General features: G+C 41.9%; 6 protein-coding genes across 11 annotated transcripts; 2 read left to right on the top strand and 4 right to left on the bottom strand.

The window, feature by feature from the left end:
* Positions 1 to 2,473: 2,473 nt before the first annotated feature.
* LOC143140261 (lysosomal-associated transmembrane protein 4B-like) lies at positions 2,474 to 9,989 on the bottom strand. The gene is made up of 7 exons (XM_076301050.1): positions 9,742 to 9,989; positions 8,635 to 8,752; positions 7,049 to 7,122; positions 6,782 to 6,904; positions 6,593 to 6,691; positions 5,346 to 5,441; positions 2,474 to 4,138 (listed from the first exon to the last, which is right to left on the bottom strand). The coding sequence occupies exons 1-7, from the start codon at positions 9,832 to 9,834 to the stop codon at positions 4,064 to 4,066; spliced, it is 678 nt and encodes a 225-aa protein (XP_076157165.1). The 5' UTR covers positions 9,835 to 9,989; the 3' UTR covers positions 2,474 to 4,063.
* Positions 9,990 to 12,607: 2,618 nt separating this feature from the next.
* mtdha (metadherin a) lies at positions 12,608 to 21,847 on the bottom strand. 2 transcript variants are annotated; one of them, XM_076302328.1, is made up of 12 exons: positions 21,496 to 21,847; positions 20,674 to 20,772; positions 20,068 to 20,155; positions 19,697 to 19,858; positions 19,142 to 19,189; positions 18,823 to 18,993; positions 18,530 to 18,607; positions 18,358 to 18,435; positions 17,833 to 17,951; positions 17,525 to 17,629; positions 17,117 to 17,204; positions 12,608 to 14,279 (listed from the first exon to the last, which is right to left on the bottom strand). In XM_076302328.1, exons 1-12 carry the CDS (start codon positions 21,835 to 21,837, stop codon positions 14,218 to 14,220), a joined length of 1,440 nt encoding a protein of 479 aa, XP_076158443.1. In that variant the 5' UTR covers positions 21,838 to 21,847; the 3' UTR covers positions 12,608 to 14,217. The 2 variants fall into 2 exon arrangements, with proteins under 2 accessions (XP_076158443.1, XP_076158444.1); XM_076302329.1 differs by having other exon boundaries at positions 20,674 to 20,763.
* Positions 21,848 to 23,027: 1,180 nt separating this feature from the next.
* Positions 23,028 to 26,832, bottom strand: rrm2b (ribonucleotide reductase M2 b). Its single transcript, XM_076302307.1, has 9 exons — positions 26,630 to 26,832; positions 26,007 to 26,174; positions 25,803 to 25,919; positions 25,246 to 25,379; positions 24,779 to 24,873; positions 24,141 to 24,274; positions 23,942 to 24,046; positions 23,689 to 23,802; positions 23,028 to 23,341 (listed from the first exon to the last, which is right to left on the bottom strand). Exons 1-9 carry the CDS (start codon positions 26,681 to 26,683, stop codon positions 23,186 to 23,188), a joined length of 1,077 nt encoding a protein of 358 aa, XP_076158422.1. The 5' UTR covers positions 26,684 to 26,832; the 3' UTR covers positions 23,028 to 23,185.
* A 337-nt stretch (positions 26,833 to 27,169) lies between these two features.
* Positions 27,170 to 36,026, bottom strand: azin1b (antizyme inhibitor 1b). 2 transcript variants are annotated; one of them, XM_076302306.1, is made up of 12 exons: positions 35,742 to 36,026; positions 34,545 to 34,688; positions 33,681 to 33,859; positions 33,216 to 33,389; positions 32,859 to 33,031; positions 32,471 to 32,599; positions 32,035 to 32,116; positions 31,759 to 31,833; positions 31,473 to 31,638; positions 31,165 to 31,286; positions 28,536 to 28,753; positions 27,170 to 28,419 (listed from the first exon to the last, which is right to left on the bottom strand). In XM_076302306.1, the coding sequence occupies exons 3-12, from the start codon at positions 33,780 to 33,782 to the stop codon at positions 28,356 to 28,358; spliced, it is 1,305 nt and encodes a 434-aa protein (XP_076158421.1). In that variant the 5' UTR covers positions 33,783 to 33,859; positions 34,545 to 34,688; positions 35,742 to 36,026; the 3' UTR covers positions 27,170 to 28,355. The 2 variants fall into 2 exon arrangements, with proteins under 2 accessions (XP_076158421.1, XP_076158420.1); XM_076302305.1 differs by having other exon boundaries at positions 35,859 to 36,026.
* A 9,371-nt stretch (positions 36,027 to 45,397) lies between these two features.
* On the top strand, positions 45,398 to 68,286 carry pum1 (pumilio RNA-binding family member 1). Of its 4 annotated transcripts, none has more exons than XM_076302303.1 (22): positions 45,398 to 45,492; positions 46,926 to 47,218; positions 51,000 to 51,068; positions 51,484 to 51,583; positions 53,426 to 53,613; positions 54,173 to 54,342; positions 55,361 to 55,601; positions 55,688 to 55,778; positions 56,143 to 56,244; positions 57,027 to 57,163; positions 57,262 to 57,400; positions 57,539 to 57,664; positions 60,230 to 60,517; positions 60,864 to 61,082; positions 61,389 to 61,656; positions 63,688 to 63,817; positions 64,282 to 64,416; positions 65,051 to 65,188; positions 65,351 to 65,476; positions 65,842 to 65,963; positions 66,456 to 66,648; positions 66,983 to 68,286. In XM_076302303.1, exons 2-22 carry the CDS (start codon positions 46,934 to 46,936, stop codon positions 67,112 to 67,114), a joined length of 3,399 nt encoding a protein of 1,132 aa, XP_076158418.1. In that variant the 5' UTR covers positions 45,398 to 45,492; positions 46,926 to 46,933; the 3' UTR covers positions 67,115 to 68,286. The 4 variants fall into 4 exon arrangements, with proteins under 4 accessions (XP_076158418.1, XP_076158419.1, XP_076158416.1 ...); XM_076302304.1 differs by having other exon boundaries at positions 51,481 to 51,583; positions 57,036 to 57,163; XM_076302301.1 differs by having other exon boundaries at positions 51,481 to 51,583.
* A 5,147-nt stretch (positions 68,287 to 73,433) lies between these two features.
* sdc3 (syndecan 3) lies at positions 73,434 to 99,388 on the top strand. The gene is made up of 5 exons (XM_076302300.1): positions 73,434 to 73,774; positions 91,628 to 91,715; positions 92,777 to 93,705; positions 94,329 to 94,557; positions 97,060 to 99,388. Exons 1-5 carry the CDS (start codon positions 73,721 to 73,723, stop codon positions 97,224 to 97,226), a joined length of 1,467 nt encoding a protein of 488 aa, XP_076158415.1. The 5' UTR covers positions 73,434 to 73,720; the 3' UTR covers positions 97,227 to 99,388.
* The last annotated feature ends 9,121 nt before the right edge of the window (positions 99,389 to 108,509 follow it).

The raw sequence follows: 108,509 nt of genomic DNA, 5'->3' as shown, positions 1-108,509 counted from the left end.
TTGATAAAGGTTTTTGTTAATATTAAGTGTAAACTTTAAAAGTAAAGTAGGACTTTGTCGCAGTTTAGCTTTACTTGTGTACAATCGTTCATAAAAGAGTGATATTCACTTCAAGATGTTCAGCACATCACATCTACTTGTCCTACAGATTGCTGAATTCAACCACCATTGTGACACTCATTTCTTTGTAGTTGTATGACTTCAGGAAACACTCATTTCCCTGTCATGGCTTCTTGGAAGCTGATATACCTATTGGGGCAACTAATGATGAGCTGTTTTCTCTTGCATACATACACATCCCAGGTTCATATTCACGTTGGTCAGTCTCTTGTGCAGGAGTGCAGTCTGCTCAGCGCCTCCAGGGTCAATACTCACTTCTGACTCATTAAAATTACGTAACCCCAGAGTGGGAATATTCATTTCATAACCCGATTTTATTTCTGTGTCTTGGCGCCTTTGGCTTGGGATGGGGCGAGTTCCCTTCTCTCGCCAACATCAGTGACTTTAGTGCTTGTGACTGAAATGCAGTAAGGACATACTCTGTGAATCTAACACCATGGGTATTAAGAGATTTACAGGTTTAAGGTTAGTCCTGTGCTTGCAGTTACATATTGACATCTGAAATGCACTTAGAGCATCATAGAGAGCTGTAATGGTCTCTAATGCCCACATATGCATGTGGTGTAATAAAATCAGGCTCGGCACATGTTGTACGTGAACCACACTTAAGTGTACATCGTTATAAGCTCTAGGTACATTTGGTAACTGCGGTTGGGTAATATAGCAACTGGGGACCCAGTGTAGGCCTACCTCAGACCTTTCTGGGCTGTTTTGGCTCATTACTGGGGATTTGGCCTCTGTTTCTGGAAATCATTTGTGTGATACTACTCTACACCAAACAAATATGAACTCTATAATGACAGGATAATGAAATTGAGACAGACTCATTGCAGGACAGGTTTCTGGGCCATGGGTTGATATTGTTTGTGCCAGTTCTATACTCTTAGTAGATTTTTGGTGGCCTGCATACACTCTCGTCAGCAAATAAAAATTTCATAACGGCTTCCATGAGGGAAGGAGAGATGGTGACTTTAATCTCAGCTACAGTGTAATGAGAGCATGGGATGTGAACAAGACCTTATAATACATCCATCCATCTCTCTGCATCCCATCTGAGAGCAGCATAATGGCTATGAGCACAACAGGGAGCAAAGGCATGAGCTCACGAGCCAGACACTACAGCACAGCACTGCCCCCATGCATCAGCACGGACAAGTGGATCACACGATCATCCAGGAGCAAAAATCGAAGAGGTTAACGGGCCATGACTCTCATCGCATGGATTGGTTAACTGTCGTTGTTTTGAAGTGTGCTCTATAAATAAACTGACATTGATCGATCCAACTCCCCCAGTTATTGATGCAATGCCTAAACTGAGGAAACAGTGATGATGTGACCGTGTTCATGTCCATGTTTCAAAAACTATTTCTCTGCAGTATGAGTTCTCTGAATGGATGTGTTCACTATTAAAATCCTCATGGTCTGTGGTAAGGGCTTTGGATGAGGTTTAAGCTTCAATGACAAGGATGTTGTCCCACCAACTTGATTAGGATTTAATATACATTTTCTGCCAAAGGGATAATCACTCAAATCCTGACAGACAGACCTATATAAAACAACTTTAAAACTAAAAACATCCCTCAGCTCTTAAGTGATTTGGCCTACTTTCTTCTGCATGTGTGCACGTTCACTGAGCCCTAATACTCCCATCACCACATAAATCAAATAATCTCAATCAAGCAGGCACGTGCCGAGGGCTCTCTGAGGAATGAGGACAATGGCCTGGCTGAATCCCACACTGTAGGCATGCATGCATGAAAATGATGACGTGGCCTCTCCATTTTAATGAACTCAATAAAGCCTTCAAGGACATGGTCACATTCCAGTGCTTTACCAAATGTAACTCTCATGTTAAGGATCTGTCTGTAATTGGTGCTGCTGAATAGCAAGGGCTTAATGGCACGCTATGGCACTGAGACATTAATATTGAAAGATGTCTGACAGAAGAGCAGAAGCAAACTCTGGGGTTGACCCACTTGTGCGTGGTCTGTCCATCCGATGGTACAGAAAGTAGGTGACCACGTCTCCTCCGATCAGACTACATCAGCCATGATGGCAGGCAGTTTTCCAACAACTTCATCAGTGCCGTAAATCCATTCTGATCCTCCTCGGATGGACTGTGCACAAGAGATTGTGACCGGAGCGGCTGCCAAACACGTGAAACGGCACAGTATGGTGCATGGGCTAGCCGTCTAACCCAGTCAGGGCTGACACGGCCACTGTGACTTTAATTCACCTGCACTGATGACCGTGACAACACGCACAGCCACAGTTGAGCAGCCTACAGCACGCACCCAGGCATCGGAAAATCCCCAGATGAAACCATGCAAACACAGAGCAACAGCCATTCTGCTGAGGTGCTGAAGGAGGAATTTTATTATCAAGAAATGTGCAGAGCCAAAAGACAACATGTGTGACAGGACAGTACAGCCCTAAAACTGATCTTAATCCACAGCTTCTAAACTGTGTCAGCTGCTGTATTTAGTAAAAGGTGACTCTTTGTAAGCAGCCTTTATAAGATAGACCTACACACGCTGGATCCAAACACTGGAGGATATTAGACATCAGTGATAGTTATCACATATCATCTGTCTATTTGAAATGCTGACCGTCTTTGGACACCACATTTTCACATCTGTGATTAGATAAGACGAAAGTTTAAGTTGCAAAAGCTGCAATAACAGTAAAGGATAAAAGAGAATCTGAATGGTGTTCTAACTATTCTAATTGTTTACTAACTGCAGTGCTTACCATGGTATCAACATGATCAACATCAAACTGTGTATTTTCCAAAGATGACATTATAGAAATACAGGACAAGACATTTCAAAGCTTTATAAAAAATGGGAGAAAAGGATTACAAGCTAACTACAGTAAGCTACTGAAGACTGAGAGGAAAGCATGTGGTCTTTTCCCTGTCATGGTCAGGAACAAGAAATAAGTTTTGGACCAGAAACTGACCATATCATTACTTCCATGTCATTAATTACTCATTCACACCCATTTCAAACAGCATCTACAACAGACAAGATCAAATCAAGATTGATATTATATGTGCAAAACCTTATAGGTCAGCTGCCAGCATAGGAATACAGAAATAGTTTTTTTCTGTTAATTTTACCATTTCAATCTTCTCTATTATTATGCCATCCAATTTCTGCTCCATCTATCTGCAAATATTGCATGTACAGTACATATTTCTTCAACATATCCAGCCAACTCACCTCACAAAGTGAGTACCGAACCCAAAATTCAATTGAACATTATTCATAGCAAATGGGTTATATTATGACAACACACTGTCACTGTCAATGTGTTATCTCAGGAAGACATTTGTTTTTTTTAAGGGTAATATTAATAAGCGCTACTGAATGTTAACAAAGTTCTGTTAGACTTGGGAAACTTTGCCATCACAACATTTTCTTAAAGTTTGTACATAGAAACATAGTATGAAAAAAAATCCCCTAGTTCTTACATTCGGGGCAGGTCACCACAGAAATGGTCATTTGAAAAGTGCTTTTGCGTAACCCCCAATCATGTCACTCTCATTGCTTTACAAAAAATGAGCTATCTCAGCAGATGACAATTCTGGAGAAATTCACAGTATTAAAAAAGAGAGGGGTTCGGGATAGGCGAGGATGGAGGGAGTGGAGTTTTGGAGGCGCACTGAAGGGTACACGCAGAATCACGGAAAGTGCAAATGGAATTGGAGCTGACACATAGCTACTCGTTGCCTGGACAGCTGGGCAGCCCCGCGCGGGGAAGGACATGGCAAAGTCATGCTCCCATCTCCTGAGAGAGAGAGAGGGGTGGGGGCAGGGCAGCGGGCGAGGCCGGGGAAGGTCCTTTCTTTGGAGCGGGCAGGGAGAGGGCTGGGGGAGGGCTGATTGAGAAGAGTGTCTCTCGTGTGTGCTGCCTCTCAATGGCTCTCTCTTTTTCACGCTCACGCCGAGACATATTGAGGAGGTGGCTCCTTGGGTGGAATAGCGATGGCCTCTTCATATGGGGGCAGCAGCACCTGCGACGACACACAAACAGAAAAGCACCATTAGACATGAAGCTTTGCAACATTTTAAAACAATGCATCACAGCAATGGCATTAGCAAGAGGCATTACAGCCTGTACCCTATGTGCTTCTATATATATATATATCCAAATAGCATCAGCCATGGCTGCAGGGGGACCTGTCAAAAGCTCTCAGTAGCATGTCAAGGCCAGAGTCTAGCTGTGTGTCCAATCCAGGCACGGCTAGTGCGAGTAGAATATGCTCCGAGGGGATAGCACTCCAACACTGTCAGGAGGTCCTGTGTGCATCACTGAGAGAGTCCAAATTAACTGGACACACACAGACACTTATGTAACTCTCTGTGAAAGCGAGCGTGTGCGCGCTATGTATTCTAATGGCCTTTCCTCTCAAAGCAGCCAGGCACTTGGCGATGCCCCGACACCAGAGAACCAGCTGACCAACACCAGCAACCCTATAATCTCACATAAAGACACTGAACCACTCTATTACTGGGATATTTAGGACATATGCCACTATTTAGCACTAACATGTGTGACACAACAGCAGCTGAATAATCAAAAGATGAACCAAAGAGCCAAGAAGAACACACCGTATTTTAAGCGAGAGCACCTAGCACAAGCACAGAGCCCATCGCTGTGAGGCATGAGGAGGGCTTGTCTGGACTGGATCAGCGAAGCACGGGGATGTTGCAGAGGGCACAAGGAAAGAGGCTGGAGATTAGTTATGGCTGTGGATTATCAGCATGGCAGACTAAGGAAAATGCCCTCCATAACACCCTCCCCTGTAATATGACTCAACAATAAGAAGGACATGAGGAGACAGAGCTGATCCATCAGTCTCATGCAAGCCCAGCTGAATAACAAGTCGTACAATATATATTCATGAGTCCTCTTGAAGACTAATGTCTACCCAGGCCACCAATTATCAAACATGTTTAAGGGTCTATTCCCACAATTTAAAACTGCAGTAAGACCAAACCCCCAGAAGGCTCAGAAGACTTTACATATTCCTATTGCCTGACTGTGGCTCTCTCATGACCAGTGCAGTGAGCACTGTTTTGACCACAACTCATGCTCTTATCTTGCCACTGGCTGCCCAACAGGCAACATAGTCAGTCAGCTGGCTCAGTGATGTCGCTTGAAGGGCAACTGCGCATAAATAGGCAATGCAAGGACACCGTGTCATATCCTTCACTTACTGCGGTGTCGTTTGTGGTGACGTAGACCAGCACTTCTGTGGAGCTTCTTCCACTGACGTACCGGTAGCAGTTCCAAACGCAGGCAATCAGGTAAGCCTGTGGAAGGCAAGAAATGACAGTCTATGAGGCACTCATTCAACCATACATGTGCGATAGTCCTTAATGAGAAATAATTAGCTGCTGCCATTTTCCAGTTGAGCCACAACCCCAATTGGTCACAGTGGCACCATAAAAGGTTATAGTCTACGTGTGAATAACCCTGGTGAAGCTGTACTGGAAAATGTGAACCACAAGGACAGATGACTCATCGTACACTATAGTTAGCAGTCAGCACACTGCACTCACATACTGATACTGTTTGGGTTTTCACTGGTTGTTCTGACATAGTAGCACATCAAGGTATGTGCAGTAGGCCTCTATGTGCTCTAATCCATTTCTATGCAAAACTACATCTGTCTGTCAGAGTGTCTGCATGGCTTAGTCCAACTACAGAACAGAGAGAAGTGAATGCTTTTCACAAGGACACACTTTTACATGTTCTTTACTATTTTAATTCATCCACATCTTGAAATCACATCCAAGACTATTTTTGCTGTACTAAATATTGTTTTGAGAAGGCAAACATGAGCTCATTTGTCCTTTAAGCATTTTGACGAGCAGCTAATTTTGGAGCAAATGCATGTTTCTGATGGTACAAGCCTCTTCTCTTCTCTGCCTACCGGCATTCACAAAGCATTTTATTCCACATCATAAGTCACATGGAATAATCTTGCCTCTGGATGATGGATATCTATATAAAGTCACAGGGGGTGGCTTCTCATTTCAGTTGCATAGCTATCTCATGCTCATAGCAAGCTTTAGAATCAAACTAAGCTATTAGTATCATAAATTCCATAGTTTCATATTTTCTTATGTGTGTGAAAGGCTCTACTTCATCATAGGTTCTTCATCTGGATTTTAAATGCATCTGCAGATGAATTTCATACACAAATACTCCTCAGAGGCCAACCCCAGTCTCAGGAAGAGAAAGTCAAAAGCCCTGACAAGAAATCTAAACACGTAGTCAGTGCAGTCTGCTGCACTTTTTCAAGAGGAGGAATACCTATCAGGTTTATTACAGCAATCCTAATTGCATGTCAAATGTCTGAACATGAACATATTGTTCACCATATCAATTCTACATTTATCACCATATTTTGCTTCTGCATACCTTTGTGAAATGTACCACACTATGCAGTGGTCCTTACCTTAAAGGACAGTATGCAGCCAACAAAGATGAGCACTGCAAACACTAGGCACATGTTGTTTGTGGACATGATGTCCTCTTTGTATGGAAAGGTTCCAGGCTGTAACGATTAACAAACCAAACATTAACATGTATCCATTTCATTACAGATAATCACTAAAGTCTGAATTAACTGTAAAGTTGTCCTCACCAGCTGCTGAAGGTAGTCTTGCACTGTGTTGGGATACACCACAACACTAATGGCTACCAGGGTGTTAAGGGCGAAGTCGAAGACTTGGTAGCAGAAGAATGGAATGATCCAAGCAGCATGTTGCTGTGAACAGAGCAAATAACAATAATTTAAACATTGAAAGACTTTAAACTTAAATAATTGGAAATGTATGACTTGTGATATTCTCCATACAGTTTCAAAATCAAAACAATACATTCCATCATGAGGAGACGTAAAGGGCCTTACCTTATAAGCCCCATATGTTGCCATGCCACAGATAAGAATCATGAGCAGGGAGATGGCAGCAGCAATACACATATCTGGGGAAAACAAATGTCATATTCTGTTTTAGTCATATAGACATGTTACTGTCTGATATGACTGACTTGACACACGACTGAATAAACAACATAACTAAAATACACAACTAAACTTTCTAAATAAATCTGCTCACAGAATTGATCAGTAAGAAACAGTTTGGTGCTTACTTGGTGTTACTGAGTTACTGTATGAAACATGGCTATGAGCAATTGTGTGTTTTCCAGATACACACCAGATTACATCCAGTACAAGATGTTTCGTCTTGGCCCAAAGTATTTTGTTATAGTGTTGGAATTTTATCAAATTAATCCAGGGATTCCAGACCATCCCATTATAATCAACACTGATTGACTATTGGCACAGTAAAATGGCCTCACTTCAGGGGACCATATCAGCATTTGCTCTCCATATAAAATTGGAATGGTAGAAGGGTGCACCACCAGAGCTGGGAATGTGAGTTGGACATAGAAAGACAATTCATTTAGCATATAAAAGATGGAAAGTCTCAGCACTCCTTCAGTGATTGTAACATAGTAACTGGTAAGGTTTTTGTAAGTCAAGTCATTATGAGCCACCTCTGTTATTTCCAAAGCACACTACTAACATGCAGTTAGCCTTTTTGTCTTAAACATAACCATGGTAAAATTTACAGACCAATTTGAATATATTATTCCTTTTATGTATGTCACTTTCCAATATAATTTCAATAGTGACAGCACATACTGTATGTAAAAGACTGAATCATATTCCCAGTAGCTATAAATTTGCTTTCTCCATGTAATTAATATGGGTTTATTTAAAAAAAAAAAAAATCCTTAATCCATTCTGTCTGGATCACCACATGCTGTGTTTTCAAAGTAGCATTACAAAACAAAGACGACAGAGCGACAGCCCTGACGCAAGGAGACTAAACCAATGGCGGCCTTCAGAAGAAGACTTAATCCCAGTGAATTAGGAAGGTCGCCTTTCATAAGAGTCACTAGGCATTGGCAGCGAGGATGCCCAACTGATCTTTCACCAGTGGGAGGTGTCACCATGCCACATCTATGCACACATAAACTTTGAGGACACCCAACATACAAAACTCTCTCTCTCTCTCTCACACACACACACACACACACAAACACACACACACACACACACACACACACACACACACACACACACACACACACACACACACACACACACACACACACACACACACACTTACAGCACCACCTGGCCCAGCCTGTAACGAAATGAGAGAGGGTGTGGCAGAGTTCTACTGGCAGGGCTTATATTTGAACACATGCACACCAGGATATCTATGGCTTAATATTCCTTTCCTTTGGAGTAAGTGGGCAATCACAGGCTATATGAAACCTAGGACCAGGAAAAGAGTCAGTCACTCCTAATAGCAATGATGAGGCCTTAATTGTTGTATTATCTGGTATGATAGCCTACTACTACTCATACAAATTCCTTACAAGAACATCCAATTTTGTAAGTCTATGAAGATCCATACTCACTTGCATCATCCATGACATCAAAGTCTGTTCCCAACTCGGCACTGGTGAGATGGTAGTGATACTGGACCGGGTCATTTAGGGCAGATAATAGGATGAGTAGGACCACTGCATTGATGAGCTGTTGGGGAACATAATGTAATTGAACCTATGTTGGACATTTGTAATGTTGCCTTGAGTTGTTTTCTTCAACATGCATGAGTATTATATTCAGAGTTTAGACAATGTTAACAACATTGGCCAGCCAGTGAATCAGCTACATAGGTTATATAGAAACTATAAAAGTGTAGGTTTGCATCCATAATGAACATTTGCTGGTTAATATCATCTTTATTAGCAAGCGTAAAATGACCCGCGTCGAACCGCTGACGGCTACTGAGGAAACGTGCTGAAATGTTGGACAGCTCCATGGGAGTTTGTGGAGCCAGGCAGAATCCAGCTGGGTTGCCCTTGCGATTTAACATCAATATGACCTGAAGCATATCACTTTGCTGATGGCCTTGATATGTTTTGTATTGGTTTGCTTGTTTATGATTAGTGCAAAGTCCTTGGTCATAAATTCTAGGCTATTCGTTCTGGAATGTTCCCGTAGACTGACTCAACTCATGACTTAACCCATAGGCTACATTTACTTTTCACCATCTATAAATACCTTTGCTTAGTGATTTGGATCAAGGTAAGAGATTTGCTCCGGTCTATTTTTACAGGGCAAAAGGGCTCTAGTTTCTAAAAACAAATTTTAACTTTGAAGATTAACGTTACGCTATGTTGTGTGACATCACCAACAAAAGCTTTGTTTGCGTAAAGGTTGACAGCGTTCATTGAAATGCTCTGCAACACAGACTACCTATGATGGTGCATACCAAACAATCATGCAAAAAGAGAGATAGCCACAAACTGATTTAAGATAACCCATTTTCAAATGAGGAACAGCGTTACACAAAATGGCCAGTAGATAGCAATGAACAGAGATATTAACGCTGCCTCACAACCCCTTAGGGGTTTCAAAAATGGGGGTTATGCTTTCAGAACACACAGCTGAGATAAGCTATACAAAACACAACAGGCTACACGAAACATTATGCCTAATAACTAAAAGAAACGCCTTACCATATACCAAATGCCCAAAATAATGGTGCCCGTCCGAACATGACAGCAAAGGCAGCAGCTGGTGGTATACCATCTGTCCCACGGGGAAATCATCTTTCCGATCCTGAACAATGAGACTATTTCAGGAAGACTTTCCTCTACTAACTTGAGGATTTTCTATTTTGTCATCTACTTATAGAATAATTCGCGATAACGCAGGCTCGTTAGAATCTCTGCATCCAGGTTGTGCTCAGTCCGTGCTGTTTCCGCTGTCCAGAATCTCCGCTCTGCAACACCACATTAATCCAGCTCATCTTGGGAACACGTGACCGGAGGAGGATCTTGAGTCAGACCAGAAATCCAGTGATGCAATTCGTTGTTCGAGAAGAAACGAATGCAGGTGTCGGGTCTAGGTGTTGATACTTTGGGGAAGTCTTTTCTGAAAGAAGCCTATTCATTCAGCACCATGAAAACGGCCATTGGGTCTGTTTGAGCCAGTTTCAACAGTTTTTCTTTACATATAGGCTACAGCATTTACAGAAATGTGAATTTAGATGTAGCATAGTTTTTTCTTTCTTTCTTTCTTTCTTTCTTTCTTTCTTTCGCTCTTGTTGTGGCAGACAGGTGCTGTCTGACTGCTTTAAAAGTAAATAACCCTTTAGTAGCCAATATGCTTTAATTATTATAAGAATACAATGTGTCGCAATATTCAATTGTGATCTTTAGCCTGTTTCTCTTCTTTCCCGTCCTGAGGAATATAAAGAAATACAAAACAAGACAAAAACTAAGTTCATGGAGAGCATTGTGATATTTTTTGTTGGATAGTAAGGCCTATAGATCAGATTTTTATGCTTCTCCTAAACTCAGTTTTGGTATACTTTGATGGGCAAAATGTTTTTATAATAATAATAGTAATAATAATAATAATAATGCTGATAATAATAATAATAATAATAATATGTGTTTATTATAATATCTGTGTGACTGTAATGATGATAAAAGTCAAAGGACAGCGGATGAGAGGACATGGCAGATGGTCACTGCTAAGCACAGGGTGCGGACCAGCATGCTGACGCCATCATTACACCTTTGGAATTTGGAGGCCTGGGAGGTCAGTGTTGGATGTAAGACTGAAGCCTGTAACTACAAACTCAAACAATTGTCATGTTTGGGGATGATGTGGAGTTGCTCTTGATCCCGTCTCAAACCAGCTGTCACTTCCACTGTTACCAAAGCTTATCAGAGGCTGAAATGAGTGCAGTGTGTAAGGATGTCAAAAATATCATGTGAATGTTGAGCATTGTGGTCCCATTGAAAATTTGTCAGATTGCCGACTGAGATTCAGGAACCAGCACGTTGCACATCACAGATTGATTTGGGGAGCTTGGAGGAAGGTTTTCTCCTTTTTAATGACACTAAAATGAATACATTTTGAACTTAATGAAGTGATGACCATACATACAGGCTAATAATAAAGTTTTATAGGGCTCAAATGAGCTCATTCAGCTATATTACCTGAACTACAATCGCAAGTTGCAAAATGTGTCATTCAAAGATTGTGAGGTAAATGCCTCTCTGAGTAAGACCCGAATAAACAACAAATAAACAGCAGATCATTGAGATCAACTATCGGTTCTCGACCTTAATGGGAAAAAAAATCCTTTTGAGAATAAGACCTGTTATTCAGGAAGTCTCCATTCAAAATAATGGCATTTGCAGATGAGATAAGCCAGAGAATGAACCAAACAAAGCAATGTCATCCTGTAATGAGAGAGAGGGAGGATGTGATGTGAATGAATGGGCTAGACTTAATCCTAAATGAGATGAGAAAGGGCTTGGGAGGTCAACTTCATCCCACGTGCCACGAGACCCTGCAGCAATGCTGTCCCAGAAGAGAAGTGAGTGTGTTTGTGTGTGTAGAGGGGGATGCTTATCACCTGATTTCAGCTGGAAAACTCAGCCTATCCCATGTTTACAGCTGCTGACAGTGACACAGATTTCAGGTGCCGCTATTTAAATGTCATCATGTTAATCTGATGCTGGATGCAGAGCGGAGGCTCACGAGAGAAACTGTCAACAAGGGACAACACTAAGGCATTACACAGCTTTAAACAAACATGGATGTTTATTCACTGAGCACATGATCTTAGGCAAAGCACTCTACAAATCATGTGGATACAACTTGCATTAAAAGGTGGGATAGTGGATCATAACAAATATATTTGCAAGCTACAGAAAAATGACCATGATTAAGTACTTACTCTCTACATATAGGCCATTTTTGTTTTCAAATAAATAATTGTAAATCATTAATAACCTATGTAGCTTTTAACTAAAAAGATATGCACAGCGTGGAATAAGTTATATGACAATGGACAGGCCGTTGGTTTTTGCCAGTCAATTAAATCAACTCAGCTGATTGTACAAAAATCTTCAGACAGCTCCTTATTCTAATGCGAGACATCCTATCTAACAACACTGAAAGAGATGTTGTGATGAAGTAATAGATAAGTAGTGAGGTGGTCTGATGTAAATACTGTATTTTGCAGTGCAAAGGTATCAGATACAGGTATACCCAGGGATGGATTACTGCACGGGCCTACCGGGCCCAAGGGGTCAGGGGGCCCTGAAGCCCAAGCCTTTGCATGGAATCATTGCCTCAATATCAACAAATCAGGATGTAGGCCCCCCCCCCCCCCCCCCCCCCCCCCATATATGACAATTAGTGGGGGGCCCTTAATACATCTGCGCCCAGGGGCCCGAAAGTTCATAATCCGCCCATGGGTATACCTAATATATAGATATCAGGACATGTCACACTTGTAATAGATATTAGAAGTGCAACACATTTAAAAATTATTGTTGACAGAAATAACACAGTGGTTTTGTAGATCAAATTTATTTTAACAAATCAACATAGAAATATTGCCGCAACTTCAGTAAACATAGTTGTCTCTAATCCATAAAACCAGCAGGCCTAGGTTAACAGACACATAAGGTGATATCTTGCCTCACCCCTCACAAGCAGGGGTCACCTCTAGCACAGGACCGGAACGCACCTCTGAGATCCACAACTGACCAAGGGGCAGAACATCATCAAGGGATTGCAATCATGACTGCTTAAAAACTTCAACTTCACAAAAGCGGACATGAAAAATCAATCCAATTTGGCTCAAGCTCGATGTCTTAAGCCTCTGTGGACCCTTGGTCATAAAAGAATATTTACAGTGAATGGTAAACAGGCAAATGATATGATGCTGACCATGGTATTTAATGATATATTAGACTGTATATCAAATTCATGCAAGAATAAGTGCTGTTGTTCTGACATAAATCCCACTAAAGACTGGGCAGTGCAGCCATAGCTTGCAAAAGGGACTTCTACAGTTCAATAAATACAAAACAATCAACCAAACAAATTAAGATTGAACTATAAAACTATAGGTTAAGGCAACAGAATTGACCTGATAGAAATGTCAGAGACATGGACTTTAGAGCTGCTCAAGCAATCCTCTAATATTACATCAATACCCCAAATCCAATGCAAAACGTTCACATTTCACAATTAAAAAAATGAAGCCAAATAACACCAAAGGTGCAGTAGAGCCAGTGACACAGTGCAATCACAGAGAAGAAAAGGAGAAAGCCCTTTGGACAGAACATGGAGGTTGCCACATAAAGACAAAAAGAACACATCTAAAGGTAAAGCTAACATAGCACAGAACAGCTCTGAACCAAGGATGGCATTTCCTTACTAAATTTAAACATTTGATAAACTGAATATGCACACATATGTACAATGGAGGCCAGATCTCATATAAGTGTGTTAAAACATGGAGGACATATGTAGCGTGTGTGTGTGTGTGTGTGTGTGCAAAGGGAGCCCTATGACAGGACTCTGTCATATTGGGATCGTCCCTCTGACATCTCAATGAAACCATACGACTTTGCTGCCCCTGCTGTTCACCCACGTACTGTCTGGCTTCCTCGGTCTCAGTGCCTCTCTAGAGGGGATGTCCTATCGACCACTACACATCTGTAGTACCAACACTACTGCGTGCAAATCACCAGTACAAAAATACCACAGAAAGGTGAGAGAAGAAACATTCAAAGTAAACATGTTCCTTAAAATGTCTTTCGTGTTTCCAGGAAAGTTTCACATTACCTATAAGACACAGCTTTCAGAAGTACTATTCATAAAGATAAAAAATAATGATTTGTATTCTTGTCACCCACAGCAAAAAAGAGGACCATGTTAGCTAGAAACCTTTCCTTTCTGAAGGCTGGCTGGTAGTGCACATGGTTAGGATTCAGCACTCTGGATCGGCATGTTCTGCAGCGCTTGTCTACTGTGCTGATCCAGCTCAGCGTTTGTCATGTTTATTTAGTGTGCTTTTTGGATTTCTGAGCAGCACAGTCAGTGTTTTCTGGCATAAAAATCTGCACTGTGTGATTATTGCACGAGGACACCCATTTGCATAATGCCCAGCCCTGCAATCATGTCTCTCTTCTGGCCTTCTTCTTCTGCTTAGGAACTTCTGTATTCTGTTCCATTTTTTCTGTAGGAGAAATAATAAATAAAAACACTTGGAATTTGAGGGACCACATACTTTATAGGGCTGTGTATTGGCAAGAATCTGGAGATACAATACATGGGTTACAATTTGATATATTGCAATACTGTGCAAAAGGCGATATATATACAAGTGTAACTTTAGAAAAACGTGTATTATAAAAAAAACACCATTCAAAAAAGTTTGCTTTAGACAAACAATAGAGCATCACAGACCCGCCCACAGCCGATGCCGGAAGTAAGAATTCAATACAATTTCTCTATTGACAATTGGGGTATAAGCCATAAAAACGTAACTGCACATGGTAGACTTAAAACCAGCTACGGCTGTACTAAGCGATTGTATATGCTCATATAGACGCCAAAAGATCATGGGGCACTAACCTTGTTTTGAGATAAATGTCTTTTAATCGCGATGTCTTGGATAAGTACTTCATTACCCACAATCCTGAACAATCCCACAATCCCACAGTGATGCCTCTGATTGGTGGAAAGGCCGTTATGTTCATAGTTTGAAACTTTCTCAGTGAAAATTATTGACAAAGATGGCGGAGTCTTTTACTGCCTATGGTGAAAATCTTAATGTAATTAAAAACTTTCTTGACGAATATTGGTACTTGTATCAACAAGGATTGTGGTTTATACATCACACGAACTTAGTCAGGGCCAATACACTATCAAATAGACCACTGTAAATGTTAGTTTAAACACTCAAACTTTTCAGGTAGCCGACAGGCTAACCTTTAGCATTTCCGACATTGTATGTCATTACATAATGCAGCTAACGTTAGCCTACATGCTGCAACACGGGTATGAAATATATTGTTTTAATCAGTGTCCAAAGGGGAGAAAGCCACTTTAAATCGGCTCACATTATTGACTGTTGTGTGTCCGAGAGTCAGCTTGTGGGTTTTGTAAGGGCCAGAATGAGGGACAAGACCTACAAAGTTGTGGTGAGTTAAGGAGGTTGGTAACGTTAATGCTGCTAGCAGTTAGCTAGGCTACTGTAGCTTTCATACTGTATGATTCATATCAATCATTAACCTAGGAATACTTCTTCGTGCATTTAATGAACAATTGTAATAATTCACGGCAAATTAATAAACTGAATATGGTGGTCCAAGAGCAGACCATGCACCGGTCCATGCAACAGCCCGACTGAGCAGTGAAGACAGCATAGGATGACAGTCAGGTACGAAGCACTGCACCATGTTGCTAACGTTAACGTTAACCGCTTTCACACACACACACGATATAAAATACACAATGATAAATCTAAAATTCAATATCAAAACACTATTATTTACACGATTACTCCTGAAATAACTGCTATTAACTGCACATTCACTAAATAAAAATCACTGTTTGGAGAAAAGGGTTTGCGTGCTGTCGCCGGTTGGAAATTGTTCAAATGGCAAAATCGTGCCGTTTCGTCCTTGCTTATATTATACAGTGAGGCGCGGTGGTTTATGGGATGAGTAGTTCCTTCGCTCGGAAATTAAAATATGTACAGTCTTGTACCTTTGACTTTTTCTGGATTTTCTCTTTTTTTTTTTACTCGAAATGATATGTTGGATGCTTATGAGTTATGCCTTAGCTGGTTAGCCTAAGACATGCTGTAAAACTCTTTAGATACGGATTTTTCCAAAACGTCAATGGGACAAATTAATGGGAATCTTACTTCCGGTGTTACATGGCAACTGGCACCCATGTTAACTGGCTGCGTTGGTGACGTTTCACGAGTGATGACGTTTCTTTCTGCAAGCGGCCACATCTGTCAAAGACTCGTCATCAATCATGAAACGTCATCAACCAGCCAGTTAACATGGGAGCCAGTTGCCATGTAACACCGGCACCAAACCGCATTTCGGCTGTAGGTGGGACTGTGATGCTCTATTGACCGTTCGCAAAACCCAGCCCATCGAACGCAGATGAGCCAATGGCAGTCCAGTAGCTCCGTACAGGCAGACATACATGGCCCGTCAACTTCACTTTACGGCTCCATATAAATGTATTGGGAGCCTTGATATTTGTCCGGTTTTATGGGATTTTATAGTGATATGAGTTGAAAAGGACAGTCAAATGACATATGTGGGATTAACACAACACCGATACACAGACAAATGCCTTTCAATCTTGATTACGTTTTCTGTAATTATGTTAAATTAGATTAAATTATGTCGTCCCAGATCTCCACTAGCTGCTATTTTAAAGCAAAGGGTTGATGCTACTCCTTAGCAAACCATTACGAAACAGTGCTCCACTACATCTGTGGATTAAGTCACACAGTCAACTCAATGTAAGTAAGATAAATAAGGATGTTAATTGTTTTCAGCATTGCCAGCATTGTATATAAAATGATTGTCACTTGGAGGAGACTTGTAAATAACTAACGTTAGCATAGTTAGCTAACCGCTGCTAATAACATGCTAGCTTCGTCACGTCAGAGAAGCATGGGGCTGTGCCACTGATCTGGGCTGTGCACAGCAGTGTAACATTTATTCACCATATAATAATAAAGTTGAAGTGGCTCTGCAATGTAGGCTATGCACAGAGAAAAAAATATATGTATTCTCTTATCTAACTCTGGAGTAGACCTTTAAACTAATTTCCCCAATAGTTGGCGTGTTGCTTTAAATTAAAACCATACCATACCAGTGTACCTCTGTCCAAGCTGATTTGTCGCATGCATATGTGTGTCTGTGTGACACATTTACAAGACATACACATTGACAAACATATACACACACACTTGTACGCACTACAAATGTGCCTGTGACTGAATGTAACTGACTGAGGAGCATGTGCATTCTACACACTCACTCTGAACTGCTGGAGGAGGTGTGCTCTGTTTGCCAGGTCCTGGCTCTCCCATAGCTGCGTATGCCTGTGGTTTGGATGAGCCACTCTCCTGTACACAGACAAAACATGGTCATATGCATAACCATCACAACAACACCACTTTCCTTTTTCTTTTTGAAGAACTACTGATGAAAGACAGCCAGTCTAGCAGCCAGTATAATTTCATGTGTGAATTTACTATGCTACAGGATAAGTGTCTAAATATCACATTCTTACAAACTTGTTTTTTAGTTTTAGTGTTTTGGCACTGTAAAAAAAAAAAAAAGGCAAGACAAATAAAGAACAGTTTATCAATATTAGCGTGCACTTCACACACTTGGTTTTAGCTCTGTTCTATCAGTCAAGTAAAGAGGAGCAACTTCCTCGTACCATCTCTGCACCATCACCCTCCTCTTGTTTCTTCTTTTTCTTCTTCTTCTTGGATTTTGCGATTCCTCCATCACCCTTCTCTTTGTCATCATCTGAGTCTATTGACTGGAACAAAGATACAATATACACATTACTAAACATCTTCAGACCAATATATGAACACTTTACTTTGGCATTGTATGTTAGAATATTCTGTTAGACCATACATAGAATTACACTATGAAGAGTCCTGAGGAGACTGCTATGCCACAAATATGTCTTCCAGTTTCAGATGAACAAACGGACAGTGGGATGCAGTTGGCTCTCACCTGCTGGCTGACCGGTGCTGCTGCTGGGGCAGGAATGTCCACTGCCGGCTCCTCATAATTTCCCCACAACTCTGTCGGGGCATTCCAATCAGAGGTGGGGTCCACTGCAGCCAAACCATCTGCCCCAACACACACAAGCACAGTTTTAAAATCGCATCTACCCATCTATCCATATTCCCATCTATATAGATTGCTTGACATCTCAGTATTCTTAAAGCTTGGCCGCACCACACTTTGCTGCTGAATTATGGGCATACAATGCAGGAACCCAAGACACCACGGGCCATTCTAAGCATGTGATCTGATTTACAAAGGCTGACAAAAGGAAATTATGTTCATAATGAGCTCCAGCTCCAGCTAGGTAGAACTGATTGTTATTGTTTGTTATTTATTTCAGTGATTGAAATGAAACAAATGACGATGAAGTTAGTTAAAACTTTCACTTAATAGTCAACTGACAGGAGAGCAAAAACTTGAATGTGGAAATACTTGAATGTGGAATGTTAGAGAAGTTGTTAGACTTACTGAAGCTGGACCACTCGTCAACACTGGCTAAACTGTCCCACTGGAGGTCTGCTGCTGGCTGGGACATGGGCTCGCCACCTACGGCAAATGTGTATTACTCTTCAGGTGTCCCCTTTCACAGCTGTCATCAGAGCAGCGTGATATTTAACTACACATCAAAGCAGCTGCTCACCAGAGTTCAGGCCCAACACATAGTTCACAGGGTTCAGTTCACTCTTCATCCGTCCGTCCATGCTGCTCCAAGACCCTCCTGCATACAAGACCATTCCAGTTAGACAGTTTTCACCAGCCCAGCCCAGCCCAGTTAGCCCAGCTCAGAGCCCAGCCCATCCCAGCCCAGTTAGCCCAGCTCCTAGAGCCGAGCCCAGCCCAGCCCAGGCCAGTCAGCCCAGCCCAGCCAGCCCAGCTCCCAGAGACACATCTACCCACAACCAACACTGTCCGAGTGCACTGTAGCATCCGTACCATCCGTCTCCTGGGTCCAAACTAGTGGCTCAGGGTTCCTGTGTCCAGATGGCTTCATCATGGGTGACCACTTCTCACTGTCTGAAGGGCTCACTGGTGATCCCAGTTTCAAAGTGGGGTCAGTCCATCCTCTGCTATTCACCGACGGCACCTCAGTCCAAGTGCCAGGAGCTGTGACAAGTTAACAGAGTTGAGTGATATCTCAAATCACAGAGTTGAATTGGAAATACTAATCAATTGAATTTACCAGGAACCAAGCGGTCTAAGACCACCGTAATCTGTCAAACAAACTCTACATTCACACATGAGTCAACTGTACCTTGGCCCACAGCAGAGTCAGCCTTACCAGCCTTAGCATGTGCTGAATCTACAATGAGAAGAGGAGACTGTGATGAAGCTGTTGGACAGAGAGCCCCAGTATATCTTCTCCCTCATTCCATTGCTTGCCTAAATGCATTCAAGCACAAATAATGGACTTGTTTTGTTTAACAATAACAGTGTTAAGACAGCAAATTGTCCAACATTGCTGTTTTTTTTTTTATTCATTTGACAAGTCTGTTGGCTGTGAGCTAGCTATCTTAGTTTTACACAAAAACATTGTGTGGCCAGTTTTTACTTTGTACTTTGGAGTGGGTAAGACTGTCTTTAGTGGCAGGCTAGCACATATCGTTGACTTGCGCTAGCCTAGCACCTGCGAACTCTGCAATTAGAAGGACTGGATGAAACGTGTTGAAAACGGTCTCCACTGATAAATATCACACTTGCTTACTTGGAAATGAGGTCTTATGTCCAAAATCCTGAACCACCCCTTTAACTAATGCCTGCTGACAGGTAAGGGCACATACTGCTGTCTGTATTGCCCCCAGTAGCGTACCTCTGTTCTTCCTGGATCCCGAGAAGGCTGTTGGTGCAGATGTAGCTAGCTCCCCCTGGTGACCACTCCTGTCCCCTCCTCTAGGACTCTCATCGTTTGGGCCTTTCTCTTTCTTGCGCTGCTGTCGCCTCTCCTTGTTGCTGACCTTTGTTTCCCAGTTACCTAAGAGACAAAGCGGTGTTTTTTATTGGGACTTTCCTTTAGAGACCTGAGGTCAACTGATGAGGGGAGGCATCTATCAAGAGATCAGATGGGCCTCTCTCTTTATCCACAAGTGAGGACTGTTGCAGACACACTTCCACTGTTAGATAGTTTATTTGCAGGAAAAGACAAAACGGTGGTTTTAATCCAAAAGTGTGCTGATCTCTTACCTTCATCTGGCTCTTTGCCTTCCGGTGATGGCAGAGGGGCCTGGGTTGGTTTAACCTCAAGTTTAGCTTTCTTTTTGTTTTTCTTCACCTAAATGCCATGGGGAGACATGACGCCATGAACACACACACACAGGCAGGCAGGCAGGCAGAGACAGACACACACACACACACACACACACACACACACACACACACACACACACACACACACACACACACACACACATTTACCTTCACATTCATTTGCACAAGAACCAGTCAAGAGTGTAACTTGGAACTCTACTGGATGTTCAAATTCAGCTACATGATCTGACACAGCTAAAAGTAAAAGGACTTCCGATCTACTTTTGGAAGTTCTCCACTGAGATGCTTCATCAGCATATTCAGATGACAACCTGACACTGCCACCTGGCTCTCCCTTATCACTGTCCTTTCACTTAGCCAACCATCTCACTGTCCAGTCATATTTCACCCACATGCAGGGCTTACAGAAAATGCAGTGTAGATTCACAAAGTTGGAGTAAATTAGACCAAGTTTAGTCTCATAACATAGTCATCATTTTGTTAGAGCTTTAATTTTTTTATCGCCTGTAGAAAGTGACTTACCTTGTCAAATTTACTCTCAGTTTGAGGCTTGGGGATGTCTTCAGCGGCTTTGACTTCCTCGGGTGGTTCTGATGCAGTCCGACCGTTTGGCTGAGGTTTCTTATATTGAAAAAAAAAAAATGATTAAAGGCCAATGAAGTATAATCTATCTAAGGTGCACTCTGTGGTATCAGCTTATAGAAATTGCTCTGCATCAGGTTAAAAGACGAACTTGAATGTCAACATTTCAAATAGAATATTTCTTTATTTATTTCCCTATAAGAACTTCAACCTTCTGTCAGAGAGATGGGCTGACAAACCTGTCTCCTTTACGGACCTCGGCCAGTAAGACAGCAAATGTTATGGTCATGATTGCTGTCTCCAGAGAGGGTTACGATTTTTTTTTTAACAAATAGTTAACGTTGTGTAACGTAATGCCAACTTAGTTAGACAAGCTAGCTTAGTCATGTAATTGAAAAGACGTGAAGCATTTTCTATGCAGTTAGCTGAAGAAGTTTGAAAGTAACGTTACTCTGGACAACACAGCAATTGCTAACTTAGTTAGCTTGCTAAGTAAACACCATAACGTTAGACTGTATAAAATAGGTAGCTAAACCATAGACAGTAAAAGAGAGCTAAACACGAACAAGCACCTCTATGCTAACCAGCTGTTAGCCATATGCTAACAATGACTAACTGTCAAACTAGCGGTTCATTCGAATAACGTTAGAAGCTACTGGCGAGCGATTTGGTCTTGACAGGCAGCTATGCTAACGTTACTGATGTTTATTACTAAAACATGAAAATATGTCTAGCCATGAACGTCTATAATTAAATAGATACCTTGTCGATTGATTTCTTCTTGTTCTTCTTTTTGGGTTCCTCGGTTTTGATAATCTTGGTCACTGAGGCCTCCACAACATCACTAACGTTACTCTCACTCACGATAGGTCTCCGCTTTCTTCCAACGCTGCAGGCCGCTACCCACGTAAGCACAGCCACCACAAACAGACCGATAAATACAGTCGAGAGAATGATCCATGACGGGCAAAGCTCTGGCTTTACGTCTATTTCTACTCCAAGCTCGGTTTTTAGGAACTTCACTCCCAAGGACAGGACTTCACGTACACGGCTCGAAATTAGTTCAGCTTGCTGCACCGCCAGGCCTTGCCAGTCCGTTGCCATCTTTTCAACAGCCAGACACGGGAAAACAGCATTCAGCAGGACAACAACTGAGTGCGAGGGGGGCGGGGTTTCATCTGACAGTTACATCTTTGGTTACATCAAAACAATGGTAGCTGTCCAAAATTAATATTTTGAATGGGGAATTTTTTCAAGCAATGTGCTTTAAATTTAATTTAATCTCAAACAAAAGAGCTGCATTCCTTAGGCCTAGATACTCTCCAAGTAATATGATGTTAGGCTATACTGGACTACAGTAGCCTAATACAGAACAACACAATGTGTGCATCCACCCATTAACAGTTCACAATTTTCCCATGATGTTTGTTTTCCATGAATTAATATATTCTAGGCCAGGGTCATAATTGCTTTGCACAATTTTGGAAATTTATGTTGAAGAGCAAAGTGCTTTAATTAAGACTTGTGTGTTGGCCTACCTATATGTTTCAGCCATAGACTGTATCATACAGTCTATGGTTTCAGCTATTATCATATTTCACAATACATTTACAGGAATATCTTTAGTTTAAAGTTATTCATCCTATATTAATATAAAACTGCCATAGATTGTTAACTAATTCACAACTTCAGTGGTTCTGCCCGGATAACCTTTGATCCCTCAAGCTTATACTATGACTTGGGTGACTAACTGCAGAGAATACAATATAATAGACTACCCCTCACAAGAGAAAGAGCACCTCTAAAATCTTTAGATTCATAAGCAACTTGGTGCAGAATAGTCAAGATACACTTTCCACATGCAGTGATGCGTCTCCGGTATGTGTCCTGAAGGTGGATGACAAGACAGATCTGTTGTTTGATAATGTACTCAACTAGATTTGGTCTAAAACTGTAGAGCTACGGTTTTATTACAATATTTAGCAGAACGTATACCTTAAAGGCAAGCTGAAACCTTGTGTGCTAACTGAAATAGGTTGCATTCACACAGGACACCTAAACATTAGGCTAAATAAACACTCACTAATAAACAGTCTTCCAAGTCTGTCTGAATGAAGTATAACTGGCTGCGAGGATTACTGATTTTATGTATGCCTGCCATATGTGCTTCACACTGTTAAACTACATTTGGGAAATGTGATGGTTTATAGATGTTAAAAGTGTTCACAGTTAGTGCCAACATGAAAAACCAGAGAAGTAAAACTTTTTTAAGACAAGTTTAATACAAAACACACACACACACACACACACACACGCACGCACGCACACGCACACACTATTTATGGCAAACCATTCTTTGACCTCTTAGTATTTGATAGCTTTTTCCTTTTTTGATGTTGCATCATTTTAAATAAAAACAAAATAAATAGCTCTGTAGCAAATACTGGCAGCATTAAAAATCAGCATCCAGGGTGAACTCACAGTCCATCACACTATTTGACATCACACCAAATCTTTGGTATTCAGCGACCCGCTTCTCAAAGAAGTTTGTCTTCCCCTCCAATGAGATTGACTCCATGAAGTCAAAAGGGTTTTCTGACTGATATACCTTTAAAAATATTTTTTAGGAGAAAACACACATTAACCAAAGGCAAAATTAAAATCCATTTTATGTTTTTTTCTCTCCCTTTATAGTGCTTCTAGATGTGCATGATTTGCAGTACATTACTTCTTAGCTCTATTTAAGACATTCCAACATGTTTTTTTTATACTTCCAGTCATTCTTGTGCATCACTTGTTAGTTTGCAAAAACATATTAATTAATGACCAGAAGTGAGAGTGAGACCCATGACTAATGAGACCCATGAGGCAGAGGGAATACAAATGAAATGCAAAATGCTTAAGATTCATGACATATAGCAAAAACCGTATGCTGTATGTATACTGTATACTCACTTTATGCACTCCCAGGTCTACAAGCAGCCGGTCAGCCACAAACTCAATATATTGCTTCATCAGATTACAGTTCATCCCAATGAGATCCACAGGTAAAGCCTCTGTCAAGAACTCCTACAAAGATATGAAGTATACTTTGTTACATGCAAAATAACTCGTTATTCATTTCCATTTCTTCTAAGGTTTAGTTTTATTTAGTTCCACAACTCTTTTGAAAGGTACAAACATGCACATTTGTGCACACCTCACATACCTGCTCTATGGTGACAGCTTTGGTAATGATGTCTTTCACCATGTCCTCCGAAGGTTTCTTCACCAGGTAGGTGTAGAGCAGGCAGGCAAAATTGCAGTGCAGACCCTAGGAAATAACAGTGTGTTACAAATCAGTGACAGCTTTCCTGTTATCAATAACAAGATTCTTAATGCAAAGTTTCTCTGAGTGCCATCCTTACTTCATCTCTACTAATGAGTTCGTTGGAATAGGTGAGTCCAGGCAGCAGACCTCTCTTCTTCAGCCAGTAGATGGCGGCAAAGGACCCAGAGAAAAAGATGCCCTCCACTGCTGCAAATGCCACAAGTCTCTCCCCTGTCAACAACAACAAAAAACCTTTACGTGATGACCCCCATAAAAGGCTTTAGTTATCTGTCAGAATGATGATGGAGAAATGGTGGTCACCTCATGAGGTCAGTATAATTCATTTTAATATGTTAAGGAAACTTTCAATTTATTAGTTCAACCATACGTTCCAGAGCCTATACAATTAGCCTACTTTGCACACTCAAAGGGGAGGTAAAGATTTAGATATTTAAAGAAAATACCAGAATTTTTAAAACAAAGTTTTACAGTTTTGTTGTAACCCTCCATGAAGCCAGCTTTAACCTATATGGTTAAACCCTGACACTAACCCTGACCTTAGATAATAAATCGGCACACTTGAGATTAATTTGTACCTATTGATAAATCCAGATGGTGAACACAGTGCTAAGGAACATGTGTTTTGTCAAGGGCTTCAATTTAAATCATGAGTAAACATATAACGATTACATTACATCAGACTTAAGAGCATTTATTGTGTACTTTGCTACACACCAAAGGTTGATCTTGTATCTGAAATCCACTGCAAAGCCCAATCTGCTTTCCTTCTCACACAAGGCATAGTCTGGACAGCGTTGAATAAGTGGTCCCTGCAACAGGAGAGAAGTGGATAGAGAGAATGAACTTCGAGGCCTTTCTAGCAGATAATGTGATAGGCCTATCATTTCAAACGTCAGGCTTTCCTCTGTGGTTTTCAACGCTAACTGAAACACATTACACCTGACACCTGTCAGCAAGACAATAACTTTATAAGAATGCAATGCTGAATTGCTGTATTTAGTGAGATTCAGTTGACATGATTTAGACTTACTGTTTCCCAACAAACATTAAGGCTGGTGTTACGTCTTCAAAGACTAGTCATGTCAGACTATTTGTTATACCAATTGCCTACCTTATCGCCCATTATATTCATGCCATTTTTAGGTTTAAGAACTCAGATTGAGAGCTTTGCGTTGTCTTACCTCTCTTTCAGGTCCCTGATGTATGTGTTGATGAGCAAGCTATACATCTCAGAGTGGACATTCTCAATAAAGATCTGGAACCCGTAGAAAGAGCGGACCTCAGGGATCTGCACTTCTTGACTGAACCTCTGTACCTGTCAGACAGATGGAAAAGACATGATTATCAGTCTTGTCTACTACATACAACCACATGTACTACTACTGTAGCAAAGTATTTATGAGTATTTAAAGACACCCTCCTGTTTGTAGGACAGTGGAGAGGGAGGAAGTGGTAGAATATTTGTTTCTACAGCATCATGTCACCCATAGTAATGTTAGGATTGCAAAAGCGAGAGATGGGACCTTTTAATGAGACGAGACCTGTCATTATGAACCTGGTCAAAATGTCAGATATAAAATGTTAAACCACCGGAAAGGTTTGTATGGAATGAGAGGTGTGTTTGTTTATTATGCCAACTGACAATTGCAGATATGCTGTGAATGAAACCTCACAGCAGCAAACACAACCTCCCATTGTACAGAAACTAGAGAAATCCAGAAAAAAGTAAGGGGCTCACAAGATTCTCATTGACTATGCCGTCGCTTGCAGCAAAGAAAGCCAACACATGAGATATGAAGTGTTTCTCATCTGGCTTCAGATTGTCCCAGTGTGTCAGATCTTTGGATAAATCTACCTGCAAAAACACATGACATCACATTAGCACAGGCTAGCTACAACACCACTTTTGAGTTGACCACTGGGTGTCAGGCTGAAATCTTACTTCCTCCACTGTCCAGAATGATGCCTGAGCCTGCTTGTACATCTTCCAGACGTCGGGATACTGGATAGGAAAAATGACAAATCGTCTTGGATTTTCTTTCAGTAATGGTTCATCTTCGGTGTCTGTGATTTGAGGTATTTTATTCATGTCCTTGACAGCGTTTCCGTTCTGATTTTAAAAAGAGAACATTCATTACATCCAGCGGCGAGCCGAAATCATAAGCTCTCAAAGACCAATAATTGCAAAATACAAATGTTAACTGTATTAAGTAAGCTAGGTAGGCTACTAGCAAACTGGGAAGAATGCACAATTCAGCATCGTATCTGGATGTTACATTATGCAAAGTTCGTCATTCGATCTGTCGTTATAGATAATAGTGACTTAATTCGGGGTTGTTTTTTGGGTTAACACATTAGGCCTACTCTTGAAAAACACAATATTAATCATGGAGGTTAATTAGTGATCAACATTTTACTAGGCTACATTCGTTTCTTTGTTACCTTGCTGTTTTTGGATTACACAAACTCAAAGTCGGCTCACTCACTGACAACATAAGATACAGAGAAATGCCGCACGCAGCCTTCATTTAGGCCTAGGCCTACTATGAAAACACCAAACATTACCTTATATTGTTGAATATCCGTCTGGTTGTTCATAATATGTGTGTATTCCTCCATACTGCTGCTTCCTTTCTGTGACACTTCGTTCAGTCGCGGTCAGCCATGATTACACAAAATTATGAAACGAAGAGCGCCCTCCATCGGTACAAGTAAGCGATGCAAATCGGGAGGAACAGTCGACTGCGTTTGATGCAGTAGGCTAGCCTACTGAAAGTTCTAGGCTACTTACTCGTGATGGGCAAAATATAGTGAGCGAAGCTACAAGCGACACCGAGGTCACCGAGTAGTGTCCAAAGACAGTAAAAGAAAGGTACTGTCCAAGTATACGAAAAACACAACAAAAACAATTGATAAAGCAGCCAGGCAGCTACAGCGCTACATTTTGGGGGCGCATGTCCAGAATGTAGCACTGTAGCTGCCTGGAAGCGCTAAAACTGTTCGAGCAAAATAAAAGAAACCGATTGTCCCCCCCCCCCCCCCCCCAGCAAGTCATCGCATATTATAGCCTACCTCAGCAGATATTAAAAAACACAGAACAGCAAATTGTTCACTCATGGAGATGTATTAAATTAATCACTTTCATTACATTAACAAGCACAATTTTACAGTTAAGAACAGGCAATGGTCCATTGGTGCCAAAAAATCATTTACATTATTACCTTTTCAACCAAAGGGTGGAATAAAATATGGAGTGGAGTGGACGGACAGTTATGTTGACTAGGCATTAAACTGCACAGGACTCTTAACAGAGATGCAAAACCTAACAATGAGAAATGCTTGTTGTTGCTGTTAAACATGTTAATAGGTGGAAGTACCTTAAATCTGGTTAGACAAAGACGTAAGTATTTTATGACAATATTTCAACAGTTACAATCTCAAGCCTCCACACAATGGACCAGTGGAACAGCCAGATGTTTGCATTGTACCAGTAGTAACATCTACTGAGAGTAGTCATGTAGCGAGAGCCTTTCTGAGGTCACCATGGCAATCACAGCACACTAAACCAAGGAGCGCTACTGAACGCATCACTACCTTGGGAAATACTGGTGATGGAGACACTGTATGTGTTTAGAACGTATTTGAGAATCAATTTGGCAGTTTGAGCCTCGATCCACACCCTTCCCCTCTCCATTATTATACAAACCCAGGGAAATGTGATCTTCCATTGATGGATAAGGTAATAAAATTATGGTTCATGGTTATCTCTCTGACACACATGATCACAGCACATAGTTGTTAATTCATGATTCTAATTCTCTTGAAATCAAATGAGATTCTTAATACAGATAAAACTGCCTTGTGTTGAACAGACAACTGATTTACAAGACTGCCAACAGGTAATCAATATATATATTCATAATAATAATAATAATAAAATTAAATTACTCAAACATTTATGTAAACTGTATTCGATTAGGAAAAAAACCCAGGAGTGGGCATTCCATCTCCACAGTCGTCCATTTTGTTGCATATGTAGTTACAGAATGTTGGGGTTTTCCAGGAGGCCTTCCTTTTTTGCAGACGCAAAAAGTCAGAACATCTTTTGAACATTGAGAATTGAGGTATGCACACCAAATCATTTCTGTTCCCAGCGACACCACTTTGTTTTAGCTTCACCCACAGCTGGAATGTTGAAAGACCAATCATTTGGTCGCTCATGGGTGGGAGGACCTTACAAATGTCACATTTAAATTAAGCTGGCTTTGCCTTGGCAGTGTTACATGCCGTGTTAGACAAATGAGAAATTCTTCATGGTGGAGTCCAGACAGATGCCGGCTTCCTGCATGTCGTACCTGTCAACGTAGAAAAAGTAATGTCCGATTAGCAATAGCGATACATACAACTACTATATACACTGTAAGCACCCATCAAGCAGTTTGTTGGCTACTACACCCAAACACACACGTACCAGTCTGCTGTAGCAATAGTGTAGTATACTGGTGGCTTGTCAGTGTCGCTGAGTGTAGTGGGCTCCCCGTAGCTGAGCGACCCCATGTTGCTGAATATGAGCCAGTCCCCGACCTGCAGCTCAGGCAGCAGGCAGCGCTCCACCACCTGCTCCAGCTCGTCACATGACGGCCCCCACAGGCTGCTACAGAAGAGCAGCTCCTCCGGGGCCATGGATGTCTACACCGCAACACACACAGCAATGTCAGTCCACATAGGAACAAGTGTGCTAACTGAAATAATGTACACTCACTACATGGATCATGAATAACATGCAATGTCAAAAAAAAGTGATTTAGTGATACAGTAGCTTCTCTCCTAATTCAGGGCATTTTTGAAGAAGGCCTTATGGACACTTAACATAGCCTAGTAGCGGTGGCCTATTTGTTGGAACAAATCAGCTAACTAGATGTACCGCATAGCGGAACAAAATATGACCGCCGCTAAGTCCTGTACATCCTCTCTGCAAAAATAAATCACGCTTGCCATTTTTTCTCCATCTCCTATAGAACCTGACCAATATGGGATTTTGAAGGCCGATACTGATTTTGATACTTGAGCTTTTCAAAGACCGATAACCGATATATCAGCCGATAGTCATTTTTAACAGTTCCTTAACAAGGTTCTGATCAAGGTTGGGCATTATGTATTTGAATAGGCCTAACTATCTAGTTTCCTAATGAAAGGCTCTTCATATACAGTAATTTATTGTCAGGTTTTTGTTCTGTGATAACCACATTACCACAATCTACAGCATGCATTAGGATGCATCGTAGAAAGGTATCTATGCCCTGCTGTATATCTTCCATCAGCAAATCATCGCATTAGCGAACGTCAGCGTTGTGGCTAACTAACTTAGCTCTGGTCAGTTTGGTCAGAAAAGAATGGGATGACAGTCGAAAGAGACAATTACAGTGCTGTTATCAATTTGCTCGGTATAACTGCGTTTAAGTTTCAAAAACGTTGACAATCCCTATATGACAGCTATGCTAGCGGCGGTCATAATAAATACACTTGCTTGAGACAGACACTTTTTCATCAAATAAAATAGGGTAGACTAGGCTTGCATTTTAAAGTTTATTTTAAATGCAGTTAAATGCAGCCAGGCTACATGCAGATTGTGCTAGTTAGTTTGTTTAATCAACCAATAATGTTGTGAGAACAGTGTTCATATTACATGTTAAACTGTGCCCTGTTAAGTTTCTTAAAGACTAAGTCATTGCTTTTGTCTTGGAATGACATGTCAGTTTAGGAGCAATTCATCTTTTATTCACATTAGAACTGATTAAGTTCTCTGTAAAAGTTGTCTGTATTTCATCTCATCTGAATACAACTTTTTTTGACATTATTGTAAATGTAAGACTTTTTTTAAATACTTTTTTTTTAAAGGGGGCTATATTGGGCTAACTAGCCTATAATATTTATACATTATTATTTATTTTTTTCATATTCTAATATAAACTACTGATATAAAAAGAAAAAATAAATTCTGATATTTCTGATCATTCATGACAGGCTGACAGCACACATTTTGCCGATATTGTAGCCTAGGTGCTGTTACTATTAAGCTACATTAGGCTCAGGCTCTTACTACCTCTGTCTCTTGCTGCTTCAGCATTGGTTGAAGCCTGGAAATAGTGTAAACAAAGTAACGCAATTGGCTACCTCATCATAGTCTACTGGTTGGACTGTTCAGTATCCACACATGTTTTTCACAAGTTACAAAGTGATACCTTTTCTCCTTGGGACATGCCTTTTTGAGTCTGGGAAAATACTTTTTCCATTTACATCGGGATTAAGATGATAAGAATTTAGCAGTCAACTTGAATGCAACAGTTTTGAACAAATTTGCACAGCGTGCTGATAATGCTAACTGGATTTAATAGCAATTTAGTAACAACAATTCTTGCTTGCAGGATGAGTGTGACAGTCCAAAACAGAGAGCACGTGCAAGTGTAACTAAGCTACATGAAACATAAGTCATGGGACTAAATCTACAGAAAGCAGAAGTAGATAGGAGAACCCGTTTTCAACTGGTTTCAGATAAATATATAATAAAGACAGGGTTCCCACTCTATGTCAAATGTAAAATTTCATGACTTTTCCCTGACAAAAAACCTGAATTTCCATGACTTACTATATAATGAATAGTACAATATACCGGCCAATGATTTCAAAGCACCTGTGTAGTGTTCAAGGATCTTTTACTTTTTTAGAGCGGGAGATGAATAAATAGGCATTGAATAGTTGGGCTACTCAAGCAAGCAGTAAAGCTAATAACCATAATAATAATAATTCTGCCTGGAAATATATTTGTATTAATGTATTTTGGCAAGTAAATTTTAAACTGCTACAACAAAATTCCCTGATATTACATGACTTTGCCCCAAAAATTATACCATGACTTTCCATGACTGGAACAGAATTTCTAAAGTTCCATGATATTCCAGAAATTCCCGTGGGAACCCTGTAAAGATGGTCTAGGGATGTAATTCTTTGTGCATCACCTTCAGCTGTATTGACTGAGGCAACATACCATGACTGCTTTAAGTGAATTCTGAACGTCTTGGAATTTGACAAGCGGCTCTCACCTTATGCACTGATGGGTGTGGAACAGGGCCTCCCAGTAATTTTCCCACAAATGATCCATAAACGCCCTCGCTCATGTAATACAGGAATTCCGGCTCATCGTTGGGGTTCAACTTGTCTGTGTCTGCAAAAAGAATCATAACATTGTTTTTTTATGGGGAAAATGCGAAAGGGAATGGCAAAGGCAACAAAAGGGTTATGGGTCTACACACATTAGGTATAATTGTCCACTTCCATTCCACTTTTAGTGTGAATCCCAACCTCAATCCCTAAAAATGACAGTTTTGATAAGACAGTGGGCAGTACTCACCCCCAAACTGGTTTTGCTGGTCTCTCGCCACCACTTGTTTACCAATGACATTGACAGCCAGGGTGAAAGTGGAGGACACATAGAAGCTTCCAGGTTCTGCAATGACACACACTCCAGACATGGGTGGGAAATATGCCTCCAACAGGGGTTTCATAGCAGCATGGACCTGGATTTGAGAATATAAAGAGTAAGATCTGTGAAAGAACTCCACCTCTGGGTACTCTTCCATGGTCAAAGCCTGGAAAAAGAATATTGTGCTAAAGCTCTTGAATAATGTATTAAGTACCTGTTTCAGCTGGGTTTCAGAAACACTGAAGCCACCACCTACATCCAGAATGTTCATGTCGAAGCCAAGCTCCTCCTGAAATAAAATAAAATAAAGTTTAAGGTCCAACTTCCAGGAGAGAATCTCTGGAACATTCAGCATGGAAATTCTGTTACATTCTGTTACAGAGCATGGTGAATTTCAATTACAGTTCTGCTGCAACTACACCTCCAACACCCATTAGCACAAGATGCTTTAAGAAGATTCACTCCGGGTTCCTTGAGTATGTACACTCACCCCCATGTCAAACACGCAACGGGCATCTGACAGGGCATGGGTGTAGTCCTGTTGATCCTGGCAAGAAGCTGGTACCTGAAATCTGCAAGAACAGAAACAAAGACACTTGAATACATCAGTTTTTACAGCTTGAAATAGAAGCAAAGATATAAGAGTCTACATCTCAAAATGTTGTGGGAGTAAGCGAGTTTAAATGCCCTGATCGTCAATCCTCTATAACATAATCAGAGTAGTTTGGTTCACTCAAAAAAGGGAGGCAACACTCTAATGTGATTTTTTATACCATGTTCCAAATGGTCTCAAATGCATACCATATTTATTTCTCAGTAAAGTTCAAATGCCATATACCCACTGTGTCTTTCTTATCAAACAACATATAACAACATTTTGAAGTGCTCAAGCTGCTGAAGAGAGGGAGTCCATGGATGTGACTTACGTGACTCCGACCACCTGCACGCCTAGCTCTTTGGCCATTTCCAACAGGTGCCTACAGCTCTTCAAGGAGCAGCCAAAAGACATGCTGGCCTCTTCAGTGTGGGGCTTCGTGGAGACCTGCAGTAGCAGCCTGAAAACAAACGACAAACCCTGTTATAGAGCAATAACAACCAAATACAGCAAACTCCTCATTTAACTTCCATGTTCAATTTTGAAATTATGTCTGGCAAACATACTTTCTGCAAGAAATACTGGAAGGTGCTTCACAGAAATACTGAAGATATGATTTGCTTTCAATTAAGAGCTTAAAGTTCATGTAGTGTCAAGAGACAAAACAAAGGACTGTTCAACATTTGTAAACATCCAAAAGGAACCAGTCAGATACATACTTGGCATTGGGGTGAGAGCGGGCAATCTTGCACAATTCAGTCTCGTTGTCACACACCAGGTAATTGATTCCATTCTTGGCGGCGTATTTGAGGTGAGCGAGTTGTTTGCATGCACCGGACAGGATGATGTTCTCAGGGGAGACCTCATGGTTCAACACTAGTGCGGCCTCAGCCTGAGGGGAGAGAAACAGCACAAAAAAGTCTCAGTCTATTGCATGCACACCCTGTCTGATTCCCTACAGGGCCAACAAAAATGCCGAGAGTAATACCAAAAGCACACACTCTACCAACACTGGCAAAATGTTCCATGCATTCTGGTTTGGTCATCTAAGAAAATGCTAGACTAGGCAGACTCACCTTATTTGTGCAGATGAAGCCGACTCCAAGCGCAGCCAAGACCTCAATAACAGCGGGGCTGCTGTTGCATCGGACTGGGTAGAAGGGCCGAACCTGGGGCATGGTGTTCTGCCACAGGACGTGCTGTCGCATCAGGGCCCCAAGGTCGGCCACAACAAATGCATTCTTTTCAGCCTGCAGGTCACACGAAAAACATGCAAGGAAGAAGAATTAGTTTTGTCTGTGGTCTCTTACAAATTATTTTCACATGAAGCTGATACAATGCATTTCATGTATAGCACTGAAAACTGGACATCACTTTGGCACTGGATGTTCTGCCAACTCGGAGAGGAATTCCACAATTTAGTGGAATGTGGCTTGCACCCAGTAAGATAACATGATAAACAATGTCAGACACAGCACTCCAGAGAGGTCTGATGGATTAGTTCTACTAAATGCTTGTGCATGCATGTGACGTTCTCTCACCAAAGCTTGCTCATAAATGTGGTTGTCGATGACATCCTCAAGGGTCGTTCCTTCTGCCAATAGTTCAATGGTGTAGTTCGGTTCATCTGTAAATCCTTTCATCTCAACCGTATTCCGCAAATCCAACAATCATAAAGAGAGTTTACCGAGCCTGCTGGGTCCTACAAATATGCAACAAACTGTACCAAAGGAAGGAGGGGAAATACAACAACAAACAATATTACAAATAAGATCTCACCAAACTCACTTTACATGGCTTAGTATTACATGATGATTGATTAACAGATAATCCATTACAAATTATTCTCCTGGGCAACTGAATCACATTTCACACTTTTACCCTTTCAAAAAGTTGCATTTAAGACTAAGACATGGCATCTCTTGGCAAAACTTACAAAGACAGAGTAGCAACTAAATTGCCTGGAGTTACAGACTTGGACTGACATCACATCACATGATCACTATGATGACAACCCTTGCCTCTCTAAGGCCCCTATGAAAACATGGGCTTTGGGGGCACCATTTATGGGTGGGCCTGTTTATTTTGCCCCATTAGAACTAATCCCACTGGCAGCAGCTCACAATGGAGTGTTTGATGGAATTAACTTGCATTATGCTCTTATATACCCCAGGCAGTGCGTCAGTTTATGCTACATACTTGCCTTACCATTGCGAGAGTAAAAAAAGCTCCAAGCGTGGGGGGTGGGGGTGTCTTAATTAAAATTACATAACCTATTTTTTTCTGCAAATTCCCTCACTAGTTTCCAGTGGTCAAATAATGAATACATGTACACCACAGTGATCTATAGACACATGGAAAATGACTATCCTTGCCATATGACAAGAGTATAAAAAACTACATACATGGACAAGTTGGGAGATGGCCCTCTCCCGCTATCAGCTAGGATCCCAAGGCGGCTCGGCGTTGAAATCAAACTGCTCGCGGTAGAGGACTTCCCCTAGGCCTTCTGGGTAGCGCTTATACACTTGTACAGAGAGAATGGAGCCCTGTTGGAAGCAAAACAAAAACAACTTCAGCACTTTCAGTCAAGCAATGTGTAAACCAAGAAGCAGCTTGTAGTCCCTTTATCTACACTGACGGCATGAACAACAATCTAGATTTGTATACAAACTTGTTCTTGTCATGTCTGAAATACTGAGATGACCAGTAGATACAATGAACACCAACTGGCACATTACTACAGTATATATACTGTGTTCCCATTAAGAACCAGGACACAGTCTGATCTAAATGTACTGCGCCACAAATCAATAAGTTAAGTAACTTTGCGAGCCGTGGTTTAAAAATTAATGGTCTGGGATGGTGCTGGTCATTCAGTGTCAGAGACTGAGGCAAACATTTAGAAAAGTAAATCAAGGGAATGTAAGCTAACACAACACAAGGGCAGACAGGCTAACCAACAATCACATATTTAAAGAAGCATACTAACGTTACAATAAATTAAGAACACGAAACGTTACTGAATAGTAGAGGACCCACACGTTTTCAAAATGAATTCCTGTGCAAATGTTTGTGTCATATCACAATTAGACAAATGCAAGTTCATGACAGCATTTCGGCGGTAGAAGAAATATCTTCATGGAACATTACAACTCCAGATAGGTAATGTCATATAGCCACCATCCAGTAGTTAGAATGAATAGGCGACTGTTATGAACATAGCGTCAACATACTGACTAAGTATTGTTTAATCCGAATAACAAAACAACTAGCTGCATTTCCATTTCCATAAACTCAAAGCAAGTAACCCGGATTTGCCACACTGAATCAATCAAACAGAAATGTGTTGGCAACGATTCGGAGAGGCCATTCATAGGCTAGCAGCTAGTCTAAACTACTGTTGCTAACTAATGTTAGCGATCGCTAACAGCTTGATCACTATGAAATAATCACGACTGTATGAAACAAACGACTAAAGCTAAAAAAGTACTGATCATGGTGAAAGAACAACAAAACAGTCTAATCTCAATTCATAGCTGAAATGTAATATAACAGATGGTACACAAAACACAACCAGTCTTAGCACCCCTTAGGCTTACCATCACTACCTTACGCTAGTTCATGTAATTCTGTCCGCCATGTTGTAAGAACGTTCCCTCCAGCAACCTTCGCTTACATGGACGAAACGCAAGATGAGATCCTTAGACGATACTTACGTGAGATAACGGCCAAAATGTTTTGGAAAATCGTCTTCTCTTTTTCGGCGGAATTTTTAAAGAGTAGTGGGGCCACCGGTATAAGAAAGAAAATGAGCCGTTAGTGCCATAAGGCTTGGTGCCAAGAACGCAGGAGTCGTACGAACGTGCTGTCACTAGCTGAGTCGAGAGAAGAATGAGTTCACGTTGAGTAAAAGAGGCGTAACCTTCCAGTAAAGCCTCAATCCCTCCACCAGTGACTGCAACAGGATGCATGTTTACCAAATATGTATTTCCGTTTTTTTTTTTTTACCAAACTGCCCCGGCCGTGTGATTGTGGGTGAAACGTTTAACCCTTGTAAGGTGTTCGTGTCTGTGCATGGGACCCGTTATAATGTTTGCTAAAAGAAAAATGATGGTAGCCTATATGACTCAAACTCATTGGCCTTAGCTCATTTTCGGTGAAGAACATAAAAGATAACTTATTTTCAATGCGCACGGTAGACGAGGCTACAACCCCGCCCCCCCCCCCACACACACATAACTATTACATAAGAGGTGTTCGGGTCTACTGGATCTGAGTGTAGGCCTAATAATTGTAGGTGTACCTTAACTGTGCCATCCTCCATAACCTGTGGGGTGTACTACGAATCTCGATTAGTGGGTTATGTTGCGCTCAAAGCCAGGCTATCCTGTGACACGAAAGTGGATCTGTTTCAGTGTCGCTATATCACCATGGTATCTCATGCTGTCAACCAACCAAACCTGGTCGGGAGGAGGTTATGTGCTAAGTTATAGCTCAAATCGTGTAATCTACCGCACACTGACCAATCAATTGTCTTAAAAACGAAGTTATCTCACGTGTAGGATTCTGTCATAGGCTATAGCCTATTTTACAGGTGGAGCTCCGCCTCTAATAACATTTTGGATCTCGAATGCGCTTTAGTGCTGTGCGTGCAAATATCCCACTATGGACGTGCATACCATACAACAACTGATGACAATTGATTTATTTGATGTTAAAGGTTAGACACAAAAAATGACCGCAGTGTAGATTAAGCTATCGCTCATGAATGCGGAAGTAGGCCTAATTGTTTTTAAATAGAGGCGGTCTTGTGCGTCTCCAAGTTACACGATTGGCCAAAGTCATCCCAAGACCGAGAACGCGCACAGATCTGAGCTGAAAGCCTAGTTTGACAAATATATCAGATAACTGCAATCGTAGTATCACTTAACGTATACCCCTGAGTCAAGGCTTTGTCCTCGATATGTCTACATAGCCTAGATATGTCTAACGTGCTTCGTAGTATACCCCTGCTGTGTGTGTGTGTGTCTGAGCGTCTCTGTCTGTGTCTGTGAGTCAATATGAGTCTGAGTGTCAGAGTGTAGCCTAGGTTTCTGTGTGCGGGAACTGTCTTTCTGCACCTGCTATTCCCACACGAAAATTACAAAATTGTTACATTTCAAGCACTTTCACATGTTCTGATTAAGTTCTAAGAAATAAGCACCAATATTGATAAAAAATCTTGTTTCTGTTTTTTAACCTTTTATAATAAAATGTCCTTGTTTTCTCACAAAAAACGAAAATGATCATATGATCATCATAAATGGCAAATTAACCAGATGTCTACTGAGCCTACAGTAACACTGTGCGAGTACGCCACTCTGTCTGGTATCTGGCTATTTTTTGTTTTGTCTGTATTTTTAAACTACTTTTGTGAAGCGACCTTTGGGTGTCTTGAAATTCTCTTAAATAATAATAATAATAATAATAATAATAATAATAATAATAATAATAATAATTAATAAGCCTAATAATGTGGTGGGTCCACCAGACCAGGGAACATGGCTGGCTGTGTAACAGAAATATGAACACCTTTCAAGGGTTAATAATGTTAATGACTGCCACTAGTATAGCGCATGTATGTTTTGTGAGAGGGTTTTTTTTTTTTGTCGGACCTCACAACACTTGAGCACATGAAACTTGGTGGGGATGTTAGCCCTAGGCTGACAAGCGTCTTGGTGGGGATGTTAGCCCTCTAAGCTGAGAAGCTTTTGGTTCCTGCTGTAAAAACTCCCAATAATTTAGCCTAATAAAAAATCTCCTCCATCAAAAATGTAATCAAACCTGATATAACTTGCCATGTATTTATTACATTAACGGAAGCTTATTAGCCTACATTATTGGGTTTAACCGTATAGGCTATTTTTTTCTACCAAATGTAACAATTTTCAAATATTGTCAACCTTGCCACCAAGAACTGTGGGCTAATTAGAGACTATTCTGTGTTTTTAACCTTCTCTAGGGCCTATTTGGGGACCAAGCCGTAAAGCTGGTTAGGGACAATACTTATTATTGGGGGCCAAGGAGTGAAACTGCTAAGGAAAACAATTGTGTTACTTTCGTATTATGGAACAAGCAGTGATGCTGCTTACGCACCTAATTGTGACTGTACATTTTCGTAGGCTACATTGGGGTCCAAGCAGCCAAGCTGAGTAGGAACCCATTGTGTTTCTTCCATATTAATCTTACTTTTATACTATATTGCATTTTCTGTAAAAACCTATAAAACAACATGCAAAGTCCCCCCCCCCCCATCAAGTGCCATGTCATGGATTTTAGATTTTATAAATCAGTGGCAGAAAGTGACATGATATTTCAAAAGCTGTTTGAATACAATTCAACAGGGATTTTACGCAATTTCAAGACCATAACATTTTTGGTCACGTTCAGCAATCATCTTCTCCTCATGCCCGCTAGCTACCCATTTCGTGAGTACACTAAAAATAAAAGGTCTGTGCAGCCCAGGCTCTGAAAACTGGAGACAAACAAAGTGGGGGCAGTCTGCCCCCCAAACATAAACAAAACCTCGAGTGGAATTTCTCTGGGAATACTGAAGGTAGGGTGAGCTACCTCTCTCATGTATTTCGTTTGGTCCTTGGTTAAATATAATGTAGGCCTACGTTTTTTTTGCACAAAAGAGTCTGCTAAATTTAAATGTAAACACAAACAAATGTGACTTCCTGCACAATCCCTGACTGCACCTTTAATTTCATTGCTGCCAGACCTATAGGGCCAAACGGCCAAACAGTGGGGTATACTACGAATCTCGATTAGTGGGTTAGCGAGGTATGTTGCGCTCAAAGTCAGGGTATGCTGTGACACGAAAGTGGATCTGTTTTAGTGTCGCTATATCACCATGGTATCTTATGCTGTCAACCAAACCTGGTCGGGAGGAGGTTATGTGCTAAGTTATAGCTCAAATCGTGTAATCTACTGCCCACTGACCAATCAATTGTCTTAAAAACGAAGTTATCTCACGTGTAGGATTCTGTCACATATCTCACAGGTGGAGCTCCGCCTCTAGGCCTACTAACATTTTGGATCTCGAATGCGCTTTAATAGTGATGTGCGTGCAAATATCCCACTATGGACGTGCATACCATACAACAACTGATGACGATTGATTTATTTGATGTTATAGGTTAGACACAAAAAATGACCGCAGTGTAGATTAAGCTATCGCTCATGAATGCGGAAGTAATTGTTTTTAAATAGAGGCGGTCTTGTGCGTCTCCACGTTACACGATTGGCCAAAGTCATCCCAACACCGAGAACGCGCACAGATCTGAGCTGAAAGCCTAGTTTGACAAATATAGGGCCTATCACATAACTGCAATCGTAGTATCACTTAACATATACCCCTGAGTCAAGGCTTTGTCAAGCCTCGATATGTCTACATAGCCTAGATATGTCTAACGTGCTTCGTAGTATACCCCACAGGTATGATGGGCTAATTGTGATTTATAAAGCTTGATCTTTGTGCTGGTGTAGCAGGTAGAACTTCTCTGTCTGCTATTTCCAATAGCACCTGCCAGTGCTAATGAAGGGGGTGGGGCATAGGCAATTAATCAATCTGGCACCAGTGGAGCGCTACTTAAGAGCGGCAGCTGCCAGTAGCAATGTAGGCTGCACTGGTGTAGCTCCTGTCTGTGCTACCCTCAGGTATGCTGTTTCTCTGTAGACAGTTGTGGTTTTCTGTTATGTATGTGGTGCTTTGTTTAATATTCTGTGTTCTGTTCTTTTAGGCAGCACAGTCGTGCTGGTGGGGTAACATGGGTCGTGCTGTTGTCTTGGTTTTGCTTTGGTTATTCGTTATGTTTTTTTTGTTTTTGTTTTGCTTGTCTTGTCCTTTTGTTTGTGTAACTTTTATGTTTATTTAGTAGGGAGGTGGCTCTGAGGGAGGTCTAGTCTAAGCACACGTGTAGTATTTCTGGGGTCCGTTGCACAAAAGCAGAATTAAGACATCCGGGATAAGTTACTGAGCTGCGCTCAATGAATCCAAAACAAGAGCGTACAGGCTTAATTGGTTGCACAAAGACCAAGCCAGGATGAGCAGACACGGATTCATCAAGCCAGGTGAAACCTATCCTGGATAAGTGCGCGCTCACGGCTCCATCAAATAGACCCCGCCACCGATCACAGATTCACTGATTTACCATGGCAACTAGCGGCTTCATTGCTTCTTCTACGGTGTGAAGTAGGTAGCGATAGCCTTTTCACAACAGCAACAAACAGCAACACCTCTGTTTAGAAGAATATTGCAACTAGTTCCGCGACCACCACGTGCGAAATGGTAAGGCACTCCTGTGATGTCACATTGTCGCATGACCGGTCAGGAATGGCGAGTATGTAAAAGTTAATTAATGATCACAAACGTTTAAATAATGACAATGGGTCTAGGTATATGTGATAACAATGTGTAGTGGGCAGTGGAATAATTATTGGTTTCTGTTTGTGGTGACTGCTGACTGAGATAAGGGATGAAATTAATAGATCCTGGAACTTAGCCTGGTCTGGAGCAGGCTAGCTCCAAAGAATAAATCGCCATGGTAACTTATACCATAACATCCTGCTGCATCATCACTGCCTGCACTTGTCTTGCGGCCAAGATTCCAAAACGTGTTCTGTTTGTCTTAAGGAGCCACATCAACCCATAACCATGCATTTGTGGTGTAATGCCACCTAGTGAAACACGTATGCAAAAACTGGACACTTCAATCGCCATATATACTTGTGATGAGAGGGTTGAATTTGAGTCTGGCATAACATCCAATTCGATTTTGGAGCGTGTTTCCATGTTTTGGGAGAACCCAGATGAGCCTCTTAACAAATTTGAATTTGCTCTGCCGGTCAGTCTGGCAAGGAAGCCACTGACATCCATTTCCAACATCCAGAAACCCAGGCACCAGTCGCTTATCCAGCATGGGACGGGCTTTATATGATGACCGATAGGGCAGTGCATTCAACAACCTGTGCTGACCGCGACAAATATGCATGTGTATTTTCTTTGCAATTGAGTGAACAACTGCATTTAAAACCTTCATTTACAAGAAAGATTTGATTGCTGCACTTCTGAACGATTGGATTAAAGATGAACGATTTGAATTAAGGATTAAGGATTTTATGCACCAAGTTCAGTTTCACTGGTTACGCCCCTGGAAGTCTAAGCTTTTCCAGATCTCTCATTCCAATTGAGAGATGTGGTCTGGTGTCAACCAGGCTAGTTTCAGTCTGAAAGCCAGGTTGAAATGACCCTGCCCTCAAAATATGAGGATATTGAATACCTGAATTGCTGTGTCTTGTTCGTCTTCATTCTTGTGATGTCAATATCTTTTGTAACAGGCGTGACAAAGACAGCAACGATTTTGTTGTGAACAAAATCAACTCAATTGATCACCGTGATTCTCCTTTAACACACTGAAGATCACAGAATCCACCAGAAGGCAGATGACAAAAGTGTGTAGGGCAAAACATCTGTATTTCAGACTTCTTCATCCCTGTGAGAGGTGCGATTATTGAAAATACCTGTTATTTTCCCATAGGAGAAATCGCAAGATACCGGATCTCCTTATGGGTAAAAATGGCAGGTTTTTTGTGGGCAGGATAAATTCAAGCTCACTTCCAGACTAGTGAGAGGGTGTGAACAAAATTGGGCATCACATTAGAGTCATTACTAGCCCCTAGTATCTCACAAAAGTTGTCTTGAATTGTTGAACATTGAGTAACCAATGTCTATGGTAAATAGTTCTACTATGCAGTTTTCGGCTTCAGAATCATTGGGATGGTTATATGACTTTTTCCGCCGGCCTCGGTGTTAGAAAGTATCGGGGAGTCTCAGGTCTCGCAAAGTAACAAATTACTTTGCGGCACTACACACATACACCCTTAGCCAGGCACCGGCTATAACAAGGTAGCGATGGAGTTTCTCAGATATTCGTCATGGCAGAGCCGGCGAAAAAGAGGCAGCGAGAAAACTGTTGACTGAGCGAGGGGTGTTGAACATATCTACTCCGAAACTGTAGGGGGAGCTTTGTAGCGAAAACTGCGAGCAAAAAGCGAGAATAAGGCTCCTTTAAGTATTTTGTCATTTTGTCAGTGATCAGGACATTCTGGTGGACAGAACGTCTGTTTTACTTCATATACTAAACATCAGCTCTCAACTCAACTCAAAGATACCTGCACTGCTGCTGAGGGAAATTTATTGCCATATGTTTTAATCATAATTCTGCTACTGACAAAAAGACATATAGCCCACAGTTCTTATATCAGATAACACACAAATCCATGACAATCACAATTTTATTTATAGAGTAATTTTAGTGTTTTGTTGTGGAGGGGCTAGGCATTGTCATTATTGTGAGAATCATTAGTCATTTTTGTCAGTATTATGTCTATACTCTTGAGTGGAAGAATGAAGGTCACTGTTAAAGATGAATGAGAGTGATGGGTTACATGTTAGTGGGTCAACAGTCTGTGAGTCTTACAAAATTGAAAAAATAAATAGTCTTAATGAATCACATGTAGTCAGAGACCCAAACAGAGTATACATATATACATAGATACATATAATAGGTGATATATATACCTATTATAGGCCTTCTTGCTGCTGGTTTCTAGATGATGCTATTTGTCAACCCGGTTTGTCATTATAAAATCTTGAGGGAATAAACCTAAAAATAAGGTTCATTCTTGACATGAAAAACAACTTAAAAGCAAATCTGGACTTTACCCTGTGGAATTTAGTGCCAGCGTTTTTGTTCATTCAAAGAATGTGAATATTTGAACAAAGCTAAGCTCATTAAAAAGGGGCTATCTGAACACACAGACACACACATAAAGAGAGAGAGAAAGAGAGAGTACAAAGGCATTTCTGTTTTTAATTAATCTGTTTTCTCAGTTAACAATGCTGGCACAAATTTGTACTGCAACTATCATTGCTAAAGAGAATATATCTTATAAGGCTTAAATTCACACTATCTAGGTGTCCTATTTCTAAAAGCTTTTTATTCACCCTGGGCACTGGGGTATGCCAGATCCCCTCAGTTTACAGTCAAAACAGAAATGACAGGAAATATTTGGAAGTAGGACTCACAATCGGCAACGAAGTGAGTCAATAACAGTGTTGGAAAAAACATTTTCCTCTCAGACCGTGACACTGAGGATATATCACAAATAATGTAATGCCAACTGTCCTGATATTGGACCATTGTTATTATTTCAAAGTGTGCATGCACTCTCAGAAAAAAGGGGTACGGTTGAGGGTCAATTTCCCCCCTGAAGTACAAATTTTGTCAGTGTATGTTATGGGATCATGACTGACTAGGGTACTAATATTTTTTGACCAGGACTACCAGAATTTAATCAGTTATTGGTTAGATGGATCAGCTGTTCGGGAGGAGTTACCTGACCTGTCGCCACCCAAGACTATTTTATCAACCTTCTGGGGTGTGACTGAGGGGAAAGGAGGTGAGCACAGGAGGACAAACTTGCTATGCAGTTACACCTTTTTAAAAGGAAACTCAAAATCAGTCTGCAAATGTTGCAGCCATTGTGCAACCATTACTCCTTAAGTTGGCAAAAGTTTGATCTACCAGCTCTGCCTACTGCAGCTTTAATTCCATGAAATGAGAACATTTTCTGAATGATAATATTTCATGTAGTCCAAAGGCACTGATTTGGGTGAGACCATCCGTAAAGAAATGTACTTCCTCGCTTTGAACACTAGAGGGCAAACCAGGCATGAATGCCATCTGACACAACAGTAGCAAAAGCCACTATGCAAACAAAAACGGCAAGTCCAGTGTCATCCTCTACTCTTGCAATTATTTGCAAAGTCCGTTAGATTTAATATCCTTTGTGAAAGTATTCCTCCACACCCAGGCAAATGGCAGCCACCACATCCACAAACCACAGTGCGTCTTTTGTGTCTGCATTTCTGACATGGGTGTAACAACAGCTTTGGTGACACGCAAATGCAAACCTTACATTACCATACATTATGTCTGCAAACCATACATTACCATACATTATGTCTGCATTGCAAGTATATCTCATACCACAACATTTCTAGATTTTTACTGAGTGTGCCTGTGAGTGACGGTGTGTCTGTGCATACCTGTGTGTCTGCGTGTGCCTGTGTGTGTGTGTGTGTGTGTACAAACTTACGCGCACTGCCTCTCTTTGACAAGTCTGTAACAAAAGCAATCAATTAATCAATTCATTAATGTATTGTTTATAGTGGAGTATCACCATGTAACATGATCTCAAAAAAGAAAAGTTTTCCATCTAGATTCGAAAAACCCAACAGTGCATGCTTCCCTAACATGTAAGGAAAGTGTACATATCAAATTTCAAACTTGCAGCTCAAGCTGTTTTTGAGGGACCATAAAGGTTTCGTCCATGCCAGCTCTGTGCTACATGCACACCAGTTTCCAAGATCCCTGAAAATGTCTTCAGAAGAAAAAAGAAATAGGCTAAACCACCTGACCATGCTACACATGCGCTTTATGAGTGGTTATGTTGGTACATAACCCTATGTGGACATTTGTGCATGTCAGCATTTCAGGTTTCACTAGTTACAGTAAATCTACAATCACAACAAGGGTGCAAAATGCATTGCATAACGCTGCATTTCAGCCATACTTTGCATCAAATGTTTTCTGAAAGAATTGTCCAACCTTCCAAAGCTTAGAAAGTAATTTAAATGTGCTTTGACCCTTTTTGTCTGGAAACAACCTTGCAGGTAGCAAAAAGAATAAAAACAGCTCACCTAAAAGCTGCTCTGTTCATAATAATGTGGGTGGGTGGATTTGCCTTGCCCTTGGCACTATCTTTTGTCAGGGTGTAGGCTACACTGATCTAAATGCTCCGAAAGCTACAGGTGGAATCAGCCCTGAATGCGTATTTATCTAAACATGGATTTCCAGAAGTGTGTGGATGCAGCAACAATCTGATCACTGATCATTTCATTATAGGGAGGCCTGTTTTAATTAGGCGTAAGTGAACTGTTTCTCTTACCCAGAGATCATTTGTAATGCACTACTATATTTGGTTGAAACTAAAGGAAATATGTGTAATGTTACAGACCCATATGAAAGAGGTATGTCTGAGTCTGCGTGTATCAGAGCTTTATACAACAAAGGACTTGAGCGTCAGTCCCATCCTGGCGCACTGAACCACCCGGTTGCTCACATAGTACCCAGGATGCCGCGCGGCTGCTCGCTTCGTCTGCGCCGCCATGTTGTCGAAGTGAAAGACAGGGAAGTTCAGAGACCCGGCGCGCAAATCCATCACCATCTGCAGCCTCCACCTGTAAGTATCATCCAACAAAAGGGTTATGCATGTCCAGTGACTTTAAACATCCTCATGTGTGTGTCCGTACGTTGGATTTTATTGTAACGACTCTTTTAGGACTGAATGATTGTGGGCACTGCCGCCCCCTTTCCTCCCTCCCCTCCCTCTCTCTGTGTATTCTATGGATCTTCCGCTCAGACGCCTCGCACGTTCGGTCCTATTGTTAGTGCTAGCGTCATGAAGACCTGTGGAATATCACGCTTATGCACCTTCGTGCTACAACCCCAAGGATTTGGGGGAAATGGCGTTATTGTCGGCCTACATTTACAGGCTAGTAATGTCGCTGTTGCTACGTGCGCGTTCTCCTCATAATGGGGACCCTCGCGCTTCACGGAAAAGGCCCGTGTGTTTCCAGTCCGGATCTGCGATTGTTATAATGTTTCAGTCCCTGACATAAAAACACAGCAGCAACAACAACAACGACAGCCCAGCCCTGTAGTGTATGTTGTACTCATTCAGATGGAATTTTCATACAGCACTGGCTGGCTAGCATTAGGATTGTTTACACCAGCACCAACAATGATTTTACATCTTGAGCTGTCAAGGGCCATTTGCCTACTAAAGACATGTTTTGCGCCACAGGGTTGACAGCTTTCCTCTCGCTCCTTCATGCTGTTCATGTCAAAAGGCGATTCTTCAGCTGACAGCAGGTGGGAACTTTGTGTAGATGAAGTTGTCAAAGCCGTTATAGTGCGGGGGTACTTCCGGGAGGTGTGGTGTGTTGTAGCCCACAAAACATTACTTAAGTTGTGAACTATCATTCAGGCCCATTTCCGGGTGTTTTTAAAATCCAGAGACTGTATTTATCAACACATACACACACTTATAAAGACTAATGTTTGTTCATATTGGTGCACTGGTGTTGTCTAGGGCTTATGTAAGAAGATGAGTTACTACTGTTGATTAGGCAGTGCTTTAGGTATGTGGGATCTTGCATCATCAGCCATTTGTAGTGACCCTACTGAACTTCCTGATGGTTGGCCTCTCACCTTGATACACACCTGTGATGAAGCTAGTTTTGAGAACCGCTTCCAGATAGATGGATCAGAATAAGGATTGGAGTTCATGTGAATGTTTGTGTTTTACCTGCCAGTGTTTCCCATACATTGACTTATTTTTGGCGACCCACCACAATATCAACATTGACCACCACACAATGATTTTACTAAATTGTGCTTAAATCTGGTTAGAATCATAAACGTGCTGCACTAATTTGTTAAAAACTGTTGCATTCGAGTTAATTCTGCAAACCTACCACAACAAATAGAATTCAATTCTGTGGGAAACACTGACTGCTTATTGGGTGCTGTGTTGGGAATGGTGAGGTTGTCTTTGAAACTGAAAAGCTTTTATTGGTGTTCATGTTTATCTATCTATCTATGTATCTGTAGGTGGTGGTATGAGTGGTGCGTGTGTGTTGAAGAGGAAAGCTGTTGTCTGGGACTCCTTCAGCCTGCACTGCAGAACTCCGCCGCCTTCTGACAGTCCGTTACCCAGCATGCCCGTGGTGCTGAGTGCCGCTGGCCCCGCCCCCCAGCCGCCTCCCCCTTCTCAGGGGGCGGGGCGTTCCCAAGACGACGCAATGGTGGACTACTTTTTTCAGCGGCAGCATGGAGAACAGCCTGGGTACGGCAGCGGCAAACAGCGCTGGCCCGCTGGTGACAGCATACATGGCGACAGCCAGGTGAGTGGCCTGTCTGTTCCCACCCCAAAGTTTGCATTAGCCAATAGTGTGTCCGTTCCTACTGGACCCCGCATTCAGAGCAAGGTGAACCCCTGTCTTTAGTGGTGAACAGCGTTGGTATTTTTTCCTAAACCCTTCCTAAAGTCACAGCCTCCTATTGGCCCTTGAAGAATTATAGTAATTTGTGACAAAAGTACGTGGGAACAACTTGTTTTAAAGTTGGTTGTTGAGTTTGGTAATATGCATGAGGCTAGCTTTGCTTTTGAAACGTTAGGAACATCCTTCGTCCTAGCTTTTCTCTTACTTGATTCTGTGCTGCTGCTTTGAGTTCTGCCTTCTCAAGGTGATAGATTGGTGTAAAAATCACGTTTAAAGGTAGGTTTCCCTAAGGTGGTGCCAAGGTGTTTGTTTGGTACCATAGGAGGTGTTACACAAGACTAGCCATAGCCTTACTACATGACATAACTAAAATTTGGTAAATTGACCTACAGATGCTGAGTGAAGTTATGTGAAGTTGAAAGTGCTGTGCAGAATTCCAATTGTGGCTTTGTGAAAGGGAAAAGAAAGTGGCTGGGACCAGGCTACAAACTATTCCAGTCAATCTACACATGGACTCAGAAGCATAGAATAGAGGAGTGTCATTGTATTGGTTGTTGAGCTCAAATATCAACTACTTTTGCAGACTGTACCTTAAACTGACCACACTTTCAAACTTGGCTGAATTGCAAGTTACAAGTTGTCATGAGAACAAGGAAATGGTATAAGTATGCCTCTTTTCAACTTTTTTAAAACTTGCAATCCAAGTGTGATTAGATCTGTGTCCTGGGCAAGGATCCAGGCATGATGGACATGGAATGGCACAGAACATGCTCTTAGTACTTACCAACGGCACTGCATCTTCCATACAGCTTTTGTGTCAGTATCGTTTCAGATATAGTTATAGATAAAGTTCTAGAAAACAGAATTTGCAATACAAATCTTTTGCATGTTGCTTCATTGCATTTTCAGTAGATTTGCTGGTGATCAAATGAATCATGTACATTAGACATATTATTTTTATAGCTACATTGACTTCATAGGTAAGCTGGCAACGTATGTTGGTTGAAGATACTCCTGTATTGTTGGATTGATTGAGAGTGGTAAAGCTGGCAACCAGAGAAAGAAAGTTCAGCAGTCAAGTCCTTTACCTCAAGCTGTTTGGAGCTGTTCAAAGAGAATATTGCAGACAATGTTGAGGGCACATTTGTGGAAGCAGGCTATGGGAGTCTCACTCTGTGGCCTTTCTCCATATAGACGTTTGCTATCCACCCATCTTATTTGCATTTTTCAAAGAGCAAACTTCAAAGAGCACACAGTGAGTATGTTACATTGGTGTGGTTTACTCACACAGATTTCGTTTATGCCAATTTACAGGTTCAGTTAGAATGACAACCATGCATCTTAGCATGGACAATTTAAAAAAAAGTATTGCAGGCATTGGGGTATGGTAAAATAAAGACCATTCTTAAGATATCAAGATATCAAGACTATTGAATGGATCTGTAAGCTTAATTTTAGATGAAAAAACCCTACACACCAATTCACCTTATGCTAATGTTGCTAGGGACATGCTAATAGCACACCCAAATAAAGCAAACATGCCAGAGGAGAATACACTTTGCCCTTTGTATCCCTTTGTGACAGAATTGTCTGGATGACACATTTTTACCTTAGGTATGTTAACATTTTGTGAATAGAGGCGAACGTTCACGCCGAACATGCTGTCTTTGAACAGATACATTTTAATGATTTTGTGTGGGCTAAACATCCATCTTTATGGTAACCTTTAGTCCAACTCCCAGTATGTTCGCAGAGAACTACCCCCTCAAACTGTTTGTGGAAAACTTGCAAATTTGAACGCACCTCTGGAAGAACCTTGATTTACGATGGAGAGGTGAATACAATAGTGAAAGTCACCATTTTTATGCCATGATACAATAATACATATAAAGTTATATGACCACGGCAGTGTAACAGATTCTGCGAATCATTGCAATTTATTTTTACTTGTATATTGGGAGTCTGCAGTTATCTTAGTACAATAAGATTGTCCTGACTTCCTTTGCGACATTGATACAATGCTGAAAAGGTTTGCCATACTACTCCCCCACCCCCCCCCCCCTCCTCTAGTGGAGACCAATATTTGTTATGGTGCACGTTGGCTTAAATGCATTTGCAACAAACATTGCATGAAGAAATGAAGGGTAATACTTTCTTAAAGATGGCCAGTGAACAGGGACCAAAATTAACACCAGCCAAATGTTGGTAAAATATGAAAATGGCTAGTAGATTTCAGATACAATATAATAATTGACTATTAAGGGGCTGAATTTGACCATTTGTCAGTTAGTGGCTGGAAGATATTCAACATTTTTGAGCCCTGCCAGTTAAGACACGTTATAGGCACTAAGATAAGTCTAGTTTCTAAATGATCAGTGTAACCCAAACAGGCTACTGACCCCACACATAAAAAGTCTTAGTTTTTGCAAATGTTCTCATCCCAGTGTGGAAAAAAATCAGATATGATTTGGATGTGTTCACATAATTCTTGTGACTGATCAGAATGGAATGTTTGGTATACAATTCCAAAGTTATTAATACATGTCATGTGTTTACACGAATGCCCACACTGAAACATTTCAGATACCTTCTCACTGGAAATGTTTACTCATCCTGCTCATCATTAAAAGCACTGACACCATTCCACAGTTCTGACCTCTGTCCACACATCCATGTATGCTGAGGTTGCAGCTATATACTTGATAAATTCTTGCTGGTTACTGGTAGTGGATGTTTCCTGATAGCTGTTCTCTTTTTCCTGTTGCTTTTAGGTTGTGTTTGTTAGTTTTGCCTGTTAGCCTGGTTACCATAGTGACATTCAGATTTATGTATGGATGCTGACAGAATACATTTTAGATCTTAAGCTTTAGTGCACCTTTGCAACATGTCTCACTTGACTCTGTGAATAGGAACACATGGTCTACAAATGGGTTTGGGTCAGACAAATTCAAAATTGTCCATCAAGTAGTGTAAATCAAGTTAGAGCATTAAAGGTGCCATAAATGGGATTTAATGGCATCTTGGCAAGGTTGAATTGCAACCGACTTAATGCCCCTTCCTTTCAAAGTGTGCAGGAAAACCTAATATGTCCTTCAAGAACCATAAAAAATGCAGAAGGCCCACTCTAGAGCTAGTGTTTTGGTTTGTCCATTCGGGACTACTGCTGAAACATGGTGGTGCAACATGGCAGACTCCTTGGTAGAGGACACACTCACCATGGAGACAGGAAGAGGTGATGAAAATACCATTCATAGTTGCATGTGATTGGCCTATACATGTTTTCATATTTGTTAGGCTAATGTTTTTTCTTTTTCTTTTATATTGTGATAAGTTTAAGATGTGTTAAGTTTCACATTTCTTATAAAAGCATGTTTGTATGATCAGATAACACATCCTGCAAGGACTTCTGTTCTGGTACACAAGTAAAGGTGGCTTCATATTCCTGGGACTTGATTCAGACAGAATCCGGATGTTCTGCTGGCTTTTGATGTTAGCTGCTGCAATGGCAGTGCAAACTAGTGAAGCTCTATCAGTGTGTGGTGTGCTGCAGTGAGTGCAGTATTTGGGAGCCGTTCTCTTGTGGCCCTTCTCACGCTGTTCCTCTTGACTAGCTCATGCTCGTGCTCCTAGATATGGTTGCTGGTTGTTGGTTTGTGACTGTATGATTTGCTTAATCTTTCAGGTTCGATCAATGGATGAGCTGAATCATGACTTCCAGGCATTAGCTTTGGAGGGGCGGTCCATGGGTGAGGTGAGCAGTTATTGTATATTTATGAAGAAGAACTTTGTATTTGTGTATATCTGTAAAATGGTGCTTTTAGGATCTTATGTCTGCAAATACACATATAGCTACTATGGGGCCACATGCTGTGCCAATCTTTTCCAATAGATTTTGGGGTGTTTTATTTAGCTAAGACTGTGAAAAGAGGACATGAGTAAGAGTAGGACTGTAAGAAGAGTGGGATTGGGAAATGACTGTGGGTGGGATTTAAACCCTGCTCCCTGTGGGCACATGGACTTGGTACATGGTTGGGATGCTAACATTTCTGCCACACCTGATGATTGTAAAAAAAAAAATCTTTAAGGAGTGTTTCACCATTGACTATACACACATATCTGAGGCTGTGCATGTGAGGTAATTGACCTGTGGTCTGCCATTGCAGCAGCTCCTGACCGGAAAGAAGTTCTGGGAGCTGGAGGAAGGGAAGGAGGGGCCTAAGGGCATCTTCTTGGACCAGTGGAGGGACAGCGCCTGGGGGGCTTCAGGTGTGTGTGTGTGCGTGCGTGCGTGCGCTTATTTGTGTTCGTGTGTGTAAAAGAGTTTATGTGTACTGGGCTTTTGGCCTTTGAAAGTTTATACAATGGCTGTTTGTGCCTGTGTGTATATGTTTCGGCAAGCCTTAAGTATGTGCTTGCCATATATATCTCCATTTAGCTTCTTTACTTCAGTACTTCTTTACGTTCTGTTCTTACTGGACATCAAAAGAAAGTAAAGATGACGTGTAGACAGAAAGACTACACACAGACCTGTGAAGTATGTCGCTATGGTAGAAAAGTGAATGTTTGGGAAGCCTTTGTACCTCCATGTTTGTTTTACTCAAAGAGCTTGTTGTAGTTAATTCAGCTATATGGCAGTTGGATTGTTTAGGTGATCCTCACTTGGCTATGAGGATTTGTTAGTGACCTGGGGCCTCATGTACAAAGACTTGCGTGGATTTCATACTAAAACATTGCGTACGTGCAAACCTGAAAAGTAGCGTACGCACAAAAATATCCTGATTTATGAAACTGTGCGTACGCAGCATTCCACGCAGCCTTTCTTTGTACATCCCAATTAACGTGAAATTAAGCACGAGCACGAGCATTACACTCCACCCTCTCTCCTCCCTCAATCACACTCATTTTAATATGCTAACTAGAAGGCCACTCGAGAGCGCAGACCTCCGCGAAGACAAAATGGCCTATCCCGCAATATTAATAACAATGAAAACTCATTTGTGGATCCATTCATACTCGAACCTGCTCCAAAGTTTAATAATTGAAATCATCAAATTAATAAAAAAATAAAAAAAATATCTCCAGCGAATGCGAGGTAGAAGTGTTTATCCGACAAAATGGCAATAATCGTACGTCTTTATCATCTGTAATTAATAACAAAAAAAAAACAGTAGTGGCAGAGCGTAGCAGTGGCTAGCTATAGGGTCAGAGACCGTGGTAGAATTATTGGTCAGTCTGCAAGTAGGTAACAGGGTTCGCATAACTGGGTTTGATGTATTTGAACCATTACAACACAACTGCATTAATTAAAAAAAACATTACATCAATCGTGTCCAAGTAGGCTACCACGCATCGCGCACTCGAGGTGGAATAAACAAAGTTGATCCAGGCCACATCGCCACAACATTACGATTTCTGGATCATATCCCTATATTTGCACACAAGTGTGACGACAATAATGCGAATGCTTACTCGAGGAAAGTCAAAGTATCCTATGCAGTCAATCACACCAAGGGAAATAGCTTATATCCGCGCTTATTAGTCAGCCTATCTATTCTATCTATATGTGTAGGCTATAGGTTTCACATTCCCTTTTAATTCGTATCCTCTAATAAGTCTACAGTTGTCATCACAGATAGGTTGTTGCATAACTTAGTAGAATTTGAGCATGTTGCATGTCCATTTATATAGAAACATAGGCCTACTTTCGAAGTCATTCGAATCATTTTTAATAATCCACGTTTCACAATATACTGTGCAAATAAAGGCCTAGACTCGCGATCAACTAATGTTGTTGCGCTGCATTGCCTCTAAGTGTCGCCAACTGACGATACACATTGGAAATGTGCGTACGCCAGACATGAAGTTTGCGTGGAGGACCGCACATTCTCACGTTCAAGTCAGTCTTCGTACATCCGGACGTGAGCATGAGAAGTGGCGTACGCAGCATTTTTGTACATGAGGCCCCTGGTCCTCTTCCCAATGTATGAGAGAGTGTTAAGTTGTGTTGTGTAACTGTAATTGAAGTGTCTAATGTGTGTGTTGTGATTGCTGTTGTGTGTTCTGTTTCTGTATAGTTTTGCCGCTAAATATTGCACTGTTCCCCTTCAGAACATTCAGTTTCTCAACCAATCATGGTCCAGCGTCGGCCAGTACAGGGTTTCCATGGCGTTGGGGAGGCTGGGTCAGTCCTGTCCCCACGCAGTGAGAGTGGAGGATTGGGCGTCTCCATGGTGGAATATGTGCTGAGTTCCTCCCCCGCAGAGAAACTTGACTCATGTCTGCGTAAAGGAGCTTTTGTAAGAACCTGCCATCCATTTCTTCCTCCAACTCATCATTTTCTCACACATTCAGTCATTCATTCTTTTAATCTGTTATGTTTTTATACTAAGACGAAGGTGAATCAACCTTAATTTTACCCCAAATTGAGATTTATTCATACATTTGACCCATATTAGTAGGCTGTGTACTAGAGGCCTTGCAAGTGCCTTAATTTCCTCTCTGAACTCCATATAAGGTAGATGCCCTCAAGCTTGACCTCCACAATTCCTTGCATTTTCTGAATCCAACTTAACCAGGGCCTTGCAGCCTGATCTGGGCTTTAAATACAGCCATATGTCTCACTTTTCCACCTCATTTATTGCATTCTTTCATTTTGAACCTTCTTAAAACCTCTCCTCTCATTGGGTTTATTTTTAACCATTCAACATCATGGTTAAAAATAAACTAGCAAGCAACTTGCAGTGAAAGATGAGACTGAAATCTGAAAGGTAGACATAATGCCTATGTAATTGTTGTGTGTACTGTTTTTCTTGTCTGTGTGTCTAAAGAGGCTTTTTTGCTCCTGTGTGCATTAAGGGCCCACATGATTCTGAGGGTGATGATTCCGAAAAGAGGGCGGAGTCAAAGCCAAAAGTTGCATTTGATCCGGACAGAAAGGAACTTGTGGAGGCCGAGCCTGATGTCATGGACAACCCTAATGGACTGGCCAGTCAAAATGGTCTGGATGTGGATGTCAAAGATTTTAGGTATATATCACATATAACTCACATTTGTGCACCTAGCTCATGTATTTATGGTAAACAACATTTAAACTATTGTTAGCATCACAGTAAACTATTACACGTATCTTTGATGTCAATACATTGTAAATATGTAGTCTAATTGAGCTCCTGTCACTTTAAGAAGTTGGTTGAGGGATGAAGGCTTGCAGTTTTAACACATTTAAAATGCTACTGATACTGTATGTGTGGATGCAATTCATATTGTTTTCTATGTAGCTAGTTAAAATAAATCCCTTTTGAGTCTTAGAAAACACTTTTACATTTACATCTGGATTTTGCAAACATTCAGAGTCAATAAAATGAATAGATACCTGCAAGCGGCTGTAACTAAGCATGCTAAGCTCGACATCCAAAAAGTATTCTAACGTTAGCTTAGAGATACGGCTTGATTGCATAACCTAACTTAGTTTGGTCTTCCCTATTTACTATGTTGTGATAAGACCATAGCAGAGTAAACTTGAATGCAGCAATTTTGAACAAAGTTGCGCAGCATGGAACAGCTCAATGAAAGGATATTATCTCATTTAAATAGTAGGCCTACAACATGGAACATTATTGTGTGGTGGCCAGTGTTGATCTTATGGCGGCCCGCCACAGATTAGTCAATGTGTGGGAAACACTAGAATGTAAAATGCTGAAGTAACCCTGACGACATAATCATAATGCATGTAGTTGTTACAATGTATCCACACCATGCTCACATGCTTGTAAAACACGACTTGTGACTAGGGATGCACGATATATCGGCGGCCGATATATTATTAGCCGATAAGTGAAAAAATGAAAATATTATTATCGGTCTGATAACAGAATTCTGGCCGATAATTTGCGCCAATATTTTTTAAAGTCCTAATTTAGGCCTACGTAAGGTCCGTCCTGCTACACTGAGCTACTTGAGCTTGGTTGGCTATACTTTTTCCTCAATATAATGTCAGCGGTGTGAATGTATTTCACCACTCTATTGTTTTGCTTTTCCTGCCAGCCGTCCTGGGAACTGCCCTCCTGCCGGAAACGAGGTGGAGTTGGGAGGGGTTGATCTGTCTGGAGGGGCGATGTCCAAAGCAGGAGACGACTTTCCGACTGTCGAGCCCCAAAATGTGACCCTTGACCCCATGGAGTCTGTTTCAATGGAAACACTGCAGTTTGATTATACTGGTGGTCCTCTCCCCTTGGACTCTGCTCCTCCCACAGTTGGCCTTTTTGACTACAACTCGCAACAACAGGTACCGAACTGCCCTGAAATCTCTGAAAAAAATTTGACTTTCTTGTGATGTCTGTGGTGGTATTAATGAGGATGACTGTGGCTCAGTTGTTTCAGAGGCCTGGCGCATTGGCAGTCCAACAGCTCACAGCCGCCCAACAGCAGCAGTATGCCCTGGCAGCCCAGCAACCTCACATCGGTCAGTTTCTATATAGGTTTCAGTTCATTTGTTTGTGTGTCTGTGTATTAATGAATATGTACTGTACGTCATATAGTGATATAAAGCTTTCAATACCCAGGAGTTTATTTACATTAACACCAGGTACATTCTGAATGTTATCTTCTATTCAGGTTTTAAAATCCGTTTTGTTTTAATACTTAAGTGTCTTTCAGACATATCAACTATGTAGTAACTTTGGCTGTTTTTGCCTCATCACCTGCTTTGGTTTTGGTCATCCCACATAAAGTAGCCTATGCCGTTCACCTAGCCCACTGTGGGCACTGTCGTTTCCCTGTGCTTGTGTGAGTGTCCGTGCTGACCGGTGCTCACTGCATCTCCGCAGGTCTGGCTCCAGCTGCATTTGTGCCCAACCCTTACATCATTAGTGCGGCCCCCCCAGGCACAGACCCCTACACAGCTGGCCTTGCTGCTGCCGCCACTCTGGGTAGGTCCCCAACCCACAACACATGGACACCACTCTTATGATGGCGAAATCAAGCCAACAAATGGACACCACTCTTATGATGGCGAAATCAAGCCAACACATGGACACGGCTCTTATGATGGCGAAATCAAGCCATGCTTAAGTGTTTTTGGGATGGTTTCAATCGTCGTTAAACAATAATGAAACTCTGTTAGAAAAACCTCTGCCGCTGTTAAAAAAGCACCATAACATAAAAGCATTTTCCTCTGTTAGAAAAGCACTATAAAATAAATGTCTTCGCCCAAAAATCAGTTACGCCAACTGAATTTTGCATGAAGAAAAAAAATTCATTAAAATGCAAAGGGGAAACCCCTTGAAATTGGTCGGGTTGACATGGGGTGACTATACTGAATCATTTAAAGCACACCACCATAAACCCTGTCAGGAGTCATTAAGTTGGGACAAGTTACTATAAAATATTAATGCTAATGTTACATATACATTGTTAAAACTGGCCCAGTCCACTTGGATAGCAGGGGGGTTTAAATTGTTTGTGAACTCAAACAAGCCCCTGGAAAGTTGTGACTGCAGTGCCGGGCAAAACACCAATGCTATTGTTTAAATAACTAAACACACACACAGGAAAAGCTCATTAAAATGAAGGAATGAAAATAAGAAAAGTGCTTTTCTCCTGGTCCACGTAGTTGGGTCTCTCTGAAACGGTTTGGATTTTGCTGTTGTATTGTATGGTTGTGTTATATGGACTGTTGTGTGTGTGTGTGTGTGTGCACATGTATGTTAAGGTCCGGCAGTCATGCCTCATCAGTACTATGGAGTTCCCTGGGGTGTTTATCCAGCAAACCTCTTCCAGCAGCAAGCTGCCCCCTCCAACTCAGCCAATCAGCAGCAAGCTGGACAGACACAGCAGAACCAGCAGCAGGTAAGACTGGCCACCCTGTGCTTCTGTCCTCAGCCATGTCCTCCCTCTTAAGTCCTGCTGTTAGTCTGATCTGTGCTGACCCCCCTGATGTGGTGCAGGTCATGCGCACGGGTGGCTCGCAGCGACCTTTGACTCCCAACCAGGGACAACAGGGGCAGCAGGCTGAGCAGCTGGTTGCTGCAGCAGCTGTCAATTCTGCTCTTGCATTCGGACAAGGTCTTGCAGCTGGAGTGCCAGGTCAGTGTGTTTGTGTCTCTGTGTCTGTCTGTGTGTGTGTGTGTGTGTGTGTGTTATATTTAATATGTTATGTGTATATGCCCAATAGCATGTGTATGTATGTTAGTATGTATAAAAAATATATGTGTGTCCACCCAGGTTACCCAGTACTAGCACCAGCAGCGTATTACGACCAGACAGGGGCGCTGTTGGTCAACACAGGAGGACGGAGTGGGCCCGTCAGACTCATGGCTCCTGCCTCTGTCATCATCAGCCCCACGGCAGGTATGGCCATGTCCAGCCCTCCACAGCGTGGCCCTGTCACCAGCTCCACATTCCTCACGCCCCCTCAGTCCTCCCACAGTATCTTCACATGTCAATCAGAGCCTGAGAATTCAAGTGTGTCACTTGCATATGCGCCTAAAAATAGATTTCAGCAAGTGGCACAAAAATCAAACATTCACACCCATGTTAATAGCATTAGGCTACTGGGGACTGTAACACTGATCTGTGCTTTCACATTATATTGTAACGCCAATATGGCAGTTGTCTACACATATTCCACATATCCCATCCTTGACATGTGAATACATTGTGCCAGTCATGTGGTGTGTTGTGAATACATTGTGCCAATCATGTTGTGATATCACCACTGGAGCAAGGTTGGTGTCTGAAGCCTTGCGCACAGGCATTTCTGCCGAAATAGATGCCCAAAAAGGGGGATCTGTAACACTGAACATGCCAGATTTTTAACTGGAGCTTTATTATTAAGAGCTAATAACATTGTTGGAAACCGTGTAACTTGAGTGTTACCTATAATGATTTTGGCAGTGTCTGAAACGGAAAAAAATCCTGCCGTTAAAGATAGCATTCGGTGGCAGCAAGGCACTGAGGCATCTCCAAATCTAGTATTTATCTAAAATTCTGCCTTCTAAGATAAATTGTTTTACAGAATTTTAAAGGCCACGTTCATGTACAGCGGGGAAAATAAGTATTGAACACGTCAACATTTTTTTCAGTAAGTATACTTCCAGTGAGGCTATTTGCATGACATTTTCACCAGACATTAGTATTAACTTAGGTAATCCACACATATAAAAAATCCAAACATTAATGTCCATAAGTAGAGTTATGAGCAAAAAAGTGGAATGGCACAGTGAAAAAGTATTGAACATGCTAAGAAAAAGCAGTAATGGCAAGGAACGAGCTGGAATCTATACGCAGTTAGAAAGTAATTATCCCTCATATCTGTGGAAATTAATATAAGATGGATTAGTACATATTAATGAGCTATAAAAAGGTTTTTCATTACCAAGGTGTCACACAAGAAACATTCATAATGGGTAAAAGTAAAGAGCTCTTCCAAGACCTTTGCAACATTATTGTTGCAAAACATATCAGTGGAACTGGTTACAGATGCATTTCAAAACTTAAGAATCATCCAGTAAGCAGTATTGGAGCCATTATCTGCAAGTGGAAGGAACATCACTGCATCATCAATCGGCCATGCACAGGATCTCCTCACAAGATTTCTGACCAGGAAGTCAGAAGGATAGTCAGAAGTGTAGCCTAAGAGCCAAGGACCACTCCAGAAAGACTTGGAGGCAGCAGGTTCAATTGTTACAGAGAAAATCATAGGTAATGCACTCCACCGCCATGGCCTCTATGCACGCTCACCCCGCATGACTCTATTACTGAAGAAAAACATGTCGAAACTCGTTAAAAGTTTGCTACACAACATTTGGACAAGCCTATTAAATACTGAGAGAATGTATTCTGATCAGGTGAAAATGTAAACTTTTTGGATGTCATACTACACACCATATTTGGAGGAGAAATGGCACTGTGCATCACCCTAAAAATACCATACTAACAGTGAGGTTTGGAGGTGGAGGCATCAAGGTGTGGGGCTGTTTTTCATCTAATAGTACTGGCAGACTTCACACAGTTGAAGGAGCGATTTTTCCTGGGAGAATCTTGCCATCCACCAGGACGATGAGTATGAGACGTGGCTAGACCTTCCAGCAGGACAATGATCTAAAGCATTCAGCAAAGGAAACTCTCAATTGGTTTCAGAGAAAGGAAATCAAGGCCCTGACCTTAATCCAATTGAACAATTTTGGAAGTTACCTAAAAATCAGGATTTACAAGTGGGACCACTGGAATCTTCAATATTAAAAGACTATCTGTTTAAAAGAATGGGCCAATCACACCTGAATACTGCAACTGATTAGTTTAGTCATACAGGAAATGCGTTGAAGCTCTCATTACAAATAATGGCTTTTCCACAAAGTATTTAAGAAATTTCAGTAGGCGTGTTCAATACTTTGTACCTGTGGCATTCCACTTTTTTACTCATAACTCTACTTATGAACATTAATGTTTGGATGTTTTAACATGTGTGGATTATCTAAGTTAATACTAATGTCTGGAGAACACTGGAAGTATACTTACTGAAAAAAATGTTGACGTGTTCAATACTTATTTTCCCCGCTGTATCTTTCATACTGCCTTCGGTCAAAGATTTTTTAGGAAGTGTCTGCTTCAACTCCCACTGAATAAGTCAGCTCTTGGTGTCCTGGAAACGGCATTCGTTGTTGCTATCTTGGAAGGCCATCCGAAACATAGTTCATAGCTGGTACCTTGATGCACCAAGTGACTCGTTAGGCAGATGAAGGGAGTGAGGCAGCTAGCAGCTGCCTTCCGTTTCACACAGACCCTTTGTATTTACAGTCACCATCAAGACCGACGCAACAGTACTTTGAGAGTCTGCTAGTTGGCCTGGATAATTAAATCAGAAACTAGTATCAAATGGTGATGTTTTACTCAATTATTGTTTTTAAATCCTAGTTGCTGCTGCAGCCGCATCAGCCAGTGGGGGCGGGGCTGGACTTGGAGGCGGAGCCAGTGGAGCCTTCCGGGCCCTGAGCTCCCAGCAGGCCACGGGGCAGCAAGGCAGCGGAGCGTTGGGCGGGAGCTCCTTTTACGGGAGTGGCTCTCTAAGCTCCTCCTCCCAGAGCTCCTCCCTGTTCTCTCAGGGCCCGCCTCAGCCTGGCTCCTCCTCCCTCAGTTTTAGTGCCAATGGGTCCTCATCGCTTGGGGCAGCACTCGGAAGCCTGGGGGGCTTTGGCACAGCTGGTAAGTGTGTGTGTGTGTGTGTGAGAGAGACATAAGTGTGTTTGTGGAGTTAGTATGATTTCAAGCTGGCAGATCATGTAGCAGATGTTTGACGGAACAGAGACAAGTAGAGTTAGCCCTGCTTTATGAAACTCAGTAGAAGTCCTTTGGAATTCAAATGGGAGTAGGACCCTAATGCATCCTCTTGAATTCAGCAGCAGACTGCAGTGTCTAGCTTACAGTCAGTCTACTAAAAGAACAAACTAGATCTACCAATGTCCTGCACTGGTTTGTTGTGCTGAATTAGATTGTTTATGTAATTGATGTGTGTGTGTGTGTGTGTGTGTGTGTGTGTGTGTGTGTACAGTCGCTAACTCAAGCACAGGTAGTGCCTCCCGTCGTGATTCGCTGACGGGCAGTTCTGAGTTGTACAAACGGACACCTAGCAGCCTAAATCCCATTGGCCATGGAGGGTTCTACAATGGCCTAGGCTTCAGCCCTTCCCCTGGACCTGTTGGACACTCCCACTCACTGACCCCACCCCCTTCTCTGTCTAACCACGGCTCCTCCTCCAGTCTCAACCTTGGTAAGAATTTGCATATTTGTTTTACGTTCCATCATACTGAACCTTTAACTAAGCCAACTTCTCATGCATGATTGTGTTGTAATCTGAGAATCAAACTAATTCTGTATGTGAGTAGCATGTTGCCCAGGCATGCAGTATTTTTGGGCACTATACATGTCATGATGTATCACTTTATCTGTATGTGTTCTAAATGTTCTGTGTCCCACATACTCTGTATTCTGTTTCAAATCTTGTGATGAGGCATCTCTCGCAATCGCAATCTGACTCAATTTCACCTTTTCCTGCTGTTTGCCTCCTCTTTGATAGGTGGTTTGACCAACGGGAGCGGCCGTTTCATCTCCGCAGCCCCGGGGGCGGAGGCCAAGTACCGCAGCTCCACCTCTGGCTCCTCCCTCTTCAGTCCCAGTAGCCAGCTGTTCCCATCGTCACGGCTACGCTATGGAATGTCAGACGTGATGCCATCTGGTCGCAGCCGCCTCCTTGAGGACTTCCGCAACAACCGCTATCCCAACCTGCAACTGCGAGAGATCGCTGGACATGTCATGGAGTTCTCCCAGGACCAGCATGGCTCCAGGTTTGTGTGTTAGAATTGTGTGTTCTTTTCCACAACGTTTATGAATGTGTTAGAAGAACATAGGGCTGGGGGGCGCTGTGGCGCAGCAGGCTACGGCGCCTGTACCATGTACGGGACCGAGTGGCCACGGGGACCCAGGTTCAAATCCGACCTGCGGTCATTTCCTGATCCCACCCCATCTCTCTCCCACCTATTTCCTGTCACTCTTCACTGTCCTGTCCAAATAAAGGCAAAAAAGCCCCCAAAATATACAAAAACCAAAAAGAAGAACATAGGGCTGCACAGTTAACAAATTGTAATCTTGATTTTTGGCTTCTCACTACAAAATAACACGATAGACGGACATTAAAAATGTGTGCTCCTGTCTGGTCATGTGCCTGCATGTGCCAGTCTCAGCTGTAGCGTGCAGCCTGAAGTTTCAAGTTCAAGTAGCATTGATGAGACAGTCACGTTTTTCCCTACACGGTATTATATGGAGAGAAAACATTAGCCTTTGAGTATTTTAATAGTCAGTTGTAAACAAATAACTATTCTCATGTAACTCTTTTGTAAATGGACTGAAGTTCGCTCTAAATATCTACGTTTACCGATTATGCTAACCGTTAGCATCTCTATGGGATTTCTCATATACATTAGCCATAAGCTAACGCATTAGTTTCTATTCTGTAACTTGGAATGCTAGCCTACGTGATTGCTCTAAATTTAAAACAAAACATAGAAGGAAATAACTGAGATGTAGGCTACTCTGTTGGTCTGCTCTTAGTTTTACAGTGAATCCTATGTAAAGGTTTGAAAGGAACTTCAGCTTCAGACTTTCTCTTGGGAAACTGTTAGGCCTATGCATCTTCTCTAATGTAGCTGGCTAGACCATGTCATTGCCACACACACAAGTGGGGGCAGAATTGGAAATGTGTCATAGAGTGACAATGCATTGGTTGATTTGGTTAAAAAGTCACAGGTTAGGTTATTGGTTATTATTGTAATGATGCTATTCATAAATAATGAGCTGAATGAACTCAGACTTTAACAAAAACAATTTTTTAAAGGATATCGACTAATTATCGTTATCTTCAAAATCACAAAAAATATCGAGATATTATTTTTTGTCCATATCGCCCACCCCTAGTAGTATTGTGTTAAAAGGCTAAACAACAGATAACAGACGGTCAAAACAAAAATCAACTGTCTGCCACCGCAGAAGGAGAAGAGCTTGTCCCTTGAAGTAAATCATCATCCGTTGTTAGAAAATATTACATATTTAGGCCAACTAATGTTAACCAAGAGAAAAGCAAAGCAGGGCTATCAACTGACATCGATGTGGGTAGCATTTCAAGATACAGCAACACTCAAAACGAGCGCAAAATCGTTCAAATTCATGCACCAGTGTTTGACTTAATCAACGAATGACTGAATGACTAAACTCATGCTAACTGACTGCACAGTGTCAGTGGTGATGTTTGGCTGCTCTTGCAATGCTCATGTGAACAGTAGGAGTGTAGTGGGATAACCGCTCCCTTCAGCGTCATGACCTGACTGAAGAATTGCATGTCTGTTCACTCACTAATTGTGAGCATTTTCTGTCGGTTTATGATGTTTTTGGGAGTTGAAGACGGTGCAAGAAACTTTTTAATCCATTCCAGTTATTGCTTATCTCATAAAAGTGTTCAGACAGAAAATAAGAATTCTAAAGAATACCAAATATGGCGACATGGTTCCTCATCCCTTTGACTGGCACCCAGGCAGATGTAGTGATGTCTGGCTGCCACTAGGTGGTGCTAAAAGAAGAGCATCTATATTTTGACTCATATTTTGTTTACCCTGTTTCTGCCAGTTCCCTCCCTTCTCAGACTGTCCAGTTGTCCATGAATGGTCAGTTAGGGTGGATTTCTCCCCCAACAGATCAAGTGCTAAACGTGTTTAAGTATTGTGCACCCTGTCAAACAAATTGCATTAATGACCCCTAAGAAGCATTGTGCATGAGCAATGATTGGTTATTTGATACACTATGTTGTGGTTTGGTTGTTGCTGCAGGTTCATCCAGCTGAAGTTGGAGCGGGCCAGTCCGTCTGAGAGGCAGCTGGTCTTCACGGAGATCCTGCAGGCTGCCTATCAGCTCATGGTGGACGTGTTTGGCAACTACGTCATTCAGAAGTTCTTTGAGGTGTGTGGGTCTGAAATTGCCCACAGACATTTCTGTGGGCATGTCCTTTTGTGTGGCCCTGACTGACTGAATTGGTAATTTGGTACAAAAAAAATGATCAAGCCAACAGCTAACATAAGTAGTCTAGGATTTCTTAGCTGAAAGGGGCTGCTTTACTACGTAGAGGATTGATATCATACCTGGTGATAACTGAAGTGGTCTGATTTTTTTTTTTTTCACCTGTCGTTGTGTGGAGCCTAATATATTATTTATACTTGTCGTGCATGCAATCAAGAGACCCACTGAAATTGTACACCTTTTCCCTTGTGCCATGTACTTCATCCTCAGTACTGCTACTCTGTGTGGATCTAAATGTAACTTTAAGGGTAAATGATACTGTACTTCCAACCTATTTCTTTTGCTTCTTGATCCGTTGGTATGTGCTGGTCTGCTGCTGATGCATTTCCCCCGTGTGTTGTCCACAGTTTGGTAGCCTGGAGCAGAAGCTGGCCCTCGCTGAGCGGATCCGGGGTCACGTCCTGTCGCTAGCGCTGCAGATGTACGGCTGCCGGGTCATCCAGAAAGCCTTGGAGTTCATCCCCTCGGAGCAGCAGGTCATTGTGAGTACAGGCTTGCACCAGCACTTCAATTTGTCCTGAAATAAAGCTGCTGTTTTTGTTTAGGGAAATGGTTGTAAGGTTACTGTAATGTGTTTTGGAAGGAGTTTGTTGCCTTAAGTGGTTCCACAAAACCAGTAATGGAAAGCCTGTTGCAACAGTCAGCTAGAATGAGCAGTTCAGTTATATAAACAACACTGTAATAAAAAGACAGAGGTCAAAGAAATAATTTACTCATAATACACTCATTGTTGCTAAGACAACATTTACCCTGAACTCTGTTTGTGTAATCGATTTTGTGTCAGAGTTAGCAGAAGGTGCAGACGTGTGCTGCAGGCAGCTTAATCCAAATTACAGGAGCTGTCCAAACACATTTGGACAGCTCCTCATAATATTGTAGATTGATCTGTTTTGTCAGCTGTTTGTATTGATTTGTTAGCACTTTAATAGTAACAAATGCAAGAAGTGGCCTGAAACGTATACAGAATGCACGTCACTGTTAAGTCACTATGCCTTCAAAGTGAAAATGGTCCAGAGGCATTTTTGTGTTTTCGAGCACAAAAGCTAGACATTGCTTCTTTTAAAATCAGCTGTTTTGCATTACTTAATTACTAATGACCTATGTCTGCTTGCACAGAGTGAAATGGTGCGCGAGTTAGATGGGCATGTCCTGAAGTGTGTGAAAGATCAAAATGGAAACCATGTGGTGCAAAAGTGCATTGAGTGCGTCCAGCCTCATGCCCTCCAGTTCATCATCGACGCCTTTAAAGGACAGGTGGGTCTTCTTCCAGACAACTGACCACACCATCATGTTTTGAATAGTGTGTTTTATTTTGTTTTTGTGTGTGTGTGTACATCATTAGGGAACTGTAGATTGTGTATACGTGTGTTTGCTGTGGCATTTGTGGATGTAACTGACTGTGTGTGTGGTGCGTAGGTGTTTGCTCTGTCCACTCATCCTTACGGCTGCAGAGTAATCCAGCGGATCCTTGAGCACTGCCTCCCCGAGCAGACCCTGCCCATCCTGGAGGAGCTCCACACTCACACAGAGCAGCTCGTGCAGGTCAGTTTAGACCACTTTAGACCAGCCACACACTTTAGACCAGCCACACACTTTAGACCAGCCACACATTTTAGACCAGTCACACACTTTAGACCAGACACACACAACAGCAGTCAGTTCATGCAGTCAACATCTTTCACTTCAACACTGGCAAACTTTGTGACAGATTAATAATTAGTGTAAAATAATTTAATTGTAGGTGTACAAAAAATAATTTAATTGTAGGTGTACACAAGATACTGAAATTTCATTTGGAGTGTGTGAGGGCTCAGTAGATTTTTCAAATGTCCTCTGTTTAGACTGTAGATTGTCAGTAGATTGTGTTTGTGTCAGGATCAGTGTGGTAATTATACGACCTCTTCCAGGACCAGTATGGTAATTACGTGATTCAACACGTTTTGGAGCATGGACGAGCTGAAGACAAGAGCAAGATCGTCTCGGAGATCCGTGGAAATGTTCTGGGACTGAGTCAGCACAAGTTTGCAAGGTAAAGCACACGCCCTGCACACACCAACACATAACAATGATAACGTAAATAACATTATGGGTGAGGAATGAGGATCACTTAAAGCCTTTGAGTTGTAGATTGTTGAAAGATGATCATGAAATCAGAATTGGATCAATTAAATCACAACCTCACATTTTTCAGTAGATTTAAGCCTTGTTTAAAGCCACGCGGTTAGAGGTTTTCTTTAAGCCCTAATACATTTTATGATTAATATGATGCATTTTTTTTTGCTTCATAGTCTTTTACCTGATGAAGGTCTAAGACCAAAACGTTGTATTCTAAATAAATAATTACTTGCGGAATGGTCAGTGTGCGGGATTCTTTCTAAGCTTCATAGTCTTGCGATGCCTCTTGAGAAGGTGTAAGCACTGTCATGTCAATCTTGAAAAGCATCATAAACAAATCCAATGCGGTTGTCTTGGTCTTCCTTTGGCCAGTGTGTGATACTTTGTGCTGGTTTGTGTGGCGCAGTAACGTGGTGGAGAAGTGCGTGACCCACTCCCTGCGTGCTGAGCGAGCTCTGCTGATCGATGAGGTGTGCAGCATGGCTGACGGACCCCACAGTGCACTCTACACCATGATGAAGGACCAGTACGCCAACTACGTGGTGCAGAAGATGATTGACGTCGCTGAACCCACCCAGAGGAAGATTGTCATGCACAAGGTGAGTGAGGGAATAGATGTTTACTGCATGCTGCATGTGTTAGTGTTTTGGGCGAGACTCCAAACCCATACACATATATGCCTTTTGGTGATTTGAAATGGATAGACAATGAAATTATGTCAAATGGGTTCTCAGATGTTAATTGTAAGATTAATGTCATTTGTGATGAATGTAAATCTGTTGGTGAACAATTTGGTTTTCCACCTTCGAATTTCTTTCTTTGTAGGAAATTGGGCTGAACCAGGTTGTGATTATGTGTGATCAATAAATGTCTTATTTCTGCTGTGCGTGCGCGTGTGTGTGTGTGTGTGTGTGTGCGCGCGCTTGTGCACAGATTCGCCCTCACATTGCCACCCTGAGGAAGTACACTTACGGGAAGCACATCCTAGCCAAGCTGGAGAAGTACTACATGAAGAACGGCGTGGACCTGGGCCCACTGTGTGCTCCTCCCAACGGAATCCTGTAAGCCCACCCCCCTCCGTGGGCATGGTGCATAAGGTGGCCTTTAAAGGCCCACCTTCAATTGTAACATCATGGATCTCTTTCAGTTATTTTGTTTATCTCTCTACTCTACCCTCTATGAAATTAAAGTGTTTCATTTAACTACTTTTAAAATGATACACATGCACATAAACTTTGGCCAGCACACAACCCAACACTCACTGATAATACAGCCACACTCCCTTTAGCTAACAAATTCATTGTCCTTAAAGGCTAACAGGGCATAATCTTTGAGCATGGGAGAAATATACTCAAATCTTTTTTCTCTAAATGTACGTATTGTATTCTATTTCTCTTTCTCTCTCTCTCTGTCTCACAAGCATACTTACACACAGACACATGCACATGCACATCTGGTCTTGCTTCTTTAAATGTATGTAGTGTACTCTTGCTGTAGACCTTTGCATATACTTATAAATATATACATAAAGTTTGTAGTTTTTCTCTGGTTTTTGATGTTGACCTGTATCTATACTGTATCCCAGTAGTGCTGACTGCTGTATAATTGTATATTTGTAAACCTTGTGTAAATGTGGAATCCTTTTTGAGGAAACAGATGATAAAAAGCGATTGATTACCGCTGTGAGCGTGTGATAGCTACGCTCTGTAAATCACTGCATTTGCTGTATATTGTAAATTGTAATATCAGATATTTTTTGTTTTTGTTTTCAAAATAACATAACAAGTTGATGATGATTTTTTGTTTTTGTTTAGTTTTAACATCAGCATCACATGCTCACTCTTTCCACCAAACTTGCCCATAATGCTCTTCTCTCTTTTTAACCTCTTTTATAATCCCTCTCTCCTGCAGTGGTGTGGGTGTGGGTGAGAGGTTTAGGTTACGCTTACGGCGAGTGTGTGTACAGATTTTGCCATTCTGTGGTCTAATGTAAGTGACTGTATAAATCTGTTCATTTCTTTCCTTTTTTTTTGATTTGTTATTTACTCTTTTGCTGCAGTGTACATTTAAACAGCGTTGTGTAAATTTCCTGAGTCACACACACCCTGCAGCATCTGTGTATAGAAGTGTGTGTAGTGAGGCCTGGCAGCAGCGTGCATAATGATTGCCTGGATGTTTTGTATCTCCTGTTGTAGATGGTCTCGATACGCTGTGTGACCTTTATTTTGAGACAAAAAAAAAAAAATCAAAAATTGTAAGTGGTGTCTTCGTGTCTTTAATTATTTGTGGTTGAAATGTTCTCCCATACACTCATTCGCTACACACACTGGGGCACGTCGTGAACAAGCCATTTTCTGTTGTGGCAGTAAAGGAATCCTTCAAATGACATACTTTTAGTGGATTGCTGAGACCAAAGACCTTAGTGGAGCATAGCGCTCCAGAATCTTTAGCCAGGACTGATTGCAGAGTGTCAATGTTTCATTAATGTAGCGCAAGATGCTTTTAATGAAGATCCTTTATTCTGCTGTCATCATCTGTGGGTCAGCATGAATATCAAATCATATCTTCCTGTTTTCAGTTTCACAAAGCTTTTAGCCACTTAAAATCTGACCGTGTTGTTTTGTCACCTCAGACATGACCACTGTAAAAGAGGGATTGGCCCAAAGAGCAGTCACAACTGCACTGAACTTGTTGGTCTTTAAGTACATCATGTACTCTTGAGGTGAGTTAAGGGCTAGCAAAGTATCCTCAGAAGAGCGATGACCCCATTGACATGATGGTGATTCCTCTTGAAAAGTCATGTTCTTCAATTAGAGAAACCATTTTCATGGTTATTTTTAAGAATACAAAAAAACTCAAATATGAATATATGATTCCACAAAACCATTGACCAATTTAGCATTTACTGCACAAACAGGCACATGCAGTATGAACCCCATTACATGAGAGTTCCACAAAGTACATTGTACACACTGACTGATCCCTGAACTGTGACACTAGAGGCCCCTGTTGTTGAGTAATCACTGAGTGCAGAACTCCTGTGTGTAGTATCAAGTGCAGGATGCTTTTGCAAATTATGTTTGTTGTCCTACCACAAAAGTTTTTTCTGCATATATCTAATGTTGAGGCTGAGTGTGTAGCGATGAATGCTACAGCCTTAGTGTAAATGGATGTGCATGCACATTCTAAAGAATAATGTTGAGCCCTTTGGAAATAAGCAGAAGGTAGCCAACAGTTTACACCATATGTATACCACTGTCACAGATGGAATTGCATGTGCCTTAACATTTCAGTCTGGGCAGTTACACTGTACTTGCATGATCAGATATCCCCTTCATATCCGTTTTAGTGCCAGATACGGATTAGGCAGGCAAGGAATATATCAGATCTTCCATTTCATTGTGTTACATTTACCATGTAATATAAACGACCATTTTGAAAAGGATAAGGCTCCTATTTTGCATAACAACTGAAGGCATTTTAACACTCATCACATCTGTTTGCGTAGATGTTGTAACACAAAATGCACATTAAATAGAAAAATAGAATGTATTACAGAGTTACGGGTTATGAAAGAAGAGTTATGACACAGACTATATACTTAAAATACAACCAAACAGCACTGTGCATGTGAGAAAACTACAACCATACCAAATTCAATGTCCCTGAAATACCAGGAACCATTCTTTGTAAAAAACCAGCAAAATGCCAATTGAATATTTTTGTACAAAAGTAGTGGCCAACTGAAGCTGTCCTTGTGTAAAAAATAATAAGCAGAATGGACAAGACTGATCAAAGAAGGGAGTAATTATGGAGTAGAGAACACTGACACAATTTTATTTTGTCAGACCCCTTTCAGTAAGTGATGCTGCGTTGCATTTTTCAGATGTTGGATATCCATCTGCACTGGAAGAGAAAGGGGAGCTTGTGCACACTATTTTGTGTACAGAGCCTGGACTCTAAACTCATGCAATTAACCGCTGTTAGTCATCTGGAAGAGAAATTTGGAACACTGAAATCAGAGCACTTCTGACAAATCGTGACTTTAGGGCATGAATTTACAAACAACAAAACAACAGCCTCTTTAAGCAATGCATGACTTGTTCGCCCTAGTGAATGTAATAAGATTAGCTAGTAGGGAAGAAGAATATGTTACATGACTATTCAATATATATCTATGGTCTGCTATAGACTTACAGCCACAACAATAACATCAGAAAACATACAGCTCCATTAAGGGCTTTCAGACCAGCAGTGTTTGTCTTTAGTACGATTACAGACAGTGATGGGAAAACTGCTCACCATATGCTATGCGGTTGTTGGGCTTCTAAGGTGTGGTCTCCTGATACAGTCCAGGTGAGGTTACACACCACATCTGTTACACTGAATCAATAGAAGCTGGTTTAGAAAAGCATGTGCGTTCCCAATCCTCTCAGGTCTCCTTCGTACCTGTGTGTCCAACCCATAGAAATATTCAGACAAAGTGGATCTGACCGCAGCACTCTTGTAAGATAACTTTTCAGGCTATTAAGGAAGGGCCCTGACCTCATCCATAGTTTTATCATCAGTTTAAAGCTTTCATTTACAGCCTTAGTGGAAATCTACAGCACTTTTTCCACACAAGGAAATTCATTGAACATGGTGAGTTTATCTACAAGGATGACTTTCCCTAGCCTGACATCGTCATACTCAATTCTAGGCAGAATTTGAGTCTGATACTGCTCCACTGGAAAGTGGCTATGGGGTGTGTTTCAACCGATACAGGGGGGAAATGCACTCTGCACTCAATTGGATAGACCTAACCAATCAGAGCAAGGAAATAGCTTACCATGAATCCTGTAGGAAGAACACTCAAACCATCCTTCTTCACAAATGCCTTAACATTGTTTTCTGGTCGTTTTTGTTTTTGTTTTTAAGTTAGGCCTATTGTGGCAATATTTTGTACAACAGACACATTAGCGAAATCTGAATGTCTAGCACAGCATTTTTGTTGCAAACAAAATCAACCAAAGCGTGCTCAGGCGACGTGATTGACAAGGTACTGTTGCTCATCTGTCCATCATCATATAAAGCCCGCCCAAACAATTTGATTGGTTCGAACCGCTCTGGCTCTGGCAGAGTTGCTTCTCAAAGGAATAAGTCCAGACCGAACTTCATGGACGGGGCTAAGTTTGGGCTGTCTTGGGCAGGCTGGACTTACCCATTGTTACTATGGACAATTTTTCGCTGGTCACTATTACTGTTAAAATAATACTACAATATTAATTACAAGGTGATAACAAGGTAACACTATGTCATGTAAGGTGTAACATTTGTCTCTGTCTGCCCCTTCTAGATATAATAAATAAGGGCTATCTTACTTGCAGTGCAATAATAGAATGCTCTCTGTCCCAAAATATATTGAATGGAATTCCCTTAATTGCATTTGTGTTGTTGTGAGATGCTTCAGGCAATCCAACAAACTTTGTGTGTCACTTTCTGAAGCTGTTTGGATCTCATTAGCAATCACTGAAACCAAGGAGAAACTACTTTTTTACAGGAAGTGCTCCAACGTCTCAATCAAAACAATATATATATGTTAATTGATCATGCATTTTCTTAATAATGATATTAAGAAAATGCAGAGGGCCATGCAGAGGCCTTTGAAGGGGTAGGTTCTCAAATTGAAAAAAGGCACATGGAACAAGATTTCTAAACCTTATTATGTGAACATAATTTACATCATACTGCCCTGCTAAAAAAACAGCTAGAAACCAGCTTGATAGCTGGTTTTAGCTGGTCTTTGTGAGTTTTCTTCCAGCTCCTGCTGGTCTTTGCTGGTGTAGCTGGTTGGGCCACCAGCTGGATATGCTTGCGTGACCATCTGTTTTTTTCAGCAGGGTGAAATTAAAGCCCTATAATTTACATACTGTATCTTTAAATATTAAGAAATATTGGTAATTGTATACAGTTTAACTTGATGTTTTGATGAATAGCGCATTGTGACTAAGAGAACAACTCTAGCTTTCCCTGAAAAAAACAGCCTGGCCAGCTTAAGGTGGTTTGCTGGTTGACCAGCCTGTTAACCAGTTTGTTTGACCACCCTATGATGGTTGACCAGCTAGACCAGCAAAGCTCTTGCGAAAACATACCTTCAGCTGGTTTACCCAGCTTACGATGGTAATTCAGCTGGTTTTGCTTGTTGTACCACCTCAAGCTGGTCATTTTAGCTGGTGTTGCTGTTCTTGCTTTGCTGGTTTGACTGACCATGCCAGCCTATGTTGGTAATTCTAGCAAACCAGCATGACCATCTTACACCAATGTCAAGCTTGGCATGCTGGTCACCAGCATTACCATTTTACACCAGCTGTACCCCACATGACAGGCTGGTCACCCCAGCAATGACCAGCTTCCTCAAATGGTCATGCCAACATGTCCACCTGGTGGCTCAACCAGCTACACCAGCTTAAACCAGCTACCAGCATAAGCTGGTTTCTAGCTGTTTTTTCAGCAGGGTTGTTTGTTTGTGCCACATTGATAGCACAATAATAACAATAATATGCATCATATTTAGTTGTTTTACGCAGCATTCATTGCTTTTGCTTGCTGGCTAAACATTTCTGTTTGCAATTAAATTAATACTAGTTGTAATATTAGTTTAAGCTCTGTATTGTAGTTGGAAGAAATACTTTTACCAAGGTGGCTTCAGTGGAGTATTCTTTATTAATGCTTTACTATTCCAATTAACCATTCTATTTTAGGATGTGAGGTAACACCATCCATTACACGTTTCTAAATATTTTCTTGCTACCTCATTATGTGGTCCCGTATTTCACGTGGTAGTGTAACACTTTATTCATCAATTTTTGCTCTTGCATTGTGTATGAGACATTAGACCTACAGCCATTACAGCCTTGTTTGTAGTAGTATTTCTACAATTATGTTAATTCGCCATCACTGAAAAGTGGTAGGCTACTCAATGTAGGACAATTAAACTGTATTGAGACCAATTACACAAAACTAATTTTTGAAGCCTACTTTCAGGCCGATTGCAGCAATATATGCTGAATTATTTTAAGAAGACAATGCTGTGCCTTTGTTTTTCTATGCCTATGACAGGTAATTTCCAAAGCCGTTTTATAGGAATGTCGTATGGAAAGGGCATTGCATACTAATGTGTTTTTTAACCATGATCTTCTTTACGCACAGCTATATGAAAAAATCAGCTGAGGGGGGTCTGCATTTTGAATTGTATTATCAATAGCCGGAGTGTTTACTCTAATTGCCAGGTTGGGATATTTCCACAGTCATGCTACTGCTCTTGCTGGCTACAGGGGGCATCCGCATACACAAGAGTAGTGTCGGCGCACACCATCCTGCACGCGTTTAGTAGGCTAGAATCGAGGCAGGAAAGCAGCAAGTGAGAGGGTGCAGTCTGGCGCCTGCCGACTGTGCATCTAGCAGGTCTCGTAGACTGAACTAGTATCCTTCAGAAAAAAACGGGAAGGCCGGGCACAGATCGCTTTGGGTTTCAATAGCCGCGCATGAGCTTTAGCGGGATTAAACCGACCAAGATCACGGGAAGCTGGATGTAGGAACGGTCGCGCTCATTGAACCAGGATATTTAAAACTGAAGGAAAACCTATTTCATTCACCGAAGACCGGGCGGAGGAGGCTCGAGGCTGCAGCATCATGAAGCTCGTGTGCTGGATGGCGTTAGCTCTCCTCCACGGGCATGCCGCATCGGTAAGCGCGAGCAGTGCTCCTGGCCATTGTGTTCTATTGTTCCTAGGAAAACCTCGGACCTGCATAGTCCGTCGCCTAAAAGGGGTAACCTAACGCCCTCTTCGGATTGTGGGTTATGTGACTGTGCGTGAAATTGGTCCTCTGGACCTTGGGTTTGGGTTACCGAGTCAGAGCGCATACGGCTACTCTGTGTGTGTTTGTGTGGTGTGTGTGTGCGTGGTGTGTGTGTGTGTGTGAGATAGTAAGTGTGTGAATGAGAGCTGGATATGCTATGGTGATAACGGCATTAGAGAATCCGCTGGGGTGCTGGTGTGTGGGTGTGTATTAGTGTTTGGGAGGGTTAAGAACCCACTGTCGCCTCTCTCCCCTCCCCCAGCGAGACTGAGACAGCCTGTTTGGGTAGCGCGTGCGATCTAACTTAATTGCCGTATTGCAGTTAATTAGACTAGACTAGGCTACTGTTTAATTATGCAATCACTGGGTTTTGTTTTCCTGTCCTCTGCTCACGCCTATATTCCTCAGAACTAGCAGGTTACTCCATCACAATCGCACGTGCAGAAGGGCCTACCTGACACAGGGGAAGGATAGCTGAGGGAAAATGTAGGTTATCTTAACGACTGCTCCTCACACGCAGCCATAGCATGGAGGTGGGGTTTGGTTCGTAGTGGTGGTGGCTGGGCAGACAGGGTGCAGAAGCCCGGGGTGGGGCACAGCGGTGCTAAACCCCGCCGGGGACCAAGGAGGGGTGGGAGGGGGTGGCTGGGTCGATGACGACATCGTGAACCGATTAGTGAAGCAAGATAGCGGAACCATGCCTCTTTCAGCTCTCGCGAGAACGGGTTTGGGCAGTAGAGAAATTAAGATAATAGCCTATATTTTAAAACCTCACGGGAGATTCGATGACGCAGTTGACAGAAAGATTTCTAGTAAGCTAGTGTTCAGGTAGCCTAATCAATGTCCATGGGGTGTTAAGCTATTGCTATTGCTGGATGTTCCTCCAAGGAAATATGATAGCCTAATCTACTCAGGTTATCCTCCATCTAATTTAAAAGAGGGGAGCGCTTTCTGTACTGGAAAATTGAATACAATTCAGAATATTATTCTGCTACACAGCAATGACAAGCAAACCTTATATGGGTTACTACTACTGTCATACATTTGGGTAGATAGGGGAAGAATGTACTGGCATGGACACTTGAAAAAAACAAAAACATAATGCATGAACAGGTGTGAAAGACTAAAACAGATTTTACACACATAGGCCTACTTACTTTTGTAAAGTAGCCGTAGGTCTATCTTTAAAACAAAGTTGAGCTAGAGTGGAACTAGTGCAGATTTACTTTAATTTACTTAGATTGTCTCATCATTTGACCTAAAGGACATGATGAAGGTAAAAGACGTGATAAGCTACTATATAGCTATATTGCCATATTTATTTATCTATCGTATTACTTTATAATGTCTTGCCTATGGATTTCCCTGTAATATAAATATATGGATTCCCTCAGATTATCTGTGTGCCCTCTGCACGCATGTGTAAGTATGACGCACAAATCAAGTACAATCTGATTAAATATTCTCAGTTCATGCTTCAAAGCGAAAGACCACCAGTTAGGGGCATCTCTTCACTAGTCCCCCAGTGTTCTTTCTGACCCCTGATATAAATCCCTGTTCCAGTATATCTGCAGATTGTCTTGCGCTTTACCAGTTGTTGAAATATATCAGAAGCATATTTATGCAACAGCACTTTAAATGACTGTGTTAGTGCTTATAGACTGAGCCAGTTGAAGTACCCTGTTATTTTTGTCCCTCCACTGGCATTTGTTTAGCAGGCTGCAACAGGGGCGGAGAGCGTTGGAAATTGAGGGTGTCTTTAAAAGGCAACTGTAGACTTCCTTGAACAAGTTTATAGAAGAATAAGTTGCAGCATTCTCTAAACACACACACACACACACACACACACACATTCATCTAATGGGAATTGGGTCAGTCATTTTGCGTAGGTCTCTATCTTGTGTTGATATCCTGGGGTCTTTTTGTCTGTGTTGTTTCTCAGAATAAGCAGGAGTTTAAGAGACCCCTCTATATTTAACCTAGAGCTCTCCTGTGTTAGCAAAACAGGCAGAATGTGGAGCGTGAGGGTGTGTATGAAATTTCATTTCATGTAAAAAAAGCAACGTGTTCTCTCTAGTTACTGCAGAAATGAATCAGTGTTTTGTCCCTCAGTCCACAAAGACGACCATAGAAAAGAGAGAGAGGGAGAAATCGAGAGCGTGTGTGTGTCTGTGTGTGCGTGAGTGTGTAAAAGAGAGTGTGTGTGCATACTTGGAATGTATGACCAGAAATAAACAAACTCAGGAAGTGCAATTTTTTTTGGAAGGGATATTTCCCACACCGTCAAACACTCCACATAAAGAGTGTCTTGTCAGCGGGACAGTGATAAACCAATCCTTTACCAAACCAATACTAGTCCTGGCTGGTAGGCAAGCATTGCTGTGGTCTGAAGTGAAGAAATAACCCAAGCATTCAAGCCCCTCTATACCTATTTTTACATACCCCTAGGGTTTTGTAGATCCAGACAGTTAAACCTCATAACAGTGTTACAAAGAAATGCGGTGAAATTGTATTGTAATTGTAGAAAGTATTGGAAACCTTACAGTGGTGGAGAGCAGTTGTCATAAAGAATAAATGAGAAGATGTTTTAACACAGGTCCGTGCATGGTAAGCTCTCTCTCACTGTATATGTACCACAGAATAGGCTAATACCTGCAGGATCATGGTATTTGTTGAAAATTATGGGGCACCAGGGGCAGTATGTTAGACATTCTGTCTGACCTTGAGGATGTTCCAAAACATTCATGATTAAAGCAGTCAGTTCAAGGTCTAAAGGAGCCGAATGTGAAATCATTGTGGCTTATCAAACAGATGTAAATTTCCTTAAGAACTCACACAGACTGCATCATCAATTTGAATGATTGTGAATTATTGTGAAAAATATTTATAAATGTTTCCTGTCAGTGTACTATTTTAATATTCAAATACCTTAATAATTACTAGGTTGTTATTCTGACCAAATAAACATATGCACTGGAGGAGAGCCCAATAATACCACAATCCAGTTGAGTCAATCTCATATGAGCCACTATGAGCCTATACACAATCAATTTTCAACCTTAACCTATATAATTTGTACATGAGAGTGAACATCAAAAGATGTGTTATCTCAAAGAACTGCAATGCCTCAGGGACACTTTTATAAAATATACAAATCTTTTGTTTATCACATAAATAACTTGATCTTATATGTTCAATTGATGTGCAAGTAAACACATCAATTTACTATGTGAATGATTGAAAAAATAATAGTTTTAAAACATGTACAGCAAGGTTTTGCAGTGAGCTCTCTACACAGAGAATATAGAGTGGGCTATATTCTCTATGCACATTTGTTGCGGTATCTGGATATTGAAATAATTGAGATCTTAAAACAGTAGCATAATTAAGTCTTTTTCTGCCAGGTCGGGATTCCGGTTTGTTAGATCCTTTACACAATAAACTCTACTAAAACTCCCATTGGTGCTGACAGAGCAGAGCATGGGGCGCTGCTGTTGCAGACTAGACACTTAAATAGGTATAACATACTTATTACAAGGCCAATTAAACTACCAAATATATGAGAGAAAACGATTCATTCTCTGCTTTGATGGAACACCAACCCAAGTCAATAGCTATAACCTATATCCTAGCTCTAAGGTTAATGTGATTGTAAGTTAACTACCACCCCTCTTCAAAATCTTGAAGTCAGTCTGATTTAGGCACACTTTATGTTGAGATAAACTTGTTTTAGAGACCTGCCCTGGAGTCATTGTGTTGTTCATATCTCAAGTTGTGGACTCCTTGATCTCAAACAGAGGCGGATGTTTCTTTTTGACGTCCACTGTCAAAACAAATACATCAGATTAGAAGCTTCATCTGTCTCAAGGACCCCTTGTTTATTTTTTGAATCATAGACATTTATCTGTGCTGTGCAGACAATATGGATACGTCAATTGAGATTAAGAGATTTTACAATTCTACAAGGTGAAACAATGTAGTGCTTCAATCAACACAGACTACATCTAATCAGGTGATTTTATTTGACATAACAAGTAGCCTATACAATATATTTGGACATGTACACATCAGAAGCTTCATTGTTCATTTCTGTCCTGTTTTCTTGCCCATCTTGACAATTCATATTCTTGTTGATTTGGTACCACAAAAAGGCCTTGACCTCTTTCATGTTGACGAGTTTACACCAGAGTTTTCTATTAGCCAAGATTTCAGTGTCTCATTGCAATGCGTTGTGTGTTACATCACACAGCTCACTAGAAGTCTCGGGTGCATCTATTCAGTCAAACATAAAAAAGTTTTAACTCATGTTGTCTCAGCTGGCAGTTTCTTGTTTATCTTTTCCCAAGTGTGTAAATGAAACCACGCCAAGAAACCAGTAGCAGACTGTTGTTTTTCTTTGAATTCACCAAAGGATTTATCCTTTTTTGGAAATTATAATGACCTTGGATCTCAGGACTGGTTTTCTTTCCAAAGATAATAATCAGTTGTGCCGCTCCCTGAATAAAGGTCGCCAGGTTAATCAGATGTGGATGTGCTCTGATCACTGTTTAAATTGTGACACTTGTACTTACACATCTTGGCTAGTGGAGACAAGCAGTCTGATGTGAATTAAAGGAGTTCAAACTCGACAACAGCTCAAATTCAGCCATGCAGCACAGATTTTCCCATTTACAGCTGAACAACCTTCAAAAACATTGCAATGCTTTCTGTTTCCCTTTATCAGTTTCTTTAGGAAATTGCATTTTACCACTTTTAAATATGCTCTGTTGACTTGGAATCGGAAATTAAATGGTATAATGTGAAGTTGCGTGTTTTTAAGACTCATACAACTCTTACTTTTTGTAGTTTTGTAGTCCAAGACTACAGAACTACCTACGGCATAGTGAAGGATACAAATATGTTTATCTGACCTTCACATGACTGTACAATACACAAAATGAATCGGAAGATGATACCAGAACTATATCTATTTTTTGTTCCTATCAGTGCCAAGGAGATACTGCATTGTGTTTTCTTCCTGCTGCTTGCGAGCCATGGCACCTTGTGCATGTTCTGATCAGGAACAGGAACCACCCCCGTAGGACCTCTTTCAAGGCCATTTGCAGGGGAGATCTATGCGGCCCTGAAACTGCTGGGTGGTTGACGCTTTTTGCTTAAACAAGACATTAGTGGGAAAACAAAAACCAGCACCATATAAACAGCCAGAATATTTGCATCTGACCTTACAGTGCAAGGGAATTAGGGGAGTTAGCATGTTGCGGTTAAGGTCACTGCGGTACTATACAATGTGTAAGCAAACATACAGCTTATTATTAGTCAACAGTAGTGTCATTTATCAAGTAATTACAATTGCGTTGGCTACTTTTTTGCAAAATTCAACTGCTGAATAGACATTGGGGTAGGCCTACCTGTACATGTAACGTAATGTAATGTTGATGCTACTGCTGGAAAACATATTTTGTGGTGCTTGGAGCAAAAGCTGCACCAAGTAGATGCGGTAGCTCTTACACCACAATGGAAACAGAGTGGCTGAAAGGTCCCATTTGGGGGTCGTTCCTGTAAATATTTGGTGTCTCCTGGGAAGAGCCCCAAGTTCCTGCAGGGGAAAAGTGCCTACTCTCTCCATTTGCACTAGGAGCTGGATAGGTGTCCATATGGGCCAGTCCTTTATTCATTTCACACAAAACTTTTGCTCAGCAAACATGGGAAATACTACCAAATGGATTATTTTAAACAGTATGAACATTTGCCTACTTGTATAAAGATTAGGCTATCCAATCAATTACGAATCATTCAGGTCTACGCAGTCCAGATAAACAGAGAGAGTCAAACAGAAAGAGAGAGAGAGAGAGACCTTTATCAAAATACCAGTAGTCTGAAAGGATGAATCGAGGAATGGACACATATTCAGACTTTATGACCACTTTGAATTTGCTCAATGCAAACAGTAATACGTTAGTCATCTTGTTGTCCTAAATTCAAGAGGAATCATGTTAAACTTTTTTTAGGTAGTAGTGAATGTATCATTCACAAGGGCTGATGGAATGAGTAGTTCCTTTGCTCTGAATTGTTTTATATCCTGTAAAACTACCAATGAGGAACCTAACACTCACTGGAGATGTGTTGATGAAAAGGAACTGGCCTTTATTTCTTGCTTACCAGTGTTTCTGGTTCAAACACTTTTCATTGTGTTAGAGAAAAAAGTCTTTTTTGGGGCTGAAGGCTTCGTCTTGCATTACCCTGTGCCCAGTACAATATTTTGTTTAGGTTGAGGGACAGGGAATACCAACAGTTACCAATTAAAGAGCATTCATTATTTCGCTTTTCCAGACTTTGTTGCAAGCTAAATGCCATTAGATCATTATGCCTTTTGCAATATCATTGTCATGATGCTTCTAGAGTAAATGTAGCAGCACCTTAAGTATGGTAGGGAAATTACTAGACACCATTGAATCATTAATTACATGTCAACATTTTCTGGACTGAAGAAGTACTTTGCTGTTATTTCTGAGGAATGGAAGAATGGACAAGACAATGGAAACACACATCATCAGAGTGTGTGTGTGTGTGTGTGTGTGTGTGTGTGTGTTGGGGGGGGGGTGTGGGTTGGTGGGTGGATGTGTGGGTGTGTGTGGGGGTGCTTATACAGGGCAGAGGCCACAACACATATCTGTGTATGGCTATATCTGCTAGCGTCCTAGCCTTGAGGACGTTCCAGCACATTCCAAATTAAAGCAGTCAAAATAAGGTTTAAACAGACCCACAGTAAACTTACCGAGACTAAGCAGAGTCAAGTGTCTCGCAGTGTTTTGCAGAACTTCTCACAGAATTGAGCTGAAAACACACCCAGAACTGTCAGTACCTGAACTAGTGTTACGCTGGTACGTGATGTCCCATGGAAGACCATCTGCAAAACACAACTCCCATGGTTATGTAAGGAGGTTCACTGTGTTATTCAGATCAGTCTAGTCATGGATATCTTAAATAATGTTGAGTAGTAGGGGTGCTTTGCACAGCCCACACCACATTAGTCACAGCCTCCTACAGCAGATTAGGCTTTTAAATGCATAGCTAAAGCTGTGATCTATGTGCTGCTGACACACTGCTGAATAACAGAAATAACAAACCCCCAGTGCCCTTAAACAGCAATGTTAGACATTTGGCCTTAATCCAGTGTACACACACATCCATGACCCTCTGCCCTGTCCTGTGTCTCCTCTATCTACATCCCTTGACTTAACTTGACTCTTGTCTTGACTTGTTTTGCTCCTATAGAAGATAGTTCTCTTTGGATGAAAGTGTCAGCTAAATGAATGAATGCAAATCTAATGTGAACATTCTACCAGTCCACTCCATGTGTTGGCATAGCTTACAGTACTGAAGAAGGATGATTATAGACTCCAGAAGTCCAAGATTGAGTTACTCGTGGAATGCTTGACCACTGTTGTTTAGAACAACACAGCTGTACTCCCGTGTCTCTGTGGCAATCAATTTTGAAAACATAGAAGTGGGTATAGAGTTCCAGATAGTGCTTCATAATGACCATGTTCAATGAAGACTGTCTGGAAGTGAGGTGTATAGTCTAGAAAACTCCAACGTTCTCTTATTATAGTGCCACTGACCGGTAATGTGAGGGTGCTCCATGGAAAGGGGTGTGACAAAAAGGGCATGATGGCTCACTCACTAGATGATGAGAATGCTGTCTTTCTGAAGAAGACAATGCCCAAAACATTGTTTCATAATATAGCCATCTAATATAGACATCTTTCAATTTGAGTGTTTTCTATATTCTCAGATTGATGTCAGAAGAATGTTTTGTAAGGGTTCATGACACTATTGTGGTCTAGCGCTGTGCCTGGCGTCTGATTTGTTTTGTGAAGGTGGCACATTCTGTTCTCTATTCCCAGTGAACTTAGGAGTCACCCGAGCAGATGTCCCTGCTTAGTGCGCGCTGTTTGTTATAGCCTCCACAATGACCCAGCCAAAGGTCAAATCGTGCTAATAACACTTCACTCTCGCATATGATGCAGGGCAAATGTGCTTCACTGATTTATTTATGCACGCACACACACACACACACACACACACACACACACACACACACACACACACACACACACCTATATTGAGATAGAAAGGCTGCAGGATGGGGTTGGCTGGAGGTGGAAATGAGAATGAAATGAGCAGCCATGGAGAGAAGGATGAATGAAGGAGAAGAGAGAGAGAGAGAGAGAGAGAGAGACAAGAAGGCGAGCGATGCTTAGATTTGGGATAGGCCTGCTCTCTGTATCCATGACAACTGAGGCTGCTGTCATCATTCCTTTCCCTCTTGTTTTCTCTCACTCTTATGTTCTCTATCCCTCCATTCTCTGTCTCCAGCACTCACAGAGCTAATTAAAATTCTGCCCCACAAGTCTGTTGGGGGAGGGGAGCAGAGGGGCAAAGCAGGAAGTAGAGAGGGAACGGAAGGGGGAAAGGGATTTTTGTGGGATTGTGTGTGTGTGTGTGTGTTTCTGTATGTGTATGTGTATGTGTATGTGTGTGTATGTATGTTTCTGTGTATGTGTGTGTGTGTGTGTGTGTGTGTGTGTGTAAGGGAGAGAGAGCACATGAAGATCTGACAGACTACAAAGGATTCTGGGATTTGAGTACTACTTTGAGATACACATCTAAACAGCTAACTTGCTGTATGTGTGCCTAGTAGTCTTCTCCTCCCACAGTTGAGTTAGATGTGTGTGTGTGTGTGTGTGTGTGTGTGCTACTACTTGTTTGTTTGTTTCAGTTGCTCTTGTGTGTATGTGTGTGTGATAGTGTGTGAGTGTGTGTGTAAGTAACGGATCGTTTGGAGTCTGGGAATGTGCTGTGATATCCAGGGTGGAGCCATTTGAAATCTCCGGAAATTTTCTGTGTGGTGAAATGTCAAAGTTCTTGTGCGCTCACACGCACGCTCTCAAGCATGCACGCACACATGCACACACTCACACACACACACTCACACACACACACGCACACACACACACACACACACACACACACACACACACACACACACACACATCTGTATCCATGTCAGTATGGGGTTAAATGGAGGGCTGATATATTTAGCCCCACTGATGTTTGAGATTGTCTCTGTTCGTATGTGACAGGGTGGGGGTCTCCTCTGTCTCGAGGACTTCCTGTAGGGAGGAGTCTGAATAATTTACTAGATACAGTAGTGCAGGGATCTCCTAGCCTGGCTCTGCCAAACCACAATTTATTCCATTCATCGCAGATTGGAAGTGTTTGATTGAACTCTAATTGAGAGAGGGGCGTATGAGTGTCACTTCAAATTACACTAACCATTAGCACTAGCATGTGTAATTGGTGTAAAAACACAGGATTTAAGAACACATTAAATAAAGTGTTTGTTCGGATTCTAGTCTGATTTCTGTCTAAAGCCGCCACTGGATTTGCTGTTTTAGTGGTGTTATAATGACCAATCATGCAAAGGGGAAGGTGTTCATGAAGCTGTTGTTCCCCGCCCAGGCCACTGACCTAGGGTGAACGATTTGGGGATAATAACAATTTTTTTGAAAACTTTTGATCTGGGCACCCATTTAGTGCTAAGGAGGTACCCAGTTCATCAAGGCCATGCTAATACTTGCACATACAGTACCCTCCAGAATTATTGGCACCTTTGGTAAAGTTAAAAAGACTAAAAACAGGCATGAAAAATAATCTGTTGGTGATTTATTGTACTCTCACAATGAAAACAATGAGGCATCAAAATGATGTTATGGTAAAATAACTACCCTTTGTTTCTTTAACCAAGCTAGGAATCCCTCCACCGCACATCTGTTGACTATGGATATTTGTCTGGTTAAAAGGTGGCACATGCATAATAGTGACAAAATCATGAATAAGAAGCAATCATAAATGGTTTCAATTAAAATTTTTAACAACATAGTCTGAAGGGCCCTAACACTGTAGAAGACAAAGGCCAACATGTTTGTGCCATGAGCTCTGTGTCCCACTGAGGAAGTATGTGTGAATAGACCACCTTTTTCCTGTTGTCAGTGCCAAGATACACGCATGAAATACAGAACTATGGCTTCACACCATTGGGCCAAATATGCACTGCAGCAACATCCTGTCATATTGTGCTGATGCAGACAAGTGTCTAAGAATAACTACACTGATATTTACATAAACTGCATCAAATGAAAATGTATCGGCTGGTCTCTTTTCCATTTGTTATATTGAACATTTTTATTAATGGTTTTTAAGCCACTATTGACTTTTGGCCACTAGCAGACAGTGTACCCTGAAAGAGGAAAACACCAGTTTAGGCTAGCAATCATCAAATGATAAATAATTAAACCTGTCTGTCCAAGAGACGAGACATGTAATTGTATGTGTTCAGCTGGAGTCCAACTGGGTTTAAAGACTATGTATGGAACTGTATGAAGTGTTCTGCTCTTCAAATGTAGTTGTGTTAATGAAGAAATCACATTTAGATTAAACTTGTTTCCTTGCTAATTTCCATGCATTTATATACCCGACACTGTTGAGATCTCATCTCACCACTACCAGTATCACGCACAAGGGTGAACTGGCAGCAGTCATTGTCTGACACTGTGGTCATAGCCAGTCGGGTGTGTTGGGGAGATGAGCAGACACATACGCAAACTGGTGGAGTCCAGGCCAATTTGGGAATAGTCTGTGGTTGTGAAATAAAGCGTTGGGGCAGTCAGGGTCAGAATTCTGATGTTATTACCGCTGACTTCACACTGATGTGTCTGGGGATATTGGGACCACACTGGGACCAGTCTCATAAAAAAAAAACATGAAAAGCTTTTATGTCTCACCCTGTTAGAACACAGTGTTCCACCACTGCAACAGGGCAGTAGGGTCCAACCTGACCAAAGGTTGGGAGTGCTTAACTGACCCCATCACTTTTCTCTTCACCAACTTAATTTCCCTTTGGAAGTTTTCCATCCAGGCTTCAGTGTGTTACTTCTTGTGAGCTATGGATTATGACAGGGCCTCGCCAGAGGTGGAATATTTGCTTGAGCTGAACAATGAATTTTGTATTCCTTCCACAAATTATTCCATTTTCTATTCATTGTTGAGAGGAAATAGGTGATTCATGGGAGCCCAGTACACAGCCATTTTCTAATATATTTTCATTTTACTGAATGCAAAGTCACAAACTAAAAAGGGGGTTCCTCTGCATGTTTGATGTTCCAGGTCTGCTGCCTGACAAGCTCTGTACAGAAATGTATTTTTATTAGTGTACAAATTGAAGTAGCTTTGATGTGAAGTGGCACCATTGGCTAGGTGAAGTGAAATGGGATTTAATGTTCAGGGCCCGTAATCCACATAGACACTCTCCCTGTTTACTCACTTTAGATGCCACTGTCACACACGCAATGTTTCATGTATTTTCAACAAGTGCACACATGCAAATCAAAGCTCAGAAGCTCACACAGGCACTCACATGCACAAAGGCAGTGTCCCAACCCTCTGTTCATGTTGCATTTTTTAGCGACTCTGAAAAGTTTCTTAGAAACGCCAGACACCTCATAAAGCCCCGGAGAGGCAGCCCGTGAGGGAGGGAGAGAGACTCCATTCACACTGGCACACACACACAGGGCCCATGAGCCCATTAATCAGGTCAGCCTTCAGAAAACACACTCTTATTGCACTCACATATCTCACATGCTTATTTTCACTAGACTAAACACTTAATATTGCATGCTAGTGTGCATGATCAAGAAAATATACACAAACAGATGCATATGGGACTTATTTAACACAAAACCCTTTACACTCCATGGACATGGCACTCTGGCATTACTCCAAGACTGCAACTTAACAGCACATTTGTATAGTGCTCAGGCTTGTATGCACAAATTCCTATGTGCTTACCCATGTCACTGCTATTGTATTGCCATTGTTTCCTCCATAAAGGTTTATCTTATTTAACATAATTAGAATGATTTGCAACTGTAAAAACGACATGTCATTTTGTCGTCTAACTTACTTTTTTTGTTGGTTTGTGTTAATGGCTTCCAATATCTATTTGAAATACTAAAATTGGCATTTGTAATATTTGTGCTGTCATTAAATGGACTCATGGCTCCCATTGCGAGGATCATGTTGAAGTAATTGGGTATGAAAGCGCTGATTCTCAATATGTTTCTATATTGGTTGTTTAATCACCATGAAGAGGTTACGTAAAGAATATCTTGCATGAATAAAATCCTAATAGTTGTGTTTCAGAGCGCAAACACACTGTGCATAACAAGGCAATAAAGATGAATAAGAGGAAGCCCACCACTAGCACTCTGAGTCATTTCCACTGGGGGGGGTGAGATACGGATGCACCTTTCACGTGCATGCTGTTTCCACTGTGGACTGATGTCCCACACCAGACTTAGTAACAGCTAAGGGGAACATGACAAGCTAATGTAATGCTAAGCTAATATGTTGTGCCACCACTTTACTGCACCACCACATAACAATGCCTTCATAAACTGTCCCATGCTAGGTTTATATCACTAAACATTTGATATCTAAAATGTGCTGTAACTAATAAAAGCTGGCAGTTGCAAATGAAACGATAGGATATGAGATTATGACGGGGCCATATTATCCACGCCAGCCTTCAGCAGCAGTGATTACCGTGGTTTTGTTCCCACTTTAGTTTTATCTCTCCATTTACTGGGTGTGTCAAATCAAAACAGCATGGACTTTGGCTTTCTTATCTGATGCGGTGCAAATTTGCACCGGATATTTGCCGACAATTGTTTGCTTATATTGCTTTCATCTGCTATGTCTCACTGTTTTCCCACATATTTTCATAATGTCTTGATGCCTTGAGAACAGCACCTTGCGAGGGTGATGATTCTGATAGTTATGGATGGGAAGTTTCCAATTATCAGAGGTGCCAGCAGTGACATCTCTAGGGTCTCGGCTAGGGGGGCAGAAACACTGGCAGGCTATACAGAATGGAAATGATTAAAATAGTGTAGTGTAGTTTGGCACACACTTAGATTATGACACTAGACTCTCAGTAAGCACCCCTCAAACACAGCGAGCACTGACACACACACACACACACACACACACACACACACACACACACACACACACACACACACACTCACACAGGCATGCCTACAGCAGCATACCTACACACACACACACACACACACACAGGCATGCTTACACAGCGGCATACCTACACACACACACACACACACACACAGGCATCCCTACACAGCAGCATACCCACACATGCACACGCACACACACACACATACACACAGGCATCCCTACACAGCAGCATACCCACACATGCACACACACGCACACACACACACACACACACACACACACACACACACACACACACACACACACACACAGGCATCCCTACACAGCAGCATACCCACACATGCACACAAGGCTGTTGATATTTCTCAGTCTCTACATCTGCTCTATGTATTCATTTGGATGAGTCTTATGTCCAAAGGGAATTACAAGTGAGGTAGAGTACAACAAAGAGAAACAGCTGATCAAGGGGGAAATGCTGAAAATATTACCCAGCATGCTTTGGAGTTCCCATTAACAAGGTCAATAGGCTAGATCAAACAGCAGGGACACCAGTCTATGTCTCTGTCCAGTCCTGTTGCCCATATGTGTCTGTGACATGCTCTTAATCTCAGAGGATTGTGGGATTGCTTGTTGGGATTAAGGATTGTCGCTAAGAAACAGCTGTCCACACATACACAATAGCATGAAACTACTATCAATAAGATACTACAGAGCAGTAAAACAGTGCTCAGACATATTTTGTCTGTTTTGGTGTATATTTTTATACAAAAATGTTAAAGGGCTTGGAGTTATAGACCTTTATGAGGATTATTTTATTTCTCAGTTTATTTGCTTATGCACTTCTCTGTCCAGGCTTACAACTGATTTTCTGCTGAAATAACATTCCTGATTCTGCTGCAATTATTCAGTCAGGATGAACATTATGAGCCAGCATGTGTGCGGATTGTGTAGGAGACTCTTACTTAAACTGTAGGCCTAACATGGCAAATACAGTAGCCTAGAGAAATAGAATTCTATCACAGCACGTGCTGCTAGTAAATAAACTCAGTGAAAAAGGTTATGTTATCGTGATGCAAAATAACTATTTCCCCCATTATTTGTTCAGTTACAGAAAAGAGCTGGCTGAAGGTCATGGGTGCAACCCTATGAGAGTGATTAGATATGGATGCTCTGTCTTGTCACAGCTACAGCAGTCCATCTCCTACTACATTAGTATGTCTCATCACATACTGGGGTGCGTTTCCCAAAACCATAGTTGCTAACCTGTAACTTAGTTGGTTAGTAATGGGAAATTGCATTGCAACCAACAAAGTTGCTAACTTAGTTAGCAACTGTGGTTTTGGGAAACGCGCCCCAGCTCTGGAAAACAATAAGAACCACTGCACATTTTTCTGATTTCATCCCAAGGTTGCGGAGTGACATTCGAATGAGTTGATGATGTTATTCAAATTTGCAGTGGTCTCTTAATTTTGAAAATAATGACCGTCAACTCATTTGAATGTCACTCAGCAACCGTAGGATGACAAAAATGTGCAGTGGTCGCTTTTTTGTATTGTTGTATATTGTGTATTAAAGTTGTATATACACTTTGATACTAAAGCCTAGTCACCATATGAACATGTTTGTAATTGTACACTAAAATGTACTGCAAAGCAGACTCAAGAAAGAGTCATTTGTTCACAGTGTTTGCCTCACACAATAGGATAGTCAAAATGACTTTGATACCTGTATCTATATAGACTATCATTACAACTGATAATACATCCAATAGCAGCAGACTAATTGAACTGTTATGTGAAATGTAAATGGATGCAAACTACACTCCCTTCTTATTTGCTGATATCATGTTCATTGGCAAAAGATCCTTTCAAATGAAACTGCACATTTTATTTAGAAATTCAGAGGATTGTGCACAAAACCAATGTTAAACATTATAATGTGTATCACCATTGTGCAATTGTAAATTGTAATGCAAAAACAAAAACAAGCCTTCAGCCTTTCTGGCAGAACATGAAAATGGCTCAATAGAGGCCCGAGTTCTGAAATACTAACATTAGTCATAGATTCCAGATCTCATGAAATGTTGCTCACACTATGCACTTAGGCATATTTAACATTCATTGCACAAGACAGAAGACCTGCACTGCATCAGGCAGGCCAGTAAAATGTCTAATATTAATGACTCTGTAGACTGTAGAATGTCAACAGCACTTTAATCCTTACATGACAAAGGATATACACAGGATTTTCATCCAGATCACCACAGTGGACTTGGATGAGTTATAGAACAGATCAACTCAAAATTAATTCTTCTTCTTATCCTAGCCATGAGTCCTGAATTTGTATTCTATTTACAGATTGCTTTTACACCTAGATGAAGCGGAAGCAAATGAAAATGTACATGAACAGAATATAGTAAAATGTATTCTCACGGTCCTTCAACTCTGCCCAGTGCTTGCACTATAACACATTGGTGTTTATACACAGTTCTGGTGTTGTGAATGACAAATAAACAAAGTGATTTGAACACAACTGCAGCCAATTAAAGTTTACTTTAGGAGTTCTGAAGGGAGGGGCGTATTTGATTGGCAGGTCAGCACAGATATCAACCATCTTAAACTAGGGTCAAGGACCACACCTTAAAGGGTAGACCAATGTTTGTTTGAAACTGATAATGGCAATGAATGTCTGTATATTTCTTTGTAGGCCTGGAATTAACTGGGTGACTGTGTCAGAAATGTTTATAACACACATTGTTTTTTTGCCCAGCTTCAATATATCTATATGTATGTATGCAAGTATACATCAAAGTCAAAGAGTTTGACTCAAAGAGAGTCAAAGTATGTAATTTTGGTTTCTGCCCACTAGTGGCTTCATAATTGATGGTTTGATATGCTTTCTAATCAGTTGGTCAGAATTCCTAAGACAAATTCTCTGCTGACAGAAGGATAAAAATAAAAGCGCACTGCCTTGTAAACTCCACTGATTAATGGTTTAGTCAATCGTCATACTAAAGCTCATACTGAATAGACTCAAAGAGGTGCCATCATGGAATGTTTCATTGTTTCAGTAAATCAGTCTAGCAAATTTCTGCCCTGCTAGATTTGACCCGGTCAACTGATATTGATGTTAATGTTGAGGATCAACAGTAGATCAGCCATGGAGTGGCAGATCGCACAAGCTCACAGAATGGGATTGCAAAGTGCAGAAGTGCTCATAGTGTGTAGACATGATGTCGTCTCTGTTGTAATACTGCACTGGGGTCTTTGGGACAAGGCTGAGCAGTGGCACACGAGGCCAAGATTACCACATGCAATGCAGAGCAGAGCCCTGTTTGGGCTGATGTAAAGCACTCCATCAGGACTCAGAGCCCTGTTTGGGCTGATGTAAAGCACTCCATCAGGACTCAGAGCCCTGTTTGGGCTGATGTAAAGCACTCCATCAGGACTCAGAGCCCTGTTTGGGCTGATGTAAAGCACTCCATCAGGACCCTAGAACACACTGGAGCAGACGGCTTGTCTGGCCTCACACTTCTGGCCTCACAGTGTGATGGAAAATTTGAAATTTGCCTGATTGCAACAGAGCAGTTACTTCCTGAATGTATAATGCTGACTTTATAGTGTGGTGGAGGAGGAATAAGGGTTTGGGGATGTGCTTCACCTTAGTTACAGTTAAGGGAAAACTTTCTGGTAGAACATACAGTAATATTTCAGACAGTTGTGTGCTTCCAACTCTGTGGCAACAGTGTGGTGGTTTCTCTTTTCTATTTCAGTAGGATGATATTTCTGTGCACAAAGAGAGCTCTTTAAAGAATTGGCTCCTAGAGCTTGGTGCAGAAGAACAAAACCAGTCCTCATGGAGCCTCAACCCCATTGAGCGCCATTAGGATGGACGTTGACTGTGAGCCAGGTCTTATCACCCAACATCAGTGACTAACTGCACTAATGCTCTTGCGGCTGAATGGGACTAAATCCCTGCTGCCAGGTTCCAAAAGCCTTTCTCAGAAGATTGGAAGGTGTTAAAAAAGCAAAGTAGGGGTCCTGTCGTGTACTTCTTTGGATATGTCATTATCCCTCACTCACGGTATATTTGTCTAAAAAAAGACACTCACAATGGCTATTGAAATTTTACCAGATCAAAAATAATTTTTAAACTGTAGTCCATTTAGAGTAGTTCAAGCTACTCAAATGTTTAACACTCACTGAACATAACCATTAAATGTGTGCTTAAATTTAAATCAAATTAAAATATATAATCACCTTGATATATGTATAATCTTATTTAAAAAAATTGTTAGATATTTACTTGACATTTGTAACAGTCCTATTTGATGTCTTTTACGTGTTATGTAAGTCCTAGATTGTTGTCTTAGTTGGCTTGGTTGCTCGGGTGGGTGGGGGTGGTGGGTAACTTTTGGTTTCCCATAACAACTATCCTGACCATGAAAAAAACTCACCCACTTTCTCCTCTTCTCACAAATACGACCCCCTCTAGTTCTTCTGCTGTGTCTATATCCCTCTCCTGCTGTTTCCTGTTCTCTCACTCCATCTCTCTCTCTTGCTCTCTCTCAATCACATGAGGTAAATTGAGTTCAGAGTATGAAAAGGCTTAGACTGTGTCTTTCTCTCTCTCTCCCAGGCTCAGCAACGTCGCCTGGTAGATGACGAGGGGTCAACGGACGAGTTCTATGACGACGAGGATCTCTTCTCCGGCTCCGGCTCAGGCTGTGAGTCTGTGTGACTGACCGAGTGTGTGTGTGTGTGTGTGTGTGTGTGTGTGTGTGTGTGTGTGTGAAAGAGAGAGAGAGACCAGCTGGTGGTTGTACCAGGAATCTACACTGCAGATTTTAAGACAACAGCTGTCACTTCTTATACCAGCAGGACTCATGGATGCACATACATCCACTCCCCACCCCAGCACACATAGGTTACTGAGCAAACATTAGCCTGGACTCCATGTTCTCTCACATGTGGCCCCTACATACTCACAATGTACTTAACATTATGAATTACTCTCTGCTCTGTTATTTGGGTTGTTGTCTTAAGTGTGTGTGTGTGTGTGTGTGTGTGTGTGTGTGTGTGTGTGTGTGTGTGTGTGTGTGTGTGTGTGTGTGTGTGTGTGTGTGATCATCTGATCTGTAGTAATCTGATTAGTGTAAATAAGATCAGTTAATCAGAAGGAATCTGGGTGTGGATCGTCTGTCTTTGTGTATGTGCTGTGTCTTATTTAAAGTCTGTTCCCCTGTGTGTCACACAATATTCACATATTTGAATATAGTTATTTGTGTTCTATCTATACGTGCAAATTCTACATATCATAAGTTTGTGTGTTTTTCTATGGTACATTGTTTTGTTTTGATACGTTTATGCTGGTTAAAAAAAGTTTGTTTAGTCGAAATATGAATGACTTACTGTGCAACTGTGTCCCAACATGAGGTGTGTCTGAGGGCATTTAATAACATGTGGCCATGGAACGCACACACACAAACCACATCAAAGCTGAGGTAATTGAAAACATGTTGTGGGGAACAGTGTGTCCGGAATGCCCCAGTGTTACTTTATGCCGATAAAGTGCATTCCACAGCACTTTAGGTGGATAACATAGTCCTGTGTGCCCCAGTGCTGCATCCATGAGTGTGTCTCAGTGGGGCTAAACAGACAAATCAGGTGTTGGGGCATGCACAAATGGTCTTGTGGTCTTGTGGTCTTGTGTCTCTTTGTCCACTCTCTCTCCCTGCCTGCCTGTCTCACTCCTGGCTCCCCTGTTTTGTCGCCATCTCGTTCTCAGTCGATCCTGATATGGAGGTGAACCCGACGAGGCTGGGTGCGTCCTTCACCACTCCCGAGCCCCTCCCTCTCTCCACCACCCAGGCAACGGGCAATGCCCCACCTGCCCCCCCAGCACCTGAGCCCAGCGGCACCCCATCCCCCTCCCCTGCTACCGACAGAGCCAGTGGTGCAGAGGAGAACTTCACAGAGGAGGAGGACACCAAGAGGCAGGAGGAGGAGGAGAGGGCGAGAGAGCAGGAGCTACTGCAGGAGAGAGAGAGAAAGAAGATGGAGAGAGAGAGAGAGCGGGAGAGAGAGAGGGAGAGAGAGAGGGAAAGGGAGAAGGAGCGAGAAAGGGAGAAAGAGAGGGAGAGAGAGCAAGAGAGGGAACGAGAGAGGGCCAGGGAGAGAGAGAAGGAGAGAGAGAGGGTTAAAGAGCGAGAAAGAGAGAAGGAGAAAGAAAGGGACAGGGAGCAAGAGAGGGAAAGAGAAAGGGGGAGGGACGCAGAGCGAGAGAAAGAGAAGCAGAGGGAGAGAGAGAGGACAACAATTTCCCCGTGGGCCTCCTCCATTCCTATGGTAACCACAAGTCCAGCTCCACCTCCTGCTCCTGATGTGTTAGCCCCCTCTGGTGGCCCAGAGGAATTCAGCACCGCTGAGGAAGAGGAGGAGATTTTCCTCACGGATGAGCCCAGGCAACCCTTCCCAACAATCCCCTGGGACAGGGACACCACGACGGAGAACCTTCCCACGGAGGAGGACACGCCCTCGTACAATGACACAAGCACGTTCCCACCAGTCACCACCGAGCCCACCACCCCGACACAAGAAGCTGCCGACGATGAAGAAATAGAGGAGGAGGAGGAGGAGGAGGAGGAAGAAACCACACCCCCTCTGCCAGCCACCACTGAAAGTACCACAAGCATCCAAACCACTTTCACAACTCAGGTAAACACACACACAGTGCCAGCTTCCAGCTCACCTCCACAGGTACAAACACACACACACACACACACACACACACACACACACACACACACACACACACACACACACAAACACAAACACACACACACACACACACACAATTATGAACTTGATTCCAGCTTGTTTTTACATTGGCAACAGATGACAAGGATATTTGCACTGTTTGCTCATTTGTGGATTTTTTTTGAAGGGCCATCATTATAAACCTGATTACTAGATGGTTGTAAAGTTTATCATTGACATCTTTCAGATCAGTTGGATTGTAAATATATCCATCATGTCACAGAGATAAAGATGAAAGTATAGAGGCTCAGGAGGAATAGGAAGAAAAGGCAAGGGTCAGGGACACTTGGGGTCAGTAGACTGTTTATCTGATTTAGATCTCTGTTCTGGGGTTTGTCTTTCTCTTTCCCTCTCTCTCTCTCACACACTCACACGCACACACGCACACACACACACACACACACACACACACACACACACACACACACACACACACACACACACACACACACACACACACACACACACACACACACACACACACACACACACACAAATACACACCTGTTATCTTTCCTCAGACGCAGGCATCTGACAAAGAGGTGAATAATGAAGTGGCGGTGGGACCCAGTGACGACTTTGAGATTCGTGACAACAACAGTCGCCAGGACAACGACCTGGGAACTGACAGAAGTGTGCCAGAGCAGGGGGCCGAGGCTGACCTGTCGGGCAACACAGTGGACACGGTGGGCAGCTCGGCCGCTCAGCTCCCACAAAAGAACATCCTGGAGCGGAAAGAAGTCCTTATAGGTGAATATTCATATAACAGCCCATCTTTTCAGACACCCTTCTCTTAACTAATCTCGTATCAAAATACAGTATACAAATCTGCAGTATGTGTTGCACAACGTTGAGGGTGATGCTGGGTGCAGTAACAGAAAGAATTACAGCTTTTTGAAAGAGTGACTGTCAGGACAAGAATGTCTACCTCAAAAGGGGATCTTGTCGTTTAATTTCATCATTCCTTTTTCCATATAGCTGTACATTTTCATCAGTCATCCTTGCATCAAAACCACTCATGAACTATTACATTTTAAAGACATTTTGCTGGACTTGATGTTCAAACTTTTGGGACTCTTGGGTGGTAGCCACATTTCTGCACTTCTTAGATGACCTCACCATGTCCAAGCATAATGACTGCATTGACGGGAAGGCCCATGCACATGCACACTAATTGCCAGGCATTAGGTTACTCTCCTGATAGGCTCAGGGCTGGACGTACTGGAAACGGTCAGTAGCTGGTTTTAGCCTCCGGTGGTCTGAAACACCAGATCTTTTCTTCTGAGCAAAGGTACAGATTACCCATGATGGTGTTATAAGACTACTGTATGTTACAGAATGCTTTATCCATGATGGTGTTATAAGACTACTGTATGTTACAGAATGCTTTATCCATGATGGTGATATAAGACTACTCTATGTTACAGAATGCTTTATCCATGATGGTGATATAAGACTACTGTATGTTACAGAATGCTTTTGAAGTTTTGACACCCTGAAGTAGGCTGTTTGTGTCGCCACAACTGGGTTGCCACTCAGCTTAGTTTCACATGTATACTACATGTTTTTAAAAATTCAATTATCAAATATCCATTGAAATAAAAGCTTTATAATGTATATATATATATATAATACAGGTAATATATTAGATATGAATTAATAGATTTGTAAAAGAAGAGTGCCTTGGATTCTTTCTTTCCCTCCATAGTATTTTGAAGTGTTGTACTTCTGTACTTTTGCACTTCAAATGACAAGATAAGGGTTTCACTTTAGACAGACAATACACTGTCTTGCCCATCTTTACAAGTGCACTGTACTGTAAGTACAGGTATGACTATAGCCTATTCTTTGCTTTGTTACACTAGAAGGAGTGTTTACTATAATAGTAGATGGGTTATTCTAGTCTAGATATTTTCCAGTGACTTTTATATCAGGAAAGGCATGCTCCTCAGCATGTTTAACAGCTAAACACATCCACAGGGATCTTAATGTCAAAAAGTAAACAATATATACAGCAAATGCAAACATCACATGATTGTTTACATCTGAATTTCCTTTCAAGGAAAATCTGTCGCTCTAACTCCTCTACTGTCATGGAATGGAATGCCATCTGACTCTGCTCACTGACTCTCATGCCATTCCTCACTCTCAGTCTCTCTCTCTCTCATCTGATATGTCTCCTCAGCTGTATTGGTTGGTGGGCTCTTTGCAGTGGTCTTTGCTGATTTCCTGGTTATAGGTAAAGAGGAGAAATCTGAGATGATTTGTAGTCACATTAGAACGTGCCTATGGTGTGCTTATTGAGTTTGTAGAAAGTTAAAAAGCTCCTGTTAGTATCCCTGTATTTGTCTGCTGCAGTACTATTAGACTTCTGAAAGACCAGTACAGTTCGATCTGTTAAATTAGACCAACTAAACCAGTAGTACAGAGTAAAACTATGTCAAGACTGTGTGTGTGTGTGTGTGTGTGTGTGTGTGTGTGTGTGTGTGTGTGTGTGTGTGTGTGTGTGTGTGAGCAGTTGAATGCTCCTTTGTTTAAAAAAAGACAGCTAAAGGAGGAAAGTTTTCTTAATAAGCTGTTCTGCAGTAATTACAGTGCCCATAATGAAGCCCTGTTTACCCCTTCCTTCCAGGCACTCCCCGGCCCTGGCTCCCCCAACCCCTAACACCCCCCCCCTTCTCTCCAGTAGGGAACAAGACCTTTGGGGCAGTTCCATTTGAAATCCTTGCAACAATCTCTGCAAGCCATTTCAGAACCCTGTCCAGATGTCTTTCCAAACATGCTTCTGTGGCCACATAGACGCTGCTTTCTGAGAAAAATGCTAACTTGTCTCCGTCTGAACTCCAAGGGCTCTACTTTGTGGCCAGTAACATACAATTTTGAGTGTTCCTGAATTGGAACTGGACCGCTAGCTAGTTGGTGTGCTCTTGCACTTGCATTTAATTCCAGACGTCAATGCAAGTTGATGAGCGTGCTAGCTATCGAGCATTCCAGTGTACGCATGGATGGTATCGGTACATTTTTACCACTTACCAAGTCTCATAATATGGTCCTAAACATTTTTCGGTCTCCCTCTCTGTAAAGGTCATTCTATACATTCTATAGACTATAGTAGGAGCGAGTATAATAGCCTATAGACTTCCCATCAGCAGTTGTATTGCAATGCAGTGGTGTCAGTGGCTCTTCTGTCATGATAGTGTTGATGGTGTGTGTGTGTAATTTGTACCATTCCCTCTCTCCCTGTGTCTGTAGCGGTGATCGTGGGCGGTGTGGTGGGCGCCCTGTTCGCTGCCTTCCTGGTCATGCTCCTGGTGTACCGCATGAAGAAGAAGGACGAGGGCAGCTACACGCTGGAGGAGCCCAAGCAAGCCACGGTCACCTACCACAAGCCTGACAAACAAGAGGAGTTCTACGCATAACACACACACACACACACACACAAACTTACACATCACATCACACACACATATCAACTGAAAAGGTTTACATATTACGACTAATAAGTTCTGTAATTTATTCTGTAAGTCTTTTACTTAGCTACGGTTTTCTCTCCTCGTCTTTTCTCTCATCTCCTTGTCTGACCTCCCTTGTTGTTCTCGCCTCTGTCCCCCAAAAGAGTTTCTGTCTCCCGTAAGAGTTTCTGTCTCCATAGAGATTAATTATTTTCCATCGACAAATACAAGTGAACAAATAGAAATCTAAATCAAATTGAAAGGAGGGTGGGTTGGGATTGATAGGGACAGTTGAAATCTAGGAGTGTTTTGGAGTAGCTGAGTGTCTAGAGTTGGTCAATCTTGAATGACTATTTTTAAAACATTATTTTTTTGTTATCACATGAAAGTAGACAATAAAAAACATGGCAATACGACAGAAACACAGACAGCTGAGCAGCGTCTAGAGCACGTGAGGAGATCAGTTGAGGTGAAAGGTCAAGTGGTGCCTTCCAATCCTCTGGTGCTATGAGAGATTTAAGGAACGGAGACGTGAGTGTGGGTCAGCGGGTCAGTGTGGTGAGCTCTGGCAGACTTACCTTTTCCTGGCCACGCGTGCAGGTCAACTTCACACTAACCGCCATCTCGAACAATCTCTACTGTGTTTCTTTCTCTCTCTCTCTCTGAATCTCTCATTCTTTTCCTCTTTCAGACATATAAACACACATATACAATGTCTCCCTCTGCTGGTGGGTGGGTGTTAGTGAACCTGGCCTTTTGTATCAAGACAGAAGCTTAAAGAACGTTTACATAGGTCCAGGAATGTTTATAAAACTGTTCAGTGACACTCAGAAACAAGAGGATTGAACGCATCCTCTGCATTGTACAAAGACAATTAGCTATCCATAGTAATAGTATTAATAATAATGATGATAATAATCAATAACAATATATCATGGGTCGTGGGGGAATGGTGAATATTCTATTTGTAGTGGGTAAAGGGGCTGTATTAGCTGTAAAATAAAGTTTATCTGTAAATACACATTGTTCTTTAATTTAAGCTCATAAGATACATCTCCACGGGCTCAGGTCACACACACAGAACTGCATGCACACAAACACATACACTCACAAGGCATCTTGATGCAACTTCATGGTTCCTTTTGGTCTTCTTGTGACATATCAACTATCAGCAATTGTCAAGAGATCTCATTGGGCATATCTCTAGGTCATCAATATTGTATAGCAAAAGTCTGTACCTGCCTGTACCGTTATTGAATGCTACAGGAAACCCAAACTTTTTTAAGGTGTGTTATCACTCTGATTGGATAGATTCTGGATTTGGATATTTGAATGCATGTTAGTTAGTGTTATTTTATTTTATTTTATTATTTTTGTAATTGTTGGACGTGTTTAATTTCAAATTGGATATCAAATGAAAGAGACACTACTTAGCCTTAAGGGAGCACAAGCACAAAAACACAGACACAGACACACACACATACACCACCAGGGCATGTTTGTCAGACTCTGACTAAATCCTCCTTTCCGATGGTGGTGTGTGTGTGTGTGTATTTGTGTGAGATGCCGCCTTGGCTGGGAAGTATCCTGCTGCAGCAGGTGTGTCCTCATATCCAGCTCATCCCAATCCATACTCAACGTTACACTCTCTGACCTGTAAAAGTCTATACTGTACATATACTCTTCTTTTTTTTACATACTGCTGACATGGTCCACCTGTTGGCCCGGGCCCCACCTATGTGCTGTTTGACCTCTGACACACATGTACACACAGATGTCTGCCTACTGCAGAACGTCTAGTGCTCACAGACACCCTTGTTTGTAGAATGTGTGTGTGTGAAACTGAAAGACTGGTTTCTATGAGTCTGTCTTTTTTCTATGTAAACTTTGGATGTTTGTACCCTTAACCAAATATGAGGCCAAGCATTACAGTGTTTATGTTTTTGAGTGCATGTGTGTACACACATACACACACACGCGTGTGGAACTGGTATGGTCGCTCATTGTGTTTTTATACATTAGCATTTTTAAAGTTGTCTTTTTTTGGTGAGCTTTTGGCTCTCCCCACATTCACTAACTTGCCACTCTGTTCTCAATAAAACACCTGATTAGGTGACCTGAAAATCTGCTGTGTGTGTGTTGGGGGGGGGTTTGTCCAAATAAAACAGGTAGTGTTCTGTAGCACAAGACAAGAATTTCAGTGCATCTTTAGCAAATGTCAGTGTGCCTCAGTGTGCTTTACACTAAATAAAGTCAGTGTGCTTTACACTAAATAAAACTGCTTAAAATGTAGCATGCAACATCTGTCAAATATAGCAAAGAGGCAGAACACCAGAGCAATACCTCAAGCAGGAGATGGTAGTGAATAGTACCAAATAAATTCAATACAATGCATGCTACACTAAGTTTGTTGACAAATTCAGTCAAATAAACACATACAAATATATTTCTTTATTTAATAATTTAAGAAAATGTAACCAATTTTTTAAATGTTTGTCTTACAAAAATGTACATTGTTAATAAACTGTGTCCTCACAACATGGACATTATTATTATACATGTAATGAGGTCAGCAGAATCTGTAGGAAATGAATGTCAAACTAGTGGGCAGCCGAGAAGCCTGTAGATAACAAGTACAATGTATATCGCCCCCTGGTGGCTGCCCACTGGAAAATATTTAGATCTGCTCACCTCCCATCTGATCTTGGCACCATATTGTGTCAAAGTACAAGTCTGCTTGCTGTCAGTTAAGTGTTTCCATGGAAATGCCTACTACATGCCTACTTCCATGGAAATGTTCTACATGTAAAGTTATGTTAAATATTATCAGTTGCAGTGTATATGTAGAGAAGAAAGGAGCAGACGTGAGTGCAGTTGTTAGATGAGATAAGAATGGAGAACATGAGATAGAGGAGAGGTCATGAGATAATTAGAGATACACCTCATTTCCTTGTACCTGCAAAAGGAGGCTAGCCTGGCCCCACCTAGATCTTCTTTCAGGGACAAGAAGATCAGACAAGAAAAATGTCAGGCCAATCAGCAACAAAGATGAAACCAAAACTTATTGTGATAAACAGAAGCAGCAAGACCTGCAAATGTCAAAAAAGGCAGTTGGGAAAATGCAGAAATGTATTTACAGCAAAGGTAGACCCACATACATTGTTCGCTAACTGTAACGCTGGACCAGTGATTTCGAAGTTAGTGTCCGTCGCGATGCAAGTGTTGCAAACGTTTCACAATCGGGGGTTACCAGCCTCTATTCACTTTGTGAATGAGTTTAGATATTTCCAGGCTAATAGGAGGCATGTGAAAAGTGTGGACTAGATGATTGTTTGTCATTAGGAAAAGATTTTGGCTGCTCAAATAGCCTCAGGCAATCCAACTGAAATGTTTTCATGTACACAATACTCCAACATACATCCAAACGCCCGAAACTATCTCAGCAACAGAGACATGAAACTGCTCCAACTGGTCTCAGAGATGTGGGAAAACACTTTGGGCCCTATTGTACACCCAGTGCAACGCGGTGCAAAGTGCGACGCAAGGCTTATTCAACCCCTCCCTCCATGCCACAGCCGAACTGTCACCACACTTATACCTTCCTTAAAGGATAATTCCGGTGTGATTTGGACCTAAAGTTTGTTGAAACATGATACCGAGTGTGAACGTATGTCTCATAGCTCACCTCGGCTTGTCCCCTGCACTCAGAAATCTGGCGCTAGTTAGCCAATGCTACCAACATAGTGTTTCGTTGTGGTGCCTCGGGCATCGGCCTAGCCATGCAAATAAATCACTGTTTTACACCATTTACGAGGCTCAAAGTAGCTCCATACTTCATTGGTAGACTTCCGAGGGCCTTGACATTTAAAACGAGACATGGAGAACTTTGAAAAAGCACTGGTAGTTTATTTACAAGACGATTTATACAGACAGTACCTTAAGGAATTTTACCGTTCGACGCCATCTTGAATTAAGTCACGATAAGTCGAGCGACGAGTACGAAAAAACAGGTCTGATAAGGGATCAGATTCCAAAAATAATTCTGTAAAAATGCATGGATTCCAGTACTGCTACTGGAAGCAACTGAATCCATGCATTTCCACTGAATTATTTTTGGAATCTGATCTCTTATCATACCTGTTCATTATTACTCGTCGCTCGACTTATCGTGACTAAATTCAAGATGGCTGCAAACGCTAAACATCGTGAAGATACTGTCTGTATAAATCGTCTTGTAAGTAAACTACCAGTGCTTTTTCAAAGTTCTCAATGTCTCGTTTTAAATGTCAGGGCCCTCTGAAGTCTACCAATGAAGTGTGGAGATACATTGAGCCTCGTTAATGGTGTAAAACAGTGATTTATTTGCATGGCTAGCCCGATGCCGAAGCACCACCATTGAAAAAGCTGTTGGTAGCATCGGCTAACTAGCGCCAGATTTTGGAGTACAGGGGACAAGCCGAGATGGGCTATGAGACATACGTTCACACTCGGTATCATGTTTCAATACACTTTAGGTCAATATCACACCGGAATTCTCCTTTAATATAGTTATATATATATATATATATATATATATATATATATATATATATATATATATATATATATAGACTTTATTCTTGCACTGTTGCACTGTTTGACTTACTCATTTGCAGCATCACCATGACACTCATTCACACAGAGCACCTTACCTTACCTTATGGACAGAGAATCACAGGCTCAGTCCCTGCCTCAGCCATTGCAAGCGCATCTTGATTGATTAATCACCCACTATGTGGATACTGTTGATTGATTGATTTAGATTAAGTGTTATTTAGTATATATTTATCTTCTACTGTCCTTATTGCTTAGTTGTGTTTTTTTTTATATTATATACTTTTAATTACTTTCTGCTGTTAGTGAATGTGTGTGTGTGTTGTCTGTATGCCACTGTGACGTTGAATTTCCCCTGGGGATCAATAAAGTATCTATCTATCTATCTATCTATCTATCTATCTATCTATATCACCCAATCAGTGACAGTTTTCGCCGTGCGCTCCACTATGCGCCCAGTGGTGTGGCATATGGTGTTGTCTGACGCATGATCCAAAAATCCCTATCTTACACCCTCTAAAAATCAATACGCCACTGACCAAGAGAAACATGTTTAGAAACCGTTGCTGTGAAAGTAACGGCTGCGCTGTAGTCCATTCCAACATCAACTCAACTAGAGGCCTATCACAATTAGGTTTAGCCTGACATGCTAGTGAATACATTCAATTTCCCATGACACCTGACAGACAGGAGCGTGCTAGACAGGAGTTCTGGGTGAAGAGTGGGTTTCCTGGTGTGGTGGGTGCTATAGATTGCACTCATGTGTAACTTCGTGCCCCTTCAGCCGCAAGGGAACCCACTCAATAAACATACAGGTGATTTGCGATGCTACATGTAAGGTCATGCATGTGTGTGCAAATTATCCTGGCTCCAGTCACGACTCCTTCATACTGGCCAATTCTGTCATTCCTGCAGTCTTCCAGAGGGAACCTCCTCTGGAGGGGTGGCTGTTAGGGGACAATGGCTACCCATTAAAGACATGGCTGATTACACCTTACATCATGCCAACAAACAGTGTGGGAATTGTCGTTCAATCGAAAACATGCAAAAGCATGCGTCGTCATTGAAAGAACATTTTCGTTGCTAAAAATGTGCTTCAGATGTTTGGAGAAGTCAGGTGGCACATTCCAGTACAGTCTTCATAAAGTTGCAGCATTCTTTGTGGCATGTTGTGTGTTGCATTGCCATGTGCCATAGATGTCTAGTAGACCTAGATGAGGAAACATTACAGGACTGTAGAAGATGTGATGCTGAATTGCATGTGCAGATGCCACTGAACCCAAATGCAGCAGCAGCAGCAGCTCGGGAGAGGAGGGATCAGTTTGCAGAAGAGCTGACACATCTGTAGCCTGGTAAGCAACCCAATAGTTTGATTTATTTTGTACTACTACTATTAGTAAACTAGGCTACTATTATACACTACTGTAAAAATAAAATATAAACATATCCATCTGTTCATACATTTGTATGGGATGTTTGGACATCCCCAATGTTGACTGGTTACGGCCTTGGTGTCACTGACACTGAAAGCTAACTGACCCTCAGAAGCCATATGGGGAGGTCGGACTCCTTTGGATCCAATTCTGAGGCACTGGTGTAATTCTGTGCTGAATTGACCGTTGGACATCATCCTAAAAAAATGTAATGAGCTCGTTTCCATTAAAGGTTCTCGGTCCACCCAGGTAAAGGGCACAGGTACAGAAACGCCCTGCTATTCAGCCCTTTCAGCTGTTGTGTCTCCGCCGCATACAGGACCTACAGGCCCTACCTGTATGCAGCCTTTGCTCTGTGATGGTGACACTAATTAGGTTAACCAAAATGCCATAGCAAGCAAATACTCCCCACATAACACCTTGTCTAAATCCTAATAAATCTAAATTTGATTTGACGTACCTTCAAATGGAGCAAACTAATTGAAATGTTCCTTGCTTAATGTGTAGATGTACTGTATGTGTATATGTATTTTATTTTTTATAATTTTATTATGTTTTGAAAACAGCACTTTGGTCAGCATAATCTGTGTATAAATGTGCAAAAAAATATTTTACTTACTGATAGGCTACCTACTGTATGAACAGCTGTTCCAAATTAAAGCTTGCATTATGCTGGCTTCACCCTGAGGTAGGTGCTTGTTTCAGCCCTGTAAAAGTTCTTGAAGATCGTCTTTTCAGCACCGTTCCGGCAATGGAGATGCGCAAAATGTTGACACCCTGTAAAACTACCCCCAAGTTCCTTTAGTGGAAACCAAACGTCTGTCTCCTTCCCATTTCTCAGCGTAGGATAGGTCAATCTCACTATAAGACAACACAGCGTATATCACATCAAGATGAGATGAGAGGGTGTCTGTTAAAGCAAACTGCAAATAGTGCTAGCTCAGTGCTACCTGAAGCCATGTAAATCCATTAGGCTTGTAATCACAGTTTACAATTCAGTGGTGCCCAAACTACGGCCACCTCATTTTGGGTGGCCCCCCAAAACATGTCTGTGGTATATAGCATCTGGCCCGCACGGGACCTCCATAATTCCCCCCATTTATTCTCTATGGCGAGTCTTAACAATACACATGTAATATTCTTTTTGTCCACTGGTGATTGTTTTGGCGCTGTTTTGCGTTTGCCATCAAAAACGGAATGAACAATGGAGTGAATAATGATAGTCAGTTAGCAGATAAGTATACATACTTATTTGATCCCGTGAGGGAAATTTGGTCTCTGCATTTATCCCAATCCGTAAATTAGTGAAATACACTCAGCACACAGTGAAAACACAGTGAGGTGAAGCATACACTAATCCCGGCGCAGTGAGCTACCTGCAACAACAGCGGTGCCCGGGGAGCAGTGAGGGGTTAGGTGCCTTGCTCAAGGGCACTTCAACTGTGCCTACTAGTCGGGGTTCGAACCAGCAACCCTCCGGTTACAAGGCTGAAGCGCTAACCAGTAGGCTGCCCCCACAAAGATAGATACAAAGATAGTATGATTCTGAAGCATGGTTGAAAAGTTGTCAGGCTCATTTATTGACAGGAAATAGCATTTGATAGTTGTATTTTACAGTAGAAGAATTAACCAATAATGAAGGTACCTACCATTTAACAACAAAACAGTACTATAACCAATTCACAGACCATAACCAATTTAATGGATGCAAGTCTCTTCACAAAGTGGCATTAGAGATGCAGCAGAATTAGTGCCCGAATTATGAATGTTTAAACTGCTTTCTGTGTTTAAAACTCAGGTCTTGGGCAAATCAGACATTTATTTGACACTTCCATTCCCAATAGCAGTCAACAATCCACAATAACCACCAATATCATCTCTGTAGTAACTCTAAACATTCTTATTCTTTTATGTTGTACTGGATCTCTCCTACTTCCCTAACTCATCACAGTAACTACGACACACGCACACACCCACACAAATGCATATGTGGCAGATTCAAGAGGGGAAAGTAGTAGCAGACTACGCCACCTAGGGTTTTTGTCACCACTAGGAAATAGGTCACCAATTCACACACACAACCTTGCTAATTGGCAACACAGGTTCGACACATGCTGGGCAGAGACGTGTTTTAGGAAATATATCTATTTATTTTACAAATGGAGCTACAGGATTTGACATAAAAACAATAGACAGGACAGGGGCTTGATCATTGGTGGAACAGCAGAGGGAGAGAGACAGAGCTATCGTGCACACAATGTACACTGCACTGCAAACAAGTTATGGCACTGCAAACAAGTTATGACACTTCAACACAGCTCACACTCGCACTGCAACAAGTGACGAAAATTCACGTCAGGCACACCAGGTGAAACCAGGGAAAGACTGTAACCACCCGTCAAGGCCCCCTGTTTCTAGTGGTACTGAACTGGGACAAACAAATAACACAAAATACAACGGTTGCACAAAAGAAAATAAACATCCAGAGACAAAACAGCAGCCCGTTGGTGATGGCAGGCAATGCACCAGGTGGCCAATCTTCAATGATCAAATGTGCTGTCTCTATAAAAATAGAAATATTATAGTTACTCCTTTTAACTATTTGATAAAAAAACGGCGAGTAGGTGAGCATCAGAGTGAAGGAGCTTACCTTCAAGCCACACAGAATAAAATCCTATGAGGGACCAGCCCTGTCCAAACTGAACAAATCACGTCGCCCACTTGACGCCACTTGGCTGTACAGCAGCCCATCAGGATGCCAACCAGTCAGCCAAACCAGTGCATTTCACTGCAACACCATGATCAGGTCCCCGGAAGGGGAAAAGGCAGGAGTGCTCTCACAGGAAGCACCTGCCTGCCAATATATCATTGAAAGGCTAATGACTGGGCGGGTCTGTCAATCATGGTAATTAGTGAGAGACAGACAACAGAGAGCAGGACCTGCTTACCCTGCTACAATCTGCCCCCCGCTTTTCTATCGTCGCCCCGACGATAGACACAGGCCAGTTACTGTAGGGAGAGGTTGGGACAGTGAGGCTCTTCACAGTGTGGTTAATGAACAAAAAATGCCACCCAGCTCAACATATCCATGGTCTGGTCTGTAGATTAGTTCACGCACACATGGGACCCCGGCGACCTGCGCCGCTACCCAACAAAACCTAGCCGATCTTGGCCTACTCAGTGGGCCAGAACATAATGTATGGGGCCCAGTGATTAACACAGGTACTCGACACACACAAAAGGGGGGGGGGGGGGGGGGGGCAGGGAGGCACCGACACCAAACCCCGCTAATGGCCATCGCCCTCCTGGCGAACCATGACCCAAAGGCATGTAGGTGGGAAGCTACTCTGGCTACAACGCTGAGCCACACGTTGTACAAAATGGGGAGGGGGAGGGAGAGGGGGAACCAGGAAGGCAACGACACCAGGCCCCGCTAATGGCTATCACCCCCATGGCGACCCATGACCCAAAGGCATGTAGGTGGGAAGCTACTCTGGCTACAACGCTGCAGTGAGCCACACGTTGTACAAAATGGGGAGGGGGAGGGGGAACCAGGAAGGCAACGACACCAGGCCCAGCTAATGGCTATCGCTCTCATGGCGACCCATGACCCAAAGGCATGTAGGTGGGAAGCTACTCTGGCTACAACGCTGAGCCACACGTTGTACAAAATGGGGAGGGGGAGGGGGAACCAGGAAGGCAACGACACCAGGCCCCGCTAATGGCTATCGCTCTCATGGCGACCCATGACCCAAAGGCATGTAGGTGGGAAGCTACTCTGGCTACAACGCTGCAGTGAGCCACACGTTGTACAAAATGGGGAGGGGGAGGGGGAACCAGGAAGGCAACGACACCAGGCCCCGCTAATGGCTATCGCCCTCATGGCGACCCATGACCCAAAGGCATGTAGGTGGGAAGCTACTCTGGCTACAACGCTGCAGTGAGCCACACGTTGTACAAAATGGGGAGGGGGAGGGGGAACCAGGAAGGCAACGACACCAGGCCCAGCTAATGGCTATCGCTCTCATGGCGACCCATGACCCAAAGGCATGTAGGTGGGAAGCTACTCTGGCTACAACGCTGAGCCACACGTTGTACAAAATGGGGAGGGGGAGGGGGAACCAGGAAGGCAACGACACCAGGCCCCGCTAATGGCTATCGCCCCCATGGCGACCCAAGACCCAAAGGCATGTAGGTGGGAAGCTACTCTGGCTACAACGCTGCAGTGAGCCACACGTTGTACAAAATGGGGAGGGGGAGGAGGAACCAGGAAGGCAACGACACCAGGCCCAGCTAATGGCTATCGCTCTCATGGCGACCCATGACCCAAAGGCATGTAGGTGGGAAGCTACTCTGGTTACAACGCTGCAGTGAGCCACACGTTGTATAAAATTTGGAGAAGGATAGGGGCGGGAGGGGGATGGGCACTCCTAAACATAGCCTACTAACCTGACCTACCTCCCTGATGGTTTGGGGTAACTGAAGCAAAGGCTGCTGTTTTGTCTCATGTTGAACACAATACAAATAATCATCAACACACACAAAGCCCCAAAAAGAAAAACAAAATAGGCTACACGTCTCTGCCTTAATGAAGTGTAATCCTGCCGACAGTACGCCAAAATGTGGCAGATTCAAGAGGGGAAAGTAGTAGCAGACTACGCCACCTAGGGTTTTTGTCACCACTAGGAAATAGGTCACCAATTCACACACACAACCTTGCTAATTGGCAACACAGGTTCGACACATGCTGGGCAGAGACGTGTTTTAGGAAATATATCTATTTATTTTACAAATGGAGCTACAGGATTTGACATAAAAACAATAGACAGGACAGGGGCTTGATCATTGGTGGAACAGCAGAGGGAGAGAGACAGAGCTATCGTGCACACAATGTACACTGCACTGCAAACAAGTTATGGCACTGCAAACAAGTTATGACACTTCAACACAGCTCACACTCGCACTGCAACAAGTGACGAAAATTCACGTCAGGCACACCAGGTGAAACCAGGGAAAGACTGTAACCACCCGTCAAGGCCCCCTGTTTCTAGTGGTACTGAACTGGGACAAACAAATAACACAAAATACAACGGTTGCACAAAAGAAAATAAACATCCAGAGACAAAACAGCAGCCCGTTGGTGATGGCAGGCAATGCACCAGGTGGCCAATCTTCAATGATCAAATGTGCTGTCTCTATAAAAATAGAAATATTATAGTTACTC

This window comes from Alosa pseudoharengus, unplaced genomic scaffold, assembly GCF_046254945.1.
Source record: "Alosa pseudoharengus isolate Yale_2024_CS ecotype anadromous, Long Island Sound unplaced genomic scaffold, YU_APseudo_1.1 YU_APseudo_1.1_scf_23, whole genome shotgun sequence".
NCBI lineage: Eukaryota > Metazoa > Chordata > Actinopteri > Clupeiformes > Clupeidae > Alosa > Alosa pseudoharengus.
Note: the sequence above shows the minus strand (reverse complement) of the source record. Positions and strands in the feature narration are given on the sequence as shown.

What these genes read in the sequence shown, in the direction of transcription:
- LOC143140261 (XM_076301050.1), bottom strand. Translation starts at nt 9,834, where the DNA reads ATGATTTCCCCGTGGGACAGATGGTATACCACCAGCTGCTGCCTTTGC. An exon ending in GCTGCATACTGTCCTTTAAG is followed by an intron (nt 5,442 to 6,592) that starts GTAAGGACCACT and finishes TGCCTTCCACAG; the next exon opens with GCTTACCTGATTGCCTGCGT. An exon ending in TCACCACAAACGACACCGCA is followed by an intron (nt 4,139 to 5,345) that starts GTAAGTGAAGGA and finishes GTGTCGTCGCAG; the next exon opens with GTGCTGCTGCCCCCATATGA.
- mtdha (XM_076302328.1), bottom strand. Translation starts at nt 21,837, where the DNA reads ATGGCAACGGACTGGCAAGGCCTGGCGGTGCAGCAAGCTGAACTAATT. An exon ending in GGGATCCAGGAAGAACAGAG is followed by an intron (nt 19,190 to 19,696) that starts GTACGCTACTGG and finishes TTCTCATTGTAG; the next exon opens with ATTCAGCACATGCTAAGGCT. An exon ending in ACCTCCTCCAGCAGTTCAGA is followed by an intron (nt 14,280 to 17,116) that starts GTGAGTGTGTAG and finishes TTTCTCCTACAG; the next exon opens with AAAAAATGGAACAGAATACA.
- rrm2b (XM_076302307.1), bottom strand. Translation starts at nt 26,683, where the DNA reads ATGGAGGAATACACACATATTATGAACAACCAGACGGATATTCAACAA. An exon ending in AACTCATTAGTAGAGATGAA is followed by an intron (nt 24,047 to 24,140) that starts GTAAGGATGGCA and finishes GTTATTTCCTAG; the next exon opens with GGTCTGCACTGCAATTTTGC. An exon ending in AAGCTGTCACCATAGAGCAG is followed by an intron (nt 23,803 to 23,941) that starts GTATGTGAGGTG and finishes ATATCTTTGTAG; the next exon opens with GAGTTCTTGACAGAGGCTTT.
- azin1b (XM_076302306.1), bottom strand. Translation starts at nt 33,782, where the DNA reads ATGAAAGGATTTACAGATGAACCGAACTACACCATTGAACTATTGGCA. An exon ending in GCTTCATCTGCACAAATAAG is followed by an intron (nt 33,032 to 33,215) that starts GTGAGTCTGCCT and finishes CTCTCCCCTCAG; the next exon opens with GCTGAGGCCGCACTAGTGTT. An exon ending in CTGAAACCCAGCTGAAACAG is followed by an intron (nt 31,639 to 31,758) that starts GTACTTAATACA and finishes TCTCAAATCCAG; the next exon opens with GTCCATGCTGCTATGAAACC.
- pum1 (XM_076302301.1), top strand. Translation starts at nt 46,934, where the DNA reads ATGAGTGGTGCGTGTGTGTTGAAGAGGAAAGCTGTTGTCTGGGACTCC. An exon ending in TGCTGCTGCCGCCACTCTGG is followed by an intron (nt 56,245 to 57,026) that starts GTAGGTCCCCAA and finishes ATGTATGTTAAG; the next exon opens with GTCCGGCAGTCATGCCTCAT. An exon ending in AGTCAGCACAAGTTTGCAAG is followed by an intron (nt 65,964 to 66,455) that starts GTAAAGCACACG and finishes TGTGTGGCGCAG; the next exon opens with TAACGTGGTGGAGAAGTGCG.
- sdc3 (XM_076302300.1), top strand. Translation starts at nt 73,721, where the DNA reads ATGAAGCTCGTGTGCTGGATGGCGTTAGCTCTCCTCCACGGGCATGCC. An exon ending in TCCACGGGCATGCCGCATCG is followed by an intron (nt 73,775 to 91,627) that starts GTAAGCGCGAGC and finishes TCTCTCTCCCAG; the next exon opens with GCTCAGCAACGTCGCCTGGT. An exon ending in AAACCACTTTCACAACTCAG is followed by an intron (nt 93,706 to 94,328) that starts GTAAACACACAC and finishes ATCTTTCCTCAG; the next exon opens with ACGCAGGCATCTGACAAAGA.